Source organism: Grampus griseus, assembly GCF_964374135.1.
Source record: "Grampus griseus genome assembly, chromosome: 12".
Lineage (NCBI taxonomy): Eukaryota > Metazoa > Chordata > Mammalia > Artiodactyla > Delphinidae > Grampus > Grampus griseus.
The window spans coordinates 24,365,106-24,487,001 of NC_139006.1; the positions used below are offsets into that span (position 1 = coordinate 24,365,106).

At 51.4% G+C, this 121,896-nt stretch overlaps 3 protein-coding genes and 1 gene segment (V, D, J or C); 3 read left to right on the plus strand and 1 right to left on the minus strand.

Moving 5' to 3' along the window:
• The window catches only part of LOC309831008 (melanoma antigen preferentially expressed in tumors-like), a gene marked incomplete at both ends in the record, with an annotated part of 9,933 nt that extends 3,494 nt beyond the window's left edge, over window positions 1-6,439 (minus strand). Inside the window, one exon of the mRNA XM_082667939.1 lies at window positions 6,305-6,439. Coding sequence (XP_082524065.1) covers window positions 6,305-6,439 — 135 coding nt within the window. The remainder of the gene's footprint in view (window positions 1-6,304) is intronic.
• A 28,231-nt stretch (window positions 6,440-34,670) lies between these two features.
• Window positions 34,671-116,205, plus strand: LOC309830808 (immunoglobulin lambda variable 2-11-like). The segment is given in 4 exons: window positions 34,671-34,741; window positions 34,859-35,179; window positions 114,314-114,334; window positions 115,758-116,205.
• Window positions 88,104-112,863, plus strand: LOC309830967 (immunoglobulin lambda-1 light chain-like). The gene is made up of 6 exons (XM_082667909.1): window positions 88,104-88,176; window positions 88,335-88,658; window positions 90,627-90,719; window positions 90,833-91,122; window positions 110,941-110,992; window positions 112,416-112,863. Exons 1-6 carry the CDS (start codon window positions 88,131-88,133, stop codon window positions 112,736-112,738), a joined length of 1,128 nt encoding a protein of 375 aa, XP_082524035.1. The 5' UTR covers window positions 88,104-88,130; the 3' UTR covers window positions 112,739-112,863.
• Window positions 116,206-117,613: 1,408 nt separating the features above from the next.
• On the plus strand, window positions 117,614-119,520 carry IGLL5 (immunoglobulin lambda like polypeptide 5; the record flags this gene model as incomplete). Its single annotated transcript, XM_082667940.1, has 2 exons — window positions 117,614-117,674; window positions 119,095-119,520. The coding sequence occupies 2 exons, from the start codon at window positions 117,614-117,616 to the stop codon at window positions 119,415-119,417; spliced, it is 384 nt and encodes a 127-aa protein (XP_082524066.1). The 3' UTR covers window positions 119,418-119,520.
• Window positions 119,521-121,896: the final 2,376 nt, after the last annotated feature.

Here is a 121,896-nt window from a genome sequence, read left to right on the forward strand (position 1 = left end):
ACAAGGTGACCTCTCGACCTATCCCATATCCACCCATGCTGCATTTAATCCCAGCCCCTCTGAAAGGTGGGTACCTAGAAGCCTGACAGCTGACCCCACCCTCTCCGGAGAAAAGCTTCTGATTATCACTCAAGGACTGAAAACAACAGGAATAAGGAGTTTAGCCCAACACGGTCTCTTCCTAAACTCCAACAAATAACCCAGATGGGAAAGGTGGAGGAGTACCACACAGTGGGTACTGTTACCCCATTTAAAAATCTTTAAATCAGAAACCATAAAGCAGCATGACAGTATTTGATAGCATGTGATGTTAGAGATTAAGAAAAATAAAAACTGATTCCAAGATGTACCTATGAGTATTATTATTATGGAATTTTTTTTATTCCATGGAATTAAAAAAAAACTTTTCATTTCTAAAATGAAAACAAACCAAAAAAGCCCTTTAAACTAGTAAGAATCACAAAACCATAAATGATATGAACTATAATTACTAGTCACAAACCAAATATGTAAAATGTCATCCAAAAATTCCAACTAATTAGATGTCTTACATCAATAAAAGAAAAAAAATCTATTTGGTTAAGAAATACTGTAACTGTCTATGAGTGGCATAACCAGAGCAGAAATCAAAACGTTTGGGATTAAGGCAAAACTTCACATAGAAGCAAAAGCAAAGCCTGCTACTGCAAACGTGTACAGAAGGCGAAGAAAAATTCTCTACAGGACCTTGGCCTGCATGGCCTGTCCTGTGGAGACCCTGGCTGGGGCAGTGGTCAGGGCCCGAGGCCCCAGATGCCACGGCGGGTGTGGTGCAAGGAGCAATGTGCTCAGGCCTCTGGGTCCCTCCTCTGGCTCCTGAGGAGCCATGAGAGGCCTTCCTGGCCACACTTTTCAGATCCCAGCTGAAATTTCCATTTCAAATGGAAAGCGGAATCTTATTACTGGAAATCCATCCAGCTAACGCTGATTTGACTTTCTCCTTACACACAACTGATAGGATCCTCTGTCCACTCGTGAAAGCAAAAGATAAAAGAAGAAAACCAACCTGCAAGCATATTTGTTCGAGGAGCATGGGCCACATCAAAACCATCCCAATGTCTGAGTTAAGCCAGCTTTGTGCAGACCTAGTGGTGTCACCCCAAAGGAAAAAGAAATATAACACAATTCCTGAGAACCACACAGTCACTTATACGTAACCTACAACTGCAAAATGTGTGCCCGTTCATGGGGGAACAGAGGTAACACTGAGGGATGGCGGGTCCTCCAGATTTTGAGGCTTAAGGCTTCCCCAAAGGAGGTCAGGTCAAAATGACAACTAGGAGCTGGCTGGGAAGAGGGAGGGGCTAGGCGTTTGTAATGAGACCAAGGAAATTACCCAAGACCAGGGAAAGTGTGTTGTGTTTGGAGGAATTCAGAGACCTTTGTCAGGATGGGCCTGAGAAATTGCCAGCAGGAGTGGCTACGGGGGGACCTGGTGGATCCCTTAAAGCCAAGGCAAACCCAAGACTCAATCTTCCTCCCTCTGTCCCTGGAGCAAAGGGTGTTTCCTCCCAGAAGCGGGGATATGCAAATTGGCTTGACAAGATGAAATGTAGGCATGTGGGCTGGCAGAGGCCGGAACTGTGCTGGTGGCCAAACCTGGGACACACCTTATTCAGCCTGAAAGCCACTGAGGGGGTCAGGGCTGTGGGCTCTTTGGGCTCTTGGAGGCAGGGAGGGAAAGAAACGTGGGCCAAGCACACATATCGGTGTCAGCAAAGGGCTGCAACCAGAAGAGGACTTGCCCTGAGGCTCAGGCGTCCTCTTCCACATCCCAGACCAGGCTCTGTCCAGCAGCTTCAACCCTCATCATGACCTTCAAAGGCCCCTTCCCAGTGTTTGTGGATAACTTAACATTTCCTCAATCCTAGGAAACAAGTAATGCAAAGCGGTTTCAAAAAGCCCCCCGACCCCTCCCCTAAGGCTTTCACTTACAGGGTTTCTGATGCGAGAGCACCATTAGGCCCACAAACAAAATTCAGCTTTTCTCTTGCTCTGCGTTAAGCACAGCTACTCTAACACCGAACTTCTCCTCAGGGGACGTGAAGCTCTGTTCAGTATTGAAAGGTTTGGGGGCGATGCCCCTGCTGGGCTGGCTCACACGTTGGTTCTGTTGAGGTTTCAGAATACAGGCTGACGGAACCTCTCCACCCCCTGCATTGTGACGCCCCGACAATTCTATTCTGTGGGCGAGGTGGCAGCATTCTCTGAAGGATGCTCTCTGGTTTGGTAATTTCCCAGAGACTGCTTTCTCCAAATTTCTACCGTCCCTATCAGCAGTTTGCCTAAAACAGGGTTAAGCTAGAATGTGCTCTATGGACACTCAACTCCCAGACCATCACCTGGACTGATCAGCTGCAGGAAGTCGAGATTAGTAAGTTAAGCAGAATGTTCCTGATTCTGGAGCAGCCACTGAGTGGTGCTCGCACTTGTCATCCGGTGCCTCAAATAACCTTCAGAGAAAAGCTGAAATTCAGTTAGTTTCCTTTTCAGCCTGGTGAGCCAGGGACTTGGCCAGGGGTGGACACTGCCATGCTCCACTCAGGGAGTAACCAGAAGACCTGCTTGGGGGAGGGGTGTGGATGGATCTGCCCCACAGAGCGTTAGGAAGAGATGACTGACTTCACGTGGACCTCGGGGAAACAGGAAATGGCAGATGTCCAAGCCTGGGATGTTTCCATGGGAACCCAGCATCCAGGAGATCCAAGGAGGCAGGAGGGACCACTGCCTTCGAATGATGTAAAAATGGGAAGTATAAGCCGAACATTCTTCCCCAGCGAGGCAGGGGACCCCGCTCTGTCCACCTCCACCTCCATGCAGAGCCTGTTTGTCCGGAGGCAGAAGGACCAGGGGCACAGCTGCAGGAAGACCTGTCCTTCCTGCCCAGTGTCAGGACTGGCCCAGGACGACTCCCAAGGCCCAGGCATGAGTCAATTGGGAGGACGTTTCTACCACACCCTGGTCACCTGTTCTCATGCTGCACAGGCCAGAGCAGCCTCTGAGCTCATGGTGGGGGGGTGTCCTGTCCCCCTTCCCGTCTCCAGTCACAGAATTTCTACTGGGAACGCAAAGCATCTGCCCCAGGGCCTTCCTGGGGTCTTTAGAATGCATGTGTGTCCCCAGGTTCCTGCTCCTGGCCTGTGCTGATGGGGCAGCCCCCGCTTTCTGCATCCCTGGCAAGTCAGCCCACCTCTCCCAGAGCCTGGGGTGTGGCCACGATGCGGGGAGGGTGAGGGACCGGACATCCTTCCACTGGCATCAACAGAAATCACGGATTTCTCCCCAATTCTTCTGACATAACGAGTGTAGAAGAAGGTAAAGAAAAGGCCAGCTGCTTTTCTGCATTCATAGAAGCACCAGAAATGCTGCAAGATGACCCTTCCTGGCTTCCAGAGGAAGGCCCCAACCCTGCTGGTCTTCAGAGGCACCAGGCTGACAGACGCCCTGGGTGCCAGGCCGATGGTGGCTTCTCCTCCTTCGGCTCTCTTGACCCCACCTCGAGCAGACAAGATCCTACCCAGGATCTGGTACGTCTCCTTTCCCTCTGCAGTCAGATCTCTTCTTGCCCTGGAATATTTTGCCCTCTGGGCCTTTTGAAAAATCGAAGGTCTCTGTCAGCCCTCTCTGCCTCTTCCTGCACTTGGCAAGATGTGGTTCCACTTCACATCCAATGACATCTAGACCGAAACAAGCAAGTCTCCCCACTTCTTCCTCCCCAGTGAGGACACGTCTGACATCCAGGTCACCCTGGGTCCAGCCAGTTAATCCTGAGGGAAGTGCTTCTAGAGGCAAGTAGGGGTGCGGGAGGCTGAGGGCCCACTCCAGGCTGGTTGGGCGGGGGATGGCCCAGGACGAGGGCGGAGGAGGGAAATAGCAGCAGAGCCGGCGGCCTGGTTTCCTGGCTCTCAGAAATGTGTCCCTTATATGCTGAAGCCATGTCTGGGACCACTAAGGGCACTTGGGGACTGGAAGTGTCCCCAGGATCTGGCTCTGTTTGCCTTGGCCTGGGGGAGGTGCCAGTGGCTGTCCCCCTTGCCAACTCCAAGGGACAGAGAGGGAGTACTGACACTAGACACAAAGATGAGAGAGGTTCAGAGAGAAGGGGAGGCCCCAGTCTTGGCCTTTGGCCCCGGAGAGGATGCTTCTCAGGACTTTGCACGGTCAACCTCGGTATTGCCTGAGATGGTGGGAACTGTGCTTTTGGACAGAGGAGGAGAGAAGAGGGGTCTGGTGTTCATCCCTGTCATCCAACTGACCCCGACTCTCCAACACCAAGCCATAAGGTTACTGTGGCTCAGAGTGACACCAGGTGCGTTAGGCTGTCCGGCCCTTTGCACTGGACTGTTTTCCACTGGAGGAGGGTCAGTGAGCCTCAGGACTCGGGGAGCACTGGCTCCACCTTTGAGGGGACAGCCCACCCTGTGCTGAGGGCTGGCAGGAGGCACCAGGCAGAGGGGACGCGCTCACAGGGAGGTCTCCCGCCCAGCTGGTCCCCTCGCCCCCATACCCAGACTCCCCCTCTATCGGCAACCCTCGATTTACTCAAAACATTTACAGAGTGCCTGGAGCAGACCATCCACTGCTGTTCTGGGGAGGAACAGCCCAGTGAAAATGTCATGGTCGTCTTCTAGTTAGAAGTACATACTAGGGAGATGATGTACAACAGGGTAAGTATAACTGACACTGTTGTAGGTTACGTATGAAAGTCATTGAGAGAGTAAATCCGAAGAGTTCTCATCACAGGGAAAAAACGTGTTTTCTGTATAAGCAGACAAATGAAAAACAAGCAAGTCGAAAAAATAATGACAGGCGGACGTGGCCTGCACGGTGGGCCAGGGCCACCAAGGCGACCAAAGCCAACCTTCATAATCTAAGGCAAAACATGACTTTTCCTGCAGCCGTTACATATTTTTTGAAAACGTTAAGAACCCTCTTAACACGATCCACTGTAATGTTTAGAAAAGTAAAAATAGTAAAGCTATTTTTTTTTTTTTTTTTTCCAGTACGCGGGCCTCTCACTGTTGTGGCCTCTCCCGTTGCAGAGCACAGGCTCCGGACGCGCAGGCTCAGCGGCCATGGCTCACGGGCCCAGCCGCTCCGCAGCATGTGGGATCCTCCTGGACCCGGGCACGAACCCGTGTCCCCTGCATCGGCAGGCGGACCCTCAACCACTGCGCCACCAGGGAAGCCCAGTAAAGCTATTTTTTTTAGTACACTGTGATTTTAAGCACTGAGAAAGAGTGTTTTGTTTCTTTGCGAAAAACTCATCAAGAATCCTCTCAACACTGCTTCCCTGCTTCTCATCACATAACTTGCAGTCGGGGCTGAGTGTCCTTCCTAAGCCCGGACAACTTATCACTCTGCCTTTTTTTTTTTTTTTTAATTTATTTATTTACTTTTGGCTGCATTGGGTTTTCGTTGCTGCATGCGGGCTTTCTCTAGGTGCATCGAGCGGGGGCTACTTTTCGTTGTGGTGCGTGGGCTTCTCATTGCGGTATCACTCTGCTTTCTAAGCCTGGATCTGCTTCCAACATTTCACCCTTTGTGTTTTCAGGGCCTGACATTATCTCCAAGTTCCTTTACTGTGAAGATGTTTGCTGGCATCACTGCCTCTGGGACATCTTCATTTTTTTGTCACAACCATGCCCTTCATTGAAGCTTCTCCACGAGATGGGGACAAGGAGCCTGAAGCTGGATTCTGAATCAGAATGACGAGTCAGTCAACAATTCCTCGTGTTTGGTAGAGCTTAAATCACCAAAGCGTTTCACTCTCCTAGCCTCGGGTTCTCCCTCAAGATCTGAAATGTCGGCAGGGGCCTTAAATTGCTTTTTCCTTTCCCTGTGCAGTGGCTGAGGCTCAAAAGGGCGAGTCCTTTGCACCTGTGTCACAGAGCCAGCCACGAGAGGGTGACACGGGAACGAGGCCCCTGGCTCCTGGTCCAGGGCTCGCTAAGCCATCAACGTGCCAGCCCAGTGGGAGTGTGCCCGGGGAAGTCGCCTGCGGATGGGAACAGCCCACTCTGTTCGTGGACAGTGGACAAGGTCGGGGACGAGAGCGGAGGACAGGAGCCTCCATTCCGGGGACATCACCCACCACAGTCTAGGCACTCAGCAGCTCTGTGGGTCCTGCCAGGTCTTCCAGGAAGATGGGGGGAGGGGAGATATAACGGGGAGAAATCCAGAAAGGCCTGCACTCACTGGTACCTCGGCTCAGCAGCCGTACCCCGGGAGCTCAGGCTCCAGGAAACCTCCCAGCACTGCTTGCCCTCGCCAGGACGAAGGAAGCAGATTCGCTGATACGGTGTCGCCTGAAGGATTTGGGAAGCAGCTGTGCACAGAGGTCCCTCCCACACGTGAGGCAGGGGCTAAGAAAGGTGTGGGGAGCCCAGCCTGGCGCCATGGCTGCAGAAGAGCTCGTGGGGGTCTCCGCCATGGCCTGGGGTCTGCTCATGGTCTGTCTGCACAGGTGAGAGGCACTAAGGAGGGGACCATCTGGCAGCCCAGGGCGGACCCTCTTTTCTCCCTCCACCCTCAACATCTCCGGAGTGATGACCTTGACCTCTCCCGTTTGCACATCCTGCTCCTCTCTGGGTCCCGAGCCCAGTCCGTCCTGACAACCACTCAGTGTCTGTGTTTAATACAGGGCTGTGGCTCTGGGACAGAGAGGCCACATTTCCTGCTCTGGAGGCAGCAGTGATACTGGGGGTTACAGCCCGGTGCGCTGGCATCAACAGCACCCATGTGCTGCCCAGCACCCCCAGTGCACGAGCTCGTCCTCGCTCCTGGGGTCCCTCTCCATCCTCCAGCTCCAGGGCCGCCTCCCTGGCCACCTTGGGCTGCAGCTGGAGGACTCGTTGTGCCCTCTGGGTGCTTTCTTTCCGGGACCGCCCCTAGGCCCAGGGGTCCCAGCCCACCGCTTAGGGAGACCAAAACCTCCCTGGGCTCACCCACCCTGCCCCTGACCAACACCACACAGGACTCAAGTCTCTGGGGGCTGATGCCAGCCCTGCTCCTTCGCCCCAAGCACAGGTTCTGAACGTAACCGTGGCTTCGGGAATGGGACCCCAACACATTGCAGCTGCTTCTTCTAAGAAGGCAGCAGGATGAAAGCTCTCTTGGGAAAATGACTTGGAAAAATAAAGGCTGCTCATCCTCCTCCCGCTGTGAGGGCTTCAGGATGCAGATTGCATGCAGCTCCACGATTAACAGCACTGAGGGGGCAACAGGACATCCTGGGACATGATGAGGTGCAGGGGACCAGTTTACCTGAAGATGTCTTCCGCCGCGCCGGTCCAGCTCACGCTGGCCTCAGGTCCTCCGACACCTGGTCTCCCTGGTTTCCTACCGTCTCAGTTACCCGTCTCCACCCAAGTCTGAGAATAAGAACCCAAATTCTCGGGCTTCCCTCGTGGCGCAGTGGTTGGGAGTCCGCCTGCCGATGTAGGGGACATCGGCAGGGTTCGTGCCCCGGTCCGGGAAGAGCCCACATGCCACGGAGCGGCTGGGCCCGTGAGCCATGGCCGTTGAGCCTGCGCGTCCGGAGCCTGTGCTCCGCAACGGGAGAGGCCACAACAGTGAGAGGCCCACATACCGCAAAAAAACAACAAAAAAACAAGAACCCAAATTCTCCAAAAAACAAAGACACGGTGTGTTCACACGTGTAGTTACGAAGCCACAGTGAGAACTCTGCTGGGCGAACTGAAAACCGGAGCCCCGACCCTGCCGTTTCAGTGAGAATCTCTTCGTATCTCCAAACCCGAGAAATTTCTCATCAGCTGAAGCAGCAGACAATCGAAGGAAAGACCTGATGCTCGGGTCAAAGGGACCTTCCTCTAAGGGCACTAACCGCCGTTCTCCAGCCCCAGTTCTGCCCCTTTCTCTGGCCCCCACACCCTGGCACCTCCCCCGGGGACCCCATTTCCAGCGCAAAGCAGCGCCCAATGAGCTCTGGCCATCCCCGCAGACCCGGGTGCCCTGGATTATTACGTCCCCCACACGGCGCTGCGGCCTCTTCACGGGGCACGTGGCCCGGGTAGGCCCAAGGCGGCCCCCCACCGCCTGTGGCCTCCGCTCCAGCCCCAGGTCGTGAGAGCTCGTTTTCGGCTGGAGAACAGGAGCGGGGGCCCGCTGGGGGCCCCGGGGACTAGCTCAAGGTCACCCCACGGGAATGCGGGGGCACCAGGACGGGAACTTACCTTTCGTGCCGCAGCGCCACGCCACACGATCCCCCGCTTGGGCTCTGCGGACAAAGAACCGCGAACTCAGCAGCGCCCCGCCCGGAAACCACGCGGCCCGACCAATCCTGCTTTCTGTTTCCTCCTGGGGCAAATCTCACGAGATCCTGGGATCGCGAGTGGGGTCTTCCAGGGAGTCTAGAAGGGGTTCCGTTTAGTAGGCGGGGAGGGAGTGCAGAGAGGGGGAGGGGTGGCGTCTGTGGCCATGCCCACTGGACGGCCGGGTGGTGAGAGCGGGGATGGGGTGGGTCAGGGGTGGGATGGGGGAAAGGTAGGGTTGGGGTGATGGGGAGGAGATGGGGGGATGGCTGAAGTGGGGGTAGGAGATGGGATGGAATGGAAGTGAGGTGGGGGAGGGAGGAATCGTGGAATGGGGGAAGGGAATGGGGTAGGATGGAGAACGGGGTGAGGTGGGGATGGGGTGGGTGTAGGTGGGGGGGTGGGGAGGGGTGGGCGTGGGCTGGGATGAAGGGGCTCTTGAGATCCGGAGGGAGGGGTCGAGGCTTAGAACCCCCCACCTCCAACTCCTCCCCCACCCCCACCTCTGGGCCTGTTCTTCCGCAACCCCTTCCTCTCTGCGGGGCGTGGGGTTACAGGGCCGGCTCCAGGGCCCTCGCCCCACTCCCACCTCCCGCTTGTCGATAAGATGTCCCTGCCCTTGGCCAGGCCAGTGGCCCCTACTCTCTCGACTTTACCACTTATGTGACCCCTGGGGCAGCGGAGACCCCAGCCAGGGTTTGACTAGATCGTCCTCCCTCCAGATTGTGCTTCCCACCCCCCCCCATATGGTTTTTCAGAAGCCAAACAGTTGCTGTGTCTGCTCTCTTCACCTCCGTCTGACCTCCGCAGCCCCTCTGATGGCCTCAGCTTGTGCTGGTCCTGAGTGCAGGGTTCACCTCTTTTCACCAACGGACCCCTTCGGACAAAGTCAGGAAGGGGCCTGGAAAAGGAAGTGTGGGCGGGGCGGGGCGGGGCGGGGCGGGAGCCTACCAAGCGGTGCCCCTCAACCCTGGGGATGTCGCGTCCGGGCCACCAGGGGGCACTGGAGACATGGAATCCAGGACGGTTTTGGCACCTCCTTCCTCCCAGCCCCTCTAGGGGAGAAAGTCGGGCTTCTGGAGAGATGATGAGAGCCAGGTGGGTGAGGATTATTGCCTGGAGGGGTTAAGAGCAAAGTGGAACTCCAGCCCTGTCACTAACGCTGGCCTGGGGGACCTCCTTTGGGTCCTTTGAATTCAGCTTCCTCACTCAAGCCCAGTAAGTGTGAGACTGTGTCCTTGTGGTCCAGGTGACCCTAAATCTTTAACCACAGGCCACCAGAAGGTAGTGGTGGCCAAGAATAACAGGCAGGGCAGTAGTGATGGCTATCTTTCGTGGCTCAACCCTGCCATTCCCCCACACATCCCCCGTGCCTGTGAGCTAACAGAGCTTAAGGTGTCCAGCTACACCCATGGTGGGATGGATGGATGAATGAATACATAGGTACATACAAATGAGGGAATTGTGTTGATCCCCCTGGACCTGGGATTGTTACCTGGAACAGGGCTGGTAAAACCTCAATTTTTTCACTTTGCAACTGGAGCCTCAGCCTCCCCCTCCTTCCTCTTGTCCAGACTCATTCAACAAACATTTGTCCTTGAGAGGCTGCTGCTGCAACACTCAAGGAGATAGTGCTCATAAGTTTTAGGATGGAACCAGAAAAAAACCAAACCAAAACAAGAAGACCATTGTTTTAAAGTGGCAGGTTGTAACTAATTCTCGGAGAGGGCAAAGGATGCATCTGTGGGACTTGAAATGGAAAGAGGATCCCTTTGAAGATTGCCGAACGTTATTTTCATGATTCGATGGCTGATTTAAGGCCTGATTTCAGGTTGACACACTGAAAAGATGACGTCGGAGATATTTGAAAGCAAAGGTCACAGGATTGCTTATATTGTATGATATAGTCCTATTCATGTACAAGTAAACATGAAAGTAACATTGATTCATTTCATTGCTTCAAGCAATGCTCACAATGTTTACCACATTCCTGGGGCTAGACTAGGCCTGGAGTAGAAGAAGCAGTGAAAGTTACAGGGACCCCCCCCCCCACCTCCTGGAATACATGTAATTCTTTTTCCTGAACATTGTACTTAAGCATGTCAAGATGTCCAGAAGGTGGTCACTAAAATATTAACGCTGCCCATGGTAAAATAATTTTCTATATTTTGGGGGTGTTTTTGCTTGTTTTTTGTGGTTTTGTTTTGTTTTTTGGCCTCGCCACATGGCACGTGGGATCTTAGTTCCCTGCCACCCAGGGATCGAACCACGCCCCCTGCAGTGGAAGCACGGAGTTCTGACCACTAGACGGCCAGGGAATTCCCAACTTTTCTATATTTGGGAGTAAACTTTTCCATCATAAATGTTTTCCTTGACCAGTGATTTATTTTGGAGATATGAAGAAATTCAGTCACCCCACACAGCCTCTAGTCCCCCAGTGTGCTGCAAGATTAAGCTGACAAGGAAGGTCTTGGAGAGAATCCAGGATGGCTGGTCTGCGTTCCTAAGGCCGGATGTCCTGATTTGGGGGAACCACCACTTTTGAAAACCCTTTTGGGGGACTCTCCTGGCGGTACAGTGGTTAAGACTTTGCCTTCCAATGCAGGGGGTGTGGGTTTGATCCCTGGTTGGGGAGCTAAGATCCCACATGCCTCGTGGCCAAAAAACCAAAACATAAAACAGAAGCAGTATTGTAACAAATTCAATAAAGACTTTAAAAATGGTCCACATCAAAAAAAAAAAGAAAGAAAATCCTTTTGGGGTAGCTATGAATGAGCTCAGAGGGAAAGGCAGGAGCCTTCAGGTAGAGGGCAGCATCCTTCCATCCCAGACTCAAACTCAGGCCTCCTGCAGTCAAGGGCCTTGCAGATGCAGAGGGCAGGAAGCCCCTCCCCAGGTGTGTGTGTGGTGGAAGGGGGAGATCAGGTGTGTGGGGAGGAGAACTCATCAGAAGGCCAGGTGCTCCGTGTCCCTCAGAACCAGCTTCAGAACAACTTCTTGGGAAGAAGATATCCTCCCGCCCGCCCCTTCCTGGCTGGGCCAGGGCATCTGCCCACTCCCCTGCGTGCCAAGCCTCAGTGCTTGGAGCAAAGGAGGAACTGAGAAGCATCCAGTCCTTTGAGGGTCTGGATAGAACACGAGCAGAGGAAGGAGGAGTTTGCCCCTTTCCAGTCTCGCTGTTGAGCGGGGACATCTCATCTCCTTTTCCTCCGTCCTCAGCAACTTCGGTATCAGGTCTTAGGACTTGGTCTGAATCACACCAACAGCTTTCCTGAGTCTGCAACTTGCAGACTGTGGGACTAAGTCTTATCTTTAATAACAGACTTTATTATCTTAACCAGTGTGTAAAATAAAAAAGCACAAACATGTTCAAAACACACTTAAGCAATAGTCATGAGTCAAAACTGATTGCTTCGCCCAAACATCTTTCTCCTTTTCCCTCAATCCCCAAGGCAAGCCTTTAGCTTTCCCCAGCATTGGCCATAGAGTCACCTCTCTTGGGCTCCTGAAATGTCTGTCACTTGGTATGAAGAGCTGCCTCACAGGCATAACCTGGTACCAAGGCTGTGGTGGGGTGGGCTAAATAGTCCTGGGGTGAGGGTCCAGGCCACCTGGTGTGGCAGGTGACACATCCCATCGTGGAGGGAGTTAATGGACAAAGGGAAATGAGGTTAGAGGGAATGGAAGGGATCGGGGACCTGGTGCTGAGCTTGATGGGGAAGGAGGGAGGAGGGGAGGGCGATGCGAAAGGGATTTCCAGCCCCCACTCAGCTGCCTCCCAGGGGCTTGGTTGGCACCGTCTGCAGCCACCAGGGGGCAGCAAGGGCCAGGATTTGGGGAAGGTACTTGAGGGTTACACTGTCCTGCATGAAGTTTCAAGAGGGGCTCCCCACGGAACACTTCTTATGTCCCAAAGCATTTGTACCCCAACAAATCATCTTAAAAACTGCTAATAAATGGCCCAGGGCTCAGGCTCGGGCCTCAGACTCAGAGCACTGCAGAGACAGAGGCTGGAGGGGGACGTGAGGACCCTCCAAACTGAGGGGGATAAGGAGGAGTTGGGGGTGGGGGAGGGATGGATTGGGAGCTTGGGACCAGCAGATGCAAACTATTATATATAAGATGGATAAACATCAAGGACCTATGGTATAGCACAGGGGACTGTATTCAATATCCTCTGATAAACCATAATGGAAAAGAATACGAAAAAATGTATATAGAGTATAACTGAATCACTTTATTGAACAGCAGGAATTCACACAGCATTGTAAATCAAGCACACTTCAATAAGAATGTTCAGTTTCTTGGTTCTTTTCTTTCTTTTTTTTTCTTTTTTTCATTTTTCACAGCACTATGCGGCATGCAGGATTGGAGCTCCCCGAACAGGGATCAAACCTGCACCCCCTGCAGTGGAAGCACAGAGTGTTAACCACTGGACTGCCATGGAAGTCCCTTCAATAAAATGTTTTTAAAAAAGAGGGAGTTGAGGGGTTACTGTCCCCAGCTCTGCCTCTGACTTCTGGAAAGTGGGGCAGATGTATCTTTCAGCCGCCTGGGTTCAGGGCCTCTCCTTTGTCCCAAGAGCACAGAGGGGACCTTCTGGGATTCCTCCCCCAGGAACCATGATGACTCTCACACCAGGAGAGACAGGAAATCCCGGGCTGGATTCCTTTCCCACATCCTGTCATGGACTCGTTCTGTCCTTACAAACCATGTGAAGGAGTTAAGTCTCCAGGATTGTCTGCTGTCCAGGGATGCAGAAGAATCTGGAACAAACCATGTCAGAGGGGGTGAGAAGAAGGGGTGAGGACAGGCAGGTGCAGGAAGCAGATTTGCATGGAAGCCCCTCCCTCCTCTGGGGGGGAGCGGATAAGAGAGTTCTGGGGGACCAGGCTGAGGGCTGGGGGCTCAGAAGGCAGCGTCTGGGGCGTCTCCACCATGGCCTGGGCTCTGCTCCTTGTCACCCTCCTCACTCAGGACACAGGTGAGGCCTCCAGGGAAGGGACCCCAGGGACATCTGACTGATCATTTGTGTCTTTGTCCTCTGGGTGACAGAACTGACTAGAGTGTGTTTCTCCTCTTTCCAGGGTCCTGGGCGCAGTCTGGCCTGACTCAGCCTCCCTCAGTGTCCGGGAATCTGGGACAGACGGTCACCATCTCTTGTGCTGGAACCAGCAGTGACATCGGGTATTATAATGCTGTCAGCTGGTACCAACAGCTCCCAGGCACGGCCCCCAAAACCTTGATTTATCAGGTCAATAAACGACCCTCAGGGATCCCTGATCGCTTCTCTGGCTCCAAGTCTGGCAACACGGCCTCCCTGACCATCTCTGGGCTCCAGGCTGAGGACGAGGCCGTTTATTACTGTAGCTCAGATTCAAGTAGTAGCACTTGGCACAGTGGTCCAAGGTCACGGGGAAGTGAGACCAAAACCTCCCTTTAGTTCCCTCCAGCCCCTTCACTCTTAAATACAGGCTTTCAGTTGTTGCTTGTTTGTTATTATTTTATTTGCCAATAATTTCAAACTTAAATGAATTTGAAGATTTCATAAAGAACTGCTTCATATCTTTTTCCCAGATCCATCATTTTTCACTATTGCCATCTTCGCTTTTCATTATATCAGCTTATCTCTCATTTTCTCTCTCTGCCTATATATATGTGTGTGTGTGTGTGTGTGTGTGTGTGTGTGTGTGTGTGTGTGTGTATGTATGTATTTGGATGTGTATCCATATATAAACATCCATAAATATACATACTCAACACACCCACACACGTAAACAAAACATTCATTTTCTGAACCAATGGGAATAGGTTTCATCCATCAGCATCTAAAACCTAATACATTTTGTTTAGACAGAGTTCACATGAAATCATAGTCATCATTTAAGGTGTAGAATCAGGGTTTTTAATGTATTGACAAGTTAGTCCATCCATGATCACTCCAGAGTCCAGATGCTTCCTGCCCCTCAAGACACACGTCATCCACCTGCAGTCACTCCCTGTCCCCCTCGGACCTTTGTGCCAGGATCCCCCCACATAGCCTAATGTTTCCAGGCTCATTCCTGTGGAAGCATATTCACTACTTTCCCCTTCTAACAGCCGAATAATACTGCATTATAAGGATGTACTTCATCTGATGGATCAAGTAATCAATTCACAGATTCACATTCATTTTTTCTCTCTCCTGTCACAACCCATTACAGAGTGATCCTTTCGGGGCCTAGGGAATGAAAATTCTAGGTTCACCTCACTTCCCGAGATGAAATGAAAACACGACATTCCCCTCAGGGACGTCTTCAGGAGGCAGTCAAGGCTTCCTCTTCTCTCCTTCTCAGAGCCTCCTAAGGATCCCGGGTGGGGGCGTCTCCCCTTCCCTCTAGGTGCTGTTTGCATGTGTCCTGGATGAGCTGGAGGGGCAGGGAGGGGGCACGGTCTCAGCTGCATCAAACAGCCTGAGACGGTCTTTGTCCCGACGATGACTCTCTTTTCCTTTCCACTTTGTTCAAACGTTCCAGGTGCCTGTTTCTACCATCAGCAAGGCTTCAAGGGCAGGTTTGCATCTTACACTTGCAGTTTTTCGTGAAAATTTCCTCCACGTCTGAGTCCTGGTCTATGTAGCTAAGGAGAGGAAATGTAGTCATGTCTCTTTCAGTGTATTTTGCACAAGTCCTTTGATTATGAAATGCAGCATTCCTGAAGAAGAATGTGTGAAATGCACACTCACAATTTAAGGAGGAATCATAAACAGAAACCACATAACCCCAGACGAAATCTACCCCCCAAAGCACATCTGTCTACCCCACTCCCCGATTAGCTGGTTTGCTGACTCCAGGGTTAATCATTCCATGGCCTTCCTTTACATTCCTGCACCAGCCTTCCTAGATATGCATCCCCCAAACAACATAGTTTGAAACAGTGGGTACAAGCATCCAACCCGCGGAGTGAGGAAAGGGTAGTGTGTCTACAGGTGAGGCCCCAAGAGACATGGACCCTAACAGAGGCTCAGCTTGGTCCTGGGCAGGGCTTCCCTGGATTTCCTGGAGCCCGTCCTGAAGATGGCAGACAGGGTTCCAGAGAAAAGACAAGGAAGCCTAGAGTCAAGCATCTGGCCTTGTGGGATTCGGGTGGGTCCTGTATTTCTAAGGCGAATATTGTCAGGGTATCAGCTGTCCCACGTTTCCTGCTATTCAGCGGGACGTGGACTCCAGGAGTTGTCTGAGATCACTTCACTGGGAAGAAGCGAGAGAGATTGTTCCTGGCTGATCAAGACCCTAGAAAATTGTTCATGTCAAGACAATCCTAGCCAGCCATACAGTACAAATCAGAATCCGGGCGACACGCGTCCAACTTTACAGGATGGTGTCAGGTATGTCAGCAGCTGGATGATGTCAGCTTCCTTGTAGGTGAATATTTCTGCCGGTTGCCCATTGGAGAAAGGCCTCCATGGGAGATGGCCATTCCAGAGAGGTGGGCAGAGGCTACAAAACTCTGGAGGCACACAGGCTTCTCCTCCTGAGCCCCACAGAGTCAGCTCTGCCATGCCCCCTTATCCAGGACATGTGGTTCACCCTCTCCCTAGAGCAAATCTGTCGGTGGGGTTAGTGGGCAGTGGTCTACCAGCCTCACGACTAAAAGGAGAGAGAATCTGCAGATCTACCTGCATCTGTAAGGACTCACACTCATTATAATTGTTAAGTTACCTCAGCTCATCACGACGATACTCACCACCGACCACGACCTAAGGAATGACAGGTCTGCTTAGCACCACTGCAGACCTGGGACTGGCCTTTCTCAGGAAAAAGTCAGTAAACGCTTGTCGACATGCATCTTGGCCTCCATATTTGTGCTTTTCTGTACTCCTGTGTTCTTTGGACTCTTCCTAAACTCTCATATATGACTCTGACTATCAGTATTGTTTGACTTGGGTTTAAAAGAAACAATTATAGTTGTGCATGTGCTCCACGCACCCACAATGACCAGAGTGAAGAACTCTGGGACAGGCGTTTGTGTCGTGAGGTTGGGGAGAGGGAGAGAGAGGAGGAAACATTGTGGTAGAATCTGCAGGGAACTGGGTTTTCTTTTTTTTTTTTGACCCCACCAAGTGGCATGTGGGATCTTAGTTCCCCGAACAAGGATGGAAACCGTGTCCCCTGCATTGGAAGCACTACGTCTTAACCACTGGACCACCAGGGACGTCCTGGAACTAGTTCTTTAGCTGACATTTTCCTAACATACCAATAGTGAACCAACATGAAGAGGCGTCTCAAAATTGTCCACAGCTCAAGATGTCATTACAATGAAACTCGATGTGGTTGCCCTCACGTTTCTACACCCTGAGGCGTGTCAGGATTCTGGATGTGAGGGTTTCTCTGTGTCTCTCTGTCTCCTCTCCTTTGGGGACTCCAATTATTCGTGTATTAGGTCAATTGAAGTTCCATAATTTGTGGATACTACTTCATTCTTTTAAATTCATATTCCCCCCTTCTGTTCAACAAGGGACTGTTTCCATTGCATGACTTCAAGTCAGAAATCTTTCATTATCCAGTGCTCTGCCTGTCGTTAATCTCATCTGCTGGAATTTTCTCTGTAGTAGATTCACTGTGTTTTTCCACCTTCTATTGCTTAGCTGAGACTTTCTTTCTTAAAAACATTTTATTGGAATATAGCAGATTTACACTGCTGTGTTAGTTTCTGCTGTCCAGCAAATTGAATCAGTTATACACATACATACATCACTCTTTTTTAGATTTTTCTCCTATATATTGGCTGACACTCTGTACCTCTCTATTGACTTCAGTAGGTTCTGTCCTTATTTCTTACATCATTTTTAACAAAATGAATGAATATCTTTGTGACATAATTCCAGCAGATCTGTGAGACACGCTCTGTTAACTTTCCCTTCTATACTGTTGAGATGTTCTGGTTTTCTATATGCCAAATGATTTCATTCTATCCTGGTGTGGCCAATATTATGTGATGAAACTATAGGTCTTTAAATCCTATGTTGGCATTTTGGTTTAATCAGACTCTCTGCCCTGTTGAGTCCAGGTGGTTAATTCCATCCACCTTTTGTGAACTGTGCTTTCCATGTCAGTTCATTTACACAAACTTGGACCTGCTCTTCGGAAATGTCCTACAAGGAGCTGCACAGCAGGCAGTCTGGGGACCGGGTTGTTTTCTGTCCCTCAGGTTCCAGGGCCTTGGTTGGCACCATCTGAAGCCACCAGGGGGCAGCAAGGGCCAGGATTTGGGGAAGGTACCTGTGGCTTCTACTGTCCTGTATGAAGTTTCAAGAGCTGCTTCCTGCGTAACCCCTCTTAGTCCCAAAGCATTTGTGCCCCAAGAAATCATCTTCAAAAGTGCTACTAAATGGCCCAGGGCTCAGGCTTGGGCCTCAGACTCAGAGCACTTTGGAGACAGAGGCTGGACGGGAATCTGAGGACCCTCCCAACTGAGGGGGATGAGAGGGAGTTGGGAGTGGGGGAGGGATGGATTGGGAGTTTGGGACCAGCAGATACAAACTACTCTATATAGGATGGATAGACAACAAGGTCCTACGGTATAGTACAGGGAACTGTTTTCAATATCCTATGACAAACCATAATGGAAAAGAATAAGAAAGAGAATGTATATATAAATGAATAAGTGAGTCACTTTGCTGTACAGCAGAGATTCACACAACATTGTAATCCAACTACACTTCAATAGAATTTTTTGTTTCTTTTTTCTCTTTTTTTTAATTTTTAAAAATTCTTTAGTTGCGCCACGCGACATGCAGCACCTTAGTCCTCCGACCATGGATCAAACCCACACCGCCTGCAGTGGAAGTGTGGAGCCTTAACCACTGGACCGCCACGGAAGTCCCTTCAATAAATTTTTTTGTTTGTTTTTTTTGGTTTGTTTGCGGTACGCGGGCCTCTCACCGTTGTAGCCCCTACCGTTGCGGAGCACAGGCTCCAGACGCGCAGGCTCAGCGGCCATGGCTCATGGGCCCAGCCACTCCGCAGCATGTGGGATCTTCTCAGACCAGGGCAAAAACCCGTGTCCCCTGCATTGGCAGGCGGACTCAACCACTGCGCCACCAGGGAAGCCCTTCAATAAAATTTTTAAAACAGAAGTAGTTGAGGGGATACTGGTGCGCAGCTCTGCCTTTAACTCTCAGAAAGCGGGGCAGTTGGATTTTTCAGCCGCCTGGGCTCAGGGCCTCTCCTTTGTCCCAAGAGCACAGAGGGGACCTTCTGGGATTCCTCCCCCAGGAAGCACCATGACTCTCACACCAGGAGAGACAGGAAATCCCGGGCTGGATTCCTTTCCCACATCCTGTCATGGACTCGTTCTCTCCTCACACACCATGTGAAGGAGTTAAGTCTCCAATAATCTCTGCTGTGCAGGGATGCAGAAGAATCTGGAACAAACCATGTCAGAGGGGGTGAGCAGAGCGAGGGAGGAGGGGCAGGTGCAGGAAGCTGATCTGCATGGAGGCCCCTCCCTCCTCTGGGTGGAGGGGATAAGAGAGGTTTGGGGGAGCAGGCTGAGGGCTGGGGGCTCAGAAGGCAGCGTCTGGGGCGTCTCCACCATGGCCTGGGCTCTGCTCCTTGTCACCCTCCTCACTCAGGACACAGGTGAGGCCTCTAGGAAAGGGACCCCAGGGACATCTGGCTGATCCTTTGTGTCTTTGTCCCCAGAGTGACAGAACTGACTAGAGTGTGTTTCTCCTCTTTCCAGGATCCTGGGCCCAGTCTGGCCTGACTCAGCCTCCCTCAGTGTCCGGGAATCTGGGACAGACGGTCACCATCTCTTGTGCTGGAACCAGCAGTGACATAGGGAAATATAACGAAGTCAGCTGGTACCAACAGCTCCCAGGCACGGCCCCCAAAACCCTGATTTATGATGTCAATAAACGGCCCTCAGGGATCCCTGATCGCTTCTCTGGCTCCAAGTCTGGCAACACGGCCTCGCTGACCATCTCTGGGCTCCAGGCTGAGGACGAGGCCGATTATTACTGTAGCTCATATAGAAGTGGTAACACTGTGCACAGTGGTCCAAGTTCATTGGGAAGTGAGACCAAATCGTGCCCTGGCTCACAGGCTCCCTGTTGCTGTGACTCTGCTAGTTGCTCATTTGCATCTGTGGTTGAAGCATTTACAGCTGAGAGGAGATCTGAGGACCCTGCAGAGGGATGAGGACAAAGGACAATGTGTGATTTTCCTGTTTGTTGTCCCTGCTCTTTGACCTGCATCTGAGTGGGCTGAACCAGGGAGGGTTGGGGACACACTCTGGGTCTCAGAATTGTCTCTGTCCTGGCATCGGTGAACCCTGTCCAGGGACAGCCCTACAGGAAGGCAGTCTTCTAATACGATGGGCACTTTGCAACATGGCTCCTGTATGGAGGGTGGGTTGGAGGGTATGTCCTCCCTTCCTCAGTGATATCAAGGTCACATGTTTCCATGAAGAGCCAATGCAGCTTCCAGGTGGAATCCCAGCACATCTAACACCTGTGAGAATTCATTGAAAAACAGGCGTGAGTGTCATGGCTTCAATATTAAATTTTTCTTGAAGCTGAAAGACAGTTTTCAAATGGAAACATTACTAAAATGAAAATTATGTGAATTCAGTAGTTAAAAAAATTTGTTTTTTATGTTTTGTTTTGGTTTTTGTTGTGTTTTCTGCGGCCATGCCACGCAGCTTGTGGGATCTATGTTCCCTGACCAGGGATCGAAACTTCACCCCTTGCAATGTAAGTGCTAAGTCTCAACCTCTGGACCGCCAGGGATATCCCAAATTCAATAGTTTAGACGAAAAATTACGTTGGTTGGATTCCTCAGGACACATCATCCCCACAGTAACAAGTGAAGAGGAACATTTGATAACTGTGTTTTCAGGCATCCAGGACTGGAGAGCAGCTCTTTCTTGGGGTCCTGGCTCCTGGCTCTCATGAAGTTGGAGTCACGTGTCAATTGGGCTGTTTTCAAGTGTCAATCGGTCCTCTATCTTTGGAAGGCTCGTCAAATATGGCTCACTGTATGCCGGTCCTGGGCACGCTTTTCTTGTCTAAATCATCTTCCTGATAAACCTGATTATTTTTAACCCAACCAATTAGGCCCCTTATTTTCCAAGTCTATGTTAGTCTCAATCTGTGTATTCATTTGTCTTTATCACACATTTTACAAATGACCAGAATCTTTGGTCTTTCTATCTATATCATCAGAGCTCAAGTAGAGTGTAGAAAATATTGACCAACTTCATTGCTAAGTTCTACTTTCATTGGGATTATAGCTGCTAATAAGTGTGCAGTGCGGGAATCAGTGTTTTTACTCTCCTGAAATAGCCTCTGTTATGATTTCTACCCTCCCCCATTATTAAGGAAACAGCCGTTGCTCCTTTGCATCTGTCCTGTTATTTCTTTCTTCTTTCTTTCTGTTAAACATATAGCTGCATTTATAATCAGTGTTACATTTTTCAAAGCAAGACTTTTTCTTTTAATGAGAATGACCTGAATATGGCTTTCCACATGTTCAGAAGTCACATTCTACAAAGTAGACTGAGCTGTGATATCAAATATTCCCCTGAATATAGTAACCCTGAGCTTGCAGTTTAAACAATCCAGTGTGGGTACTTGTAGGCAGATGTGTGTGTTCGTGCCTAACAATCAGAGCAAAGGTCACCTTGTGTCCACACACGGACCCCTCCCCACTCCCGTCCTCACTGCAGGTACTAACAGCTCTGTCACTGAGCAGGATATGGATGGGTTTTCAAAAGAGCACGATGGGATACACACTGAATCTAGAGGATCATTGATTCCCTTCTGTCTGATGAGAAAACTCCTGGAGAAGTTTTGACCCAATATTTTAGGTGGGTTTGGAAACGTATGTTTGACTAAGAAAACAGGTACTTTCTATCATAGATGATATTTTGATTCTCGGAATCTCAATGAAATGAAAATCTCGGGACACGAAGCAACAGACTCTAGTCAAGAGCATCTCTTGCCATTTTGTGCCCCGTCCAATGTGATGCCCAAACATTACTCCAGACAGCATGTGGGACCCTGCTCTGGACTGAAGGTGTGTCTTGTTTTTTATCCACATCCCGGAAGTGGGAACAGGAGCCCTTGCTCAGGTTTGGGGGCGGGGTGGACAGAGAGGAAATTTCCTAAGAGTTCACAGTGAATGAAGGGTCAAGGGATATCCGATGGGTTACGTTTTCTGGAGCAGAGATGAAGAATCTCTGAAAATTCGATTAAATTTTTAAAAAATCTCCGTACTCTTTGCTGTTGTAATATGTTCAAGGCAGAATACGAGTCATGGGAAATCCAATAAGGATTCACCATCAAAAGTGGGTAGACAATAACTTTCCTGCAGGTGGTTTGCTTTGGTTATTTTCCCACTGCAAACGTATGGCATATTGAAAGGATAAACCAAGAAGGAAGCAGTGGACATTAGCCTGTGTTGTGGAGAAAGAAGATCTGGACTATTTGTGCATTTTCTCCCTAATGAGGACAAAACATGTGCTGACTGGCAGAGGACTCCCTCCTGCTATATGGGATCCCTCCTCATGGAGGCTGGGTGGCAGCCTGAGGCTCTTGTGGGAGCTCTGGCAGCTCTTAAAATCCACAAGGCAGAGGCTCCAGACCAGCTTCTTGGTGGGGGGGCGGCGAGTGTGGCCGCATCTGGGGTCCCTGCCTTGGGATCAAGGAGCCACAGAGAGAAACCAACAGGAGTGTAGACAGGAACTCACACTGAAAGTCTGGAGAGCAGGAGTTCCGAGTGTGGACCTGATAATCCTCTCACTGGAGCTTGTTCCAAGGGTGGTGGGGAGTTTCCAGTGCTCCTGACTTACTGCTTCTCTGGGTGGTCCTGGGTGTCCAGGGAGGGGTGGAGTTTAGTGCAGACCCTGATTCCCATGATGACTTTTACCCCCCGGGTGCAGATGGCAGGAGACGGAGGGAAACCCTAGACCCTGGGTTTGCTGCTTGTTTTCTCAGATCGTCCTGTGTCGAGTGTCCCCAAGACCACAGGCAACTACTTTCGTCATTAAGAAGACCCACAAGACTCAGTAGAGAGGTGTCCTGGTGGCTGTGATTTCCTTCAGTGAAGGGAGACCAAGCAAAATCAGCAAAGGGCTTGGTGGATGAGGTGAAATCTGAGGAAACGAGGATAAACTTCCAGGAAACCTTTTCCAAGGTCGGGCTTCATCACCACAGTTAAATGGTGACAACATGTGTGAAGAATTGTCCCCCAGGGAGCCTCATCAGACCCACAAGACTCGTACTGGAGGCTGGTCTCCTAGGCATCCTGTGCCTGACATCTACCGAAATTCCAGATTCCCGCTGGGGAGCAGGTCAGGGCTTCAGAATAAACCATAAGGTTGCAGGAAAGTGGAGACTCAGGGGGTCATTCTTCTTGGGGAATGGCCTAAACCTTCCTGAAATCTAATCACAAGACACAAACCAAGGGCGAGTCTTGTGGGCAGGTCTATCTAAGGACACTAGTCTCAGGCTGTGGGGTAACTCTGATGTGCACAGATCCTACGTGTATTCCTGTGCCTGAGTGCAGGTCCTGGATCCAAGGGAAACCCAACATCTCACCGTCAGGTCCAGGCTATGTTCTATCGCAGGATGTGCTCTGTCTCTGTGAAGAAACACACACACAGCCCCACACAAATACAGACAGACACACACCCAGCGCCATCACTCCTGGGTCCCCTCCACAGTACCCAGGAAAGAAGCAGGAATCTGTTCTGTGGGGACCTGGAGGTCCTTCTGCATCACCCCCGGGGCCCTGTGCCCAGAGGCAGGTGCATAAACCCTGGGATGCAAAGGACAATTACACCAATTGTCAACTTTCTTCGTAATCAGGAACTAGACATTTCAGATACTGAGACAGTGACAATCTTGGGAAACACCAGTCAGCCCTGATTCTCTGTCTAGAAAACACAATGGGTCCAGCATCTGGACACAGGTGTCTGACCTCAGGGAGGCGCCAGCTCTGGGGTGAGGACCTCCCGCTGAGAACAGAGGAGAATCCTCACTTGCACCACGTGGCAGACAGACCTGCCTGAGGAGGAGTCCCTGCAGCTGGGCCCTGAGGCCGACTCTGACCCAGTCCCCCCTCCCAGCCCTGCACACCCTGGCATCTTCCTTCATTTTCCATTAGGTCTCCCTCCATCCTGACGGAACTAAAATCCTTCTTACATTATTCGTTTTCAAAGCGTTTTGAGAATTCAGATTCATCTCATGGGCCCATATTTCTCATCCGCGTACGTATGCGGGTGGAGTCATTTATTGTGTGAGGTTCCCCTGCCCTGAGCTGAGATCTCCTCAAGGTCACTGTCCCTGAGACAAGGTCATGCTGAGACAAGATTAGAGACCCTGCAGGGGTCCTTCTGAGCCACCTGGGGAGGAAGGTGACAATTCTGTCCTGATGGGGCTGCAGGACAAAGGCTGAGCCCATGGAGGGGATGAGGAGGGACAGAGTCACTGGTGCTGGGCTGGGAGGAGGAGGAGGAGGAACAAGTTGGGGGGGTCAGAGCTGGAGGCTCAGCCCCACTCAGCTGCCTCCCTGGGTCTTGGTCATCCCCATCTAAGGCCACCAGGAGGCAGCAAGGGCCTGGGTTTGGGGGGTCCTGGTCTGGTTTCCTGACCTGTATGAAGCCCCCAGGTGCTGCCTCCTGAGCCCCTAAAGGAGAGTGTGGGGTCAGCGTCCTCAATCTGCTCTGCTTCATAAGCCCTTTGCTAGGAAGGCCAATAAAGGTCCCAGGACCCCTCCTCCGAGCCCTGCAGAGGCAGGGGACGGGGGGCAGGGGCCCCGTCCTGCTGAGGGGACAGGTGAGGGAGGGGGATGCACACCCCCAGCTCCCCTGTGGTGCCGGGAGGAGACGGGATGGAATCTCTAAGTCACCCCAGCCCCTCGGGCCCCTCTCCTCACCTTCCACCCGCAAAACCCAAAGAGTGGTTATCGGGATTATTGGCCAACGACGTCTTGACTCAAATAGTGCATGACAGGGACATCCCAGGATGGCCCCATTTCCTGTGCCCTGTAATGGTCAGTGTCCTGACTAAGGACAACGTGTCACAGAGTTTTCATCCTCTCAGATGAGCCCTGCTGTCCATGGATGCCTCCAGAGCCAGGTCAGAGGGGTGAGGAGAGAGTGAGCAAGGGCAGGTGCAGGAAGCTGATTTGCATGGAGGCCCCTCCCTCCTCTGAGGGGGAGGGGATAAGAGAGGTCTGGGGGTGCAGGCCAAGAGCTGGGGGCTCAGAAGGCAGTGTGTGGGGTGTCTCCACCATGGCTTGGGCTCTGCTCCTTGTCACCCTCCTCGCTCAGGACACAGGTGAGGCCTCCAGGGAAGGGATCCCAGGGACATCTGACTGATCCTTTGTGTCTTTGTCCTCAGGGTGACAGAACTGACCAGAGTGTGTTTCTCCTCTTTCCAGGGTCCTGGGCCCAGTCTGTCCCGACTCAGCCTCCCTCAGTGTCCGGGAATCTGGGACAGACGGTCACCATCTCTTGTGCTGGAACCAGCAGTGACATAGGGAAATATAATTATGTCAGCTGGTACCAACAGCTCCCAGGCATGGCCCCCAAAATCCTGATTTATAATAACAATAATCGGCCTTCAGGGATCCCTGATCGCTTCTCTGGCTCCAAGTCTGGCAACACGGCCTCCCTGACCATCTCTGGCCTCCAGGCTGAGGATGAGGCTGATTATTACTGTGGCTCAGATACAAGTAGTAGCACTTTGCACAGTGGTCCAATTTCATGGGGAAGTGAGACCAAAACGTCCCTGAGCTCACAGGCTCCCTATTGCTCTGCAGATGCTTCTCCTCCCTGAGCTGCCAGCCTCATGCAGCTCGGCCGTGAGAGGTCAGTGGTCTCTGAGCTCCTCCCTCTGCCTACAGTGGAGGCGGTGGGAAATATGATCTTGGGGTTATTGTCTTGGGATGGTAACCACTTCCTCATCCTGTGTGATGTGCCACTGTTGCCAGCTCTTCCACAGCAGTGTGATGGTTAATTTTATGTGTCTATTTGCCTAAGAGATGCCTATACTGCGGTTAAAACATTATTTCTTGGTGTCTGTGAGGATGTCTCAGGAGGAGGATATTGGCATTTGAGTCCACAGACTAAGTAGAGAAGATCACTGGTGTGGTGCAGTGGGCACTGTCCTTGAGTTGAGGGCCTGAATAGAACAAAAAGGGAGAGGAAGGGGATGTTTACTCTCTCCTCGTCATCAGAGGCATCACCTTCTCCTGACCCTGGACATTGGCACTGCTGCTTCTTCAGCTTTCAATCTCGGACCAGGACTTACATCCTCAACCCCGATTCACAGGCCTCTGGACTCAGACTGAATTATATCACTGGCTTTCCTGGTTCCTCAGCTTGCTGTTAGATTGTGAGACACCTTCAACTTCCATTATGGTGTGAATCAATTCCTATAATAAATTATATATATATTTTCCTGTTTCTCTGGAGCCATGTGACTAATCCCGATTTTGGTACCCGGAATGCTTCGAGAACAATAGAATTTTAAGGATGATTTTTCTCAACTGATTCTGAGGTTTCTGGAATTGGCTGTCTAATCTGGTTCTACTGAATGGTGCTAATAGCTGTTTCCATTAGTACAGAGAGCACAGCTAGTGTATGTCATGACCTGTTCATTGGAATGAGAAAAATCCCTGCTTTGGATCCTTCTAAGCAACCACTTGTAAGAATCGAGGAGCTGATGACCCTGTATATGATATTTTGGAACGTTCTGGGAACCCTACAGAATATCATGATGTTGGTATCTGCTCAGAATGTTGCTGGATAGAGTAGGGAGAGAAAAAGATGAGCTTAGTGATTCAAGATCCCATCTCAAGGGCCGCACAAGTGACATGCGAGCTTTGCGGAGTGCCCTGGAGGAGAGCCTCATCTCGTGCAGCACCTGGACTGAAATAGCTGAAAAGCCAACCCAGAGGCTCCTCCTTCAATTGGCTACATTCCAGCAAAGTAGAGTCCCAGCCTTGTAGTGAAGAAGGCGGTTGGGAAAGAACCGGATCCTGCAGCTTGCGTGCGGATGTGTGGGAGGACCTGAGGGACCTGGGGACATTGAGCCCCTCAATTCTCATGTGTCTTCTTTGCCTGTGGAAGGCGCCTCCCCACCCCCAGCGGTACAGGTCTTTCCACATCTGTCTGGGGCGATTGACCCTGCATTGCCCAAGGAAAGGGTCACGGCTGCCCTGAGGAAGCTGCCACGTGAGGCTGTGCTGATTCTCCTCAGGACCCCCCGCCCCCATTGCTCCTCTTTGCTTCTGGACCAACAATTAGACTCGGGTCCCAGCAGTTTGCTAACATGAGAATAGAGTGTGAGCCTCGAGAGGGGCACTGCACTCCAAGAACTGCTTGGTTCTCCTAATTCACACAGACAGAAATCCCCAGAACACGTTGGGAAGGGATTCGAGGGTGGGGGGCAGTGGTGGGAGAAATATCAAGCTGGGCAGCTGGATTTGTGATCTGGGCTCACTCCACAGAGACTCTGTGTTTCATGTTCCCTGCAGCTCGGGGAGGTAGAAAGAGCCTCAGCACTTTGCAGGTTGGCTGGCGGACGCAAAATCCACGATGGCCTCTAGTGAGTGAACTAGAGAAGCCACCTGCCTGGAGACAAAGGGATTCAAAAGGTAATGAGATTGGAGCATCCTTGAATGGCTCTGTGCTCACTCTTCTCCAAGCCAGAACTTAGAGTGGGACCTGCAGCCCCCTTAGCTGCAAATCCTAAATGCAACGGGAGGAGCTGGATCCTGGGTGGCCGGGGCCAAGGGGTGGGCCTCCCCTACCAAGGGCAAGGCTACCGTCATGGCCAGTGGAATCAAAGCAGCAACGAGAAGAGTCTGATGTGTGCACATCTCTGTCACTGGCTTGTTAATCGTGGTATTTCTGGAACTGAAAAAGGTAGAAGCCTGCTAAATTCCTACTTGGTCAAAAAAAATTCTAGGTCAAGTGAAAAAATTATAAAAATTTTTTCAAATTATTAAAATTCCCCCAAATGCTCATTTTAGGCCCACTGAGAAGACTCTCGGGACTCAGTAGGGAGTCAACCTCATGGCTGTGATTTCCTTCAGTGAGAGGAGACAAAGGAAAATCAGCAAAGGGCAATGGTGGATGAGGTCAAGTCCGAGGGCACCAGGAGAATCTTCCCGGACGCCTTTCCGAAGGATGGGCTTCATCTCCAGCGTCAAATGGTGACAATGTGTGTGAAGAATTGTATCACAGGGAAACTCATCAGACCAACAAGGCCCTTACCAGGGGCTGGTTTCCTAGGCATCTCCTGTCTGGCATCTGCGGACATTCTAGACCCTTGAGGGTTTTAGCAAAGCGTTTTTAAAGGCCAGGAGAGAGGTGGTCACAGGGTACATGATCAGCGTGTGCACAGTTCTCTGATTGGCTGATGGTGAAGCAGCACGGTGGAGTCACAGGGCTTAACATTATCCGTCCTTAGGCTCCTGGGGGCTGGGGCTATGTGCTCATGGTCACCAAGTAGTTCTTCCATCTGGTGGGCATTGCGGGGACTTCACATCTGCAAAACAACTCAGAAAATTTGCATCAAATACTATTATCCAGGTACTTCAGAGAAGAGCTAAAGCAGAGGATATTGGGGATGGCCTGTCCCTGGAAGGCTCCATAGGGGTCTTGTTCGGTTACACACACACACACACACACACACACACACACACACACACCCAGCACCATCACTCCTGGGTGCCCCCGCCCCATTGTACCCGGGAAGGATGCGGGGGTCTGCTCTGTGGGGACCGGGTACTCCATCTGCATCACCCGCGGGGCCCTGTGCCCAGAGGCAGGAGCATAAACCCTGGGATGCAGAGGGAAATTATACCAACTGTCAGCTTTCCTCATAATCAGGAACTAGACATTTCAGATACTGAGACAGTGATAATCTTGGGAAAGACCAGTCAGTCCGCCCTGATTCTCTGTCTAGAAAACACACAAAACACACTGGGTCCAGCGTCTCTGTAGACAGAGGAGCCTGACCTCAGTGAGACACCAGCTCTGGGGTGAGGACCTCCCTCTGAGGACAGAGGAGAATCCTCACTTGCACCATGTGGCAGATAGACCTGCCTGAGGAGAGGTCCCTGCGGCTGGGCCCTGAGCTGAACTCTGACCCAGCCCCTCCTCCCAGCCCCTTAAACCCTGGCATCTTCCCTCATTTCCATTAGGGCTCCCTCCATCCTGGCAGACTCTAACTCCTTCTTACATTATTCCTTTTTTCGAACGCTTTTGAGAATTCAGCTTCATCTCATGGGCCCATATTTCCCATCAGTGTACCTATGGGGGTGGAGTCATTTATCGTGTACTTCCCCTGCCCTGGGCTGAGATCTCCTGAAGGTCACTGTCCCTGAGACAAGGTCATGCTGAGACAAGATTAGAGACCCTGCAGGGGTGGGTCTGAGTCACCTGGGGAGGCAGGTGACAATTCCATCCTGATGAGGCTGCAGGACAAAGGACAGGGGCAGGGAGGGGATGAGGAGGGACAGGGTGGCTGGCGCTGAGCTGGGAGGAGGAGGAGGAGGAACAAGTGGGGGGCCCCAGGGCCCCTCCTCCGAGCCCTGCAGAGGCAGGGGACGGGGGGCAGGGGCCCCGTCCTGCTGAGGGGACAGGTGAGGGAGGGGGATGCACACCCCCAGCTCCCCTGTGGTGCCGGGAGGAGACGGGATGGAATCTCTAAGTCACCCCAGCCCCTCGGGCCCCTGTCCTCACCTTCCACCCGCAAAACCCAAAGAGTGGTTATCGGGATTATTGGCCAACGACGTCTTGACTCAAATAGTGCATGACAGGGACATCCCAGGATGGCCCCATTCCCTGGGCCCTGTAATGGTCAGTGTCCTGACTAAGGACAACGTGTCACAGAGTTTTCATCTTCTCAGAAGAGCCCTGCTGTACAGGGACGCAGAGACTCTAGGTTCCAGGGCCAGTCTGGGACCTGGGGTGGGGGGCTGGGTGTCAAGGACCTGCTCCTGGATTCGATGTGCAGATGCTTCAGAACAAAGAGGTGGGGGTGGGGATGGGACAAGGCTGCAGCTGGGGCTCCCCCCAGCCACCCAGCAAACAGCAGGTGTTTCCCCTGGTGGGCCTGTCTCTTTCCCAAACATAGAGACCTTGGAGATAGACATCCAGCAGAGGGCGCTGCGGAATGTCCCCTGCACTGTGGTTCCCAGAGACACAGTCCTGTCCCAGCAGAGACCCTGAAGGTGCAGGAGCTCTTTGCCTGAGGGACTTCATCTGCTCTTTCTCTCCCTGCAAGCCAGCTACAAACAATTCATGCTCCTGTATATACATGTCATCTATGTGTCAAAACGTTTAAATCCCTGAGCTATATTCTCCCCCCAGGATGCAGAACATCTAGTGTCCAGGGCCAGGGCAGAGGGGTGAGACCATCAGGTGCAGGGAGCTGATCTGCATGGAGGCCCCTCCCTCCTCTGGGGGGAGGGGATAAGAGAGGTCTGGGGGAGCAGGCCCAGGGCTGGGGCTCAGAAGGCAGCGTCTGGGGCATCTCCACCATGGCCTGGGCTCTTCTCCTTCTCACCCTCCTTACTCAGGACACAGGTGAGGCCTCCAGGGAAGGGACCCCAGGGACATCTGGCTGATCCTGTGTGTCTTTGTTCTCAAGGTGACCTGGGCCCCAGAGCGGGATTTACCAGAGTGTGTTTCTTCCCTTTCCAGGGCATTGGGCCCAGTCTGGCCTGACTCAGCCTCCCTCAGTGTCCAGGAATCTGGGACAGACGGTCACCATCTCCTGTTGCTGGAACCCGCAATGACATCGGGAAATATAATGCTGTTGGCTGGTACCAACTGCGCCCAGGCACAGCCTCCAAAACCCTGATTTATGAGGTGAATAAACGGCCCTCAGGGATCCCTGACCGCTTCTCTGGATCCAAGTCTGCGAACACGGCCTCCCTGACCATCCCTGAGCTCCAGGCTGAGGACGAGGCTGATTATTACTGCACCTCATATACAAGTAGTAGCGCTGTGCACAGTGGTCCCAGTTCATGGAGAAGTGGGACTAAAACGTCCTCTGAGCTCATTCATCCCTTCACTCCTAAACTGAGGCTTTCATTTGTTTTTGTTATTATTTTGTAGTAATTAAAAACTTAAATAAAAAGTTAAAGGTCTATAAGGAAGTCTTGCAGAACCTTTTCCCAGATTCACTATTTTTTAATACTTTGCAAGATTCGCCTTTCTCATATCCCGTTGTCTCTCATTCTCTCTCTGCCTTTGTATGTCTATACGCACACACAGCACACACCCAGGAACACAAAACATTTCTTTTCTGAATCATTTGAGTGTAATTTGTATCTATCAGTAACTAAGCCTTCATGTTCTTTCTACCATAGGCTTCACAATCCATCACATACATCATTTTAAGGTGATGGATCCAGTGGTGTTTAATGTATTCACAAGTTTGAACATCCACTAACACTCAATCTTCCAGGGTATTTTCATCCCCGGCAAAGGAACTCCTCATCTGTCACCAGGCAATCCTCTTTCCCTGTCACTCCAGCCCTCCAAACATTAATGTACTTCCTGCCTGTTCCAGATTTTTCACACAAATGCCATGATACCCCATGTGGACCTTGGTGTCTGGCTTCTCTCATTCTTTAAAATGTTTTCAATGTTCTTTCCCCTTGAAGCACATATGAGTACTTGATTCCTTCTTATGGTCGAATAATACTGCATCGTCAACATCGACCTCCTGGTTTGAACATCTGGGTGGACCCAAGCATAAGCACCAGAACTGGGCCATGACCAAGTCTCCTGATTGCCAGAAATTTCCCAGTTTTACCACTGAAACTGCCATGTCCTGGCTGGACCTCATTGTGGGGCAAATCAGCGTGGATGGTCACTGAGATGGTTAAATTTGTGTGTCACTTTGACTGGTCACAGGGGACTCAGAGGAAGCATCATTTCTGGATGGGGCCAGGCAGGTGTTCCTGGATGAGATGAGCATTTGAATCTGGGGACTCAGTAAATACATTGCCCTCCGCAGTGTGGGTGGGCATCGCCCAATCTGTTGAGGGTCTGTGCAGAACAAAAGGAAAAGGAAAAAGAACACGTCTGTGTTCTCTTCTCACTGTACGAGCTGGGACATTTCACCTCAACTTCTCCAGCCCTCAGACTGGAATTTACATCACTGGCTCCCCTGGTTCCCAAATCTTTGGACACAAACTGAATTACATCACCAGCATTCCCAGCTTTCAGGCTGAAGAGATCAGCTCCTGGGAGTTCCGTGCTCAATAATCAATAATAATCTCTCTCTCTCAGTATATATATATAACTTACATAAAATTCTTCGTTATCTATATGTATATATTTCTTTTGTTTTGTTTCCCTAGAGAACCCTGACTAATACAATCCTCTTACCAGGAAGCTCAATCTTCTCATAACGTTCTCATCATCACTAATTTTTCTAAGCTTTTACCTGTTACCTTTTTTCTTTACTTATAAACACATAGGTCAGTATCATCATGCTTGAATCACCTTGGCTTGAACAGGGTCATACAGGGACCCCTAGCAGCACTGGGTCACAGCACAGGGGGAAGGGGTCTCAGTTACTAGACACTGAACCGTGTCCTGAGTCAGGGTCCCTTGTGTGTAAGTCTGGTGAGACGCTGCAGCTGCCCGACAGGTGTGTGTCCTGGTGGAGACGACAGAGGTGGCACAGAGGCCACTGTTCCGGGATCCCCTGTGGCACCTGTGGGGAGACTTGCTCCCTGAGTGTAAGGGCACCAGCTGGATCTTTACCAAGGGTCAGCTGTGCACAGGGCGTCGGGAGCCACCATGGCCTCTCTGAGTGTCTGCTCTAAAGGTGGGATACAATCTCCTGATGCGAAATTAGTTACTGTTTTTACAACGGGGAAAATACCCAACAAAGCAGAGGATGCTTCAGTAGGAGCTTCTGGAGCCATCACTGTCCTGGTGTGCAGTGCGTGGAGTCTCAGGCTATAGCGGCAGCTTCCTGTGATGCTTCAAATAATTTAACTATATATGAATATAATTTTACAATGATGCGAGAAAAGCCCCTTTGGGTGGAGGTAACATGAAATGGCTTAGCTTTCTCTATGTTCAGGATATCTGCCACTGTTGTTGTTATTCACCGCAACGAGGAATCAGCGTCGCTGGGCTGTTACCTTTATGTGTCCATTGAATTTCTGGGTTAGGTGTCATTAAACTTTTCGGGATATTTTATCTTTCTTTTCTTAAACTGTTGGTATTTAATGAATCCCATATTTAATTTTTCCAGAAAGGTAAGAATCCAGTAATTGATTTTAGTGATTCTTAATAGGTATATGCTTTTACTTTATTGCCTATCACTCCTATTATGTGTTAGTAGTAATTTCCCTCCTTTACAGGCAGTCATTCTTATTATATTTCCGTCATGTCTTATTGAGTGGGCGCAAACATCTCAGGAATTTTTAATTCAACCGTGACGCCCGAATCATAAGGGGCCCTGAGTTGCTGCTTGTATGAACAAACGTGCAGCAGAGGCGAGACAGTTCCCGTGACAGCGGGGTTTGCTTCTTGCAGGAAGCACTGGACACCTGGAGAGATCACAGGAGGCCTGTCCACAGCAGTCCCCAGATATAAAGATCCAAACCGCTTGGTTCTGACCTGGTGTCAGATGCCTGACTGATTGACTTGTGAGAAGGTCCTGAACCAGTCCGCGCTTTATTATAATCGCAAAAAAAGACATCGTTAAGTGAATGTCTACATAGTACAGCACATACCTCTGTGAAACACACGCCAAAAATTGTCTCAAATCCAGAGCTAACACCTCCTCCCACACTTTTCCTTTCCCGCCCCCAGAGGCTCCCCTTCACCCACCCCAAGCTCGGCAAGGGCCTCACCCCCTTAGCTCATGGAATGTGGTCGTGTGATATGAACAGTGACACTGAAAACCTTCATCAAAGTATTTGTGTTTCATAAACTCCTAGTCCATTGCCTGAGGGCTCATGTCCATTTCCAACCAGAAAGGACCCATCATCCTGAGTGTGATATATACTGCAAACTCAGCTCTTTCTGGAAAAACACCCTTGGGGAAGCGTGTCTGTGATGAAGAGCCTTGACCTCAGGAAGGTGCCAGGCTCTGAGGTGAGGGCGTCTCAAAGGCACAAAGGGGAAGACAGGGCAAGTCTCTGTCCCCATGACCCCCGCCCCCAAGGATAGGACCCAGAGCTGGACCCCCAGGCCCCTCCTGACCCGGTCCCTCCTCCAGAGCCCCAGCCCCAGAATCTGCCCCTTGATTCCCTGGGTCATTCTCTGTCTGGACAGAGCTCTCTCTGTGTCTCACATTATCCTTTTTTCTATATTTGAGGATTCAGGCATTTCTCGGGGGCCCGTTTCTCTCCTCGGCATCCTTAACGAGATAGGATGAACTTATATCTCAGGTTCTCTTGGTCCTGAGCCCACTTCCATCCCCCATCACCAACCCTGTGACAAGGCCCTCCTGGGACGAGCAAGGTGACCCCGAGGGGGGCATCTGGGCCTCCTGATTTTGCAGGTGACGTACTTAATTCTGAAGGAAGTCGAGGGAAGGTGAGGCTTGTCTGCAGGGATGGGGGCCTAGCACTGAGCTGGGGAGGGGGAGACCTGGGTGTCCAGCCCTACTCAGCTGTCTCCCTGGGCTCAGCTCTCACAACTGAGGCCACTGGGGGGCAGCAGGGCCCGGATTTGGGGGAGGTTGTCTGTGTTGTCATTCTGTCCTGTTCAAAATCTCAGCAGCTGCTCCCGAGCCAGGCCTAAGGAGGTCACGAGGGAGGGGTGTCCAATGTCTACCATATCCCATAATTCCTATAGTGGACATGTCAGGGAGCATCTCCAATCTCCAACCACCACAGAGCAGCGGAGAGAGTGACGCCTGAGCACCTTAGCCTAGGGGACTGGGGAGGGCATGAGGGACAAGGAGAGGGTCCTCGGCTCTCCCTGAGTCCCTGGAAGAGGGGTCACGGGATGCCCTCTCCTCCCCAGCATAGATGCCCTGCTCTCCTCCTCCTTGCAAAAGGAGGGGAGTCCTAGGATCCCTCTGCATCCAACATGATCCCCCACAGGAGGAGAGGACACAGCCAGCTGGGCTCCGGGTCCCGGCCTCCGTCACCTTCTCAGTCTGTCCTGAATCAGACAATACATGATAACCTGTTTTAATTTCTCAGGCAGCTCTGCTGTCCAGAGACGCAGACGTTACCAGAATCAAGGGCTAGAGCAGAGGTGGTGAGGAGAGGCAGTGCAGGGAGCAGATTTGCATGGAGGCCCCTCCCTCCTCTGGGGGGAGGGGATAAGAGAGGTCTGGGGGACCAGACCCGGGACTGGGGGCTCAGAAAGCAGCGTCTGGGGCATCTCCACCATGGCCTGGGCTCTGCTCCTTGTCACCCTCCTCACTCAGGGCACAGGTGAGGCCTCCAGGGAAGGGACCCCAGGGACATCTGGCTGATCCTTTGTATCTTTGTCCTCAGTGTGACCTGGGTCCCAGCACTGAACTGACTAGAGTGTGTTTCTCTACTTTTCAGGGTCCTGGGCCCAGTCTGGCCTGACTCAGCCTACCTCAGTGTCCGGGAATCCTGGACAGACGGTCACCATCTCTTGTGCTGGAACCAGCAGTGACATCGGGGGTTATAGCTATGTCAGCTGGTACCAACAGCTCCCAGGCATGGCCCCCAAGACCTTGATTTATGATGTCAATAAACGACCCTCAGGGATCCCTGATCGCTTCTCTGGCTCCAAGTCTGGCAACACGGCCTCGCTGACCATCTCTGGGCTCCAGGCTGAGGACGAGGCTGATTATTACTGTAGTTCACATAGAAGTGGTTACACTGTGCACCGTGGTCCAAGTTCAGGGGAAGTAGAACAAAAACCTGCCCTGAGCTCACAGGCTCCCTGTTGCTGTGACTCTGCTGGTTCCTAATCTACATCTGTGGTTGAAGCATCATCAGCTGAGAGGAGATCTGAGGACCCTGCAGAGGGATGACGAGAAAAAACAACGAGTGGTTTTCATGTTTGTTGTCCTTCCTGTTTGACCTGCATCTGAGTGGGCTGAGCCTGGGAGGGTTGGGGACACAGTCTGGGTCTCAGCTTTGTCCCCTCTCCTGGCACTGGTGAACCCTGTCCGGGGACAGCCCTGCAGGATGGTGGTCTCCCCGATACGATGGGCTCTTTGAAATGTGGCTCCAGAATGGAAGGTGGGCTGGAGGGCATGTCCCATATTCCTCAGTGATGTCAAGGTCACGTGTTTCCATGGGGACCAGTGCAGTTTCCAGGTGGAATCCCAGCATATCTAAGACCTGTGAGAATTAATTGAAAAACTGCGCGAGTGCTGTGGGTTCAATGTTATTTTTTCTTGAACAGTTTTGTAACGCAACCATTACTGAAATTAAATTATGTGAATCGAATAGTTTGCTTTTAATTTGTTTTTGTTTGTTTGGGTTTTTTTTTTTTTTTTGGCCACGCCACGTGGCATGTGGGATATTAGTTCCCTGACTAGGGATGGAACCCCTACCCCCTGCAACAGAAGGTCTAATTCTTAACCACTGGACAGCAAGGTATGTTCCGAATTCAATAGTTTAGATGAAAAACAAAGTACATGGGTTGGATTGCTCAGGACACATCATCCCCACAGTAACAAGTGACGAGGAACATTTGATAGCTGTGTGTTCAGGCATCCAGGACTGGAGAGCAGCTCTTTCTTGTGGTCCTGGCTCCTGGCTCTCATGAAGTTGGAGTCGTGTGTCAGTTGGGTTGATTTCATTAAGATCCTCTAACTTTGGAAGACCCCTGCTATATGACTAACTCCATACTGGTCCTGTGTACACTTTTCTTATCCAAATCATTTTCCTGATAAATCTGATTTATTTTATTTTATTTTTATACATTTATTTATTTTTAAAATTTATTTATTTTTGGCCGTGTTGGGTGTTTGTTGCTGCGCAGGGGCTCTCTCTAGTTGCGGCAAGCGGGGGCTACTCTTCGCTGCGGGGGGCGGTTCTCACTGCGGTGGCTTCTCTTGTTGCGGAGCACAGGCTCTAGGCGAGTGGGCTCAGTAGTTGTGGCGCACGGGCTTAGTTGCTCTGCGGCATGTGGGATCTTCCCAGACCAGGGCTCGAACCCGTGTCCCCTGCCTTGGCAGGCGGATTGTTAACCACTGTGCCGCTAAGGGAGTCCCAATCTGATTTATTTTAACCCAGCCAATTAGGCTCCGTATTTTCTAAGTGTATGCTAGCAGCAATCTGAAGAATCTTTTGTCTTTATCACAACATTTTACATTTGACCAGAATCATTGGTCTTTCTAACTATCTTGTCAAAGATCAGGTATAGTGTAGAAAATATTTACCGACTTCATTTCTAAGATCTACTTTCATTGGGATTACAGCTGCTCCTAAGGTGCAGTGTGGGAATAAGAGTGTTTTTACTCTCCTGAAATAGCCTCTGTTATAATATCTACCCTCCCCCATTATTATGGGGACAGCCATTCCTCCTTTCCTTCTGTACTGTTATCCTGTTATCTCTCTCTTTTTCTCTACTAAACATAGAGCTGCATTTATAATCAGTTTTACATTTTTCTAAGAAAGGCTTTTCTCTTTTTAATGAGAATGACCTGAATCTGGCTCTCCTCTTCCTCAGAAGTCACATCCTATGCATTAGCCTGAGCTGTGATATCAAATATTCCTCTGAATATGATAATCTTGAGCTTGTAGTTTAAATAATCCAGTCCAGGTAATTATAGGCAGATGTGTGTGTTTGTGCATGAGAATCTGACCAAAGGTCACCTTAGGTCCACACATGGACCACTCCCGGCTTCTGTTCTCACTTCAGGTTCCAGATGCTCAGTCACTGAGCAGGACATGGATGAGTTTGCAAGAGCACGATGGTGATACACACTAAATCAAGGGAATGTTTTAGGCCCTTCTCCTTATGAGAAAACTTCTGGACAAGTTTTGACCCAATATTTTAGGTGGATTTGGAAAGATATGTTTGACCAAGAAAATAGCTGCTTTCTGTGATAGATGATATTTTGATTCTCAGTCTCAAGGTAACGAAAATCTCAGAACACAAAGCAACAGACTCAAGTCAAAAGCATCTCTTGCCATATTGTTCTACATTCGATGTGACGCCCAAACACTGTTCTAGACAGCATGCCGGTACCCAGCTGTGGAATGAAGGTGTATCTTGTTTTGTCTCCTTATCCCAGAAGTGAGAACAGGAGCCCTAGCTCAGGTCGGGGGTGGGGTGGACAGAGAGGAATTTCCCTCAGAGTCCACAGTGAATGAGGGATCTGCACCACAGATGTCAAGGGATTTCCAATGGATTACCTTTTCTGGATCAGTGATGAAGAATCTCTGAGAATTCAGGGCTTCCCTGGTGGCGCAGTGGTTGAGGGTGCGCCTGCTGATGCAGGGACATGGGTTCGTGCCCCGGTCCGGGAAGATCCCACATGCCGCGGAGCGGCTGGGCCCGTGAGCCATGGCTGCTGAGCCTGTGCATCCGGAGCCTGTGCTCCACAACGGGAGAGGCCACAGCAGTGAGAGGCCCGTGTAACACACACAAAAAAAAGAATCACTGAGAATTCAATTTTTTTTTAAATCTGAATTTCTAGGCATGAATCCATCCATAATCTTTGCTGTTGTAACATGTGCAATGCAGAATAATACTCCTGGGGATCCAAGAAGAATTACAGTCAAAAGTGGGTAAACAAAGAACTTTCCTGCAGGTGGTTTGCTTTGCTTATTTCCCCACTGCAAACATTTGGAATATTGAAAGGATAAACAAAGAAGGACTAAGTGGACGTTAGCCTGTGTTATGGAGAAAGAAGGGCTGGACTATTTGGGTATTTTCTCCTTAATGAGGACAAAACACGTGCTAACTGGTAAAGGATTCCCTCCTGCTATTGGGGATCGCCCCACCATAGAGGCGGGGTGGTGGCCTGAGGCTCTTGTGGGAGCTGTGGCAGCCCTTGAGATCCAGGAGGCAGAGGCTCCAGACCATCTTCCAGGGCTGGGGGGAGAATGTGGCTGCATATAGGGCCCCTGCCTTCGGATCAAGGAGCCACAGAAGGAAACCAAGAGTGGTGTAGACAGGAGCCCACACTGAAAATTAGGAGAGCAGGAGTTCCAGTGTGGACCTGATCTTCCTCTCACTGGAGCTTGTTCCGGGGGTGGTGGAGAGCTGAGGTGAGTTCCAGTGCTCGGGACCTCGTGATTCCCTGGGTGGTCCTGGGGTGTCCACGGAGGGGTGGAGTTTAGTACAAACCCTGAATCTCATGATGACCTTTACGCCCCGGGTGCAGAGGGTAGGAGATGGAGGGAAACCCCAGACCCTGGGTTTGCTGCTTGTTTTCTCAGATCGTCCTGTGTCGAGTGTCCCCAAGACCACAGGCAGCTATTTGTGTCACAAAGAAGACCCCTAGGACTCAGTAGAGAGTCGTCGTAATGGCTGTGATTTCCTTCAGTGAATGGAGACCAAGCAAAATCCGCAAAGGGCCATATGGTGGATGAGGTGAAATACGAAGAAACCAGGAGAAGTTTCCAGGAGGCCTTTCCCAGATGAGGGACGGGCTTCATCAGCAGAATCAAATGGCGACAACGTGTGTGAAGAATTGTCCCCCAGGGAGCCTCATCAGACCCACAAGACTCTTACTGGAGGCTGGTCTCCTAGGCGTCCTGTGCCTGGCATCTACCAAAATTCCAGATTCCCGCTGGGGAGCAGGTCAGGGCTTCAGAATAAACCATAAGGTTGCAGGAAAGTGGAGACTCAGGGGGTCATTCTTCTTGGGGAATGGCCTAAACCTTCCTGAAATCTAATCACAAGACACAAACCAAGGGCGAGTCTTGTGGGCAGGTCTATCTAAGGACACTAGTCTCAGGCTGTGGGGTAACTCTGATGTGCACAGATCCTACGTGTATTCCTGCGCCTGAGTGCAGGCCCTGGATCCAAGGGAAACCCAACATCTCACCATCAGGTCCAGGCTATGTTCTATCGCAGGATGTGCTCTGTCTCTGTGAAGAAACACACACACAGCCTCACACAAATACAGACAGACAGACACCCACACAAACACCCAGCGCCATCACTCCTGGGTCCCCTCCATAGTACCCAGGAAAGAAGCAGGAATCTGTTCTGTGGGGACCTGGAGGTCCTTCTGCATCACCCCCGGGGCCCTGTGCCCAGAGGCAGGAGCATAAACCCTGGGAAGCAAAGGAGAATTACACCAATTGTCAACTTTCTTCGTAATCAGGAACTAGACATTTCAGATACTGAGAAACTGACAATCTTGGGAAACACCAGTCAGCCCTGATTCTCTGTCTAGAAAACACAATGGGTCCAGCATCTGGACACAGGTGTCTGACCTCAGGGAGGCGCCAGCTCTGGGGTGAGCCCATGCAGTGGATGAGGAGGGACAGGGTCACTGGTGCTGGGCTGGGAGGAGGAGGAGGAGGAACAAGTTGGGGGGGTCAGAGCTGGGGGCTCAGCCCCACTCAGCTGCCTCCCTGGGGCTTGGTCATCCCCATCTAAGGCCACCAGGAGGCAGCAAGGGCTTGGGTTTGGGGGGGTTCTGATCTGGTTTCCTGACCTGTATGAAGCCCCAGGTGCTGCCTCCTGAGCCCCTAAAGGAGAGTGTGGGGTCAGCGTCCTCAATCTGCTCTGCTTCATAAGCCCTTTGCTAGGAAGGCCAATAAAGGTCCCAGGGCCCCTCCTCCGAGCCCTGCAGAGGCAGGGGATGGGGGGCAGGGGCCCGGTCCTGCTGAGGGGACAGGTGAGGGAGGGGGATGCCCACCTCTAGCTCCCCTGTGGTGCCGGGAGGAGACGGGATGGAATCTCTAAGTCACCCCAGCCCCTCGGGCCCCTGTCCTCACCTTCCACCCGCAAAACCCAAAGAGTGGTTTTTGGGATTATTGGCCAACGACATCTTGACTCAAATAGTGCATGACAGGGACATCCCAGGATGGCCCCATTTCCTGGGCCCTGTAATGGTCAGTGTCCTGACTAAGGACAACGTGTCACAGAGTTTCCATCCTCTCAGAAGAGCCCTGCTGTCCATGGATGCCTCCAGAGCCAGGTCAGAGGGGTGAGGAGAGAGTGAGCAAGGGCAGGTGCAGGAAGCTGATTTGCATGGAGGCCCCTCCCTCCTCTGAGGGGGAGGGGATAAGAGAGGTCTGGGGATGCAGGCCGAGGGCTGGGGGCTCAGAAGGCAGCGTCTGGGGCATCTCCACCATGGCTTGGGCTCTGCTCCTTGTCACCCTCCTCACTCAGGACACAGGTGAGGCCTCCAGGGAAGGGACCCCAGGGACATCTGACTGATCCTTTGTGTCTTTGTCCTCAGGGTGACAGAACTGACCAGAGTGTGTTTCTCCTCTTTCCAGGATCCTGGGCCCAGTCTGGCCCGACTCAGCCTCCCTCAGTGTCCGGGAATCCGGGACAGACGGTCACCATCTCTTGTGCTGGAACCAGCAGTTATGTCGGCTGGTACCAACAGCTCCCAGGCATGGCCCCCAAAACCCTGATTTATGAAAACAATAAACGGCCTTCAGGGATCCCTGATCGCTTCTCTGGCTCCAAGTCTGGCAACACGGCCTCCCTGACCATCTCTGGGCTCCAGGCTGAGGACGAGGCCGATTATTACTGTAGCTCAGCTACAAGTGGTTACACTGTGCACCGTGGTCCAAGTTCAGGGGAAGTAGAACAAAAACCTGCCCTGAGCTCACAGGCTCCCTGTTGCTGTGACTCTGCTGGTTCCTAATCTACATCTGTGGTTGAAGCATCATCAGCTGAGAGGAGATCTGAGGACCCTGCAGAGGGATGAGGAGAAAGAACAACGAGTGGTTTTCATGTTTGTTGTCCTTCCTGTTTGACCTGCATCTGAGTGGACTGAGCCTGGGAGGGTTGGGGACACAGTTTGGGTCTCAGCTTTGTCCCCTCTCCTGGCATTGGTGAACCCTGTCCGGACACAGCCCTTCAAGATGGTGGTCTCCCCGATATGATGGGCTCTTTGAAATGTGGCTCCAGAATGGAAGGTGGGCTGAAGGGCATGTCCCGTATTCCTCAGTGATGTCAAGGTCACATGTTTCCATGGGGACCAGTTCAGTTTCCAGGTGGAATCCCAGCATATCTAAGACCCGTGAGAATTAATTGAAAAACTGCACGAGTGTTGTGGGTTCAATGTTATTTTTTCTTGAACAGTTTTGTAACGCAACCATTACTGAAATTAAATTATGTGAATCGAATAGTTTGCTTTTAATTTGTTTTTGTTTGTTTGGGTTTTTTTTTTTTTTTTGGCCATGCCACGTGGCATGTGGGATATTAGTTCCCTGACTAGGGATGGAACCCCTACCCCCTGCAACAGAAGGTCTAATTCTTAACCACTGGACAGCCAGGTATGTCCCGAATTCAATCGTTTAGATGAAAAACAAAGTACATGGGTTGGATTGCTCAGGACACATCATCCCCACAGTAACAAGTGACAAGGAACATTTGATAGCTGTGTGTTCAGGCATCCAGGACTGGAGAGCAGCTCTTTCTTGTGGTCCTGGCTCCTGGCTCTCATGAAGTTGGAGTCGTGTGTCAGTTGGGTTGATTTCATTAAGATCCTCTAACTTTGGAAGACCCCTGCTATATGACTAACTCCATACTGGTCCTGTGTACACTTTTCTTATCCAAATCATTTTCCTGATAAACCTGATTTATTTTATTTTATTTTTATACATTTATTTATTTTTAAAATTTATTTATTTTTGGCCGTGTTGGGTGTTTGTTGCTGCGCAGGGGCTCTCTCTAGTTGCGACAAGCGGGGGCTACTCTTCGCTGCGGGGGGCGGTTCTCACTGCGGTGGCTTCTCTTGTTGCGGAGCACAGGCTCTAGGCGAGTGGGCTCAGTAGTTGTGGCGCACGGGCTTAGTTGCTCTGCGGCATGTGGGATCTTCCCAGAACAGGGCTCGAACCCGTGTCCCCTGCCTTGGCAGGCGGATTGTTAACCACTGTGCCGCTAAGGGAGTCCCAATCTGATTTATTTTAACCCAGCCAATTAGGCTCCGTATTTTCTAAGTGTATGCTAGCAGCAATCTGAAGAATCTTTTGTCTTTATCACAACATTTTACATTTGACCAGAATCATTGGTCTTTCTAACTATCTTGTCAAAGATCAGGTATAGTGTAGAAAATATTTACCGACTTCATTTCTAAGATCTACTTTCATTGGGATTACAGCTGCTCCTAAGGTGCAGTGTGGGAATAAGAGTGTTTTTACTCTCCTGAAATAGCCTCTGTTATAATATCTACCCTCCCCCATTATTATGGGGACAGCCATTCCTCCTTTCCTTCTGTACTGTTATCCTGTTATCTCTCTCTTTTTCTCTACTAAACATAGAGCTGCATTTATAATCAGTTTTACATTTTTCTAAGAAAGGCTTTTCTCTTTTTAATGAGAATGACCTGAATCTGGCTCTCCTCTTCCTCAGAAGTCACATCCTATGCATTAGCCTGAGCTGTGATATCAAATATTCCTCTGAATATGATAATCTTGAGCTTGTAGTTTAAATAATCCAGTCCAGGTAATTATAGGCAGATGTGTGTGTTTGTGCATGAGAATCTGACCAAAGGTCACCTTAGGTCCACACATGGACCACTCCCGGCTTCTGTTCTCACTTCAGGTTCCAGATGCTCAGTCACTGAGCAGGACATGGATGAGTTTGCAAGAGCACGATGGTGATACACACTAAATCAAGGGAATGTTTTACGCCCTTCTCCTTATGAGAAAACTTCTGGACAAGTTTTGACCCAATATTTTAGGTGGATTTGGAAAGATATGTTTGACCAAGAAAATAGCTGCTTTCTGTGATAGATGATATTTTGATTCTCAGTCTCAAGGTAACGAAAATCTCAGAACACAAAGCAACAGACTCAAGTCAAAAGCATCTCTTGCCATATTGTACCACATTCGATGTGATGCCCAAACACTGTTCTAGACAGCATGCCGGTACCCAGCTGTGGAATGAAGGTGTATCTTGTTTTGTCTCCTTATCCCAGAAGTGAGAACAGGAGCCCTAGCTCAGGTCGGGGGTGGGGTGGACAGAGAGGAATTTCCCTCAGAGTCCACAGTGAATGAGGGATCTGCACCACAGATGTCAAGGGATTTCCAATGGATTATCTTTTCTGGATCAGTGATGAAGAATCTCTGAGAATTCAGGGCTTCCCTGGTGGCGCAGTGGTTTAGGGTCCGCCTGCTGATGCAGGGACATGGGTTCGTGCCCCGGTCCGGGAAGATTCCACATGCCGCAGAGCGGCTGGGCCCGCAAGCCATGGCCGCTGAGCCTGCGCATCCGGAGCCTGTGCTCCGCAACGAGAGAGGCCACAGCAGTGAGAGGCCTGCGTACCACAAAAAAAAAAAAAAGAATCTCTGAGAATTCAATTACAATTTTTTTAAAAATTTGAATTTCTAGGCATGAATCAGTCCATAATCTTTGCTGTTGTAACATGTGCAATGCAGAATAATACTCCTGGGGATCCAATAAGAATTACAGTCAAAAGTGGGTAAACAAAGAACTTTCCTGCAGGTGGTTTGCTTTGCTTATTTCCCCACTGCAAACATTTGGAATATTGAAAGGATAAACAAAGAAGGACTAAGTGGACGTTAGCCTGTGTTACGGAGAAAGAAGGGCTGGACTATTTGGGTATTTTCTCCTTAATGAGGACAAAACACGTGCTAACTGGTAAAGGATTCCCTCCTGCTATTGGGGATCGCCCCACCATAGAGGCGGGGTGGTGGCCTGAGGCTCTTGTGGGAGCTGTGGCAGCCCTTGAGATCCAGGAGGCAGAGGCTCCAGACCATCTTCCAGGGCTGGGGGGAGAATGTGGCTGCATATAGGGCCCCTGCCTTCGGATCAAGGAGCCACAGAAAGAAACCAAGAGTGGTGTAGACAGGAGCCCACACTGAAAATTAGGAGAGCAGGAGTTCCAGTGTGGACCTGATCTTCCTCTCACTGGAGCTTGTTCCGGGGGTGGTGGAGAGCTGAGGTGAGTTCCAGTGCTCGGGACCTCGTGATTCCCTGGGTGGTCCTGGGGTGTCCACGGAGGGGTGGAGTTTAGTACAAACCCTGAATCTCATGATGACCTTTACGCCCCGGGTGCAGAGGGTAGGAGATGGAGGGAAACCCCAGACCCTGGGTTTGCTGCTTGTTTTCTCAGATCGTCCTGTGTCGAGTGTCCCCAAGACCACAGGCAGCTATTTGTGTCACAAAGAAGACCCCTAGGACTCAGTAGAGAGTCGTCGTAATGGCTGTGATTTCCTTCAGTGAATGGAGACCAAGCAAAATCCGCAAAGGGCCATATGGTGGATGAGGTGAAATACGAAGAAACCAGGAGAAGTTTCCAGGAGGCCTTTCCCAGATGAGGGACGGGCTTCATCAGCAGAATCAAATGGCGACAACGTGTGTGAAGAATTGTCCCCCAGGGAGCCTCATCAGACCCACAAGACTCTTACTGGAGGCTGGTCTCCTAGGTGTCCTGTGCCTGGCATCTACCAAAATTCCAGATTCCCGCTGGGGAGCAGGTCAGGGCTTCAGAATAAACCATAAGGTTGCAGGAAAGTGGAGACTCAGGGGGTCATTCTTCTTGGGGAATGGCCTAAACCTTCCTGAAATCTAATCACAAGACACAAACCAAGGGCGAGTCTTGTGGGCAGGTCTATCTAAGGACACTAGTCTCAGGCTGTGGGGTAACTCTGATGTGCACAGATCCTACGTGTATTCCTGCGCCTGAGTGCAGGCCCTGGATCCAAGGGAAACCCAACATCTCACCATCAGGTCCAGGCTATGTTCTATCGCAGGATGTGCTCTGTCTCTGTGAAGAAACACACACACAGCCTCACACAAATACAGACAGACAGACACCCACACAAACACCCAGCGCCATCACTCCTGGGTCCCCTCCATAGTACCCAGGAAAGAAGCAGGAATCTGTTCTGTGGGGACCTGGAGGTCCTTCTGCATCACCCCCGGGGCCCTGTGCCCAGAGGCAGGAGCATAAACCCTGGGAAGCAAAGGAGAATTACACCAATTGTCAACTTTCTTCGTAATCAGGAACTAGACATTTCAGATACTGAGAAACTGACAATCTTGGGAAACACCAGTCAGCCCTGATTCTCTGTCTAGAAAACACAATGGGTCCAGCATCTGGACACAGGTGTCTGACCTCAGGGAGGCGCCAGCTCTGGGGTGAGCCCATGCAGTGGATGAGGAGGGACAGGGTCACTGGTGCTGGGCTGGGAGGAGGAGGAGGAGGAACAAGTTGGGGGGGTCAGAGCTGGGGGCTCAGCCCCACTCAGCTGCCTCCCTGGGGCTTGGTCATCCCCATCTAAGGCCACCAGGAGGCAGCAAGGGCCTGGGTTTGGGGGGGTTCTGGTCTGGTTTCCTGACCTGTATGAAGCCCCCAGGTGCTGCCTCCTGAGCCCCTAAAGGAGAGTGTGGGGTCAGCGTCCTCAATCTGCTCTGCTTCATAAGCCCTTTGCTAGGAAGGCCAATAAAGGTCCCAGGGCCCCTCCTCCGAGCCCTGCAGAAGCAGGGGACGGGGGGCAGGGGGCCCGTCCTGCTGAGGGGACAGGTGAGGGAGGGGAATGCACACCTCCAGCTCCCCTGTGGTGCCGGGAGGAGACGGGATGGAATCTCTAAGTCACCCCAGCCCCTCGGGCCCCTGTCCTCACCTTCCACCCGCAAAACCCAAAGAGTGGTTTTTGGGATTATTGGCCAACGACATCTTGACTCAAATAGTGCATGACAGGGACATCCCAGGATGGCCCCATTTCCTGGGCCCTGTAATGGTCAGTGTCCTGACTAAGGACAACGTGTCACAGAGTTTTCATCCTCTCAGAAGAGCCCTGCTGTCCATGGATGCCTCCAGAGCCAGGTCAGAGGGGTGAGGAGAGAGTGAGCAAGGGCAGGTGCAGGAAGCTGATTTGCATGGAGGCCCCTCCCTCCTCTGAGGGGGAGGGGATAAGAGAGGTCTGGGGGAGCAGGCCCAGGGCTGGGGGCTCAGAAGGCAGCGTCTGGGGCATCTCCACCATGGCTTGGGCTCTGCTCCTTGTCACCCTCCTCACTCAGGACACAGGTGAGGCCTCCAGGGAAGGGACCCCAGGGACATCTGACTGATCCTTTGTGTCTTTGTCCTCAGGGTGACAGAACTGACCAGAGTGTGTTTCTCCTCTTTCCAGGGTCCTGGGCCCAGTCTGGCCCGACTCAGCCTCCCTCAGTGTCCGGGAATCCGGGACAGACGGTCACCATCTCTTGTGCTGGAACCAGCAGTTATGTCGGCTGGTACCAACAGCTCCCAGGCATGGCCCCCAAAACCCTGATTTATGAAAACAATAAACGGCCTTCAGGGATCCCTGATCGCTTCTCTGGCTCCAAGTCTGGCAACACGGCCTCCCTGACCATCTCTGGGCTCCAGGCTGAGGATGAGGCCGTTTATTACTGTAGTTCATATGCAGGTAGTTATGCTGTGCACAGTGGTCCAAGTTCATGGGGAACTGAGACCAATATCTCCTCTGAGATCACTCAGCCCTTCACTCCTAAACTGAGGTTTTCATTTGCTTTTGTTATTAGTTTATTTACAAGCAATTATGAACTTAAACAAAAATGTATAGTTTACATAGAGAACTGCTGCATAACCTTTTTCCAGATTCACGAATTTTAAATACTTTGCCATAATCGCTTTTCTTATATCCCATTTTCTCTCATTCCCTCTCTGCCTTTGTACGTCTATACGCACACACATCCATATGCACACACAGCACACACTCAGGAACACAAAGCATTTATTTTCTGAATCATTTGAGAGTAATTTGTATCTATCAGCAACCAAGTCTGCGTATTTTTTCTCACATAGGATTCATAATCCATAACATACATCCTTTTAAGGTGATGGATCCAGTGGTTTTTAATAGAGTCACAGGTTTGAACATCCACTAACACTCAGTCTTCCAGGATATCTTTCATCCTCATAAAAGGAACACCTCATCCGTCACCAGTCAATCCCCTTTCCTTAGTCCCTCCAGCTCTCAACCCATTTTTTTAATAGATTTATTTATTTACTTTTGGCTGCATTGGGTCTTCATTGCTGTGCATGGGCTTTCTCTAGTTGTGGCGAGCGGGGGCTACTCTTCGTTGTGGTGTGCAGGCTTCTCATTGCAGTGGCTTCTCTTGTTGCAGAGCACGGGCTGTAGGCGTGCGGGCTTTCGTAGTTGTGGCACATGGTCCCTAGAGCGCGCGGGCTTCAGTAGTTGCGGCACATGGGCTCAGTAGTTGTGGCTCGCAGGCTCTAGAGCGCAGGCCCAGTAGTTGTGGTGCACGGGCTTAGCTGCTCTGCAGCATGTGGGATTTTCCCAGACCAGGGCTCGAACCCGAGTCTCCTGCATTGGCAGGCGGATTCTTAACCACTGTGCCACCAGGGAAGCCCCTCGAAACCATTAATATACTTCCTGCCTGTTCTAGATTTTTCACATGAATGCAACCATACCGTATGTGGCCCTTTTCGCCTGGCTCCTCTCACTCTTTATAATATTTTCAAGGTTCTTTCCCATTGCAGCACATATGAGTACTTCATTCATTCTTATTGCTAAATAATGCCACATTGTCAGCATCGACCTACCTGCTTGAACATCTGGGTAGACCCAGGCATAAGCACCAGATGGCTTTCCCATCTTGTGAGAACTTTCCCAGTTTTAGCTCTGAAAGTGCCCTGTCCTGCCTGGGACTTCAATCTAGGGCAAATCAGGGTGGATCGTCGCTGAGATGGTTAATTTTATGTGTCACTTTGACTGGTCACAGGGGACTCAGAGGAAGCATCATTTCTGGATGGGTCCGGGCAGGTGTTCCTGGATGAGATGAGCATTTGAATCTGGAGACTCAATAAATACATTGCCCTCCCCGGTGTGGGTGGGCATCGTCAAATCTGTTGAGGGTCTGTGTAGAGCAAAAGGAAAAGGCAGGAGGATTTCACGTCTGTTTCTCTTCTCACTGGACGCGCTGGGACATTTCACCTCAACTTCTCCAGCCCTTAGACTGGCATTTACATCACTGGACCCCTGGTTCCCAAATCTTTGGACACAAACTGAATTACATCACCAGCTTTCTCAGCTTTCTAGGTGTAGAGAGTGGCTCCTGGGACTTCCCTGCTCAATAATCAATACTAATTTCTCTCTCGCTCTCTCCCTATGTATATATATTCCTTACAAAAAATTCTTCTTTATTTATATGTATATTTTTTTATTTGTTTTGTTTCCCTAGAGAACCTTGACTAATACAGTCTTCTTACCAGGAAGCTCAATCTTCTCATAATGTTCTCATCATAATTATTTTTTCTAAGCTTTTACCTGTTACCTTCTTTCTTTCCCTATAAACACATAGGTCAGTATCAGCATGCTTGAATCACCTTGGCTGGAACAAGGTCATACAGGGACCCCCAGCAGCTGGGTCACAGCACAGGGAGAGGGGTCTCAGCTACTGGACACCAAACAATGTCCTGAGTCAGGTCCCCTTGTGTGTAAGGCTGGTGAGAGGCTACACCTGCCCTACAGGTGTGTGTCCTGGTGGAGACGACAGAGGTGGCACAGAGGCCACTGTCTCAGGATCCTCTGTGGCACCTGCGGGAAGACTTGCTCCCTGACTGTAAGGGCTTCAATGGGATCTTTACCAAGAGTCACCTGTGCACAGGCAGCAGGAGCCACCGTGGCCTCTACAAGTTTCTCCTCTAAAGGTGGGAGCACACTCTCCAGCTGAGAAATTGGTCACGTTTTTACAACATGGAGAATTTCCAACAAAACCACAAGGCAGATGTGGAGAGCAGAGGATGCTCCAATAGGAGATATCTGGAGCCACGACCGTCCAGGTGTGCGATGTGTGGAGTCTCAGGCTGTAGTGGCAGCTTCCTGTGAAGCTTCAAATAATTATACTATATTTGAATATATTTCTACAATGATGAGAGGAATGTCACTTTGGGTGGAGGTAACATGAAATGCTTTAGCTGTCCCTATGGTCAGGGTATCTGCCAGGGTTGTTATTATTCACAGCAACGAGGGATGAGCATCGCTGTCCTGGTACCTTCCTGTGTCCATTGAATTGGGGTCAGGTGTCATTAAACTTTTCTGGCTCTTATGACGTTCTTTTCTTAAATGTTGGTATTTAATGAATCCCATATTTATTTTTTTCCAGAAAAGTAAGAATCCAGTAATTGATTTTAGTGATTCTTAATAGGTATATGCTTTTACTTTATTGCCTATCACTCCTATTATGTGTTAGTAGTAATTTCCCTCCTTTAGTGACAGTCATTCTTATTATATTCCCGTCATGTCTTATTGAGTGGGCGCAAACATCTCAGGAATTTTTAATTCAACCGTGACGCCCGAATCATGAGGGGCCCTGAGTTGCTGCTTGTATGAACAAACGTGCAGCAGAGGCAACACAGCTCCCGTGACCGCGGGGTTTGCTTCTTGCAGGAAGCACTGGACACCTGGAGTGATCACAGGAGGCCTGTCCACAGCAGTCCCCAGATATAAAGATCCAAACTGCTAGGTTCTGACCTGGTGTCAGATGCCTGACTGATTGACCTGTGAGAAGGTTCTGAACCAGTCCCCGCTTTATTATAATCTCAAAAAAAGTCATCGTTAAACGAATGTCTACATAGTACAGCACATACCTCTGTGAAACACACACCAACGATTGTCTCAAATCCAGAGCTAACACTTCCCCACACACCTTTCCTTTCCCGCCCCCAGAGGCTCCCCTTCACCCACCCCAAGCTCAGCCAGGGCCTCACCTCCTTAGCTCCTGGAATGTGGTCGTGTGATATGAACAGTGACACTGAAAACCTTCATCAAAGTATTTGTGTTTCATAAACTCCTGGTCCATTGCCTGAGGGCTCATGTCCATTTCCAACCAGAAAGGACCCGTCATCCTGAGTGTAATATAGACTGCAAACTCAGCTCTTTCTGGAAAAACACCCTTGGGGAAGCGTGTCTGTGATGAAGAGCCTTTACTTCAGGAAGGTGCCAGGCTCTGAGGGGAGGGCGTCTCAAAGGCACAAAGGGAAGACAGAGAATGTCCGTGTCCCCAAGAACTGATCCCTCCTGTGGAGAAGACCCAGAGCTGGACCCCCAGGCCCCTCCTGACCCGGTCCCTCTTTCAGAGCCTCAGCCCCAGAATCTCCCCCTTGATTCCCTGGGTCATTCTCTATCTGGACGGAGCTCTCCCTCTGTCTCACGTTATCCTTATTTTGTCGATATTTAAGGATTCTGGCATCTTCTCGGGGGCCCGTTTCTCTCATCTGCATCCCTAACGGGACTGGATTAATTTATGTCTCAGGTTCCCTCATCCCTGAGCCCACGTCCACCTCCCATGTGACAAGGCCATCCTGGGGCGAGCAAGGTGACCCCGAGGGGGGCATTTTGGCTTCCTGATTTTGCAGGTGATGTACCTCATTCTGGAGGAAGTTGAGGGAAGGTGAGGCTTGTCTGCAGGCATGCGGGCCTGGCACTGAGCTGGGGAGGGGGAGGGGAGGCCTGGGTGTCCAGCCCTCACTCATCTGTCTCTCTGGGCTCAGCTCTCACCACTGAGGCCAACGGGAGGCAGCAGGGCCCAGATTTAGGGGAGGTTGTCTGTGCTGTCGTCCTGTCCTGTCCAAAGGCCCAGCAGCTTCTTCCAAGCCAGTCCTAAGGGGGTCATGAGGAAGGGGTGTCCAATATCTCCCGTATCCCATAACCACTCTACTGGACATGCCAGGGAACATCTCCAACCTCAACCACCACAGAGCAGCGGAGAGGGTGACGCATTGGCACCTTAGACTACGGGACTGGGGAGGGCATGAGGGACAAGGCAAGTATCCCTGGCACTGCCTGGGTCCCTGGAAGAGGGGTCACTGGATGTCCCCTCCTCCGCAGCATAGATGCCCTGCTCCCCTTGTCCAGCAGAAGGAGGGGAGTTCTTGCTTCCCTCTGTATCCACCACGACCCCCCACAGGAGGAGAGGACGCAGCCAGCTGGGCTCCATGTTCTGGGCTCTGTCACCTTCTCAGTCTGTCCTGAATCAGAAGATACATGACAGTCCATTTTAATCTCTCAGGCAGCTCTGCTGTCCAGGGACTCAGACGTTCCCAGAATCAAGGGCCACAGTAGAGGCGGTGCAGAAGGACAGGTGCAGGAAGCTGATTCGCATGGAGGCCCCTCCCTCTTCTGTGGGATAGTGGATACGAGAGGTCTGGGGGCCCAAGCCCAGGGCTGGGGTCTCAGAAGGCAGCGTCTGGGGCGTCTCTGCCATGGCCTGGGCTCTGCTTCTTGTCACCCTCCTCACTCAGGACACAGGTGAGGCCTCCAGGGAAGGGACCCCAAGGACTTCTGACTGATTTTTTGGGTCTTTGTCCTCAGGGTGACCTGGGTCTAGTACGGAACTGACCAGAGTGTGTTTCTCCTCTTTCCAGGGTACTGGGCGCATTGCGCCTTGACTCAGCCTCCCTCAGTGTCTGGGAATCCGGGACAGATGGTCACCCATCTCTTATGCTGGAACCAGCAGTGATAGCAGGGGTAGCAGTTATGTTAGCTCTTAACAACAGCGCCCGGGCACGGCCCCCAAAACCTTGATTTATCAGGTCAGTAAGTGGCCCGCAGTGATCCCTGATCGCTTCTCTGGCTCCAAGTCTGGGAACACGGCCTCCCTGACCATCTCTGGCCTCTAGGCTGAAGACGAGGCTGATTATTACTGTAGCTCAGGTACAAGGAGAAACAGTTTGCACAGTGGTCCAAGTTCATGGGGAAGTGAGACCAAAATGTCCCTGAGTCCACAGTCTCCCTATTGGTCTGGAGATGCTTCTCCTCCCTGAGCTGCCAGCCTCATGCAGCTCGGCCGTGAGAGGTCAGTGGTCTCTGAGCTCCTCCCTCTGCCTACAGTGGAGGCGGTGGGAAATATGATCTTGGGGTTATTGTCTTGGGATGGTAACCACTTCCTCATCCTGTGTGATGTGCCACTCTTGCCAGCTCTTCCACAGCAGTGTGATGGTTAATTTTAAGTGTCTATTTGCCTAAGAGATGCCCATACTGCGGTTAAAACATTATTTCTTGGTGTCTGTGAGGATGTCTCAGGAGGAGGATATTGGCATTTGAGTCCACAGACTGAGTAGAGAAGATCACTGGTGTGGTGCAGTGGGCACTGTCCTTGAGTTGAGGGCCTGAATAGAACAAAAAGGGAGAGGAAGGGGACGTTTGCTCTCTCCTCGTCATCAGAGGCATCACCTTCTCCTGACCCTGGACATTGGCACTGCTGCTTCTTCAGCTTTCAATCTCGGACCAGGACTTACGTCCTCGACCCCGATCACAGGCCTCTGGACTCAGACTGAATTATATCACTGGCTTTCCTGGTTCCTCAGCTTGCTGATAGATTGTGAGACACCTTCAACTTCCATTATGGTGTGAATCAATTCCTATAATAAATTATATATATATTTTCCTGTTTCTCTGGAGCCATGTGACTAATCCCGATTTTGGTACCCGGAGTGCTTCGAGAACAATAGAATTTTAAGGATGATTTTTCTCAATTGATTCTGAGGTTTCTGGAATTGGCTGTCTAATCTGGTTCTACTGAATGGTGCTAATGGCTATTTTCATTAGTACAGAGAGCACAGCTTGTGTATGTCATGAACTGTTCATTAGAATGAGAAAAATCCCTGCCTTGGATTCTTCTAAGCAACCACTTATAAGAATCGAGGAGCTGATGACCCTGTATATGATATTTTGGAACGTTCTGGGAACCCTACAGAATATCATGACGTTGGTATCTGCTCGGAATGTTGCTGGATAGAGTAGGGAGAGAAAAAGATGAGCTTAGTGATTCAAGATCCCATCCCAAGGGCCGCACAAGTGACATGTGAGCTTTGCGGAGTGCCCTGGAGGAGAGCCTCATCTCGTGCAGCACCTGGACTGAAATAGCTGAAAAGCCAACCCAGACCCTCCTCCTTCAATTGGCTACATTCCAGCAAAGTTGAGTCCCAGCCTTGTAGTGAAGAAGGTGGTTGGGAAAGAACCGGATCCTGCAGCTTGGGTGGGGATGTGTGGGAGGACCTGAGGGACCCGGGGACATTGAGCCCCTCAATTCTCATGTGTCTTCTTTGCCTGTGGAAGGCGCCTCCCCACCCCCAGTGGTACAGGTCTTTCCACATCTGTCTGGGGCAATTGACTCTGCATTGCCCAAGGAAAAGGTCACGGCTGCCCTGAGGAAGCTGCCACGTGAGGCTGTGCTGATTCTCCTCAGGACCCCCCCGCCCCCATTGCCCCTCTTTGCTTCTGGACCAACAATTAGACTCGGGTCCCAGCAATTTTCTAAGATGAGAATAGAGTGTGAGCCTCGAGAGGGGCACTGCACTCCAAGAATTGCTTGGTTCTCCTAATTCACACAGACAGAAATCCCCAGAACACGTTGGGAAGGGATTCGAGGGTGGGGGGCAGTGGTGGGAGAAACATCAAGCCGGGTCAGCTGGATTTGTGATCTGGGCTCACTCCACAGAGACTCTGCGTTTCATGTTCCCTGCAGCTCGGGGAGGTAGAAAGAGCCTCAGCACTTTGCAGGTTGGCTGGTGGACGCAAAATCCACGATGGCCTCTAGTGAATGAACTAGAGAAGCCAGACCTGCCTGGAGACAAAGGGATTCAAAAGGTAATGAGATTGGAGCATCCTTGAATGGCCCTGTGCTCACTCTTCTCCAAGCCAGAACTTAGAGTGGTACCTGCAGCCCCTTAGCTGCAAATCCTAAATGCAACGGGAGGAGCTGGATCCTGGGTGGCCGGGGCCAAGGGGTGGGCCTCCCCTACCAAGGGCAAGGCTATCGTCATGGCCAGTGGAGCCAAAGCAGCAACGAGAAGAGTCTGATGTGTGCAGATCTCTGTCATTGGCTTGTTAATCGTGGTATTTCTGGAACTGAAGAAGTTAGAAGCCTGCTAAATTCCTACTTGGTCAAAAAAAATTCTAGGTCAAGTGAAAAAATTATAAAAATTTTTTCAAATTATTAAAATTCCCCCAAACGCTCATTTTAGGCACACTGAGAAGACTCTCGGGACTCAGTAGGGAGTCAACCTCATGGCTGTGACTTCCTTCAGTGAGAGGAGACAAAGGAAAATCAGCAAAGGGCAATGGTGGATGAGGTCAAGTCCGAGGGCACCAGGAGAATCTTCCCGGACGCCTTTCCGAGGGACGGGCTTCATCTCCAGCGTCAAATGGTGACAATGTGTGTGAAGAATTGTATCACAGGGAAACTCATCAGACCAACAAGGCCCTTACCAGATGCTGGTTTCCTAGGCATCTCCTGTCTGGCAACTGCGGACATTCTAGACCCTTGAGGGTTTTAGCAAAGCGTTTTTAAAGGCCAGGAGAGAGGTGGTCACAGGGTACATGATCAGCGTGTGCACAGTTCTCTGATTGGCTGATGGTGAAGCAGCACGGTGGAGTCACAGGGCTTAACATTATCCGTCCTTAGGCTCCTGGGGGCTGGGGCTATGTGCTCATGGTCACCAAGTAGTTCTTCCATCTGGTGGGCATTGCGGGGACTTCACATCTGCAAAACAACTCAGAAAATTTGCATCAAATACTATTATCCAGGTACTTCAGAGAAGAGCTAAAGCAGAGGATATTGGGGATGGCCTGTCCCTGGAAGGCTCCATACGGTTCTTGTTCGGTTACACACACACACACACACACACACACACACACACACACACACACACCCAACACCATCACTCCTGGGTGCCCCCGCCCCATTGTACCCGGGAAGGATGCGGGGGTCTGCTCTGTGGGGACTGGGTACTCCATCTGCATCACCCGCGGGGCCCTGTGCCCAGAGGCAGGAGCATAAACCCTGGGATGCAGAGGGAAATTATACCAACTGTCAGCTTTCCTCATAATCAGGAACTAGACATTTCAGATACTGAGACAGTGATAATCTTGGGAAAGACCAGTCAGTCCGCCCTGATTCTCTGTCTAGAAAACACACAAAACACACTGGGTCCAGCGTCTCTGTAGACAGAGGAGCCTGACCTCAGTGAGACACCAGCTCTGGGGTGAGGACCTCCCTCTGAGGACAGAGGAGAATCCTCACTTGCACCATGTGGCAGATAGACCTGCCTGAGGAGAGGTCCCTGCGGCTGGGCCCTGAGCTGAACTCTGACCCAGCCCCTCCTCCCAGCCCCTTAAACCCTGGCATCTTCCCTCATTTCCATTAGGGCTCCCTCCATCCTGGCAGACTCTAACTCCTTCTTACATTATTCCTTTTTTCGAACGCTTTTGAGAATTCAGCTTCATCTCATGGGCCCATATTTCCCATCAGTGTACCTATGGGGGTGGAGTCATTTATCGTGTACTTCCCCTGCCCTGGGCTGAGATCTCCTGAAGGTCACTGTCCCTGAGACAAGGTCATGCTGAGACAAGATTAGAGACCCTGCAGGGGTGGGTCTGAGTCACCTGGGGAGGCAGGTGACAATTCCATCCTGATGAAGCTGCAGGACAAAGGACAGGGGCAGGGAGGGGATGAGGAGGGACAGGGTGGCTGGCGCTGAGCTGGGAGGAGGAGGAGGAGGAACAAGTGGAGGGTTCCAGGGCTCCTCCTCCGAGCCCTGCAGAGGCAGGGGACGGGGGGCAGGGGCCCCGTCCTGCTGAGGGGACAGGTGAGGGAGGGGGATGCACACCCCCAGCTCCCCTGTGGTGCCACGAGGAGACGGGATGGAATCTCTAAGTCACCCCAGCCCCTCGGGCCCCTGTCCTCACCTTCCACCCGCAAAACCCAAAGAGTTGTTATCGGGATTATTGGCCTAAGACGTCTTGACTCAAATAGTGCATGACAGGGACATCCCAGGATGGCCCCATTTCCTGGGCCCTGTAATGGTCAGTGTCCTGACTAAGGACAACGTGTCACAGAGTTTTCATCTTCTCAGAAGAGCCCTGCTCTACAGGGATGCAGAGACTCTAGGTTCCAGGGCCAGTCTGGGACCTGGGGTGGGGGGCTGGGTGTCAACGACCTGCTCGTGGATTCGATGTGCAGATGCTTCAGAACAAAGAGGTGGGGGTGGGGATGGGACAAGGCTGCAGCTGGGGTTCCCCCCAGCCACCCAGCAAACAGCAGGTGTTTCCCCTGGTGGGCCTGTCTCTTTCCCAAACATACAGACCTTGGAGATAGGCATCCAGCAGAGGGCGCTGCGGAATGTCCCCTGCACTGTGGTTCCCAGAGACACAGTCCTGTCCCAGCAGAGACCCTGAAGGTGCAGGAGTTCTTTGCCTGAGGGACTTCATCTGCTCTTTCTCTCCCTGCAAACCAGCTACAAACAATTCATGCTCCTGTATATACATGTCATCTATGTGTCAAAATGTTTAAATCCCTGAGCTATATTCTCCCCCCAGGATGCAGAACATCTAGTGTCCAGGGCCAGGGCAGAGGGGTGAGACCATCAGGTGCAGGGAGCTGATCTGCATGGAGGCCCCTCCCTCCTCTGGGGGGAGGGGATAAGAGAGGTCTGGGGGAGCAGGCCCAGGGCTGGGGCTCAGAAGGCAGCGTCTGGGGCGTCTCCACCAAGGCCTGGGCTCTTCTCCTTCTCACCCTCCTTACTCAGGACACAGGTGAGGCCTCCAGGGAAGGGACCCCAGGGACATCTGGCTGATCCTGTGTGTCTTTGTTCTCAAGGTGACCTGGGCCCAGGGCGGGATTTACCAGAGTGTGTTTCTTCCCTTTCCAGGGCATTGGGCCCAGTCTGGCCCGACTCAGCCTCCCTCAGTGTCCGGGAATCTGGGACAGACGGTCACCATCTCCTGTTGCTGGAACCAGCAATGACATCGGGAAATATAATGCTGTTGGCTGGTACCAACTGCGCCCAGGCACAGCCTCCAAAACCCTGATTTATGAGGTGAATAAACGGCCCTCAGGGATCCCTGACCGCTTCTCTGGATCCAAGTCTGCGAACACGGCCTCCCTGACCATCCCTGAGCTCCAGGCTGAGGACGAGGCTGATTATTACTGCACCTCATATACAAGTAATAGCGCTGTGCACAGTGGTCCCATTTCATGGAGAAGTGGGACTAAAACGTCCTCTGAGCTCATTCATCCCTTCACTCCTAAACTGAGGCTTTCATTTGTTTTTGTTATTATTTTGTAGTAATTAAAAACTTAAATAAAAATTTAAAGGTCTATAAGGAAGTCTTGCAGAACCTTTTCCCAGATTCACTATTTTTTAATACTTTGCAAGATTCGCCTTTCTCATATCCCGTTGTCTCTCATTCTCTCTCTGCCTTTGTATGTCTATACGCACACACAGCACACACCCAGGAACACAAAACATTTCTTTTCTGAATCATTTGAGTGTAATTTGTATCTATCAGTAACCAAGCCTTCATGTTCTTTCTACCATAGGCTTCACAGTCCATCACATACATCATTTTAAGGTGATGGATCCAGTGGTGTTTAATGTATTCACAAGTTTGAACATCCACTAACACTCAATCTTCCAGGGTATTTTCATCCCCGGCAAAGGAACTCCACATCTGTCACCAGGCAATCCTCTTTCCCTGTCACTCCAGCCCTCCAAACATTAATGTACTTCCTGCCTGTTCCAGATTTTTCACACAAATGCCATGATACCCCATGTGGACCTTGGTGTCTGGCTTCTCTCATTCTTTAAAATGTTTTCAATGTTTTTTCCCCTTGAAGCACATATGAGTACTTGATTCCTTCTTATGGCCGAATAATACTGCATCGTCAGCATCGACCTCCTGCTTTGAACATCTGGGTGGACCTAAGCATAAGCACCAGAACTGGGCCATGACCAAGTCTCCTGATTGCCAGAAATTTCCCAGTTTTACCACTGAAACTGCCCTGTCCTGGCTGGACCTCATTGTGGGGCAAATCAGCGTGGATGGTCACTGAGATGGTTAAATTTGTGTGTCACTTTGACTGGTCACAGGGGACTCAGAGGAAGCATCATTTCTGGATGGGTCTGGGCAGGTGTTCCTGGATGAGATGAGCATTTGAATCTGGGGACTCAGTAAATACATTGCCCTCCGCAGTGTGGGTGGGCATCGCCCAATCTGTTGAGGGTCTGTGCAGAGCAAAAGGAAAAGGAAAAAGAACACGTCTGTGTTCTCTTCTCACTGCACGAGCTGGTACATTTCACCTCAACTTCTCCAGCCCTCAGACTGGAATTTACATCACTGGCTCCCCTGGTTCCCAAATCTTTGGACACAAACTGAATTACATCACCAGCGTTCCCAGCTTTCAGGCTGAAGAGATCAGCTCCTGGGAGTTCCGTGCTCAATAATCAATAATAATCTCTCTCTCTCAGTATATATATATAACTTACATAAAATTCTTCGTTATCTATATGTATATATTTCTTTTGTTTTGTTTCCCTAGAGAACCCTGACTAATACAATCCTCTTACCAGGAAGCTCAATCTTCTCATAACGTTCTCATCATCACTAATTTTTCTGAGCTTTTACCTGTTACTTTCTTTCTTTACTTATAAACACATAGGTCAGTATCATCATGCTTGAATCACCTTGGCTTGAACAGGGTCATACAGGGACCCCCAGCAGCACTGGGTCACAGCACAGGGGGAGGGGGTCTCAGTTACTAGACACTGAACCGTGTCCTGAGTCAGGGTCCCTTGTGTGTAAGTCTAGTGAGACGCTGCAGCTGCCCGACAGGTGTGTGTCCTGGTGGAGACGACAGAGGTGGCACAGAGGCCACTGTTCCGGGATCCCCTGTGGCACCTGTGGGGAGACTTGCTCCCTGAGTGTAAGGGCACCAGCTGGATCTTTACCAAGGGTCAGCTGTGCACAGGGCGTCGGGAGCCACCATGGCCTCTCTGAGTGTCTGCTCTAAAGGTGGGATACAATCTCCTGATGCGAAATTAGTTACTGTTTTTACAACGGGGAAAATTCCCAGCAAAGCAGAGGATGCTTCAGTAGGAGCTTCTGGAGCCATCACTGTCCTGGTGTGCAGTGCGTGGAGTCTCAGGCTATAGCGGCAGCTTCCTGTGATGCTTCAAATAATTTAACTATATATGAATATAATTTTACTATGATACGAGATAAGCCCCTTTGGGTGGAGGTAACATGAAATGGCTTAGCTTTCTCTATGGTCAGGATATCTGCCACTGTTGTTGTTATTCACCGCAACGAGGGATCAGCGTCGCTGGGCTGTTACCTTTATGTGTCCATTGAATTTCTGGGTTAGGTGTTATTAAACTTTTCGGGATATTTTATCTTTCTTTTCTTAAACTGTTGGTATTTAATGAATCCCATATTTAATTTTTTCCAGAAAGGTAAGAATCCAGTAATTGATTTTAGTGATTCTTAATAGGTATATGCTTTTACTTTATTGCCTATCACTCCTATTATGTGTTAGTAGTAATTTCCCTCCTTTAGTGACAGTCATTCTTATTATATTCCCGTCATGTCTTATTGAGTGGGCGCAAACATCTCAGGAATTTTTAATTCAACCGTGACGCCCGAATCATGAGGGGCCCTGAGTTGCTGCTTGTATGAACAAACGTGCAGCAGAGGCAAGACAGCTCCCGTGACCGCGGGGTTTGCTTCTTGCAGGAAGCACTGGACACCTGGAGTGATCACAGGAGGCCTGTCCACAGCAGTCCCCAGATATAAAGATCCAAACTGCTGGGTTCTGACCTGGTGTCAGATGCCTGACTGATTGACCTGTGAGAAGGTCCTGAACCAGTCCCCGCTTTATTATAATCTCAAAAAAAGTCATCGTTAAACGAATGTCTACATAGTACAGCACATACCTCTGTGAAACACACACCAACGATTGTCTCAAATCCAGAGCTAACACTTCCCCACACACCTTTCCTTTCCCGCCCCCAGAGGCTCCCTTTCACCCACCCCAAGCTCAGCCAGGGCCTCACCTCCTTAGCTCCTGGAATGTGGTCGTGTGATATGAACAGTGACACTGAAAACCTTCATCAAAGTATTTGTGTTTCATAAACTCCTGGTCCATTGCCTGAGGGCTCATGTCCATTTCCAACCAGAAAGGACCCGTCATCCTGAGTGTAATATATACTGCAAACTCAGCTCTTTCTGGAAAAACACCCTTGGGGAAGCGTGTCTGTGATGAAGAGCCTTGACCTCAGGAAGGTGCCAGGCTCTGAGGTGAGGGCGTCTCAAAGGCACAAAGGGGAAGACAGGGCAAGTCTCTGTCCCCATGACCCCCGCCCCCAAGGATAGGACCCAGAGCTGGACCCCCAGGCCCCTCCTGACCCGGTCCCTCCTCCAGAGCCCCAGCCCCAGAATCTGCCCCTTGATTCCCTGGGTCATTCTCTGTCTGGACAGAGCTCTCTCTGTGTCTCACATTATCCTTTTTTCTATATTTGAGGATTCAGGCATTTCTCGGGGGCCCGTTTCTCTCCTCGGCATCCTTAACGAGATAGGATGAACTTATATCTCAGGTTCTCTTGGTCCTGAGCCCACTTCCATCCCCCATCACCAACCCTGTGACAAGGCCCTCCTGGGACGAGCAAGGTGACCCCGAGGGGGCATCTGGGCCTCCTGATTTTGCAGGTGACGTACTTAATTCTGGAGGAAGTCGAGGGAAGGTGAGGCTTGTCTGCAGGGATGGGGGCCTAGCACTGAGCTGGGGAGGGGGAGACCTGGGTGTCCAGCCCTACTCAGCTGTCTCCCTGGGCTCAGCTCTCACAACTGAGGCCACTGGGGGGCAGCAGGGCCCGGATTTGTGGGAGGTTGTCTGTGTTGTCATTCTGTCCTGTTCAAAATCTCAGCAGCTGCTCCCGAGCCAGGCCTAAGGAGGTCACGAGGGAGGGGTGTCCAATGTCTACCATATCCCATAATTCCTATAGTGGACATGTCAGGGAGCATCTCCAATCTCCAACCACCACAGAGCAGCGGAGAGAGTGACGCCTGAGCACCTCAGCCTAGGGGACTGGGGAGGGCATGAGGGACAAGGAGAGGGTCCCCGGCTCTCCCTGAGTCCCTGGAAGAGGGGTCATGGGATGCCCTCTCCTCCCCAGCATAGATGCCCTGCTCCCCTCCTCCTTCCAAGGAGGGGAGTCCTAGGATCCCTCTGCATCCAACATGATCCCCCACAGGAGGAGAGGACACAGCCAGCTGGGCTCCAGGTCCCGGCCTCCATCACCTTCTCAGTCTGTCCTGAATCAGACAATACATGATAACCTGTTTTAATTTCTCAGGCAGCTCTGCTGTCCAGAGACGCAGACGTTACCAGAATCAAGGGCTAGAGCAGAGGTGGTGAGGACAGGCAGTGCAGGGAGCAGATTTGCATGGAGGCCCCTCCCTCCTCTGGGGGGCGGGGATAAGAGAGGTCTGGGGGACCAGGCCCAGGACTGGGGGCTCAGAAGGCAGCGTCTGGGGCGTCTCCACCATGGCCTGGGCTCTGCTCCTTGTCACCCTCCTCACTCAGGGCACAGGTGAGGCCTCCAGGGAAGGGACCCCAGGGACATCTGGCTGATCCTTTGTGTCTTTGTCCTCAGGGTGACAGAACTGACTAGAGTGTGTTTCTCCTCTTTCCAGGATCCTGGGCCCAGTCTGGCCTGACTCAGCCTTCCTCAGTGTCCGGGAATCTGGGACAGACGGTCACCATCTCTTGTGCTGGAACCAGCAGTGACATAGGGAAATATAACGATGTTGGCTGGTACAAACAACTCCCAGGCACGGCCCCCAAAACCCTGATTTAAGATGTCAATAAACGGCCCTCAGGGATCCCTGATCGCTTCCCTGGCTCCAAGTCTGGCAACACGGCCTCCCTGACCATCTCTGGGCTCCAGGCTGAGGACGAGGCCGATTATTACTGTAGCTCAGCTAGAAGTGGTTACACTGTGCACCGTGGTCCAAGTTCAGGGGAAGTAGAACAAAAACCTGCCCTGAGCTCACAGGCTCCCTGTTGCTGTGACTCTGCTGGTTCCTAATCTACATCTGTGGTTGAAGCATCATCAGCTGAGAGGAGATTTGAGGACCCTGCAGAGGGATGAGGAGAAAGAACAACGAGTGGTTTTCATGTTTGTTGTCCTTCCTGTTTGACCTGCATCTGAGTGGGCTGAGCCTGGGAGGGTTGGGGACACAGTTTGGGTCTCAGCTTTGTCCCCTCTCCTGGCATTGGTGAACCCTGTCCGGGGACAGTCCTGCAGGATGGTGGTCTCCCCGATACGATGGGCTCTTTGAAATGTGGCTCCAGAATGGAAGGTGGGCTGGAGGGCATGTCCCGTATTCCTCAGTGATGTCAAGGTCACGTGTTTCCATGGGGACCAGTGCAGTTTCCAGGTGGAATCCCAGCATATCTAAGACCTGTGAGAATTAATTGAAAAACTGCGCGAGTGTTGTGGGTTCAATGTTATTTTTTCTTGAACAGTTTTGTAACGCAACCATTACTGAAATTAAATTATGTGAATTGAATAGTTTGTTTTTAATTTGTTTGGGTTTTTTTTTTTTTTTTTTTTTGGCCCTGCCACGTGGCATGTGGGATATTAGTTCCCTGACTAGGGATGGAACCCCTACCCCCTGCAACAGAAGGTCTAATTCTTAACCACTGGACAGCAAGGTATGTCCCGAATTCAATAGTTTAGATGAAAAACAAAGTACATGGGTTGGATTGCTCAGGACACATCATCCCCACAGTAACAAGTGACGAGGAACATTTGATAGCTGTGTGTTCAGGCATCCAGGACTGGAGAGCAGCTCTTTCTTGTGGTCCTGGCTCCTGGCTCTCATGAAGTTGGAGTCGTGTGTCAGTTGGGTTGATTTCATTAAGATCCTCTAACTTTGGAAGACCCCTGCTATATGACTAACTCCATACTGGTCCTGTGTACACTTTTCTTATCCAAATCATTTTCCTGATAAATCTGATTTATTTTATTTTATTTTTATACATTTATTTATTTTTAAAATTTATTTATTTTTGGCTGTGTTGGGTGTTTGTTGCTGCGCAGGGGCTCTCTCTATTTGCGGAAACGGGGGCTTCTTCGCTGCGGCGGGGGTTCTCACTGCGGTGGCTTCTCTTGTTGCGGAGCACAGGCTCTAGGCGAGCGGGCTCAGTAGTTGTGGCGCACGGGCTTAGCTGCTCTGCGGCATGTGGGATCTTCCCAGACCAGGGCTCGAACCCGTGTCCCCTGCCTTGGCAGGCGGATTGTTAACCACTGTGCCGCTAAGGAAGTCCCAATCTGATTTATTTTAACCCAGCCAATTAGGCTCCATATTTTCTAAGTGTATGCTAGCCTCAATCTGAAGAATCTTTTGTCTTTTTTTTTTTTTAACATCTCTATTGGGGTATAATTGCTTTACAATGGTGTGTTTGTTTCTGCTTTATAACAAAGTGAATCAGTCATACACAAACATATGTTCCCATATGTCTTCCCTCTTGCGTCTCCCTCCCTCCCACCCTCCCTATCCCACCCCTCCAGGCTGTCACAAAGCACCGAGCCAATATCCCTGTGCCATGCGGCTGCTTCCCACTAGCTATCTACCTTACTACGTTTGTTAGTGTGTATATACCCATGACTCTCTCTCGCCCTGTCACAGCTCACCCTTCTCCCTCCCCATAACCTCAAGTCCGTTCTCTAGGAGGTCTGCGTCTTTATTCCTGCTTTACCCCTAGGTTCTTCATGACATTTTTTTCCTTAAATTCCATATATATGTGTTAGCATACGGTATTTGTCTTTTTCTTTCTGACTTACTTCACTCTGTATGACAGACTCTAGGTCTATCCACCTCATTACAAATAGCTCAATTTCGTTTCTTTTTATGGCTGAGTAATATTCCATTGTATATATGTGCCACATGTTCTTTATCCATTCATCCGATCATGGGCACTTAGGTTGTTTCCATCTCCGGGCTATTGTAAATAGAGCTGCAATGAACATTTTGGTACATGACTCTTTTTGAATTTTGGTTTTCTCAGGGTATATGCCCAGTAGTGGGATTGCTGGGTCATATGGTAGTTCTATTTGTAGTTTTTTAAGGAACCTCCATACTGTTCTCCATAGTGGCTGAACCAATTCACATTCCCACCAGCAGTGCAAGAGTGTTCCCTTTTCTCCACACCCTCTCCAGCATTTATTGTTTCTAGATTTTTTGATGATGGCCATTCTGACTGGTGTGGAATCTTTTGTCTTTATCACAACATTTTACATTTGACCAGAATCATTGGTCTTTCTAACTATGTTGTCAAAGATCAGGTATAGTGTAGAAAATACTTACCGACTTCATTTCTAAGATCTACTTTCATTGGGATTACAGCTGCTCCTAAGGTGCAGTGTGGGAATAAGAGTGTCTTTACTCTCCTGAAATAGCCTCTGTTATAATATCTACCCTCCCCCATTATTATGGGGACAGCCATTCTTCCTTTCCTTCTGTACTGTTATCCTGTTATCTCTCTCTTTTTCTCTACTAAACATAGAGCTGCATTTATAATCAGTTTTACATTTTTCTAAGAAAGGCTTTTCTCTTTTTAATGAGAATGACCTGAATCTGGCTCTCCTCTTCCTCAGAAGTCACATCCTATGCATTAGCCTGAGCTGTGATATCAAATATTCCTCTGAATATGGTAATCTTGAGCTTGTAGTTTAAATAATCCAGTCCAGGTAATTATAGGCAGATGTGTGTGTTTGTGCATGAGAATCTGACCAAAGGTCACCTTAGGTCCACACATGGACCACTCCCGGCTTCTGTTCTCACTTCAGGTTCCAGATGCTCAGTCACTGAGCAGGACATGGATGAGTTTGCAAGAGCTCGATGGTGATACACACTAAATCAAGGGGATGTTTTACGCCCTTCTCCTTATGAGAAAACTTCTGGACAAGTTTTGACCCAATATTTTAGGTGGATTTGGAAAGATATGTTTGACCAAGAAAATAGCTGCTTTCTGTGATAGATGATATTTTGATTCTCAGTCTCAAGGTAACGAAAATCTCAGAACACAAAGCAACAGACTCAAGTCAAAAGCATCTCTTGCCATATTGTTCTACATTCGATGTGACGCCCAAACACTGTTCTAGACAGCATGCCGGTACCCAGCTGTGGAATGAAGGTGTATCTTGTTTTGTCTCCTTATCCCAGAAGTGAGAACAGGAGCCCTAGCTCAGGTCGGGGGTGGGGTGGACAGAGAGGAATTTCCCTCAGAGTCCACAGTGAATGAGGGATCTGCACCACAGATGTCAAGGGATTTCCAATGGATTACCTTTTCTGGATCAGTGATGAAGAATCTCTGAGAATTCAGGGCTTCCCTGGTGGCGCAGTGGTTGAGGGTGCGCCTGCTGATGCAGGGACATGGGTTCGTGCCCCGGTCCGGGAAGATCCCACATGCCACAGAGCGGCTGGGCCCGTGAGCCATGGCCGCTGAGCCTGCGCATCCGGAGCCTGTGCTCCACAACGGGAGAGGCCACAGCAGTGAGAGGCCCGTGTAACACACACAAAAAAAGGAATCGCTGAGAATTCAATTTTTTTTTAAATCTGAATTTCTAGGCATGAATCCATCCATAATCTTTGCTATTGTAACATGTGCAATGCAGAATAATACTCCTGGGGATCCAATAAGAATTACAGTCAAAAGTGGGTAAACAAAGAACTTTCCTGCAGGTGGTTTGCTTTGCTTATTTCCCCACTGCAAACATTTGGAATATTGAAAGGATAAACAAAGAAGGACTAAGTGGACGTTAGCCTGTGTTATGGAGAAAGAAGGGCTGGACTATTTGGGTATTTTCTCCTTAATGAGGACAAAACACGTGCTAACTGGTAAAGGATTCCCTCCTGCTATTGGGGATCGCCCCACCATAGAGGCGGGGTGGTGGCCTGAGGCTCTTGTGGGAGCTGTGGCAGCCCTTGAGATCCAGGAGGCAGAGGCTCCAGACCATCTTCCAGGGCTGGGGGGAGAATGTGGCTGCATATAGGGCCCCTGCCTTCGGATCAAGGAGCCACAGAAAGAAACCAAGAGTGGTGTAGACAGGAGCCCACACTGAAAATTAGGAGAGCAGGAGTTCCAGTGTGGACCTGATCTTCCTCTCACTGGAGCTTGTTCCGGGGGTGGTGGAGAGCTGAGGTGAGTTCCAGTGCTCGGGACCTCGTGATTCCCTGGGTGGTCCTGGGGTGTCCACGGAGGGGTGGAGTTTAGTACAAACCCTGAATCTCATGATGACCTTTACGCCCCGGGTGCAGAGGGTAGGAGATGGAGGGAAACCCCAGACCCTGGGTTTCCTGCTTGTTTTCTCAGATCGTCCTGTGTCGAGTGTCCCCAAGACCACAGGCAGCTATTTGTGTCACAAAGAAGACCCCTAGGACTCAGTAGAGAGTCGTCCTAATGGCTGTGATTTCCTTCAGTGAATGGAGACCAAGCAAAATCCGCAAAGGGCCATATGGTGGATGAGGTGAAATACGAAGAAACCAGGAGAAGTTTCCAGGAGGCCTTTCCCAGATGAGGGACGGGCTTCATCAGCAGAATCAAATGGCGACAACGTGTGTGAAGAATTGTCCCCCAGGGAGCCTCATCAGACCCACAAGACTCTTACTGGAGGCTGGTCTCCTAGGCATCCTGTGCCTGGCATCTACCGAAATTCCAGATTCCCGCTGGGGAGCAGGTCAGGGCTTCAGAATAAACCATAAGGTTGCAGGAAAGTGGAGACTCAGGGGGTCATTCTTCTTGGGGAATGGCCTAAACCTTCCTGAAATCTAATCACAAGACACAAACCAAGGGCGAGTCTTGTGGGCAGGTCTATCTAAGGACACTAGTCTCAGGCTGTGGGGTAACTCTGATGTGCACAGATCCTACGTGTATTCCTGCGCCTGAGTGCAGGCCCTGGATCCAAGGGAAACCCAACATCTCACCATCAGGTCCAGGCTATATTCTATCGCAGGATGTGCTCTGCCTCTGTGAAGAAACACACACACAGCCCCACACAAATACAGACAGACAGACACCCACACAAACACCCAGCGCCATCACTCCTGGGTCCCCTCCATAGTACCCAGGAAAGAAGCAGGAATCTGTTCTGTGGGGACCTGGAGGTCCTTCTGCATCACCCCCGGGGCCCTGTGCCCAGAGGCAGGAGCATAAACCCTGGGAAGCAAAGGAGAATTACACCAATTGTCAACTTTCCTCGTAATCAGGAACTAGACATTTCAGATACTGAGACAGTGACAATCTTGGGAAACACCAGTCAGCCCTGATTCTCTGTCTAGAAAACACAATGGGTCCAGCATCTGGACACAGGTGTCTGACCTCAGGGAGGCGCCAGCTCTGGGGTGAGCCCATGCAGTGGATGAGGAGGGACAGGGTCACTGGTGCTGGGCTGGGAGGAGGAGGAGGAGGAACAAGTTGGGGGGGTCAGAGCTGGGGGCTCAGCCCCACTCAGCTGCCTCCCTGGGGCTTGGTCATCCCCATCTAAGGCCACCAGGAGGCAGCAAGGGCTTGGGTTTGGGGGGGTTATGATCTGGTTTCCTGACCTGTATGAAGCCCCAGGTGCTGCCTCCTGAGCCCCTAAAGGAGAGTGTGGGGTCAGCGTCCTCAATCTGCTCTGCTTCATAAGCCCTTTGCTAGGAAGGCCAATAAAGGTCCCAGGGCCCCTCCTCCGAGCCCTGCAGAGGCAGGGGATGGGGGGCAGGGGCCCGGTCCTGCTGAGGGGACAGGTGAGGGAGGGGGATGCCCACCTCTAGCTCCCCTGTGGTGCCGGGAGGAGACGGGATGGAATCTCTAAGTCACCCCAGCCCCTCGGGCCCCTGTCCTCACCTTCCACCCGCAAAACCCAAAGAGTGGTTTTTGGGATTATTGGCCAACGACATCTTGACTCAAATAGTGCATGACAGGGACATCCCAGGATGGCCCCATTTCCTGGGCCCTGTAATGGTCAGTGTCCTGACTAAGGACAACGTGTCACAGAGTTTTCATCCTCTCAGAAGAGCCCTGCTGTCCATGGATGCCTCCAGAGCCAGGTCAGAGGGGTGAGGAGAGAGTGAGCAAGGGCAGGTGCAGGAAGCTGATTTGCATGGAGGCCCCTCCCTCCTCTGAGGGGGAGGGGATAAGAGAGGTCTGGGGGAGCAGGCCCAGGGCTGGGGGCTCAGAAGGCAGCGTCTGGGGCATCTCCACCATGGCTTGGGCTCTGCTCCTTGTCACCCTCCTCACTCAGGACACAGGTGAGGCCTCCAGGGAAGGGACCCCAGGGACATCTGACTGATCCTTTGTGTCTTTGTCCTCAGGGTGACAGAACTGACCAGAGCGTGTTTCTCCTCTTTCCAGGATCCTGGGCCCAGTCTGGCCCGACTCAGCCTCCCTCAGTGTCCGGGAATCCGGGACAGACGGTCACCATCTCTTGTGCTGGAACCAGCAGTTATGTCGGCTGGTACCAACAGCTCCCAGGCATGGCCCCCAAAACCCTGATTTATAATAACAATAAACGGCCTTCAGGGATCCCTGATCGCTTCTCTGGCTCCAAGTCTGGCAACACGGCCTCCCTGACCATCTCTGGGCTCCAGGCTGAGGACGAGGCCGTTTATTACTGTAGTTCATATGAAAGTAGTTACACTGTGCACAGTGGTCCAAGTTCATGGGGAACTGAGACCAATATCTCCTCTGAGATCACTCAGCCCTTCACTCCTAAACTGAGGCTTTCATTTGCTTTTGTTATTAGTTTATTTAGAAGCAATTATGAACTTAAACAAAAATGTATAGTTTACATAGAGAACTGCTGCATAACCTTTTTCCAGATTCACGAATTTTAAATAATTTGCCATAATCGTTTTTCTTATATCCCATTTTCTCTCATTCCCTCTCTGCCTTTGTACGTCTATCCGCACACACATCCATACGCACACACAGCACACACTCAGGAACACAAAGCATTTATTTTCTGAATCATTTGAGAGTAATCTGTATCTATCAGCTACCAAGTCTGCGTATTTTTTCTCACATAGGATTCAGAATCCATCACATACATCCTTTTAAGGTGATGGATCCAGTGGTTTTTAATAGAGTCACAGGTTTGAACATCCACTAACACTCAGTCTTCCAGGATATTTTTCATCCTCATAAAAGGAACACCTCATCCGTCACCAGTCAATCCCCTTTCCTTAGTCCCTCCAGCTCTCAACCCATTTTTTTAATAGATTTATTTATTTTATTTATTTACTTTTGGCTGCGTTGGGTCTTCATTGCTGTGCGTGGGCTTTCTCTAGTTGTGGCGAGCGGGGGCTACTCTTCGTTGTGTGTGCAGCCTTCTCATTGCAGTGGCTTCTCTTGTTGCAGAGCACGGGCTGTAGGCGTGCGGGCTTTCGTAGTTGTGGCACATGGTCCCTAGAGCGCGCGGGCTTCAGTAGTCGCGGCACGTGGACTCAGTAGTTGTGGCTCGCAGGCTCTAGAGCGCAGGCTCAGTAGTTGTGGTGCACGGGCTTAGCTGCTCTGCGGCATGTGGGATTTTCCCAGACCAGGGCTCGAACCAGCTTTCTCAGCTTTCTAGGTGTAGAGAGTGGCTCCTGGGACTTCCCTGCTCAATAATCAATACTAATCTCTCTCTCGCTCTCTCCCTATGTATATATATTCCTTACAAAAAATTCTTCTTTATTTATATGTATATTTTTTTATTTGTTTTGTTTCCCTAGAGAACCTTGACTAATACAGTCCTCTTACCTGGAAACTCAATCTTCTCATAATGTTCTCATCATAATTATTTTTTCTAAGCTTTTACCTGTTACCTTCTTTCTTTCCCTATAAACACATAGGTCAGTATCAGCATGCTTGAATCACCTTGGCTGGAACAAGGTCATACAGGGACCCCCAGCAGCTGGGTCACAGCACAGGGAGAGGGGTCTCAGCTACTGGACACCAAACAATGTCCTGAGTCAGGTCCCCTTGTGTGTAAGGCTGGTGAGAGGCTACACCTGCCCTACAGGTGTGTGTCCTGGTGGAGACGACAGAGGTGGCACAGAGGCCACTGTCTCAGGATCCTCTGTGGCACCTGCGGGAAGACTTGCTCCCTGACTGTAAGGGCTTCAATGGGATCTTTACCAAGAGTCACCTGTGCACAGGCAGCAGGAGCCACTGTGGCCTCTACAAGTTTCTCCCGTAAAGGTGGGAGCACACTCTCCAGCTGAGAAATTGGTCACGTTTTTACAACATGGAGAATTTCCAACAAAACCACAAGGCAGATGTGGAGAGCAGAGGATGCTCCAATAGGAGATTGCTGGAGCCACGACCGTCCAGGTGTGCGATGTGTGGCGTCTCAGGCTGTAGTGGCAGCTTCCTGTGAAGCTTCAAATAATTATACTATATTTGAATATATGACTATATTTCTACAATGATGAGAGGAATGTCACTTTGCGTGGAGGTAACATGAAATGGTTTAGCTGTCCCTATGGTCAGGGTATCTGCCAGGGTTGTTATTATTCACGGCAACGAGGGATGAGCATCGCTGTCCTCGTACCTTCCTGTGTCCATTGAATTTGGGTCAGGTGTCATTAAACTTTTCTGGCTGTTATGATGTTCTTTTCTTAAACTGTTGGTATTTAATGAATCCCATATTTAATTTTTCCAGAAAGGTAAGAATCCAGAAATTGATTTTAGTGATTCTTAATAGGTATATGCTTTTACTTTATTGCCTATCACTCCTATTATGTGTTAGTAGTAATTTCCCTCCTTTAGTGGAAGTCATTCTTATTATATTTCCGTCATGTTTTATTGAGTGGTCGCAAACATCTCAGGAATTTTTAATTCAACAGTGACGCCCGAATCATGAGGGGCCCTGAGTTGCTGCTTGTATGAACAAACGTGCAGCAGAGGCAAGACATCTCCCGTGACCGTGGAGTTTGCTTCTTGCAGGAAGCACTGGACACCTGGAGTGATCACAGGAGGCCTGTCCACAGCAGTCCCCAGATATAAAGATCCAAACTGCTGGGTTCTGACCTGGTGTCAGATGCCTGACTGATTGACCTGTGAGAAGGTCCTGAACCATTCCCCGCTTTATTATAATCTCAAAAAAAGTCATCGTTAAACGAATGTCTACATAGTACAGCACATACCTCTGTGAAACACACACTAACGATTGTCTCAAATCCAGAGCTAACACTTCCCCACACACCTTTCCTTTCCCGCCCCCAGAGGCTCCCCTTCACCCACCCCAAGCTCAGCCAGGGCCTCACCTCCTTAGCTCCTGGAATGTGGTCGTGTGATATGAACAGTGACACTAAAATCCTTCAGCACAATATTCGTGTTCCATAAACTCCTAGTCCATCGCCTGAGGGCTCATGTCCATTTCCAACCAGAAAGGACCCGTCATCCTGAGTGTAATATAGACTGCAAAGTCAGCTCTTTCTGGAAAAACACCCTTGGGGAAGCGTGTCTGTGATGAAGAGCCTTTACTTCAGGAAGGTGCCAGGCTCTGAGGGGAGGGCGTCTCAAGGGCACAAAGGGAAGACAGAGAATGTCCGTGTCCCCAAGAACTGATCCCTCCTGTGGAGAAGACCCAGAGCTGGACCCCCAGGCCCCTCCTGACCCGGTCCCTCTTTCAGAGCCTCAGCCCCAGAATCTCCCCCTTGATTCCCTGGGTCATTCTCTATCTGGACGGAGCTCTCCCTCTGTCTCACGTTATCCTTATTTTGTCGATATTTAAGGATTCTGGCATCTTCTCGGGGGCCCGTTTCTCTCATCTGCATCCCTAATGGGACTGGATTAATTTATGTCTCAGGTTCCCTCATCCCTGAGCCTACGTCCATCTCCCATGTGACAAGGCCATCCTGGGGCGAGCAAGGTGACCCCGAGGGGGGCATTTTGGCTTCCTGATTTTGCAGGTGATGTACCTCATTCTGGAGGAAGTTGAGGGAAGGTGAGGCTTGTCTGCAGGCATGCGGGCCTGGCACTGAGCTGGGGAGGGGGAGGGGAGGCCTGGGTGTCCAGCCCTCACTCATCTGTCTCCCTGGGCTCAGCTCTCACCACTGAGGCCAACGGGAGGCAGCAGGGCCCAGATTTAGGGGAGGTTGTCTGTGCTGTCGTCCTGTCCTGTCCAAAGGCCCAGCAGCTTCTTCCAAGCCAGTCCTAAGGGGGTCATGAGGAAGGGGTGTCCAATATCTCCCGTATCCCATAACCACTCTACTGGACATGCCAGGGAGCATCTCCAACCTCAACCACCACAGAGCAGCGGAGAGGGTGATGCATCGGCACCTTAGACTAGGGGACTGGGGAGGGCATGAGGGACAAGGCAAGTATCCCTGGCACTGCCTGGGTCCCTGGAAGAGGGGTCACTGGATGTCCCCTCCTCCGCAGCATAGATGCCCTGCTCCCCTTGTCCAGCAGAAGGAGGGGAGTTCTTGCTTCCCTCTGTATCCACCACGACCCCCCACAGGAGGAGAGGACACAGCCAGCTGGGCTCCATGTTCTGGGCTCTGTCACCTTCTCAGTCTGTCCTGAATCAGAAAATACATGACAGTCCATTTTAATCTCTCAGGCAGCTCTGCTGTCCAGGGACTCAGACGTTCCCAGAATCAAGGGCCACAGTAGTGGCGGTGCAGAAGGACAGGTGCAGGAGGTTGATTTGCATGGAGGCCCCTCCCTCCTTTGGGGGGGAGGGGATACGAGAGGTCTGGGGGCCCAGGCCCAGGGCTGGGGTCTCAGAAGGCAGCGTCTGGGGCGTCTCTGCCATGGCCTGGGCTCTGCTTCTTGTCACCCTCCTCACTCAGGACACAGGTGAGACCTTCAGGGAAGGGACCCCAAGGACTTCTGACTGATTTTTTGGGTCTTTGTCCTCAGGGTGACCTGGGTCTGGTACGGAACTGACCAGAGTGTGTTTCTCCTCTTTCCAGGGTACTGGGCGCATTGCGCCTTGACTCAGCCTCCCTCAGTGTCTGGGAATCCGGGACAGATGGTCACCCATCTCTTATGCTGGAACCAGCAGTGAGAGCAGGGGTAGCAGTTATGTTAGCTCTTAACAACAGCGCCCGGGCACGGCCCCCAAAACCTTGATTTATCAGGTCAGTAAGTGGCCCGCAGTGATCCCTGATCGCTTCTCTGGCTCCAAGTCTGGGAACACGGCCTCCCTGACCATCTCTGGCCTCTAGGCTGAGGACGAGGCTGATTATTACTGTAGCTCAGATACAAGTAGTAACAGTTTGCACAGTGGTCCAAGTTCATGGGGAAGTGAGACCAAAATGTCCCTGAGTCCACAGTCTCCCTATTGGTCTGGAGATGCTTCTCCTCCCTGAGCTGCCAGCCTCATGCAGCTCGGCCGTGAGAGGTCAGTGGTCTCTGAGCTCCTCCCTCTGCCTACAGTGGAGGTGGTGGGAAATATGATCTTGGGGTTATTGTCTTGGGATGGTAACCACTTCCTCATCCTGTGTGATGTGCCACTCTTGCCAGCTCTTCCACAGCAGTGTGATGGTTAATTTTATGTGTCTATTTGCATGTTATAAGAGATGCCTAAACTGTGGTTAACACATTATTTCTTGGTGTCTATGAAGATGTCTCATGAGGAGGACATTGGCATTTAAGTCCACAGACTGAGTAGAGAAGATCACTGCTACAGTGCACTGGGCACCATTTTTGAGATGAGAGCTTGAATAGAAAAAAAGGGAGAGGAAGCGATCGTTTGCTCTCTTCTTGTCATCAGAGGCTTCACCTTCTTCTGACCCTGGACATTGGCACTGCTGCTTCTTCAGCTTTCAAACTTAGCCCAGGACTTACATCCTAGGCCCCCGAATTGCAGGCATCTGACTCAGATTGAATTATATCACTGGCTTTCCTGGTTCCTCAGCTTGCTGATCGATTATGAGACACCTTCAGCCTCCATAATGGTGTGAATCAATTCCTACAATAAATTATTTTTTTTTTCCTGTTTCTCTGGAACAACCTGACTAATAATGATTTTGGTACCCGGAGCGGTTCACGAGGAATAGAATTTTGAGGATGATTTTTCTTAATTGATTCTAAGGTTTCTGGAATTGGCTGTCTAATCTGATTTGATTGAATGGTGCTAATAGTTATTTCCATTAGTACAGAGAGCACAGCTAGTGTATGTCATGACCTGTTCATTGGAATGAGAAAAATCCCTGCCTTGGATTCTTCTAAGCAACCACTTGTAAGAATCGAGGAGCTGAGTGACGCTGTATATGATATTTTGGAACGTTTTGGGAACCCTACAGAATATCATGACGTTGGTATCTGCTCAGAATGTTGCTGGATAGAGTAGGGAGAGAAAAAGATGAGCTTAGTGATTCAAGATCCCATCCCAAGGGCCGCACAAGTGACATGCGAGCTTTCCGGAGTGCCCTGGAGGAGAGCCTCATCTCGTGCAGCACCTGGACTGAAATAGCTGAAAAGCCAAACCAGACCCTCCTCCTTCAATTGGCTACATTCCAGCAAAGTTGAGTCCCAGCCTTGTAGTGAAGAAGGTGGTTGGGAAAGAACCGGATCCTGCAGCTTGGGTGGGGATGTGTGGGAGGACCTGAGGGACCTGGGGACATTGAGCCCCTCAATTCTCATGTGTCTTCTTTGCCTGTGGAAGACGCCTCCCCACCCCCAGCGGTACAGGTCTTTCCACATCTGTCTGGGGCGATTGACCCTGCATTGCCCAAGGAAAAGGTCACGGCTGCCCTGAGGAAGCTGCCACGTGAGGCTGTGCTGATTCTCCTTAGGACCCCCCGCCCCCATTGCCCCTCTTTGCTTCTGGACCAACAATTAGACTCAGGTCTCAGCAGTCTCCTAAGATGAGAATAGAGTGTGAGCCTCGAGAGGGGCACTGCACTCCAAGAACTGCTTGGTTCTCCTAATTCACACAGACAGAAATCCCCAGAACACGTTGGGAAGGGATTCGAGGGTGGGGGGCAGTGGTGGGAGAAACATCAAGCTGGGTCAGCTGGATTTGTGATCTGGGCTCACTCCACAGAGACTCTGCGTTTCATGTTCCCTGCAGCTCGGGGAGGTAGAAAGAGCCTCAGCACTTTGCAGGTTGGTTGGTGGACGCAAAATCCAAGATGGCCTCTAGTGAGTGACCTAGAGAAGCCAGACCTGCCTGGAGACCAAAGGTAGGGAGTTTGTAATGTTAGAGTTGATTTGTGTTTTATGACCTGCTACCCACTCCGGGAGGGTCTAGAAGACGTGCTTCTCACCAACACTTTAAGAAACAAATCTGTGAGGGGAACCCCAGCATCCTTGAAGAACTCTGTGCTCACCCTTGTCTAGGCCAGACCTTATAATGGGAACTGCAGCCCCTTAGCTGGAAATCCTAAACACAATGAGAGGAATTGGATCCTGGGTGGCAGGGGCCTAGGGGCGGCCCTCGCCTGCCAAAGGCAAGGCTACTGTCACAGCGGAGTCACAGCAGCCATGAGAAGAGTGTCACGCGTACAGATCTATGTCATGGCTTGTTCATCGTGGTATTTCTAAAAGTGAAAAAGGTGGGAAGACTGCTAAATTCCTACTTGGTCAGAGAACCTTCTGGGTCAAGTGAACAAAAGTCTAACTAAAATCATAAAAATAGAGAGTCACGGTCCCTCGGTTAATTCCTAGCCTTGAGCAGTTTACAGACCCAGAACCCCATGAATGAAGCAGAGGCTGAGTGCCCTTGAGGAAGGACCCTAGCACACTATCAAAAAGGTACGCTGTGATCTTCCTCCCAGTCTTCCCCAAAGGGACCAATAGCCTACTATCAGGGTAACTGTGTACAGGGAAAAACAAAAGAATCAGACTTTTCAGGGACTGCTGGATACTGGCTCTGAACTGATATTGATTCTGGGACCCCCAAACACCACTGTGGCCTCCAGAGAAGGGGCTTGTGGAGATGGGGTGATCAATGGAATTTCTTCTCTGGTCTGTCTCACAGTGGCTCCCATGGGCTCCCGAATCCATTCTGTGGTTATTTCTCCAGATCCCGAATATAGTTACCGTGTGGCCTGAACTGCCCACCATGAACTGGGTGGTGTCTGACCCACCAAGGCACATACATCAAAGTGCACAGAAGTGGACAGCTGCAGCATGACAGCCCCTCTCCAGGACGTCCTTGAAGGACACGGTGAAAGGAAACCCTCCCCACAGGCAGACACTCCAACAGTGCACCTGGCTGTGCATTCTGGAGGGAGAAATGGCCCGATGTGCAATTATATATCGAGTCATTGGTTTGGCTGGATGGTCACAGACTTGGAAGGAATGTGATGGAAAGTTGGTGAAAAAATAAATTTGTAACATTGATGGATCTAGAGATTGTCATACCGAGTGAAGTAAGTCAGACCAAGAAAGACAAACATCATATGATATCGCTTATATGTGGAATCTAGAAAATATGGTACAAATGAACATATTTACAAAACAGAAATTAAGTCACAGATGTATTAATAGAAAACAAACTTACGGTTAAGAAGGAAAGGGAGGGGATAAACTGGGAGATTGAGATTGACATATACACACTACTATATATAAAAGATAACTAATAAGAACCTACTGTATAACACAGGGAACTCTATTTGGTGCTCTGTAATGACCTATATGCAAAAATAATCTTAAAAAGAGTGGATATATGTATACATATGGCTGATTTACTTTGCTGTACAGCAGAAACTATCAATAACGCAACATTGTAAATCAACTATACTCCAAAAAAAATTAATTTAAATAAATAAATAAATAAATTTGGGAAGAGGTGCGTGGATAGACCTCTCTGAAAGGGCAAAAATTACGTGAAGATATTTGCATCCAATGTGAATGTTCACCAATGCGTGACCTCAGCAGAGGAGAATTTTAATAATCAAGTGGATAGGATGGCCCATTCTGTGGATTCCAGGCAGCATCCTTCCCCAGCCACCTCTGTCTTCATCCAATGGTCTCACAAACCAAGTGGCAATGTTGACAGCGACAGAGATTATGCATGGACACAGCAACATGGGCCAAGGTCACCACAAACCAAGGTCGACCCGGCAGTCCAAACAGTTCTGCTAATAGCCCAGAATAGCCTCTGGGAATGAAAGTTTGCATCACCCCATCGAGTCAAGAACCACGACCAGCTGAGGTGCCTGCTGAAGGCAGAGGAAATACAGAATGGATAGGAGAAGAAAGTAGTTATAAATACCACTTATGACTGTGTGACCAGTCACAGAAATGAGGACTGAATGGTCATGAGTGTTTCCTCTTCATTTGGTTATGAGTACGTGTGTGTGTGTGTGCGCGCGTGCGCACGCACACGTGCGCACATGCTCATATTAAGCAAACAGCTTTGTTTTCTTTCATCTCTTGTTCCCTTTCACTGTCACTTCTCTGGGGGTGCTTGGGCTCCATTTAGGGTTCAAATCTCCAGGAGGCAAATAATCTTCATAGATTTATTGCTGCCTCAGCTTCCCAAATCCCTGCACCATGCTGAGCTGTCTTACAATGTGGGGGCCACCATCTGATAGAATCGACATGCCTAAAATATCCAACCGAGTCCAGAAGAGTAGGTTCACATCCCCCACTCCATCCTCCCTCAGTTGCCCCCATGAGGCTTGGAAAAAGATTTAGTTAATAGACACCCAACCCAGAGCAATGAGTCCCAGGTGCCCTTACTCCTCACGTCCATAAACAACCAGACTTTGTGGGGAATCAAAAAGGGTGTCTCCAAAAGTCCACATACATTCTCTTCATGTCAGAATGTAATAGAAGACACAGACAGTATTTGATACAGAGCTACTGGCTGGATTCTAGGACTTCTAAGCTCAGATAGAGCTTGGATTTGAGACAGAGAAGTTTTATTTAGAGACTTTCAAGAAAAGACTGAGGTTCATTTTAGAGGGAATCAACCAGAGACCCAAAGTCAAGTCTATCAGGCCTGAAGTCTCTTTTGGGGAAGGAGATTTTCAGACATTTGAGAAGTAGGGGACACTGTGAGTCCATATCTCTGTTTGTGGGGAACTGGCCCAGCTGTGCATCTTTTCAAATGACACCATTTTCATTCTCCCGTAAGTGGTCCCCAAGCATGCCTCAGCAGCTGTGACGACCCTCACGCCCAGAGAGGGTGGGCGACTGTTGAAGGAAAACAGACACAAAGCCCTCACCACCCCTCCACCCACTCTTCATCTGCAGGTGTTTACCCAGCTGGGAGGCAGCCCTGGTGCAAGCAGGAAGCTGGGTGGGGGATTTGCATGAGGGCTGCCCTTCACTGAAGAGATGGAGAAGAGGAGATTTAAGTTGAAGGAGTCCAGCTCCAGCTGTGAGGTCCTCAAGAAGCAGTGCATGTAGAAGCATCACCAACATGTCCTGGACCACTGCCCCCTTCATGGGCTTTTGCACAGGTCAGGGCAGACTCCCTGGGCTCTGAGGAAGGGGCCTGGGCAAGGGGCCCTGTGGAGGAGTCACCCTAACTGTGGTGCCCATGGGCGTCTCCTTCTGTTCTCGTCAGCTGTCAGCTCCCAGCCTGCGGTGACCCAGGAGCTCTCCCTCACGGTGTTGTCCGGACTGACAGTCACCCTCACCGGCTCTGTGAGTACAGGATCCAGCACAACTGCGAATGCTCAAGGATGGCTCCTGAAGAAACCTGGCCAAAATCCTGTATAGCCCATACACCACACGGACAAATGCCCGGCATCCATCCCCAGCTGCTTTTCAGGCTCCATCCTTGGGGACAGAGCTGCGCTCACCATCGCTGGGGTGCAGCCAAAGGAAGAGACTGAGGACTTCTGTATAGTCTGGTCTAATGTACCTGTTTCATAGTGACAGCTTCTAACGGGGAGCTGAATCAGCCTGGAGTAGCCAGCTCCACCTTCCTCCCCGCATGGTCCTTCCAGGGCACGGAACCTGGATCAGCACCACGGACAGGGCTTCCCTTCCCCGTAGGAAGAGCCGCTCCTTTCTCCGCTGACCATGGGCAGAGCAGACGAGCGACAAAGACCAGACTGGAGGCTGAGCTAGTGATGACCATCACAAGGCAAGTCATGTTGATCCAGAATTTCCAAGCAAGATCTCTTTAACCTAAGACTTCAGGAGAATGTTTTTAACGTTCCACCAGAAAAACCATCTTCCTCCCCAAGTGAATTTGGCATTATTATTCCTTCTCTCAGCCCCTGCCTTTCCCTGTCAAGTGTGCTCCCCAAGTCCTCTGCTCCCAATCACAGCAGCAAATCTACAGACATTTGGGGAAGGCGGTGACTAGTCACCCACACAGGACAGTAGACAGGGCTCAGGACCAGAGGCACATGCAGCAGCTAAAGCCCCAGCACTGCTTCATGGTGAGTACTGGGCAGAGGAGAAGGAGGAGTAACCCCTTCCCTGAAGGCCTTCAGACCCCAGGTGAAATAGGGATGGCCGAGGGGCTTGTCTCAACCCGCCTGTGTCAATCCTGTTCCTGCTCCCTGGGCTCCAGCCTGTGCTAAGCAGCTGCAAAGACCCGGATTTATTATGTGTGAATCCCCTTTGCTCCACCTGAACACATGTCACTTCTACCCATCAAATTCTTAACTCAAGGAAAATATCACTCTGGCCCTGAGCTGGGTTTGAATCCCAGATCCCTCAGGATCTGCCTATGTGTAGGTGTTGTATATGGGGACCATTTTAAAGTGAAAAGTGAGTAAATGACAAATGCCAGGGGGATTAAATATCTGATTTTATCCCAAAAAATAGATATATAGACAGAAGACTCTGACATAAATTGTAGTAATATTTTTCCATCTGTCTCTTCAGGCAAAGAAAACAAAACCAAAAATAAACAAATGGGTCCTAATGAAACTTAAAACTTTTGCACAGGGCTTCCTTGGTGGTGCAGTGGTTAAGAATCTACCTGCCAATGCAGGGGACATGGGTTCGAGCCCTGCTCTGGGAAGATCCCACATGCCACAGAGCAACTAAGCCTGTGTGCCACAACTACTGAGCCTGCGCTCTAGAGCCCGCGAGCCACAACTACTGAGCCTGTGTGCCACAACTACTGAAGCCCGCATGCCTAGAGCCCGTGCTCCACAACAAGAGAAGCCACTGCAAAGGGAAGCCTGTGCATCACAACGAAGAGTAGCCCCTGCTCACCACCACCAGAGAAAAGCACACATGCAGCAACGAAGACCCAACGCAGCCAAAAAAATAAAATAAATAAAATAAAATAAATTAATTAAAAAAAAACCTTTGCAGAAGACAGGAAGCCATCAAGAAAATGACAAAGGGAACCTACTGAATCAGTGAAAATATTCAAATGATATGAAAGATAAGGGGCTTATAGATCCAAAATATATATAAACAGGTCATACAACTCAATATCAAAAAAACAAACAACCCAAAAGCAAATGTGTAGAAGACCTGAATAAACATTTTTCCAAAGAGGACATGCAGATGGCCAACGGGCTCATGAAAAGGTGCTCAACCTGGCCAATCATAAGAGAAATGCAAACCAAAACCACAATAAGATGTCACTTCACACCTGTCAGAATGGCTATCATCAAAAAGAATACAAATAACAAACGTTGGTGAGGATGTGGAGAAAGGGGAGCCCGACTACACTGATGGTGGGAATGCAGCGACTATGGAAAACGGTAGGGAGTTTCCTCAAAAAATGAAAAATAGAATTACCATAAGATGCAGCATTTCCACTCCTGGGTATATATCCAAAGAAAATGAAAACAATAATTCAAAGCAACACATGCACTCCTATGTTCATAGGAGCATTATTTACAAGAGCCAATACATGGAAGCAACCTATGTGTCTATCAACAGACGAATGGATAAACATGTGGTATATGTATACAATGGAATATTAAATGCCAAATGAAATTTTGCCATTTCTAACAACACAGATGGACCTGGAAGGCATTATTCTTAGTGAAATCAGTGAGACAGAGAAAGACAAATACTGTATGTAATCACTTATATATGGAATCTTAAAAAAAAGAAAACAAATGGATGTATGTAACTAAACTGAAACAGACTCATAGATATAGAGAACAAACAAGTGGTTATTATCAGTGGTGAGAAAAAGGGCGGAGGGGCTAGATATGGTAAAGATTTAGAAGTACACACTATTATGTATAAAATAAATAATCTACAAGACATACTTTATAGCACAGGGAATATAACCAATATTTTATATTAACTTTAAATGAAATATAATCTATATAAATATCGAATCACTGTTGTACATCCAAAACTAATATAGTATTGTAAATCGACTATAATTCAATAGAAAAAATATTCAATTTTATAGAATAATTATGTAATGTTATAGAGGTGTTAATTATGGCTACAGTGGACAATATACGAATGTAACATATTACCATGTTGTACACTTTAAATTTACACAGTGTTATACGGCAAATATATTTCAATTTTAAAAGTCAGCTACAAAAAAAATGATGGGGACCAACCAACAAGAACACCTGTTCTGTTTCAAAGTGCTACCCTAGCCTTCACAGTGGACACCTCAGTTATACCAAAACCTTTGTCTTCATCTGAAACGGGGTCCAGGGAGGAAATGGGCTGGGACCTGGACAGCTATTAACCCATCATTCGTTGGCTGGATATGTTTCTCCTTCATGTAAAAAAAGAAAATCCTGACAGCCTCAGTGGTTTGCTAGCCAAACCACTGTCCAAACTCTTAGAGGTGCAAGAGGAAATTTCTGGATGACCTACAAAAATAGTGAACTTTTCACAAGAAGACCAGTTCCCTGGAGAATATTTAAATAACCATGTGACAACCTGGACAAGGGGCACATAAATCTCCTACTTGACACAGAATTCCAGAGGTTGCAGGGGAAATGTCCACATTGGAAATATAAACATGTCACCTGTGGATTGTTTTGAAAAGAAAAGCCAGAAATTTCCTCCAGGTACATCCCTGTCTAGCATGAGAGCTGATGTCTAACTTGGAGGATGGAGACCACATGGGGAACAATTATGTTCAAAAAGTATTGACAGGGCTTCCCTGGTGGCGCAATGGTTGAGAATCTGCCTGCCAGTGCAGGGGACACGGGTTCGAGCCCTGGTCTGGGAAGATCCCACATGTCCCGGAGCAACTAGGCCCGTGAGCCACAACTACTGAGCCTGCGCATCTGGAGCTTGTGGTCCACAACAAGAGAGGCCGCGACAGTGAGAGGCCTGCGCACCGCGATGAAGAGTGGCCCCTGCCCGCCGCAACTAGAGAAAGCTCACGCACAGAAACAAAGACCCAACACAGCCAAAATAAATAAATAGATAAATAAATAAATTAATTAAAAAAATGGTCCACATCAAAAAAATCTTAAAAAAAAAAGAAAAAGTATTGACAGGACTTCCCTGGTGGTGCAGTGGTTAAGAATCCACCTGCCAATGCTGGGGACACGGGTTTGAACCCTGGTCCGGGAAGATCCCACATGCTGCGGAGCAACTAAGCCCATGTGCCACAGCTACTGAGCCTGCTCTCTAGAGCTCGCTAGCCACAACTACTGAGCCTGCAAGCCACAACTACCGAAGCCCACGTGCCTAGAGCCTGTGCTCCGCAACAAGAGAAGCCACCACAATGAGAAGCCCCCGCACTGCAATGAAGAGTGGCCCCTGCTCACCTCAACAAGAGAAAGCCCATGCGCAGCAACAAAGACCTAACGCAGCCAAAAATAAATAAATAAAATAACTAAATTTATTTTTTAAATGTATTGACAATTACAGGTTATTAAATGTACAATTAACTTGTCACACTAATGGACCATGAATCAGCAACAGATGATATTTTATGCACCGGATCCCTAAGACCTAAGCAGTAATTCCAGAGAAAAGATCATGGAAATGCTGCACTAGTCGCTTTGAATCTGGAGTGTGTTGTCCTTGGGTTTTCTGTTCAACTCCACGGGGAGCAGGGCATTGTCAGCCTCCCAGGTGTCAGACCCCCACCCCAGGGCAGGTGCAGCAGCGCCGCCCTCAGGCAGCAGGGAGAACTGACAAGAAGAATCTACAATTTAGGTTGAGAATTTCCCACACCCCCTCCTAACCCAGACATGTTCTAGAACACTCAGAAGAGGCTATTATTTAGGGATTAAGACCTCTGTCACTGAAGAACTGTGATCCAGGGCAGGACCTTACCCCTATCTAAATCCCAGCTTGTCACCCACAGAATGGGTTCAGAGAATACAGACCCACCTCTGAGCTCTCAGTGGCCAGGCCCGTCCAGGAGTGAGGCCAGGACTCAGACTGGGGTGGAGATGTCACCCCCAGACTATGGGACAGCAGGTGGAGGAGGATCCCCCGGGGCCGAGGCGGGGTCTGCAGGGGCCACGCCTCCCTCTCTGTGTCCCTGGGGACTGAGCCCTTCTCTGAAACCACAGAGCTCCCCAGGCAGACCCCCTGGGCTCCGGCTGATTCGCACCCCCGGCAGCTCTCTCTCCAGCAAGGGGATAAGAGAGGCCTGGGAGGCGCCCTGCCCAGCCTAGGCCTCGGGGAGCAGACTCGGGGTGCCTCCACCATGGCCTGGACCCCCCTCCTCCTCGGCCTCCTGGCTCACTGCACAGGTGCTGCCCCCAGGGTCCGCCCACCCTGGCCCAGGGCTCGGGGACAGGCCTGGCCCTGACTCTGAGCTCAGTAGGGCGCTGCCCGTGGGGACAGGAGACTCCTGGCCCTGCCGCAGTATGGGGGGCTGGAGGGGCTGAAATCTCCCCACTGTGCTCACTGCTGTGTGTGAGCCCCGAGGGGCTGCGCCTGCCAGAGAAAGTGAGAGGCGTTCTCATTTGTTCAGAGGCTCCATCCACCAGCCAGGCCCATGGGCCCCTGGGGCTGAGACTGACGGGAGGGGGCGCCCTCAGGGCCCAGAGAATCTTTGGAGCTTAGTCCAGGCCAGGCAGGTGGGGGTCTCTGGACATGAGTTCTTCACCTCCAGCCCACCTGTCCTTTTCTCTCCTGCAGGCATTGTGTCCTCCTATGAACTGACTCAGTCGCCCTCGGTGTCAGTGTCCCTGGGACAGACGGCCAGGATCACGTGTGGGGGGAACAACATTGGAAGTAAATATGTTCAACGGTACCAGCAGAAGCTGGGCCAGGCCCCTGTGCTGGTCATCTGTGGTGATGGCAACCGTCCCTCGGGTATCCCTGACTGGATATCTGCCTCCAAATCGGGGAACATGGCCACCCTAACCATTAGCAGAGTCCGGGCTGAAGACGAGGCTGACTATTACTATCAGTCATATGACAGCAGTTATAATCCTCATGGTGACACAGGCAGATGGAGAAGTGAGACACTAACCTCCCTGCCTGGCCGGGCGCTCACTCCACCCGCCTCAGAGCAGCTGGAGGGCAGGCCTGAGGATTGGGCATCCTCTCTGGTCCTGGCCCGGCTCCTCCAGGGCTGGACACTCTGTCCTCTTGGGACCCTGTTTCGTCCTGATGAAAATGGAGAAAGGTGTCTGCTCTGAGCTACAAAGACTGCTGTCAGGGTTGAGAGGAAAGGAAAGTTTTAGGGGTCATGATGTGGTCCAGGGCCCGAATGTGATCCCGTGTCTCAGGAGAGCCTACGCTCTCTGAGCCGGCGGAGCTCTGTGGGGATCCGTCTCCTCCTGGTGGGACCCGCTGCAGGAGTCCTGGGGCTGGGTCCCCTGCTCTCCTGGATGAGGCGCCCCATGTCCTGCGGGGCTACCTGCAGCCTGGAGAGGCCTGAGACCTGGCCCTGTCCCCTGGGACCCTTCCTCTCCTGAGATTTCACAGAAACCGCAGAGGAAGTGCTGAGTCCACCTGGCTTCTCCTGGGGACACCCTCCTGGACACACTGTCCTCAGGTTGGACCCCAGGTCCCAAGTGCCCAAAATTACTGTCTGATGGGGGCAGAGTTTCTGTTTGGGGTGATGAAAAAGCTCTAAAAATAGATCATGGTGATGGGTGCACAACGTTGTGAATGTGTTTTAGTACCACTGGATTTTCACTCACAAATGATTGTATTATCCAGGTTCCAGACAAAACAAATAGGATAGGTATGAATAGACAGAGATTTATTGTGAGCAATTTTTTATGAGGATTTATTATGAGGAATCTTCCCATGAGGTTTTGGAGGTTGAGAAGTCCCAGGAAGCACTGTCTGCAAGTGGACACCGGCAGAGCCAGGGGTGAGATTCAGTCCGAAGGCCTGAGAACCAGGGAAGCTGATGTATGACTCTCAGTCCCAGGGTGGGAGACCGATGTCCCAGCCCCCCCATCAGGGAGGAGGGGGACTCTACCTTCCTTGACCTTTTGTTCCTCCCAGGCCAACACGGGGAGGGCCGCCTGCTTCACTGAGCCCACAGGTTCAAATACTCATGTCCTCCAGAAACACCCCCGGACACCCGCAGAAATAAATGTAAGTGGGACCTTGGTTTCCGAGTCAAATGGACACACAAAATGAACCATCACGGTGATTAAAGTAATAACTCTTATGTATGTATGTTTTACAATATTTTTTAAATTGCTCAGTCTGAAATAAAGTACAGGAATTTGAATTCTGAAGTCATTTGACCAACAAAGCAGAAGAAGAATTGTGTAGTGATCACCCATATACCCTCTCCCTGGTCGTAACATGGGTTACATGGTGCCCTGGACAGTTACAGCCTTTCTCTCTCTCCATATATATGTACGTATGTATGTATTTCAGAGAATTCACATTCATCGGTCCAGTCCACAGCCGCCGCATTCCCAGGTACCCAGAAGTTTATTTTAGCTGTTAGTTTTGTTACCGGATAAGATCCTCAAGGTTCCCGCCCCCACATTTGGTTATCACTTCTCTCTGATCCAGCATTTATCAGCTAAGATTCCTTATGACTCTAGGCTATGGGATCTTTTGCAAAAGTTCCACAGAGAGGAGTGTGTTCACTGTGCACAGGAGGACAGTGGTTCTCTATTGTGAGAAATGCTAACAGAGCCCTTCACACAGACATGAAAGGATAAGAGATAGTAATTACAGTCATTCTAAGAAATAAGAACTATAATAAAGGCAACACATAGGTTAATTTTAAAAAGGCTGGTCTTAAGGTACTTTTGGTAAACCTGCAGGCCCTACAGACCCCTGAAGACTCAGCTCTCAACCAATAGATTGGCCATGAGTCACCAGTCACTCCCACCTGCTCAGGAGAATGAGGACGAAGCATCACTGCAGCAGAGGCAGCCGGACCCAGCCAGGCCCCTGAATGGCCAGGCAGCCCTGCATCCCCACAGATTCTCCAGCTTAATCTGGGGTACAGCCCAGCTGACCACCCCCACATGCAGGCTGAGGGGGCTTCTATTGACAGAAAGGATGTGGTAGGGATGACAGTGATCCTGGGGACCCCGTCTCTCCTCCCAGCCTGGCCCTCATGCTCCCCTCCCTCCCTGATGAAGTTCTGCCCCAAAGGGCCAGGGTCTGAATCCAGGACCCCTGGGCTCCATCCTGGGCTCACCCCACATTTCTCTATTAATCTGGGGATTTACTCTCTCTGGGCCACAGCTTAACCTGCTATAAAATGGGGAGGTATGTACTGACCTTAAGAAATTTTTTTCCAAGTTAAATTATAAAAAGGCCACCAAAGTGTATTGTTAACTAAAGGGAGAATCAGTGAGTTATGAGGTCCTAGAGTTTCCTGTCGTCACCCTGCAGGAATCCGAGGAGAGGGGTTCAGCCATCTGTATGATTTCTGGATAGAATCCCAGTGGAATAGCAGGAGATCCCCAGTTTCCTTAAAAAGGCAGACTATGCTAAGGTAGAAATGCTAGCACCACAAACTCTGAGAGGTGTGAGGTGACATAAAAAAATAAAAAAAGGAGAAGAGATGGTGGAAATCATGATGTTGATGATGGAGATGATGGTGATGATGGTAATGATGATGGTGATGAAGATGATGATGATGATGGCGGTGATAATGATGATGATGATGATGGTGGTGATAATGATGATGATGATGATGATGATGTAAGGGCTTAAATGACCTCAAGTGCCAGGAACATCATCACTCAACTGACCTCCTGGGGAGGAGATAGTATCAACCTTGGTTCCCAAATACAAGGAACCTTGGGTCCTGAGGGGATTACACACGTTGCTATGGAACTTGACACTTTGCAGCTACAGTTCATCCTGTACACTCTACTCTACTAACAAAACCAAAGGGACAGGAAGGGCATTTCTACCCTGAGACATGGTTACAGGAATAACAATTGCACTGTGTAGGTGACCTCTCCGTGCTGGGCTGGGCAGGGCAGGGGTCACAGCTGCTCAGAGTCAGGGCTGGACTCCCTGGTCCACACTCTCTCAGGTGGTTTTTGGGGTGACCTGAGGGAGGGGAGCCCCGGTCTGATTCTACTCCACAGCAGGGGGAAGCAGAGCACAGCCAAGAGCATCAGGACAGAGGGTGGGGCTGCCCAAGTGGAGCCCCAGAGGGAACCAGCCCTCAGGGTCCACCGGTGTCCAAGGTTCAGTGCTCGGCAGGAAGTTGGGACTGACTGTGCCATCCGCTCAGGACACAGTAACCATATTAAAGGGTCTAATTCACAGTGAACCCCAGGACACCCAGTGAAAGGGGCACAGTGGCCACGGCCAGGATGCTGCCAGGCCGACAGCCCCACTGGGCCAGCCCAGGAGAGACCACTGGATGGTTTCCAACAGCGGTCATGTGGTCGGACATAAGGAAGGTGACTGTGACCTCAGACCTTGGAGGCCAAGTCTGATTTTCTGGACATGCGAAGCCGTGGAGGAAGCTGGGTGACAGTCACCTGGGCTGATGGTTTGGGTGACTCCCATCTCAGTGAGGAGCCCCAGGGGGGTGTAAATTTGCATAAACCCAAACCCTCACTGCCCTGCTCAAAGCTCTGAGAGGGAATAAAAGGATATGAGTAGAACCTAGAGCTGCTGTGGTGTCTCGGAGGCAGAGCTCAGGGCATCCACACCATGGCCTGGACCCCTCTCCTGTTCCCCCTCTTCATCCTCTGCACAGGTGCTGCCTTCCGGCCCTGCCCGCAGGCTCAGGCCCCCCAGAACCCTGGGCTGGGCCTGCCTCAAACCCAGAGTTCAGCCCAGGCACAGCCTCAGAGTGGGACCCCTCCTTGCGAATAGGTCCTTCATTCTCAACCCCTCTCCCATCCTCTCTTACAGGCTCCGTGGCCTCCTATGAGCTGACCCAGCCGCCTTTAGTGTCCGTGGCCTTGGGACAGACGTCCAAGATCACCTGCTCTGGAGACCTACTGGACAAAAAATATACATATTGGTACCAGCAGAAGCCAGGCCAGGCCCCTGTGCTGGTCATTTATGAGGACAGCAAGCGGCCCTCAGGGATCCCTGACCGATTCTCTGGTTCCAGCTCAGGCAAAATTGCCACCCTGACCATCAGCAGGGCCCAGGCCGAGGACGAGGCTGACTATTACTGTGAGTCAGCTGACAGCAGTGATTATCTTCACAGTGACACAGGCAGACAGGGAAGTGAGACACAAACCCCCTCCCCGTCTGGCTCACACTCTCCTCCAGCCCCAGGAGGACTATGAACAAAACAGTGACAGGTCTGGCCTGGTTCCTTAAGGTCTGAGCCCCCGAGGCTGCCCCTCCTCCCAGCCCTCCAGGCAGGCTCTGCACAGGGGGCTCAGGAGTGATTATGGACTGGCAGGACCAGGCTGGCTCAGTGTCTGGGCTGTGGTGTTGACTTGAAGAAATAAGACCTGAATGAAGGACAGACAGCGAGGGCAGAGACCCAGTGCTAGTGGACCCTGGATGTCCACATGGCGCTGACTGGCCACTCATCAACCCAAATCTCTTGGATGGATGGCCAGAACCACCCAGCTCGTCAGAGCTCTGGAACCTCCAGGATCCCGTGACAACCTGGGACTCCAAACGAGGCAAAGCAGCAGAGTGGACAGAGTGGGGGCCGCCACGTCCCTCCTCCGGGCTCTCTCCTATTCCTCTCCTAGTTCTCTCTCCTATTTCAGACACAAGTGACTGACATTGTGACTTTGCAGTGCTGCCCTATCCATTACCTACACTATTTGAACCACATATGTAATTTTCAATTATCCAGTAAACGCTTTTTAAAAATTAGGAGAAACCGATGCAGTTAGTTTCCATAATAGGTTTTGCGTAACTAAATTACTTGAAAATATCATTTCAATATGAATTAAATATTAGAATATTGATACATTCTACACTACACTCTCCTAAATCTTTGAAATGTGCTGGGTATTTCAGATCTACAGCACATCTCACTGCGACCACCCACGTTGCATGTTCAGAAGCCTCCTTGGCTTGTGGCCACCATGTTGGCCAGAGCAGGTGAGATGGATGAGGTCTCCTTGGGGTAACCGTGCGTGTAGTACATACTCACCACACCAAGAGGTGACGGAGGGTCCCAAGCCCAGAGTCTTTGCTGGAGAGGAACTGCTGAGCCATTTTCCACCCAGACCGGGGATACTGAGGGTACCTCAAAATGAGGAGATTTAATACGTGTATCCGTGTGACTTCTTTCCCAAAGGCAAGATAGTAAATACAACTACAATTTTAAAGGTGGTTCTGAATCGTTAAACACATTTTTATTACAGTCTGTGGAATGAATGACAATAGTCTGTACGTTTTTAAGTAAATAGTGTCACATCATCCCTTTCAGTAGGGAGATCATTTCCATAAACCCCACAAGTCATAAAGTTATATTTTGTGAATAGATCTAGATGGAAAGGTGGACCATAAGGAATATTTTAGTGACATTGGATACGGCTCACCTGAATACAGAACAGAGGGTGGTGACAGGAGGGGCTCAGGGGGCCTGGAGTAGGGATGGAGGAAACTATGGGGGGGGTTGAGGGGGGAGGGGGGAAGGGGCTGAAACGTCAGGCTCTGAAGTCAGTCCCTTGGATGGAATCTTGACCCATGCATCCCTGTCTGGGGGAATCTGGGAAAATCATTTACCCTCCCAATGGTTACTCCTCCTCCTGAGACTGGGGAGAGGTTGTGCCTTCAGCAGAGGGCGCTGTGGGATTATTTGGTGCCCGGTGAGGTGCTGCAGGAAACTCACCAAAGGTCTGGCATATACTGGGGGCTCAAAAGTTGTCATTCTGTTAAAGTAGCTATATGTGTAGGAAGACGTCCATCCTGGGGGCACCAAGGGGCACTGTGGTCCTGGCTGGGACCCTCATAGGTCCATGTCCCCTGGTGAGGGCTCAAGTGCAAAGGGCATGACTGACGCTTCCTTGAAGACACCTCTCTTGAGAAGAGTAAATGTCTCTCTGAAACTCACACGTGGCCCTTCTTCTGACCCCAGGGAGTCCCCAGCGTGAGGCCTCTGGGCTCAGGGCTCAGCCAGGAGCTGAGACACAGGATGGGGAGGGAGGAGTAGATTTGCATTCACTGCTCCTCCCTTTGCGAGCTGCAAGGGGAGAGGATAAGACAGAGACCTGGAGAGGCCAGTCCAGCTGGGCAGCCTCAGTGCAGAGCTCGCAGAAAGACCTCCCACCATGACCTGGGTGCTCTTCTACCTCCTGCCCCTCCTGTTCAACACAGGTCAGAGTGGCCCAGGGACGCGGGGGCCTCCCAGCCCCTCCCTCCAGCACAGTCCTGAGGGTCACCTGCCCAGTGTCAGTGCCGTCAGCCAACCCTTGCATTTCTGTCTGCAGGTCTCTGTGCTGTGCCTGTGCTGACCCAGACCCCGTCTGCATCTTCTTCCCTGGGAGGCTTGGCCAAGCTCACCTGCACCCTGAGCAGTGAGCACAGCACGTACTACATTGAGTGGTATCAACAGAGAGTAGGGCAGGCCCCTAGGTATCTGATGAAGCTGACCAGTGACGGAAGCGTCACCAAGGGGGATGGGATCCCCGACCGCTTCTCAGGCTCCAGCTCTGGGGCTGACCGCTACCTGACCATCACCAACATCCAGTCTGAGGACGAGACTGAGTATATCTGTGGTGTCAACTATAACACTGATGGCCAGGTTGGATACCACAGAGACACAGACATAGGGGAAGTGAGGCCAAAACCTCCCTCCCTTGCCCTCCGTCCCACGGCACCAGGGTGAGCTGCTCCCTGTCTGTCCCCGGAGTCCTGACCTTTGAGTCTTCTCCTTGCAAACCCCTCACCCCCAACCTCTCCCCGAGTCACCCCCAGGGAGAGGCAGACACACATTAAAATTTAGGTGGTTTTGACGAGGTGGGATTCTGGGTCCTCCTCACAGGCCTGTGTGGGCAATGCTGGGAGAGACCAGCCCAGCCCAGGGCAGAACAGGACACTGGGAAAGGGCTGAGCTGAGATGACCCTGTCCCCAGTAGCCCCCAGGCCCTACTCCAAGTCTCTCAGGGAAGGAACATGGATCTTGGCATGCAGAGGCGACATGCAGGTCATGGTACCAAGTGTCCTGACTTGGGTGCCCCGGGTGCAGAGCAGGCCCCTGGCCAGGACTGAGGGCTCAGCAGGAAGCACTGGGCCTCTGGGGAGGGAGGATGGGAACCTTGACCCCATGGTGGGTGCAGAGCTGGGTCCTTAGGGAGTCATGAGGCGGTAAGGGTGTCTGTGGCAGTACAGACTTGGAGCTCGGCCGGGCTTCTCCTGCTGGGGAAGGGTCTCAGCTTTGGTGCCAAGAATGGCTCCCCATTCACCCACAGGACGTTGTAGGGACCGGCCAGCACCACATCCACTGGGACAGCAGCAGGGATGGGGAACGGGGATGCTGAGCTGGAGAATATGGTCCCCTTACCCCAGTCGGACCCCCAGTGACTGAGGCCTGAGAGGCAAAGTCCAGGAGCTGCCCGTGGCCTGGAGGACTCCACGGGGGCAGGAGGGGAGGAGGTGGTTGGTCTCCCGGAGAGGGATGGACAGGGGGCCGGGGGCAGGACTGGACAGGACATCAGAGCTCCGTCCTGCAGTGACCTCTGTCCCCGACTCTGCCGGGACTCACAGGGGACACAGGGCCCTCTCCTGTCACCCCATCCCGGAAAGGGTTGTTCTCTCCAAGGCTTTGCTGTGACTTTGTCCCTAACAAGGCCTCCTGCAGGTCCCACTAGTGGGGAGTGTCCTGTCCCCCTTACACTGTAGGAAAGGGAGCCAGGAGGATGGCAGTGAGTAAACCCACCCCCATGCGGGTCCCACCACATCCACACACCCCGGGGCCTGTGCTGCTAAGAAGTGAAGACAGCAGGAGCCTGTGACGGACGCACAGAGGGACAAACGGCACGATGTGAGGACAAGGATGGAAAAGGGAAGACGATGAGACCATACCATGCTGTGCTTAGATGGCGACCCACCAGGGAGGGATCTGCCCCTATGGACTCGATCAGAGAGAGATGGACACCCATTCGAGGGCATCTCTCTGGTCAAGGTCATAATAGGGTCAGGGTCTGGGTGAGAACTGTCATCCTGTCTGTGAAAGTGACTGAGGAACAGGGTGGAGGACGGTATCTCCTCCCAGGTTGGTCCGCACCTGTGGACATAGGATTAGTGACCTTATAAGAAGAGACCAGAAACACACCCCCAACCCCGAGTGAGCCACTGAGACAGACCATCTAAGGACAGAGCCAGAAAGCGCCTTCAGGGAGCCGGGAGAGAGCTTGCACTAAAAACAATATTAGGGCATCTTGATCATGGACTTCTGACCTCCAGAACCTTGGAAAATAAATTTGTGGTGTTTAAGCAACATGTGGGTGGTATTTTTCCATGGCTGCCTGAGCTGACTAAGACAGGAGCGGGGAACACTTGTGTGTAGGTGTTTATGGGAGCATTAGTCTTCATTTCTCTGAAATAAAATCCCAAGGGTACAATTCCTAGATTGTACAGTAATTGCATGTTTAGTTTCATAGTAGCTGCAAAGCTGTTTTCTAGGGTGGCTGTACCACTTTATAGTCCTACCAGCAACACCTGAGCCACCAGTCCCTCTGCTGCACAGCCAGCATTGGTTTTGCCACTGTTTTTTACTTTAGCCCATCTGCTCCATTCTGACTGGTGTGTAGCGGCAACTCTTTAGGGTGTGATTGACGTTTCCCTAATGACTCATGGGGACCATCTTCCCATGTGCTCATCTGACATCTGTACATTCCCGAAAAAATGTCTGTTCGCATCATTTCCCAAATTCCACTTGGATTTTAGTTGTTTTGTTTATTGATTAGTTTTGACACATTTTTTAATGTATATACAAGTTTTTTGATGAATATGTGAGTGGAAAGTATTTTCTCCCACTTTACTGGATTTTTCAACTCCATAAAAAGGACTTTTATAGAACATATGCTTTTCATTTTAATGTATTTCAATTTATCTTCTTCCTTTCACAAATCATGCATGTATTGTCAAGTCCAAGAATTCTTGCCTAGGTCTAGATAAGGAAGACATTTTTCCTTTTATTTTTAAACATAAAATGAAAAAGAATGTATATGTTGATTTGAATCACTTTGCTGTGCACCTAAAACTAAAACAACATTGTAAATCCACTATACTTCGAAAAATAAAAATTAAGAAACTTTAAAGAAATATAATAAAAACCCTGCCAGATGTACCTGACCAGTGTCACTGTGTCTGCTGCTGGAATTCTGGGCTCTCGCAGCAGCATGACCGTGGTCCCCGCAGTGCCAGCTTCCAGCACTGTCCAGCCCACCACACGATAACCTCATCCCCAGAGAGGACGCCTGTGTGTCCCCAAGGCCCAGAGGGGAGCCCAGGAGCGGACTGAGAGGTGTGTGCACATGCTGGGGCAGGGGCAGCCTTTCTCACTCAGCACCAGAGAGTTCTGGGGACCTGGACTCAGGCCTGGAACTCAGGTGCCAGTTTAACTCCTCCTTGGATCCCAGCTGTTCTCTGCTCAGCAGGGAGCCGGTCACAAGGCCAAAGGTGGCAGGAAGGAGATTTGCATGAAGACATCCCTTCTGAGCATAAGAGAGGCCCAAAGGCCCCACCCCAGCTGTGAGCTCAGAGGCAGAGCTCAGGGCATCCCCACCATGGCCTGGACCCGTCTCCTGCTCCCCCTCCTCACTCTCTGCACAGGTGCTGCCCCCAGGCTCAGCCCGAAAAGTGACCAGAGCTCAGCCTGGTCCAGAACTTCAGCTCAGCACAGGAGCTGCCGCAGGGGGCATGAGGCTGCAGGGATGAGACCCTCTTCCTCACCCTCACTCTCCTCTCCTCTCTTGCAGGTTCTGTGGCCTCTTCTGCGCTGACTCAGCCACCTGCGGTGTCTGTGTCCTTGGGACAGACGGCCAGGATCACCTGCCAGGGAGACAGCTTAGGAAGCGGTTATGCTCAATGGTACCAGCATAAGCCAGGCCAGGCCCCTATGCTGGTCATTTATGGTGATAGCAACCTGGAGTCAGGGATCCCTGACCGATTCTCTGGTTCCAAATCAGGCAAAATTGCCACGCTGACCATCAGCAGGGCCCAGGCCGAGGACGAGGCTGACTATTACTGTGGGTCAGCTGACAGCAGTGATTATGTTCACAGTGACACAGGCAGACAGGGAAGTGAGACACAAACCCCCTCCCCGTCTGGCTCACACTCTCCTCCAGCCCCCAGGAGGACTGTGGAAGAACAGTGACAGGTCTGGCCCAGTTCCCCCAGATCTGAGCTCCCCAGGCTGCCCCTCCTCCCAGCCCTCCAGGCAGGCTCTGCACAGGGGGCTCAGGAGTGGATTATGGCTGGCAGGACCAGGCTGTCTTAGTGCTGTCTGGCCAGGTCGGGAACTTCGGCCAGAGGCCCTGTATGGAAGGACAGACAGAGGGACACATCCCTCCAGTGTTAGTTTTCCCCACATTTCCATATCGTTGTCACTGGGCCCCTCTTGGCCCAACTGTCTAGGATTTGACCACAGAATGTCCCATCCCATCTGATGCTGAAGCCCCAGGCCCCCATGGCAGCTGGGATTCTGAATGGAGCACACCAGAGCAGTGGGCATTCTAGCATCTACCTCCTTCTCTCTTCTGGCCTCGTCTACTCATCCACAGCTGCTGGGAGCCTGTGACAACTCACAGCAGTGCCCTCACGGGGAAATGCTGTTGGTGCAGAAAATGGCCCCTACCCCAGTTTATCCCCCTGGTCAGAGAGGTTCAGGTGAATGATGGCTGAGGCCACCATCCCCAGGCTCTGACTCAGTTTAGGATGACCCGAATGGGCCAGCTTTAACTCTCCTGCAGAACCCCGAGTCTCCATTTGTGTGACCAAATCCCGGGTCCCTCCCCTCTGCCCAGTCTCCCCTCCTCATCTCCTTCCAGATTTCCAGGACATGCACTTAACGTCTCAGAATCAGCTTGCAGGGAACCTGATCTAAGTTGGCCAGCTGTTCCCAACATGCTCATCAGGGTCCCGAGGAGGTTATATATACCCGCAAGTCTCTGTTTTCCCACCTAAATCCACAATGTGCTCTTCAAAATCCCCAGTTAGATTTGATTGCCCTTGAATTTTTATAAAAAGGTGCATTGGAGACCAATAAGCTACAGTGAGAATGTTTGTGAAAGAAACTGGCAAAGAACGATTTCTCTATCCAAAGTGATGACTGAAAACTGTCACCACTATCATGCTGTCCTATGATTAGGTGTTTTAAGTGATGGGGACCACCAAGAACATCTATTCTGTTTCAAAGTAGGGCCCCAATTTCACAGTAGACGCCCCCGTTATACCAAAGCCTTAGTTTTCATCTGAAACAGGATCCAGGGAGGAACTGGGTTGATTTTTGCACAGCTATTGACCCATCAGTTGGCTGGATATGTTTCTCCTTCTTGTAAAGAAATAAAACCTTGACATCCTACAATGCATGGCTTTCCTCACAAAAAAAAGCCAGTGTCCAAACTCTTAGACGTACAATGAGGAAATTTCTGGGTGACCTTGGAAAACAGTGAATTTACACCCAAAGACCATTTCCCTGGCAAATGCTTAAACAAACATGTGACAACCTGAACAATGGCACATAGATCTCCTGCTTCACACAGAATTCTAGATTCTCCAGGGGAAAGGTCCACATTAGAAATATTAAAATGCCACCTGTGGATTTTTTTTAAAAGAAAAGCCGAAAGTTTCCTCCAAGTGCACTCCTGTCTTGCATGAGGGTGGATGTCTAATTTGGAGGATGGAAACCACATGGGAAAAAATTACGTTCAAAAAGTATTGACAATTACAGATTATTAAATGTACAATTAACTTGTCACACTAATGGACCATGAACCAGCAACAGATGGTATTTTATGCACCGAATCCCTAAGACCTAAGCAGTAATTCCAGGATTCCTCCCGAGGCGAGATCATGAAAAGGCTGCCCTCGTTGCTTTGAATCTGGAGTGTGTTGTCCTTGGGCTTTCTGTTCAGCCCCACGGGGAGCAGGGCATTGTCAGCCTCCAAGGTGTCAGACGGCCCCAGGGGAGGTGCAGCAGCGCCCCCAGAGGCAGTGGGGAGAACTGACAGGAAGAATCTACAATTCAGGCTGAAAATTTCCCACAGCCCCCTCCTGGCCCAGTCTGGTTCTAGAACATTCAGAAGAGGCTATTATTTAGGGATTAAGACATCTCTCTTCTCTCTAGCCCCCAAGTGAACTTGGCGTTGTCATTCCCTCTCTCAGCCCCTGCCTTTCCCTGTCAAGTGAGCTCCTCGAGTCCTGGGCTCCCAGTCACAGAAGCAAATCTGCAGACATTTATGGAAGGCAGTGACTGGTCAGCCACACGGGACAGTAGACAGGGCTCAGGACCAGAGGCACATGCAGCAGCTAAAGCCCCAGCACGGCTGCATGGTGGATACTTGGCAGGGGAGAGGCACTAGTAACTCCCCCGAAGGTCTTCAGCCCTCAGGTAAAGTAGGGAAGGCCGAGGGGTTTGTCTCAACCCGCCTGTGTCAATCCTGTTCCTGCTCCCTGGGCTCCAGCCTGTGCTAAGCAGCTGCAAAGACCCGGATTTATTACGTGTGAATCCCCTTTGCTCCACCTGAACACATGTCACTTCTACCCCTCAAATTCTTAACTCAGAGAACATATTACACTGGCCCTGAGCTGGGTTTACATCCCAGATCCCTCAAGTTTGCCCTGTCCTTTCAGATCCTCCAACACACCCGACTCCTCCCCACTGGCCAAGTCTCAGCCCTTCCCACGCTCACTTCTTACTACTTGGTTCTCCCCAGTCCTGAGGGTAGCTCCAGAGTTACCACTTTGGGGGGGGCCCCAACCTCTGATTACAGAACAGCCTGCCTGTCATTGTCTGTCTCTTCTCTGGATTAATTATCCCCACAGCACACACCACGATGGGGTTCTTTCCCCATCACTAGTTTCGTTAACTGATGCATTTGTGCTCAGACTTTTCCTGCTTGGTCGGAATACATTTTTTTTTTTTTTAATTTCAGGACTCACTGATGAAAAGAAGAGGCATGAACAGGCGGGACCTATTGTAGTCTCACCAAGACAAGTTCTCTGGGTGATCACAGATTCCACGTGGGACCTAAGATCTTGCCAGCATCCAGGTCCCTTGTCCCTATATGTTGGCCTTGCTTTCATTCTTGTGGATGACAGACTTCAGGATGGCTGCTGCAGCTCCAGCTATCACACCATGTTCAAGAGGAAAGGATCTGCGTCAATTCCTGCTATTTCTTTCCTTTACAAGAGCAAGAGTTCCCCGAGATAAACTCCAGCCAACTGACCCTTACATCCCATAGAACAGTGCTGGGCCACCTGGTCAAACCTGATAGCCAGAGACCTGAAAGAAGCAAGTGTTTGGCTTTTAAATAAACACTGCAGGCAATGTGCAGGTGACCGTGGTGGAGATTCTCTGCCAGGTGTGCAAAGCCACTGTGTCCCCTGCACTGCCCCCCACACAGGATGGAAACACCCTTCAAGCAGGGACTGTGTCCTGTTCATGCTGAATTCCCTGGAGGGAATGTGCCAGCTCAAAGTGGGTCTGAATGAACATTTCCCAGTGGGTGTGGTCCTAACCGTGCCTTTGGAACTGTAGCCGCCACCCCGCATCAGGCCCATACCCAAAGCTGGCACCAATAAGAGTCACCCCCTGAGGGAGGTGTCCCCACTGCCCATCCAACCTGCGTGACCTCCCACCACGCCACAGACAGGAGCAGGGATGCCTCCGTGAGCCCAGCCCCCTCCTCTTCCAGATGAGCCTGTTCATATCTTCACGGGTAATCTCAGCCCCTCGTGCCAGGACGTGAGGCAGACAGAGCCATGGAGAGGGAGTAAATCCTGATTGGGGTCACCATCCCTGGATCAGGGAAATCACCACCTGAGCAGTGGGCTCTAAAATCTACACCTAGAACTGAGTCTCCGCCTCCAGTGTGGAGCAGCCACCAGGGGGCAGCAGAGGTAGCCCGGCAGAGCCACCTGGAGGAGTGGTGTCCTGGGCATCAGGGCTCCAGTGCAGGGGAAGGAGTAACCAGGACCTCACACCTGATGACAAGTGTCCTTCCGTTTCTACAGTGTCACCTTCACTCTCAAGCACATGTTTCTGTCTCCGTGTGTCCCAAGTCCTGCTCTTGGAGACGGTGCCTGTTTCCTTGCCCCACACCCACTGCCAGCCCACCTAATACTGCTAAAAAGCCACCGCTGTCCAGAAATGCTCATCCTCCCTGTGACCACACGTTGCCACTCCCTTCCCTGTGCTCGGAGCCCCCGTCCTCCAGACACAGCTGCTCCTACTCCCTGGAAGCTCTCCCACTGCCCTCACACCTGTCCCTCCACTTACCCCTTACAGGGAAGGGGGGGAACCAGAAATTTCCACACTTCCTGTTTCCCAGTGTCTGACACACAGCAGTCACTCAATCAGCTTTCCGTAACTGTGATGTTTATGACATATATATTTTCCCAGCAACTGAAGGGAAATGGATTAGGACTGACATTCCCTTGCAGAGTTATCAAACCCTGAAGCCCCCTCTTATTCTCTCACAGAGCAAACATTTCTTTTAGCCCCTTGTCTGTTCCTGCCCCTGAGGCACAATGGGGACACTACAGCCCCAGGAGCTCACAGCCCAGGGCAGACACAGCACCGCAATGGCCTGGAACACTCCACGTGCTTTGTCAAACTGTGAATTTTATTCAGTCTTGGGCCCAGGAGCTGTGATGGGGGGAGAATCCTGTACAGTCTAAGCCTCTTAGTGTTGCCCGTGGAATGAGTTCAGAGAATACAGACCCACCTCTGAGCTCTCAGTGGCCAGGCCCGTCCAGGAGTGAGGCCAGGACTCAGACTGGGGTGGAGATGTCACCCCCAGACTATGGGACAGCAGGTGGAGGAGGATCCCCCGGGCCGAGGCGGGGTCTGCAGGGGCCACCCCTCCCTCTCTGTGTCCCTGGGGACTGAGCCCTTCTCTGAAACCACAGAGCTCCCCAGGCAGACCCCCTGGGCTCCGGCTGATTCGCACCCCCGGCAGCTCTCTCTCCAGCAAGGGGATAAGAGAGGCCTGGGAGGCGCCCTGCCCAGCCTAGGCCTCGGGGAGCAGACTCGGGGTGCCTCCACCATGGCCTGGACCCCCCTCCTCCCCGGCCTCCTGGCTCACTGCACAGGTGCTGCCCCCAGGGTCCGCCCACCCCTGGCCCAGGGCTCGGGGACAGGCTTGGCCCTGACTCTGAGTTCAGCAGGGCGCTGCCCGTGGGGACAGGAGACTCCTGGCCCTGCCGCAGGATGGGGGACTGGAGGGGCCGAAATCTCCCCACTGTGCTCACTGCTGTGTGTGAGCCCCGAGGGGCTGCGCCTGCCAGAGAAAGTGAGGGGCGTTCTCATTTGTTCAGAGGCTCCATCCACCAGCCAGGCCCATGGGCCCCTGGGGCTGAGACTGACGGGAGGGGGCGCCCTCGGGGCCCAGAGAATCTTTGGAGCTTAGTCCAGGCCAGGCAGGTGGGGGTCTCTGGACATGCATTCTTCACCTCCAGCCCACCTGTCCTTTTCTCTCCTGCAGGCATTGTGTCCTCCTATGAACTGACTCAGTTGCCCTCGGTGTCGGTGTCCCTGGGACAGACGGCCAGGATCACGTGTGGGGGGAACAACATTGGAAGTAAATATGTTCAACGGTACCAGCAGAAGCCGGGCCAGGCCCCTGTGCCGGTCATCTATGGTGATGGCAACCGTCCCTCGGGTATCCCTGACTGGATATCTGCCTCCAAATCGGGGAACATGGCCACCTTAACCATTAGCGGAGTCCGGGCTGAGGACGACACTGACTATTACTATCAGTCATATGACAGCAGTTATAATCCTCATGGTGACACAGGCAGATGGAGAAGTGAGACACTAACCTCCCTGCCTGGCTCGGCGCTCACTCCACCCGCCTCGGAGCAGCTGGAGGACAGGCCTGAGGCTCCGGTGTCCTCTGTGCTCTCAGGACCTCTGTTTATGCTGCTGAGAAATGGCGAGTGGGGATTCGGTCCTGAGTCATGGAGACTGTCGTCAGCACCCTTGAGCCAGAGGGTTCCCCTTGCCAGCTGTGTCCTAGGACAGCCGTGTCCCCTCTCCAGGCTCAGCTTCTCCACTGGCTTCTCTCAGGAGGGGGGGAAGATTCCAGATACAGGAAGGAAAGCTTCCGGCCCCTGGTGGCTGCTGGTGGCCCCTGACTCACGGAGCTCATTCTCGTCACTTGTGCCTGATCGTCCTGCACTGAGACCCAGGGCCTCCCCGCAACACCCTGAGGCGGGCCCTCAACACCATTGCCCACAACCCTCTAAGAACTGGGCTTCCCCACGATGCCCGTTCCTTTGTAATTTGACATCTGAAAATTGTCATCAGAAGATTGTAAAATGTTCACATCACTCCTTTACATATATTCATCAGAGTCTAAAAATCATCATGATTTGATATCCACTGTCCTTAAAATTCTTCTATAACATCCATCTTTCCTTCTGCTTAGACTTGTTTCCATTCCACATCCCTTACTACATTTGGTCTGCTCATACATTTTCATACCTGGAAATCTCATTCATTATCCTATCATACATCTCTGTCATAATAATGTACATTCATTTAAAATTTTTGAATTTGTTTCATTTCCCGTGACCTTAAGTGCTAAAAGGTTTCTCCCACATTGTTATATCCTAATTATTAGCAGCAGAGTTTGATCAAAACAGCATAAATGCATTGACATTTTCATAAATGACTATTAACTAGTGTTGATTCGTGGATCCATCAATTAATATAATTTACCTCTAGAATGAAGTAAGTCCAGCATCAAAGCTGTCCTGGCTTGCGTTTCTATATGAAACATGGAGAAACTTTGGTCCATCAATAGGAGTCTTGTAATACAGTGTCACTGCCTGATATGAACTCCTTCCTAGTTATATGCCAAAAATCGTTCGTGGTTGATGGTCAAAAATAGTTTCTCTAAATGATTTATCAGCTGACAGCTCCGTTTCATACTCTTGTAATTTTGTGGAAAGCAAAGGATTGGACGGACACCACCCGACTTCAAGAGGACTCGTGTGAGAGGCAGTTCGATGCACCTCCAGACCCCTCAGGGATGAGGGCTCATTGCCTCATATACTGGGAGAGCCTGCAAGCCGGCTCCATCCCAGAGTCAGCTTCTCGGGGAACCACCCTCAGAGAGGTGTCACCCAGCCACTTGTCATTCATTTTCTCGGGGATAAACACCGAGAAGGCTTGAGCAGAACTTACTAGTTCAATGTATTGCTCCTTTACTTAAGAGGTCCCTTGTGTAAGAAGATATAAAGATTGGGGAAAATTTAAATATCATCTTAGTGCAGCTTTGCCAATATGATATCTTTTGAGAAAAATACTTGCATCTTATCATGTGTTTTGAGTATATGCTTCCTCCAAAACCTGAGGCTGACTTGAATCGTTCAATCTATGGAAGAGTCTGACCGAGTGATCTAATTTGCACAGCCAGTCCTCACTGCCAAATGTACTATTCGGACGATGTCCTGTTGGAAGCCTTCCCACTGTATTTGTCAATACAAGTAAACATGTTAGTGGGCATTTTGAGGAACATCATAAATCACTGAAAATTAAAAGATGTGTCTGGTGAGATCAACATTAAAATGATGTAAATCTTCTGCGTTCACTTATCTACATTTATAACTTTTTAAAAACAAGGTAAGTCACAAGGCTATTTGTCGTTATTTAATTAGCAACAGATACTATGGGACACCATGTGAGAAATAAATGTCAGAGTATTTAGTGGTTTGGCTTTTAGTAAGAATGAAGTAAGAATCGAATATAAATCACATTAGTCTTGTTAGCCATCAGGACGGAAGCATTTCCTATGAATGGAACAAGGATGTGAGAATATTCCATTCTCTTGGACCACCCTCCCAGGGTCCCAAGAGGATTCACCTGGCTGATAGTTGCTGGTGGAACAGTTAAAGGACCAATGGCTGCTACAAAGCCACCACCTGCCAAAGTGGGGTCTCCTCGCCGTGGGAGTGTACCCGTCCCAGGTGTCAGTCCAAGTCTTTGGAAAGGACCTGGAAAACAGGTTCTGCCCTACGAATATAAACCCACCCGGTCAGGTGGGGCAGGACCTGCTGGGCACTGGCCATGCCCACTCCAGCACAGGGAAGGGTTGGGCAGACCCTGCAAAAAGCAGTTCCTTGAGCTGGAGGTAACTGGTTTCTCCCAAGTTCCAGACACAGTCAAGACTAGAGTGAGATGAGTAAGACACCCTCCTTGTCTGAGAAATTTAAGGAAGTGCCCCAAAACTCAGTAATCAAGAAAAATAATATTTTGGGAATTCCCTGGAGGTCCAGTGGTTAAGACTCCATGCTTTCACTGATGAGGTCACGGGTTCAATCCCTGGCTGGGGAACTAAGATCCCATAAGCCCCATGGCACGGCCAAATTAAAAAAAAAAAAAAAAAAGATAAATAATATTTAATGCAATATTTTTAAAAATTGAAATTAAAGCCCCCCAAAATCCATATGAGTAAAGCACTGAAACAGTAAGTAAAGTGAGGATCTGACCATGCACCGATGTGACTCACCTTAAGCACCCCCACCCCAGGACAAGCCGGGACTCCAGGAAGATGAAGAACAGAGTCTAGTCCCTGCACCCCTTCCTCCCCCTCACGGGAACCCCCCGCCCCCACCCTCAGGTCTCATGCCTCCCACAAGCCACATTTTCTGGCGTTGCTTCCCTTGACAGCTGGTTTCTGCTGCCCTGTACCGGGCCCTCCCCCTCGGGCTGCATCCCCGGTGGCTGGACTGGGAGAGTTAGAGGTTAAAGCATGGAAATTTTCCAAAGCCCCCAGTTCCAGGCTGGGTCCCACCACCATGTCCAAAAAGGCTGGTCCTCCCAGGTCTCCGGCTGGTACTGGTAAGTCCCAGGACACGGTCTTTACACCAAGTAGCTGTGTGTCTTAGGAAAGAAACTCTCCCTCTCTGTGCTTCAGTTTCTTCATCCGTAGAAGCTACCAGGTCGGTGAGTCTGTGACGTCTCCAGAAGCAGTAGGATTCTCTCCCCATTTGCTGGAGGACAGTGCAGGTGGGGGGCTGCACCCCCAGGATCGCCAGAGGAGCTGGGATCTTCAGGGTTCCCCGGGCACCCTTCAGAGGGGGCTCAGGAACCACAGAGCCAGATCCTGATTCCAGAAGCTTTGTCATATCTCCAGACGGACACTTTGTCCCCCTCTGCCTCAGACCCTCCAGGCCCCAAGAGTAAAACACTGAAGATGTTAAGAGAAGGACCAGCTGCTTAAGTTTTGGGGATGGTGGGGAGTGGGGAGCTGGGGAGACCTAGGCCTGGGAGAGAAGACTCCACTGTGACTATAGGCAGGTGTCTGGGGCCTGTGGGATGTAGAATGGGCAGGGGGCTGACCAGCAGGAGGCAGGGGGCGCCCCTGACACGGGAGCAGGGCAGAAGTGACTGGACATGACACATCCCTCCACTCCAGGGGAGATAGGTGGGGGCGGGGCACAGAGGAGCCAGGGACCCTGAGCAGGGGATCTGCTGTACAGGACAGCTGGACCCAGACCTCTCTGGCTCAGCCTGAATCCAGCCCTCGGCCATTCTCGGTCCAGGGAGGGGGTGGGGACAAGTCTGGGCGGCCAGAGCTGCAGCTGCACCAGCTGGGAAGGCCCTACCCATCCCCCGAGGGTCCCCAGCGTCCAGCCAGACCAGGATTTCCGATTGCAGCCACCACAGGAGGATGTGGTCTGCGGTGGCGGCTGCCCAGAGACCGTGGCAGGTACAGGGTAGAGGCTGGGGCACAACTGGAATCACCGAGTTCAGGGACAGCCCCTTTTTCTCCCCGAAATCTGGGGCTGTCCCCAGTGGGTGGGGGGGACCACAGCTTCTGGGCCCCGGGCAGTGGGTGAGTGTCACACCCACACAGGGGTGCGGGGAGGGAGCAGATTCAGCCTGGACCCTGGGGCAGGGGCAACGCAGCCCCCAAGGTGCAAGGGGCCCAGGTCCCAGGCTGGAGTGGGCCAAGCACCACAATGGGGAGAAGCTGGACTGAATCAGGGCCTCCCAGGGGCTCCCCCATATCCTGCATGATGGCTGGTAGGGCACCCACACCCCGTTACTGTTCAATGCCTGGCCCATGTCCAAGGCCAGGGATCTGTCTGTGTGTGCTGTATGTCCAGCCCTCAGCACCCGGCCCGGCAGCCTGGGGTTCCTCCAAAGCTGCCTTATGAGTTTGGTCAAACTGTGAGGTTTTGATCACCATCATCACCTTCCTTCCCTCCTTCCCCCATCACAACCGTCATTATCAAGAGCTGTGGAGGGTCTGGGATTTGTTCCTGCCCGCAAGCTAAAAAGTGAGCCTGCCGCAGTTGCACAGATGCTGGCGGACACAAGATGCTGGGTTGGAGACAAAGGCCAGCATGTTACTCCCAGCAAGAGAGGCAGCCGGCATGTCAGCATCATCCTGCGCTGGTTCTCTGAACCCCACAGGGTGATGCAAAGGGGCCAGGAGACACCTGCACATCCAAGCTGGGGACCCCAAATCTTTTCTGCCGGACAGTAAGCATGTTTTGCTCCAGAGGGAGATGCTATCTCTACCCTCCAGGGTCATTCATTACACAAACATACTCGAAAAGATGATCCAAAACAAAGGCAATCCGTTCCTTTGCTCGTGAGACGTGCAGAAATACAGAGATCCGTGGACATTGTCTCCCAGGGACCCTTATCTATATGAAGAAAATGAAGTCCCAAGCTGTGTGCCTGTTAACGCATCCCATGGAACAGGCTGGACCGATTTTCACCAAATGTAGCAGGAAAGTTAAGGAGCATCGGCCTCAAAACGTGGGCCAGGGCTTCCCTGGTGGCGCAGTGGTTGAGAGTCCGCCTGCCGATGCAGGGGACACGGGTTCGTGCCCTGGTCCAGGAAGATCCCACATGCCGCGGAGCGGCTAGGCCCGTGAGCCCTGGCCGCTGAGCCTGCGCGTCCGGAGCCTGTGCTCCACAACGGCAGAGGCTGCAGCAGTGGGGGGTCTGCGTACCGCAAAAAAAAAAAATCACGGGCCAGACACCTCTGAAAGGGCCCTCCCAGGAAAGTCACTTTGGGGTCCATCCCTGGGAGGCCTCTTTCAGATTTGCTGAAACAGAAGATTGGGAGGGCTGCAGAGCTGGACTTAAGTTGACATAGATATTAGAGCTCCTGTGGCCAGAGAACAACTGGAAAGCCAGAGGGTAGGTGCTGGCTGTGACAAGTGGGAACTTGCAACCTGCCACTTGGAGTTCTTCCTACACCCGGCAGCCTGACAGCACCAGGACCTAGAGGGAGGGGCATGCCCTGGAGCTGCGTGAGGGCCAGGCCTCTTGACGGTGTGGCATCAGGAAAGTACGGAAGCTGCTTGAACATCAATTTCTTCATCTTCAAACAGGGGAGAAAAAAAAAATCTCAGCTCAGCAGGGAGCCGGCCCGGTTGTCAGCACTGGATAGACAGCATCCCTCTCATCACTGGATCGTGTGTTATCTCCCTGGGCTTCAAAACGGACCCCAGCCTAAGCAAACACGTGATCACACTGATCCTCAAGGCCTTCCTACCGCAAAGGAACTGCCCCTATTTTACAGATAAGGAAACTGAGGCCCAGAGGGAACCTCGGTCTGGTTGGTGTCAACATTCATGACTTGACGTTTCTTCTTGAACGACGGGTATAGAATCACTCCCGCAGGGCCCTTGCCTGGCTGAGAAGCTGAGTGAGGAGTTGACCAGGGACACTAGCCAGGCTTGGCCAAACCAACCAAGGAAGGGCGATCTTGACTGGCCGGAGTGAAGGCTGCAGGGACCAAGCCAGAGGACTGGTCAGAAGAGAAGCCCCAGCCCACTGCACTCAGGCCTCACTGACTTATTCCACGGGAACTCGGCTGCCCTCCCCGGCCCCTCCAGGCCCCAGGGAGATGCTCCACAGCCCAGGGACGCAGTTGCAGAACAGGGAAGGAGAATAGGGCAGGTGTGCCCGACCCAGGGACCCGGGGGCGGGGCTGGTGGGCGGGCTTTGCTGTGAAGCCCTTGAGCCCTGGATCCTGACCACAGCAGAGCAGTTAGCAAAGGCCCCCCTGGGAGACGCCCCAGGAGTAACAGCCATGGATCCTGAAGGGGGCCAGGTGCTGGGGGCAGGGACAGAAAAGGCCCATGCAGAGGACAGGGCCACGAGGGCCAGGATGCCCTGGGACGGCCACTGCCAACAAGGGGAACTGGGGGCACCTGCCGATCCCCCTCCAGGGAGCCCACATCAGCAGGTTGGCCAAGGCGCCTTTGACCCTGAGGGCACATGAGGCCCAGGTCAGGCCAGGTGGGCCCATGAACACCCCAGGGGTCAGAGCTCTGTCCCCAGGCAGCCCTGGCCTCTAATAGTACTGGGCCTGGCCATGGGCACCCATGGCCTGCTGCCCCCGATGGCAGCATGGCCCCCCACATGGAAGCCCCGGGAAGTCTCCAGCTTCTGGAGCCTGTGGGACAGGTAAGAGGCCGAGGGAGTTGTGGTACAGGGGGACTGGAGGTCCCTTTGACGGGGTGCAAGGGTGAATGACTATAGAAGAGAGGGGCAAGAAGGGAGAATCATCCGTAAAGAAGGGGCCTGAGCAGACAGTGGCTTTATTTAAAGTGTTGACATTTTGTCTAGTGTGAATTTGTTTGTATTGATTTTTCTTCCTTAATACTATATTAAAGTATTATTTATCTCAATGACTGGATTTTTTTGGTGCCCCTTAAGTTTTGTGCCCAAGACTGGTGCCTCACTTGCCTCGCCCTGGACCTCTGAGCAGGGAGAAACAGGGCAGCAGGGGCAGGACGTACCCAGAAGACACTAATCACTTTAGGGGCAGCAGCCCCACAAGGCAGGTCCTGCCATCATCCCCATCTTACAGACAGGGAGAGAGGTCCAGAAAAGTGAGGCAACCTGCCCAAGTTCACACAACACATGGGCACGGTCCCAGGACTGTGGAAATCCCGGGACTGAACAGGCACCAGCATGTCCTGTGTTTTAAGAAAATGGTGCAAGAGAAGGGGCAGTTTACAAGGCGTCCAGAGAAGGAAGCAAGTGTTTGGCTTGGTGTCCCCCAAGGAGGCCAACTCCTCAACTAAATTCCTGAGTGTTTAACTGGGGCCAAGCCTGAACAAAGCGGGGTCATATCCAGGCATTGGGCAGACCCATGGGTCATTTTAGGAGCAGTAAGATGGGAGGGGGGATGCCCGAGCTGGTCTTACAGATCCAGGGTGTTGACACGTGACAGGGCGCTCCAGACAGAGGGAATGGTGGGGGGTCCGAGGAGGAGAGTGAGGTGGCACAGGCCCGCAGGGAGCCTCCAGAGCCGGGGAGAGCGGGGTGCAGACTGCTGGGGTCTTGTACACCTCATCCTTTATCCTGGGGTCCAGGAGGAGTCACTGAAGGATTTAAGTGGGGAGCTGTCAGAGTCAGGTTAGTGTTTTGAAAAAATGGCTCCAGATTGGAGACCAGTGTGAGGCCAGATTAGAGGATGGAGAAGGGGCAGTGGAAAGGGGATGGGGATGGGGTGCTGGTCCATGGTGACCAGGTACCAATATCTCCTATGGAATTGGCAAGTGAATTTAAAGTGACATTATCATGATGGGGAGGAACGGGCACAGTCTCGAACTGTCTATAAAAGACTAAAATGTACACCCTTTTTAGCAATATGCAGTGAGTCATAAAAGAAAGCGTATTTCTTTAAATTGTGTAATTCCACTTCTAGGAATTCATCCTGAGCAGAGGGTGGGGGGAACAACCAAAGATGTAACCAAAGGTTTACAAGCAAGAAACTCAACATTATTAATGATGGGAGAAAACTGGAAATAACCTAGATATCCAGCAGAAAGCGTGTGACAAAATACAGCATGGAATATCCATCATAAGGAATCTTACACAAACCTCCAAAATTGTATTTCTGAAATTGGGTTTTTAAAGTATGTGTGCATTTTCAAAAGCCTGTCAGAAAATGTAGAAAAATGTCAATGGTGTGTCTCTGGCAGGTGGGATTTCATCTAGTTTCAATTTTTTACCTTATAATTTTCTGTAGTTATGAAAATGTTCACAAGAAGATATATTTCATTTTTATCTTCGAAAATAATTTTTAATACCAGAGTACTATGTGTTTTAAAAAAAGATTAAGCACAGAAGTATATTAGCCTGCAACTAGCTTTTTCAACAGTCTGTTGAGATTTTCTGTATCAGCCCATATGAATCCCCCATGTTCTCCACACAGCTTTGTAAGACTTCAAAGTTTGGATGAAGCAGCATGTCTTTAATGATTCCCCTGTTAATGAACATTTAGGTTGTTTCCACTTAAAAATGTAAATTACAAGAGATGCTACATGGAGACCCCCAACGTGTGTAGCTGTGTATCCATACTAAGTACACTGTGTATCTCCACGGGATAGATGCCTAAAAGTGGGATTGCTGGATCAGAGAGAACAGGCTTTGAAATTTTCGTAGGAGATGCCAGTGGTCCTCCCAAAAGTCTGTTCCAACTTACTCTCACCACAGTGAATGACAGTGCCTTTCCCTCTCCATTGTTGCCAATAATGTGACAGGGTGGATCTTTTTTTATTTTGCATGTCTGATGAGCAAAAATGAGAACAAATGTGTTTGTTTATTTGATCGTTGGTGAAACTTATTTTTCTTTCATATTTTTATTGACTGATTTTATTTCTTCTGTGAATTCACCAGTCATAATTTTGCCTGGTTTATTTTTCGTTCGTTTGGTTGTATTTTCTTAAAGATCCATAAGAAACTCTCCATCTATTTGGGATAGTAACCCCTTATTAAGTATGTACATTGTAAATATTTTTCCCTGATCTGTTTTACACCTTTTGTTCGTGGGGTCTTTCACCATAAAACCTTTTTAATTTTTATATGTCAGATTGGTGGTTTTTCTTAACAGTGTCTGTGATCTGTGGCAAACATAGGGAAGGCATATTCATTTCTATTTTTTTCTATTTTATTCAGGTATTTTCATTGTTTTGGTGTTTGTTTTTACTTCACCTGGAGTTTATTTTTGGGTAGGTAGGAATATAACCTTATATATTTTCCAAATGGAGAGCCAATCATCATATATTTGTTGAATACAAACATAGCTTTTATCCAATACTGAATTATGGATTTATCACATCCTCTCTGTGGTTCTGTTGATCTAATGATCAATTCCCACATCCTTTCCACCCTGTTTTAATTATTGTAGCTTTACAATGTGTTTCTGTACCTGGTAAAGAACAACCCCATCGTTATTATTCTCATTCAGAATATTTGTGTCTCTTCTCCATCATTATTCTTACTGTTGGACTTCAGAATCGGTTCACTAATTTTCAAAAATTATTCCTTTGATGTTGTGCTTGTAATTTCATGAAGTATATGGATTCATTTGAGGGGAACTGATGTCTTTGCTGTTGTGTCCATTAGTCAAGTTGTGTTATATTTTATCCATGCAAATCTTGCACATTTTCTGTTAAGTTTATTCCTAGGACTTTTAATAGAATTTTTATTGAGGTTGTCAGTGTTTCCCAAATTTCATCTCCTCAATAGTTCCCTATTGCTCTTGTGTTCAATCATTTTGGTTAATTCTTGTATTAGTTCTAATAGTCCTTCAGCTGATTGTCTTGGGTTTTGTTTTGTTTGTTTGTTGAAGTAAACTAGCCCATCATCTGCAAAGAACAATTTTATCTCATTTTTCCTAACACACTCTTTGCCCCACCTCATCTCACTTCATTGGCTCGAATCTGTAGAATATGATGAATAATAAAAGTAAGAGTGGGAACCCTGACCTTTAAGATGGTTTTACCTTTAAATGTGAAGGTTGCTATAAGTTTGGGGAGATACTCTTTATCAAGTTGAGGATGTTTCCTTAGATAATTAACTTAATAAAAGGCTGGATATTTGCTTTATTTAATCAGAAATAAGTGTTGAATTTACATTGCTGTTCTGTTAAATTTTGTTTCAAAAATCTCATGTGCACACCTTAAACACAACCATGACCAAATAGTTCCACCGCTCAAATAAAAAAATTCTTGTCCCAATGCAAAGGGTTACCTTCTGATTTAGATAAACTGCATTGGGAGATACAGGGTGCTAAACAGGCTCCTCATCCTCCCACCATGACGCCCCCCACGCTACTGACCAAGGGACCCCACCTCCTCCAGGAAAGGAAGGTCCCTGGGATGTGATGTGACACCCAGATGTCTCTCCTGCACCTCTCATGCTTGGGGAAGGATGGAGCCCCGCTTCCCAGGGCTAAAGTTGCTGGTGGGGTGGGGTCCCCCCTCAGCCTCCCTGAGGACAGACCAGCCCCCATGACAAGGAGGGTGGCCCTGGGGCCTCTGTGCAGCTGCAGGTGGGCCTGGGCAGGGGGTGGAGGGGGTGTCAGGAGGGTTTATGTTCAAGGCTGTGTCACGGTGTGCTGCGTTCGGCGGAGGGACCAAGCTGACCGTCCTGGGTGAGTCTCCCCCTTCCCCTCCTCTTCGGGGTCCACAGTGAAATTTGGGCAGATTTTCTTGTCTTTTCCCTCCTGTCTGGGGCTGGAGTCTCACTCTCCGGAGCCTGTCACCTTCACCCTCTAGGCTGTCCATTGCCCCCAAGCCTGTCATTCTTCACAGAACCTGGTGGGCATGGTGGGGACGGGCTCAGTGACCTTCCTGCCACCCCTCGCTCTTCCCATCCCGAGCCTTCCCTCCAGGCCCTTCTTCTCTGGATGCTGGGATGTCAGCTCCCTCCTCAGGGTGCCCAACCCCAGGGTCTGAGGAGAAGGGAGGGACTGAGGCCCAAGGAATGGGGGTCTCAGGCTGGGGCACTGGGTCCAGGGATGTGGGAAGGACACTGGAAAGAGCTGGACAGAGCATGGGTGTCATCCTGGGATCTTTCTGCTCAGGGACCCAAATGGGGGCTAGTGAGGGACCCCAGAGCCAGGGGCCTTGGAGAGTGGAGGAGGGAAGAGTACACGGGGGAAGGGTAGACGAGTGTCCCGTTGAGAAGGTGGCCTCAGGGTGCTAGGTCCCCATCCTCCTCCCAGCAAGCAGGACACCCCAGGCCGCACAGATCTCAGGACACTCGGGCCTTAAGGGTCACCGCTCCCAGTTACACACTGGACGTGAGCCCCTAGCTCAGACGCCCAGCGTGGGGACTCCTCATAGGGACAGGTGACAGGAACTGACCTGGCCAGGCAGAAAGATGTCCCAGGACAGACAGATCCCCAGCGGGACTTCACAGGTCAGGGGACCCCTCAGAACAGACACAGCCCCAGGCTCAGAACACAACGTTCACCCACATGGAAACTCTCATTTGTGGGACTCCCTGGACCCCAGCCCTGGGGCTGACACTCCCTCCACCCTGGAGGCAGCCCTGGAGGGGTCTCTGTGGTCTCTGTGGCAGCCCTAGAGAGTTGGGAGCTGCGAGGCTGGTGTTAGGGGGACTGTGGGCAACAAAGCCCCCCGCAAAAGGGAAGAGAGCCTGAACGGGGGACAGACAGACGACCTGTATGAGGACACCAGACGAGAACCAGGGGAAGATCTCAGACAGACAAATGCCCAGGACAGAGAGACACCCAGTGGAAAGAGACGACCTCAGGGTGGACGCCAGGCAGCACCAGGGAGCAGAGGGTGGGATGTGGTTTATGGGACGTGGGAGCCTGAGGAAGAGATGGAGACTTGCCAGGGAGCCCCGAACTCCCAGGAGTCCGGCACTGAGGATCCCCCGACAGAAGGTGAGCCACCCCAGCCATGGCTGCCTGACCTCAGGGGAGCAAGGGCCCGCCTGGGATCCATGCACTGGACTTTGGGCACCTGTGCCCGCTTCTCCTGAGGTCAGGGGCTCCTGTGATGGACGCTGCCCCAGTGACCTCCCGTCTCTCCCTCACTTTGCAGGTCAGCCCAAGTCCTCGCCCTCAGTCACTCTGTTCGCGCCCTCCACTGAGGAGCTCAGCGCCAACAAGGCCACCCTGGTGTGTCTCATCAATGACTTCTACCCGGGCAGTGTGACGGTGGCCTGGAAGTCAGGCAGCACCACCATCAACAAGGGCGTGGAGACCAGCCAGCCCTCGAAACAGAGCAACAGCAAGTATGCGGCCAGCAGCTACCTGGCCCTGACGGCCAGCGAGTGGAAATCTTATGAGAAGGGGGTCAGCTGCCAGGTCACGCACGATGGGAAAACCGTGGAGAAGACAGTGTCGCCCTCCGAGTGTTCTTAGGTCCTGGTCCTCACATCCTCAGGGGACTGGAGCCACAGGACCCCTGGAGGGTCTACCCACCCACCCTGGTCCCCCCAGCCCTTCCTCCTGCACCCAATCAACTCTCAATAAAATGTCCTCATTGTCATTCAGAACTCATGCTCTGCTCGTTTTTCTTTCTGCATTTGGTGTCCTGAACTCAACCATCCTCAAAGGGGAACAAAATCCTCTTATCCTTTAAGAAATCAAGATAGAGGATGGAGTCTTGGGACTCTTGTGAGGAATGGTTTCACTGTCACCCAGGAACACCCCCCCCCCGCCCAGAGAACATTCGAGAAGAGGGAATTGGGTCGCTGCAGGAATGGAAGTCTGTCCACCCTCCCTACCCTCTTCCATGTTTCCTCCTCCGTGTGGACCACCTCCACATCTGATTGTCCCGGTCACACAGTGTTTGGTTGCCAGGGCCCCCAGGACAATACCTCAGCTCCCTTCCCTGGAATCCTCAGCACCACATTCTGGATTGTGTAGCCCTCAGGAGTCCGTCGGTTCTGTAGATGATGACCCACCGATTCCACGTGTCCTTTTGCTCAAAACCCACCCCGGTAATTCCGCATGACCTCGTCCTAGAGTTCCCACCCCCCTCATGGCACCTCCTGCTCGCACCTCCCTAGGGAAACAGCCCTGTGCCCCTCCCCCAGGCCTTCCGGTCACACTCTGCACAGGACCCACAGTCCCTGACCTGGTCACTCATCCCACACTCCCTCTAGACAGTCCTCCTCCCACTGTGTCAGGAGGATCCCGGCTGCCTTCAAGGCTCCTGGGACGAGGCCAGCTCTGTTCTCACCAATCTCTCGGTGGCCAGCCCACCACCTACCCACCACAAATGCCAGTGAAAACCATGTGAGTGGTCGATGGGGCCATGAGTCTAACGTCAAGTTTCGGTCTAGGACGGTGCCCGTCAAGTTTCGGTCTAGGACGGTGCCGTGGACTTGACTGTGTACTGATTCACCATCTTAGATCTGGAATGAGATCTCAGATCAGTGAGATTATTGCTGTAGGAGCTACACAGGACAGGGACCCGAGTGGTTAGAAAGGCAGACACACACACAGACACACCCGCACATGCACGCACACCGGCACACACACGAGTTACTGCAAACTTGACCGTTTTGGACCTGCCTCTAGGGCACTGGAGCCTCCAGAATCCCTGTGGCCTCGCTCTGCAGAGAGCACAGCTCCATCCCCTCAGGGTGCTAAACAGGCTCCTCACCCTCCCACCATGACGCCCCCCACGCTACTGACCAGGGGACCCCACCTCCTCCAGGAAAGGAAGGCCCCTGGGATGTGATGTGACACCCAGATGTCTCTCCTGCACCTCCCATGCCTGGGGAAGGATGGAGCCCCGCTTCCCAGGGCTGAAGTTGCTGGTGGGGTGGGGTCCCCCCTCAGCCTCCCCGAGGACAAACCAGCCCCCATGACAAGGAGGGTGGCCCTGGGGCCTCTGTGCAGCTGCAGGTGGGCCTGGGCAGGGGGTTGAGGGGGTGTCAGGAGAGTTTATGTTCGAGGCTGTGTCACTGTGTTATGTGCTCGGCGGAGGGACCAAGCTGACCGTCCTGGGTGAGTCTCCCCCTTCCCCTCCTCTTCGGGGTCCACGGTGAAACTTGGGCAGATTTTCTTGTCTTCTCCCTCCTGTCTGGGGCTGGAGTCTCACTCTCCGGAGCCTGTCACCTTCACCCTCTAGGCTGTCCATTGCCCCCAAGCCTGTCATTCTTCACAGAACCTGGTGGGCATGGTGGGGACGGGCTCAGTGACCTTCCTGCCACCCCTCGCTCTTCCCACCGGGAGCCTTCCCTCCAGGCCCTTCTTCTCTGGATGCTGGGATGTCAGCTCCCTCCTCAGGGTGCCCAACCCCAGGGTCTGAGGAGAAGGGAGGGACTGAGGCCCAAGGAATGGGGGTCTCAGGCTGGGGCACTGGGTCCAGGGATGTGGGAAGGACACTGGAAAGAGCTGGACAGAGCATGGGTGTCATCCTGGGATCTTTCTGCTCAGGGACCCAAATGGGGGCTAGTGAGGGACCCCAGAGCCAGGGGCCTTGGAGAGTGGAGGAGGGAACAGTACACGGGGGAAGGGTAGACGAGTGTCCCGTTGAGAAGGTGGCCTCAGGGTGCTAGGTCCCCATCCTCCTCCCAGCAAGCAGGACACCCCAGGCCGCACAGATCTCAGGACACTCGGGCCTTAAGGGTCACCGCTCCCAGTTACACACTGGACGTGAGCCCCTAGCTCAGACGCCCAGCGTGGGGACTCTTCATAGGGACAGGTGACACGAACTGACCTGGCCAGGCAGAAAGATGTCCCAGGACAGACAGATCCCCAGCGGGACTTCACAGGTCAGGGGACCCCTCAGAACAGACACAGCCCCAGGCTCAGAACACAACATTCACCCACATGGAAACTCTCATTTGTGGGACTCCCTGGACCCAAGCCCTGGGGCTGACACTCCCTCCACCCTGGAGGCAGCCCTGGAGGGGTCTCTGTGGTCTCTGTGGCAGCCCTAGAGAGTTGGGAGCTGCGAGGCTGGTGTTAGGGGGACTGTGGGCAACAAAGCCCCCCGCAAAAGGGAAGAGAGCCTGAACGGGGGACAGACAGACGACCTGTATGAGGACACCAGACGAGAACCAGGGGAAGATCTCAGACAGACAAATGCCCAGGACAGAGAGACACCCAGTGGAAAGAGGCGACCTCAGGGTGGACGCCAGGCAGCACCAGGGAGCAGAGGGTGGGATGTGGTTTATGGGACGTGGGAGCCTGAGGAAGAGATGGAGACTTGCCAGGGAGCCCCGAACTCCCAGGAGTCCGGCACTGAGGATCCCCCGACAGAAGGTGAGCCACCCCAGCCATGGCTGCCTGACCTCAGGGGAGCAAGGGCCCGCCTGGGATCCATGCACTGGACTTTGGGCACCTGTGCCCGCTTCTCCTGAGGTCAGGGGCTCCTGTGATGGACGCTGCCCCAGTGACCTCCCGTCTCTCCCTCACTTTGCAGGTCAGCCCAAGTCCTCGCCCTCAGTCACTCTGTTCGCGCCCTCCACTGAGGAGCTCAGCGCCAACAAGGCCACCCTGGTGTGTCTCATCAATGACTTCTACCCGGGCAGTGTGACGGTGGCCTGGAAGTCAGGCAGCACCACCATCAACAAGGGCGTGGAGACCAGCCAGCCCTCGAAACAGAGCAACAGCAAGTATGCGGCCAGCAGCTACCTGGCCCTGACGGCCAGCGAGTGGAAATCTTATGAGAAGGGGGTCAGCTGCCAGGTCACGCACGATGGGAAAACCGTGGAGAAGACAGTGTCGCCCTCCGAGTGTTCTTAGGTCCTGGTCCTCACATCCTCAGGGGACTGGAGCCACAGGACCCCTGGAGGGTCTACCCACCCACCCTGGTCCCCCCAGCCCTTCCTCCTGCACCCAATCAACTCTCAATAAAATGTCCTCATTGTCATTCAGAACTCATGCTCTGCTCGTTTTTCTTTCTGCATTTGGTGTCCTGAACTCAACCATCCTCAAAGGGGAACAAAATCCTCTTATCCTTTAAGAAATCAAGATAGAGGATGGAGTCTTGGGACTCTTGTGAGGAATGGTTTCACTGTCACCCAGGAACACCCCCCCCCCCCAGAGAACATTCGAGAAGAGGGAATTGGGTCGCTGCAGGAATGGAAGTCTGTCCACCCTCCCTACCCTCTTCCATGTTTCCTCCTCCGTGTGGACCACCTCCACATCTGATTGTCCCGGTCACACAGTGTTTGGTTGCCAGGGCCCCCAGGACAATACCTCAGCTCCCTTCCCTGGAATCCTCAGCACCACATTCTGGATTGTGTAGCCCTCAGGAGTCCGTCGGTTCTGTAGATGATGACCCACCGATTCCACGTGTCCTTTTGCTCAAAACCCACCCCGGTAATTCCGCATGACCTCGTCCTAGAGTTCCCACCCCCCTCATGGCACCTCCTGCTCGCACCTCCCTAGGGAAACAGCCCTGTGCCCCTCCCCCAGGCCTTCCGGTCACACTCTGCACAGGACCCACAGTCCCTGACCTGGTCACTCATCCCACACTCCCTCTAGACAGTCCTCCTCCCACTGTGTCAGGAGGATCCCGGCTGCCTTCAAGGCTCCTGGGACGAGGCCAGCTCTGTTCTCACCAATCTCTCGGTGGCCAGCCCACCACCTACCCACCACAAATGCCAGTGAAAACCATGTGAGTGGTCGATGGGGCCATGAGTCTAACGTCAAGTTTCGGTCTAGGACGGTGCCCGTCAAGTTTCGGTCTAGGACGGTGCCGTGGACTTGACTGTGTACTGATTCACCATCTTAGATCTGGAATGAGATCTCAGATCAGTGAGATTATTGCTGTAGGAGCTACACAGGACAGGGACCCGAGTGGTTAGAAAGGCAGACACACACACAGACACACCCGCACATGCACGCACACCGGCACACACACGAGTTACTGCAAACTTGACCGTTTTGGACCTGCCTCTAGGGCACTGGAGCCTCCAGAATCCCTGTGGCCTCGCTCTGCAGAGAGCACAGCTCCATCCCCTCAGGGTGCTAAACAGGCTCCTCACCCTCCCACCATGACGCCCCCCACGCTACTGACCAGGGGACCCCACCTCCTCCAGGAAAGGAAGGCCCCTGGGATGTGATGTGACACCCAGATGTCTCTCCTGCACCTCCCATGCCTGGGGAAGGATGGAGCCCCGCTTCCCAGGGCTGAAGTTGCTGGTGGGGTGGGGTCCCCCCTCAGCCTCCCCGAGGACAAACCAGCCCCCATGACAAGGAGGGTGGCCCTGGGGCCTCTGTGCAGCTGCAGGTGGGCCTGGGCAGGGGGTTGAGGGGGTGTCAGGAGAGTTTATGTTCGAGGCTGTGTCACTGTGTTATGTGCTCGGCGGAGGGACCAAGCTGACCGTCCTGGGTGAGTCTCCCCCTTCCCCTCCTCTTCGGGGTCCACGGTGAAACTTGGGCAGATTTTCTTGTCTTCTCCCTCCTGTCTGGGGCTGGAGTCTCACTCTCCGGAGCCTGTCACCTTCACCCTCTAGGCTGTCCATTGCCCCCAAGCCTGTCATTCTTCACAGAACCTGGTGGGCATGGTGGGGACGGGCTCAGTGACCTTCCTGCCACCCCTCGCTCTTCCCACCGGGAGCCTTCCCTCCAGGCCCTTCTTCTCTGGATGCTGGGATGTCAGCTCCCTCCTCAGGGTGCCCAACCCCAGGGTCTGAGGAGAAGGGAGGGACTGAGGCCCAAGGAATGGGGGTCTCAGGCTGGGGCACTGGGTCCAGGGATGTGGGAAGGACACTGGAAAGAGCTGGACAGAGCATGGGTGTCATCCTGGGATCTTTCTGCTCAGGGACCCAAATGGGGGCTAGTGAGGGACCCCAGAGCCAGGGGCCTTGGAGAGTGGAGGAGGGAACAGTACACGGGGGAAGGGTAGACGAGTGTCCCGTTGAGAAGGTGGCCTCAGGGTGCTAGGTCCCCATCCTCCTCCCAGCAAGCAGGACACCCCAGGCCGCACAGATCTCAGGACACTCGGGCCTTAAGGGTCACCGCTCCCAGTTACACACTGGACGTGAGCCCCTAGCTCAGACGCCCAGCGTGGGGACTCTTCATAGGGACAGGTGACACGAACTGACCTGGCCAGGCAGAAAGATGTCCCAGGACAGACAGATCCCCAGCGGGACTTCACAGGTCAGGGGACCCCTCAGAACAGACACAGCCCCAGGCTCAGAACACAACATTCACCCACATGGAAACTCTCATTTGTGGGACTCCCTGGACCCCAGCCCTGGGGCTGACACTCCCTCCACCCTGGCAGCCCTGGAGGGGTCTCTGTGGTCTCTGTGGCAGCCCTAGAGGGTTGGGAGCTGCAAGGCTGGTGTTAGGGGGACTGTGGGCAACAAAGCCCCCCGCAAAAGGGAAGAGAGCCTGAACGGGGGACAGACAGACGACCTGTATGAGGACACCAGACGAGAACCAGGGGAAGATCTCAGACAGACAAATGCCCAGGACAGAGAGACACCCAGTGGAAAGAGGCGACCTCAGGGTGGACGCCAGGCAGCACCAGGGAGTAGAGGGTGGGATGTGGTTTATGGGACGTGGGAGCCTGAGGAAGAGATGGAGACTTGCCAGGGAGCCCCGAACTCCCAGGAGTCCGGCACTGAGGATCCCCCGACAGAAGGTGAGCCACCCCAGCCATGGCTGCCTGACCTCAGGGGAGCAAGGGCCCACCTGGGATCCATGCACTGGACTTTGGGCACCTGTGCCCGCTTCTCCTGAGGTCAGGGGCTCCCGCGATGGACGCTGCCCCAGTGACCTCCCGTCTCTCCCTCACTTTGCAGGTCAGCCCAAGTCCTCGCCCTCAGTCACTCTGTTCGCGCCCTCCACTGAGGAGCTCAGCGCCAACAAGGCCACCCTGGTGTGTCTCATCAATGACTTCTACCCGGGCAGTGTGACGGTGGCCTGGAAGTCAGGCAGCACCACCATCAACAAGGGCGTGGAGACCAGCCAGCCCTCGAAACAGAGCAACAGCAAGTATGCGGCCAGCAGCTACCTGGCCCTGACGGCCAGCGAGTGGAAATCTTATGAGAAGGGGGTCAGCTGCCAGGTCACGCACGATGGGAAAACCGTGGAGAAGACAGTGTCGCCCTCCGAGTGTTCTTAGGTCCTGGTCCTCACATCCTCAGGGGACTGGAGCCACAGGACCCGTGGAGGGTCTACCCACCCACCCTGGTCCCCCCAGCCCTTCCTCCTGCACCCAATCAACTCTCAATAAAATGTCCTCATTGTCATTCAGAACTCATGCTCTGCTCGTTTTTCTTTCTGCATTTGGTGTCCTGAACTCAACCATCCTCAAAGGGGAACAAAATCCTCTTATCCTTTAAGAAATCAAGATAGAGGATGGAGTCTTGGGACTCTTGTGAGGAATGGTTTCACTGTCACGCAGGACCCCCCCGCCCCCCAGAGAACATTCGAGAAGAGGGAATTGGGTCGCTGCAGGAATGGAAGTCTGTCCACCCTCCCTACCCTCTTCCATGTTTCTTCCTCCGTGTGGACCACCTCCACACCTGATTGTCCCGGTCACAGTGTTTGGTTGCCAGGGCCCCCAGGACAATACCTCAGCTCCCTTCCCTGGAATCCTCAGCAACACATTCTGGTTTACTTTCCCTCTCAAGTGTCCTTCTGTCCATTGATGAAGACCCACTGATTCCATGTTTCCTTTGGTTTAAAACTCACCCTGGCTATTCCGCATGACCTCATCCTAGAGTCACCCCCACTGCACCCCCTCCCAGCCCCCTCCTGCTCCCACCTCCCCAGGGACACTGCCTTCTGCCCCTCCCCCAGGCCCTCACTGTCACACTCACAGGAACCTCCATTCCCTGACCCTGGTCACTCATCCCACACTCCCCCGGGTATCCCTCCTCCCACTTGTGTCAGGTGGGTCCTGCCTCCATTCAAGGCCCCAGTGTCGAGGTCAGCCTTTCTCTCTCTGATCCTTAGAAGTCAGCCCAGCACTGACTCCACCACAACTGCCTCATGTCCAAGTGTCCATGGTGGTCAATGGGCCCCATGAGCTCGAGGTCCGGCATCATGTTCTAGGAAGGTGCCGTGGGTTCGTCTGTGAACTAGTACACTTCTTTAGGAGCTCAGAATGGGATCAGAGACCCTCCCAGATGACTGTCCTAGGTGCTAACATAGGATCTCATAGCTGCACCTTTCATTGCACACACACACACACAAGTTACTAGAAACATGGCCCTGTTGGACCTGCCTCTAGGGCACTGGAGCCTCCAGAATGCCCGTGGCCTCGCTCTGCAGAGAGCACAGCTCCATCCCCTCAGGGTGCTAAACAGGCTCCACCCTCCCACCATGACGCCCCCCTCAAGCTACTCTCCAGAAAGGGAGTTCCCTGGGATGTGATGTGACACCCAGACATCCCTCCTGCCCCTCCCACAACTGGGGATGGATGGAGCCCCGCTTCCCAGGGGTGAAGTTGCAGGATTGGAGAGGTTTCCCCTTCCCTCCTCAAGGCCAGACTAGCTCCCATGACAAAGAGGGTGGTCCTGGAGCCTCGGTACCGCTGCAGGTGGGCCTGGGTTAAGGGCTGGGTGGCTGACAGGTGGGTTTATGTTCGAGGCTGTGTCACTGTGTGATGTGGACCCAGCTGACCATCCTGAGTGAGTCTCCCCCTTTCCATCTTCTTGGGGTCAGGAGTGACAATTGGGTAGGTTTTTCTGTTTTCTCTGTCCTGTCTGGGACTGGGGTCTGAATTGCTCTGGGGCCTGTAACCCTCACCCTTTAGTCTGTTCACTGTTCTTAGACCCCAGTTGGGGACAGGATGGGATGGTCTCAGTGAGCCTCTTGCTCCCGGTACTGTGACCCTGAGGTCTCTCCCGGGGACCTTCTCCTCTTGATTCCTCATGTTTCCTTGAGGGATAGTTTCACTCTCACCCAGAAAAGCCCAGAGAATATTCCAGAGCAGGGCAGCAGGACCCAGGAGAGCCCACCTCTGCAACTTCCCTACACTTGCTGTTCTTGTGTGGACCTCGCCCACCGCCGGCCCTCAGGCCCTCTCCCCCTCTCCCCTGCCCCCAGGATAATATCTGAACTGCTTCCCTGGATTCTTCACAATCTGAGACTATGAGGCAAGAAACCCCCTCCCCAAAAGGGCAGAGACCTGACACCAATACAAATGGATGGATGGACATGCTGTATGAGGACATGGGGAGAGGGTCTGGGGGGAGGGGATCTTCAGGCAGACAGATGCCCCAGGAAGGATGAGAGGTCACAGCTGATGTCGGCAGCAGCAGGGAGCACAGGGCAGGAGGTCAAGTTATGAGGACGTGTGAACCTGAAGGGTCAGGGGCCAAAGAGGGTGCCCAGAGCTCCCATGATTAGGGCATCCAGGACTTCCAAGTGGGTCCAGTGGTTAAGACTCCGCGCTTCCACTGCAGGGAGCACAGGTTCCATTCCTGGTCGGGGAACTAAGATCTTGAATGCCACACAGCATGGCCAAAAAAAGAAATTAGGGCATAGAGATTCTCCCAACAGGATCCGGTAGGGTCTCCCTGTGCCCAACCTGGGCCCACCGCAGCCCTCTTCCTGCACCAAACAACTTGCAATAAAATGTCCTCATCGTTATT

Excerpts from the sequence above, each read along its gene's own strand:
- LOC309830967 (XM_082667909.1), top strand. The coding sequence starts at position 88,131 with ATGGCCTGGACCCCTCTCCTGTTCCCCCTCTTCATCCTCTGCACAG. Across the intron at positions 91,123-110,940 it reads AGACTGAGTATATCTGTGGT|GCTGTGTCACGGTGTGCTGC; the intron begins GTCAACTATAAC and ends TTTATGTTCAAG. Across the intron at positions 110,993-112,415 it reads GACCAAGCTGACCGTCCTGG|GTCAGCCCAAGTCCTCGCCC; the intron begins GTGAGTCTCCCC and ends CTCACTTTGCAG.